We start from the raw sequence: 144,179 nt of genomic DNA, 5'->3' as shown, positions 1-144,179 counted from the left end.
CCTAAAACCTACATATGCCAAATTTCTTCGTTTCATGTTGATCGGTTCAGTAGTTTCCGAGTCCATAAGAATCAGACAGACAGACAGATAGAAATCCATTTTTATATATATATATATATATATATATATATATATATATATATATATATATATATATATATATATATATATATATATATATATATATATATATATATATATATATATATAGATACACCCTTTCCATGCCAAACCGATATAGTGGTTTTCCGATTTTCGTCCAACAAATCAACTTTTTCCACTTTTTTTTTTTTCAAAAATGACTTTTTTCAAAAATTCTTAACTTTCGAACTTCTAGACCGCTTCAGATGATCGACATATCAAATCAAATCCAATTACCTTTTTTGAATAAAATACTATACCTGCAGAAAATTAGAATTCAGCTCTCGTTATTATTGTTTGTATTCGGTGCTATATTTTTTAAATATTTTTTCTTGAAAGCTGAGTATTTTTCACTGAACATATGTCGAAACCAGAGAGGCGTTTTTTTGTTTTTGAGTTAGGATTTTCCAAAGTTAACCGATGGTTCGAAAAATCATTTTTTTTCTCTTTTTTCCAACACAAAAATTCATAACTTTTGATCTACTGGACCGATTCAGATGATCGACACATAAAATTAATGCAAATTAGATAATATTTTTTGATTAATATTAGACTTGCGGATTTTGATTTCATAATTATTATATATAAGTTTTTTTTATAGTCTACATGGTTTCGGGACCAAACATGCTATATTTTTTTATATTTTTCTTAAAAGCTGAGATTTTTTTTACATAAAATATCCAAAAATTGGAGATGTGTTTTGTGTTTGTTTCGTTTTTGTGTATTTTTTTCAAAAAGGCTGGTTAGTTGTCTTTAATTTGATATATCGATCATCTGAATCGGTCCATTAGTTCAAAAGTAATAATTTTTTGAACAATGTCATTTTTGGAAAAAAGTGAAAAATTATCATCGGTTAACTTTGAAAAATCATAACTCAAAAACGAAAAAAATCGCCTCTCTGGTTTCGGCGTATGTTGTGTGAAAAATCAGATTTTCAGAAAAAAATATAAACAAATATAGCGCTTGTGGTCCCGAGACTATGAAAACAATAAAAAACTAATGCAATCAATAATAACGAGAACCGAATTAGAATTTTCTGCAGGTGTAGTATTTTTTCCAGCTCATTGGCTTTAATTGGCTGTCGATCATCTGAATCGGTCTAGTAGTTCAAAAGTTATGAATTTTTGAAAAAAAAGTCATTTTGGAAAAAAAAGGAAAGAGTTGATTTTTCTGAAAACCCTAAAATGGAAATGGTCACCCTGCTGAAAAAATAAAAATACATGCAAGTCGGGGGTAATTTTTAGTGTTTAGTACTTTTGTACTCGCATTGCGCTTTGTACTGAGAAGCCTGGGAAAATCGTCATTTCAGATACTAGAGGTGAATCAACTTTCGCGGTTCGAGCACTACGAGACATGAGATGGGCAATAATTTCAGAGGAAAATGTAAAATACAATGATCGTTTGACAATGTTTCCGTTCAAATATTTTGGTAGTCCTAGGCATCATGTCAAACGTAAAAACAAGAAGTGGGTTATATGATATAACCGCAAGGTAGACGTAGGACTATCGGTGGCTCGGTAATCATTTATTTGAAATTGGATCTGAATAAATTCTTAATGCATGAATGAATGAATATTTTGAAAGATTGCTGAAAGTTTTTCTTAATAGTGTGTGGGTAAATGATTATAAGTATGGAATTGTTATTAACATAAAATTCAACTCTTTCGAACTTGTTGGTGGTCCCGAAATGAACCGATGGAATTTGAGTGGCCTTGTAAAAGCAACTAAAGATGTTTGATTTTGTTTGATGTTTCATTTTTGTTTTCGTGAGAATAACACGAGATTTTTCAATATCACACCATACGCAAAATAGAAACTGAGGGCGCCATTTCACGGTGAAAACGAAATAAAGTCCTATAATCTTGCATAAATTCCGTTTTTATCATGATGTGGCAATTTTTCATGAACAGTCATGCGAAAGCAGAACAGAACTGATGCTATTGGATTGCATCACGGGAACACCAAGCCGAATTAGTAAATGGGTGCGAATATTCCTTCGCTCGGACGCATTCACATGCAAACAATTTTTCATGGCTATTCTATGCGAAAGCAGAACAAAAACTGATGCTATCCGCGTTGACGGCATTGAGCTTCGTATTACGAAATGGGGGAGTAGGCATGACAATATGAGTTTGCAGAAGAAATGAACACACTTTCAAAATAAAAATTATGAATGAAAATGATTTTTCCCAAATCAAATTAGTACTCTATGTAAATGAAAATCACTTTTGATTGCTAGTAGTGTAAACATATCATACAAAAATTGTGTCCAAAGATATTTTTATATTATAAAAGTAAGTTTTGGTGAGAATATCTGAAAATTCATACAAAATAGTTTAAATTTGGGCCAGAACAACGTACTTCTAGTATGTAAATAACGCCAAGAACAAAATTTCATATAAATTTTAGCAATTTTACTTTAGGGCCGACTAATCTGATAGAGAATAGTTGGCCTCATACAAACTAATGTCGTATCCAGATGTCGACACCATTCCGCCGTCAAAGCGAATTGGATTGCATCACGGGAACAGCAAGCCGAATGCGTAAATGGGTGCGAATATTCCTTCGCTCGGACGCATTCACACGCAAACAATTTTTCACGACTGTTCCATGTGAAAGCAGAACAGAACAGAAGCAAGCGAGCAAAACAAATCACAGCTTGCATGTATTCGCCATGACGGCCTAGATTTTGCGTCCGTGTTCGGGAGCACATTGCGATCACCAATCATCATCAATAAGCTAGATTGTTATGATCTCAAAGCAATTTTTAAGTTATCGAAAAGATTTTTTGGACCAATAAGTGACAATCATATAACTCGTTGACATTTTATCTTTCGGGTGAAGTGATTATTATACCACTCCATTCAGCCGATAAAGAGGTATTAACGTTCAAAACCTTGCAGTCCAGCGTCACTCTCTCGTTTTCGAAACATTGAACTCACACCCCGGTACAGAAATGAAAGACGTAGTCCTACGTCAAAATACGGTGCTAATGTTTTGCGATAAAGAACAAAACTACCGCTTTTCACGAAAATCTGAGAACCACTATATTGGTTTATACAGAGTATACAGAGGTCCTATTCACTATGAGAAAGACAATAAATTAAATATATTTTTTGAATATCTCGAGAATGGTAGCATTTAGAACAAGATGAATAATTAGATTTTTTAATTTTATTAAATAACATCAGGATTCATATTTTTTATATAAATGATTGTAAACATACAAAAGTTCAAAGTTTCGAACATTAACAAAAATTCGATGATCCAAAAAGTTCGTCAACACTACATGAATGTATTTTATATGGAGAAAAAATAAAAAAAAATAAAAAAAATACGTATTTGAGATATTAAAGGTGGACAAATTAAAGTTTTATTATAATAAAAGAGTACCAGTTTTTGTACTCAGTGCACATGTTTTCACGTTTAAAAATCAATACTCTATAACTATTTCTAAGACTTTATTTCGTTACGAATCATAGTTTTCAAGATATAAATTATCAATGATTTCTCTTACTAAAACCGATACGCTCTTTCCAAAAGTTACACTTGAGTCAAAAAATGTTCAATTGCTGTTTAAAGCTCATATTTCCTCCAACCCAAACGGAGTACAAACTTCCATTCGGATCAAAAATACATGTTTTTAAAATCTGCATTTATAGGACGACTTTATTAGGAATTGCACTATTTAAGACTACTCGGAAACAATTTGCCAAGCAAAGAAGAATCATTATTCAGTGCATTCATTTTTTTTATTTTTCTGCAATTGAATGAATATAAATTTATGAACAATCCATTGTTGTAAGAAGTTGTTAGTGGTGTACAAATAGATTGGAATTAGCATAACTGCTGGCATGTCCATGTCCGTGTTTCTCATACGATGAGTCTCCTCCGTATCCTCCCTCATAGTGTCCATAAACCTGTGGGTGATGAGCGTGACCAACTCGCTTCACGTGCGCTTGGAAGCCAATGTGCTTATCGGAAGTGTATTCCACAATACGTTCGGTACCATCAGGTTCATGTAGAGAGTATTGACCCTTCACGACATCCCCATCACGATGTTCCCATTGTTGCTTATTATCTCCGGTCTTGTGATCCTTAACACCGTACTCAAACTTATACCTTGGATAGGCGTAATAATCTTTGTGATCGTGACCTCCGTATCCATCTTCCCATTGGGCCGAAACTACTACCGCCAGAGCGAGAACTAAAGCGAACTGAGATTGAATGATTTAAACATTTTTTGATGAAAATTATCCAAAAATGTGTACCAACCTTTAACATGATGATACTAATTACGATGGGATGTATCCGATTGGAACAATAAACGATTACTGATATCGGACTGTTCTACAATTGCCACATTTATATACTCAATTCGATTCGGTAAAATTCTTCACCCATTTGTACATAAATTTCATTCTTGCATGAACCGAAATGCGAATGAAGGATAGATTTAATTAAATTGGAGAAAATCGACAGTGTTTGCCCCAAGTCATGCGGAACGGAAAAAATATTGTTAGGTTATCTGCATTCCTCAGCGGAATAGTAAACAAAATGTTGGAATGCACTTTACAACTATCAACTAATTTTCCTTATAATTGAGAATAAATCGTAAAATGGAACATTTTTCAAGTGTGGAATTAAAGACGATCACCTGGTGGGAAAAAATGCAAGTGTCTACATCATATCATGCTAGATGGGATATTGCAAAATTATCTACGATGCGTAATGAGGCTCTTCTTCTAGGGTCAAAGTCACCAGTGACCTCTTCGAGAGCAGAATGTGATAAGGTCTATCAGTTATAGTAAACAGAAAGATGTAAGTCGTTTTCCACCACTAGTAGTTTGTAGATGAATTATTCGCCGAAATTAAACTATATATCTGTTCATCTCTACTAGAACATATGAACAGTCGTCCCAACTGATGATTTGGTTGACGTCAATCTACCGTCGCCAACTGGATTTGAAGATGTACCGGATCTGATTAGGTTGGATCTGACTTAACCCTCTACAGCCCAAGACCGCCTTTAGACGGGCTTCGCGGATTCTCTTTTCCAACTATTCATGTTATTTTCAATGTTCACTTTCACTAGAACTTCTTTAGAATATTTTCATCTATCACACATACACATTGTTTTTATGCTGGCAGCTTTATGCTAGAAGTATTTTATGTTGAAAGTCAGAAATTCGAGATAAAAGTGGAGTAGGTTTTTCAGATAAATGAAAAACTCGGGCGGTAGAGGGTTAAGGTTGCTTTCGATCACGTCGATCGCAAAATCCTGCGACCAAGGCTGAACAAACTTGGGATTAACGGGATGAGTGTTGTCGATTCTGCTATTCAAATAAAATTTTCTATGTAGCTTTCATATGCCAGAATACAAGTACTCTTATTTCGACAATGCTTGCGATAATCTTCGATATCAATGCCAATGTGTGCTTTGCAAATCAATTTGATTTGATCGGTAGTAAGCATTGTGTAAAATACAACTGCACGCAATATGTGAAAATTATCCAAGTAACGGAGGTCATCATGAATGAAATGAATAACAGACTCCTTTAGTTTCTGGAAATTGATGAATCAAAGAAATCGATGGCATATATAAAGGATTGGAATTTATTTAGCATTTTCTACCTTTTTTTCGTTCCGCATGATTTGAAACTTGCAGTGTCGTTTCAAGATTTAATTAAACCTATTTTTCATGTGCATTATTGCACATGCAAGAATAGAAGTCACGTGAAAACAGCTGCAGAACAGTAACGAATCGAATTGGGTATATAATGTGGCTTCGACCGAACTGTTCGATATCAGTAGTCGTTTAGTGTTTCATTCGAGTGCATCCACATCATAATAAACCATCATGTTGAAGGTTAACTTAAGAGTTCTGGAACATTTTCATCACAAAATGCCTAACTCCTACCATTTTCAGTTTGCTTTAGTTCTCACTCTGACAGTAATCGTTTCGGCCCAGTGGGAAGGTGAATACGGAGGTCACGATCACAAGGATTATTACGCTTATCCAAAGTACAAGTTTGAGTACGGTGTTAAGGATCCCAAAACCGGAGATATCAAACAACAATGGGAACATCGTGATGGAGATGTCGTGAAGGGTCAATACTCTCTACATGAACCCGATGGTACCGAGCGTATCGTGGAATACACTTCCGACAAGATTCATGGATTCCAAGCACACGTGAAGCGAGTTGGTCACGCTCACCATCCACAGGTTTATGGACACTATGAGGGAGGATTTGGAGGAGAATTTTCATATTAGAAACGTGGCTATGGATATACCAGCGGTTATGCCAATTTTCATCGTTCGTGCACCATTAATCTCTATTTCATGTCTGTTTTAACTGTGTATTTATCTTGATCGCATCCCTGAAATAAATATATCTGAATGTACTTTTGAGCCTTTCCTATTTATTTGAAGAATTATACCACACACTATTGCATAATTGACGTAACCGCCATCATCATCATTTGGTGAAAAACGCATGCTAGTTGTCTTTGTCTCAAATCATGTCTATTAACATTCTCAATATACAGAGCCTCCGTATTCGAATAATCGAGCACGAGTTCGATTCCCATTTTGGTCGAGGGATTTTCGGTCGGATTACATGTGTATTCGCCAAATTTCCATTTCCAATACCTTGAGTGTGAGAGGTGAATACATTCGAATACATTCGTGGCGTGCTCAGGGTCTTTTTTATCCCATTTGTTTATTTTTGTTTATTTAGGCTCATTGGCATTTTAATTGTAACAGAACCGGATTTTAATCGTGTACATTTTACATGTTTTATCGTATCTGTAAATTGTACATTACACAGTAGCCATTTTCAGGCATAAGAGTATTCCTTCTGTACACCCAAAATTATTTTGACGTAGAACTACGTCTTTCATTAAGGGTGTCAAATCAGAAAACAGGTCACGTTTTTATGAAATAAAGTTAACGTTAATAACTATTTTTGCCGGGAACGGATTTTCACGATTTACATACTAAACGAATCGGAAATTCCGTAAGATTTGTTTAATGTGCCATACATTAGAATACCCTGGTTAGTGAATGGTTAAAATTCATAAAAACTTTAAGTGTTTCTATTTGCCCATATATTTGTTCTGTCAATTTGAGTGCTTTCCCGAATAGAGCTATCAATAACGAGCAACTCATCGACGACCAACGGAGGGGAAATCTTAGTATTTAAAATCTCCGTGAACAAAGGAAAAGAAGAAGAATGAAGGGGAATACTTGCCTAGAGTATAAACAGTGAATCTCGCTGAGGCAAACTTTTATTCGGCATCGGACTGTTGAGTAATCCAGTTGAGTTGCTTCCGCTGCGCTTCTATCTAAGATTGGACCCCACCAGTGGTAATCCAACTTGGAAATCGTCGTTTGATTTTTCTGTTCGTTTTTCGCGTTATTCGTATCGTGTGTTCTTCTTTCCGCGTCATAAATTGGACGCTTCACGTAGTGTGCGATGAGCAAGAAGAAGAGGAAGGCAGGTTCGAGCCCTGCAAAAAACAAACGCATTGCCAGGGGCAATAAAATTACGAGGTAAACGTCATCTAATGATGCACGCGGTGTTGGTGCAGTGAAAAGCGCTCGCACTGAACCGAGCCTTCGCGAATGTGACACCACACCGAACAACAGCGAAGTAGGCGATTTCGGCGCGTCGGTCGAAAATGTAAACGCCCAGGCAGCAACCAAAGTCAAGCTCCCCCCCCTGGTGGTGAAGGCGGTCGCTCTTGACAAACTCATCAGCGAATTCGCATCGATGGGTGTTACAGCAGAGTACAAGCTGTGTGGCATAATTCAGTCTTTTTCCAAGCAGTTAACATTGTTTATTTTCCGTCTTCATAAGTACTTCGTATGTGCCTTTGAGAATGCATCAATGCATTAAAATGACGTTATGGCGAAGCAGACGTTAAGGTTGTGCACCAAAAAATTATTTGGGAATACCAAGCATCTTGAATGTCTTACTGGAATGTTATAAGTTATTTGGGTTCGCGTGCCAGTCGCAAAACTGCCTTCAACTAGGATTGCATTTGCGCTAATATTGATCATAATGAAGCATTGCTACTGTTTTCGAGGTAGTTACTAACAAAAAGAGTTTATTTCTCTTGTTTAGTCATAAAGAAAGTAAATGTTCTGGAATTTTGTATGTGGATAGGTTTTGCTTGCCAGTAGCAAAACTTCCTCCATTCAGGGTGACAGCTGCGCTTCTCTCGAGCATGAGAAAGTAATGCAACTTATTTCGAGGCCAGTAATATTAACAGAAGCGTTTCTTTTGAGAATAGCGCAAAATGATGAGAAATGTTTATATTGCTAGTAGTTTCAAGCCACCAATGTATGGCTCTGTATGCATGCTATGGTGAACGCTTGTTTGGCGCTTGGTTTACGCTTAGCTTGTACGAACGATATGCTGCTGCAACATGTATATAATCGACTGTAGCCGAGTCTATGTCAATTTCGAAAAAGGCCACCGGAATAGCCTTCGAGGTAAATTTTCAATGCATAGACATGAAATAAATTGCGACATACGATTGTTTTGCGGCAAGAATGAATCATCAATCAATTATCGTCAACTGATTCTACAATGAAAAAATCATTTCAGAGATTATTCTACTAAGCAGTTGTTTCTAAAATTTCACAGCATTATAGAATAATATCCGAAGGTATAAACAAGCGACTTATATAAAATAACAGCGTAGTTCTAGGTCAACAATGCGGTCGTATCTTGGACACAACCTCTTATAATTTTTTTTGCACATGTTTTGGCATTCCGATTTATTACATTGAATGAGCCTAAAAATAACAGAAAATGCGCTACTCCCCAATACTTGTATATCATTTTTATAATACAACCATTTCATGCCAAACTAATATAGTGATTCTCAGATTTCCATGAAAAGAGATAGTATTGATCTTTATCGCAAAAAATTAGACCCCTATTTTTTAATTTTTCCGTTAGGGTGACCGTTATCATTTTAGGGTGGCCCAAAAAGTAATTTTTTTTCCACTTTACTCAAAAATGACTTTTTTCGAAAATTCATTACTTTTGAACCACTAAACCGATTTGGATGTTCGACATATCAAATTGAAGCCAAAAATTATTGAACTTGCACTACAAATGGATTTTGTTTTAGTAATTATTGATTGTATTCGTTTTTTATTGTTTTCATGGCTTTGGACTAGAAGCCGTTATATTTTTTTATATTTTTTCTTGAATGTAGAGGATTTCTTGCATTACATATCTCAATATCAGAGATTATATTTTTTCGTTTTTGAGATATGATTTTAAAAAGTTAACCGGGGGTCCGAAAAAAACATTTTTCCCCTTTCATCCAAAATATACTTATTGCAAAAATTCATAACATTTGAACTGCTGAACCGGTTTAGATGATCGACAAATTTAATTGAATCCAATATGCTACCTATCTTCGAAAAAATATCACACTCGCGGGTAGATTGGATTCTAGTCGCATAGGTCTAGTCCAGTCACATAGGAATATTGAACGAAGACTTAGAACATGTTAAATTTGTAGAATAATAGCGCAAAAACGAAAAATAGCACCTCTCTGATTTTCGGATATATTATGTAAAAAAACCTCAGCTTTCCAGAAAAATCTAAAAAAATATAGCGCCCTCTGAAAAATCGAGAAAACTATGAAAAACAAACTCAATCAATAATTACAAAAATGAGAATCCAAATTTTTCGTAAAAGTAATATTTTATCAAAGAAAACTAACTCACCAGCTTCAATTTGATATGTCAATCATCTGAATCGGTTCAGTAGTTTAGAAGCTATGAGTTTTTGTATTGGAAAAAAGGGAAAAACTGTATTTTTAAATCATCGGTAACAAACGCATCTCTGATATCGAGATATGTTATGTAGAAAATCCTCAGCTTTCAAGAAAAATATAGCGCCCTCTGGTCCAAAGCCATGAAAACAATAAAAAACGACTATAATCAATAATTAAAAAAATAAAATCCATTTGTTTTGTAAGTTCAATAATCTATATAAATAAAAATGTAAAAAATCAAAATGTAAATGCAAAATCTGTTGGTAAGCGGAAAACCCGAAGAAGGGAGGGTCCGATTTAAGCCTCCTGTATTTTGTTGTATTCGTCTCTTCCTGTAAATCAATATAGCGGAGAGAAAAATCGTAAAATTCGGAAAATTGAATTCCCATATGTTCTACAATTAGCTAAACGTTGTTAGTCCATTTGATGTTGGCGCTAACGAAATTGATTTTTGATCGAAAGTGGAAAAGGATTTTCAGACGGAATAACGTTTTCCTATATCTTCTATCTATATGTGTTGGTGTGCCCCAAACCCGAGGAAGGAATGGTCCGATTTGAGCTGTCTTTAGTTTGTAATATTCTCTGTATCAAACATGTATTCCATGCAACGGAGGCACATGTTATTTCCAAACGCTTGAGGAATCTTGACGAGAATTGTGCCTGAATATAATTTTATATTATAAGGACCATTTTTGTAGAAGTACTAGACGATTTATATTGAAAGGAAATTGTAAAGGGTCAAAGGGTAATCAATCAATGAAGAGCTCAGTGATTGGACTCGATAACGTTCACTTAGTAAGAAAACGTGGTTGTTTGAAAGTATTCAAATAAAAAAAAATTGTTTTGGGCGGGACGAAGTTCGTCGGATCAGCTAGTTTTTAATAAAAATCTAAATCTAAATCGGCTCGATGGTTCAAAAGTTATGAATTTAAAAAAAAACATTTTGGAAAAAGTGGAAAAAATTGATTTTTCGGACCACTCTAAAAATGGAAATGTGCACCCTAATACAAAAATAAAAAAATACGAGGCTAATTTATTGCAATAAAGAACATAATTACCACTTTTGACGAAAATATGAGAACCACTCTATCGGTTTGACATGGGATGGCCGAATATATATATGCAATTTCAATATAGGATCAATTTGAGTGAGCGAAACAGGAGACACATTGCAAATGAGCATGTATTAAAGCTTTTCGTATAGTTTGCTCGTATAGATTCTCGTTTGTGTTCTTCTTTTTACTGTTAGAAAACACTTTTCATCTTCAATTTATAATGAGGTGTAATATTATCACGTATTTATACAACAGCAACAGTAGCTTTATGAATAGCGTGATCGTGTTAAACAGCCTTGTATTGTAGCCGGCCTTGGTTTGATCCCCGTTGCCATCGTTAGAATTTTTTTTGGTACAATCCCAAAAGAGACGAAAAAAGAAAAAAAAAGAAAGAGATGTCTGCTCCCATACATTTAAATATTTTGAAGCTTTTGAAACAGATGCTTTTATTTGTTCATTTAGTACACGAAAAAGCAGTTTTTCTGCCGAAGATGAAATGTTTTCTGCCTACGCTAGTTTATATGCATTCCTTAAAGCTATCGATCTTCGTGTGTGATTGTCCTTATACACTTAGTTTTTCCTTTTCCTTTTCCTTTGTGAGAGATCGGATCCCTTCTTAAGAATAAGATGAAATGTAAATACATATTAGATATAAGATAGGTTTAAGAATTGAGTGTGATGAGTGTGATTGAGTGTGTGAGTGTGATCATTGTCAATATATCCTCATATCCCCTCCTTTTCCTGAAGAAAATATGTCACCCTTCTAAACTCGAGCCGACCGCGAGTGATCGGTTTCCTATATTATTAACATTAGAATTAAGGAAAAATGTATATATACTATTAACAATACAGTAAGGAGTTCGGCTCCTTTAAACCTATGTAACTGAGCCTGTAAAAATAAACGATTTAAATAAAAAAAAAACGCTAGTTTAGGTGTAGAGAAGGCAGTGTTGCGCATTATATCTTCAAGGTTACGAAAAAAGATACAGTTTCACTTTTCTATTAATAAAATAATTTATTTTTTAGAATTGGTTGTCTTTTAAATCCAATTATGATCCATTTATTTGGATCACGTAGATCATACACGTAAAACAGAGCCGAAAAATCAAGCAGTCGCCATAAAATCGAATCGTCGAATGAAATGTTGAAATTCATTAAAAATATATCTTGAAAGATACTTACTTCTATGAAATGGAGTCATTAATTCTCTAACACTTCAATATCCGACCAATGAAACAATATATTCTATTGCAGTATAATAAACTTGAAATTAGTTTTGTTTGATAGAGATATACATTCTTTGACTTTGAATAACCTTTCGAACTATAAAAGGACAATCATATTAGTTTGATATCAATTTATAGGAGGCAATGGAGCAACACATCGATATTCTAGAGCAGGGGTTTTCAAACGGTGCTCCACGGGAAATTTGTGCTCTGCGAAGTTATAGCAAATGCTCCCGGTTGAAAACTCGCCTTGAAGAAAAACATTCTTTAATTTAATTTCACTGGACATATAGTGATTTATCTTGTTTTCTTCGGTTCAGATGTAGTGTAACTGCGATGCGCAACCGAAATAGAGTTTTACCCAGTTGGGTGATGTCAATGCAAATAGGATTTGTTTTATTGATTCAAAAATGTAGGTGCTCCGTCAAATGTTTTTGGTATAAAAAGTGCGCTGCCATAAAAAAAACTGAAAACCCCTGTTCTAGAGCATTTACAAGACATCACGAGGAAGAGAAACCAAAGACAATGTTACAATGAAGGATTTTTTTTCTAAATTAATGATTAATTTTAAATAATGAAATTATTGAAGAAGACAAAAATTCAGAAAAAATGATTCAGTAATGTGAAAAGAATAAATAATAAACAATAAACAATAAACAATAAATAATGAATAATAAATAATAAATAATAAAAAACAAATAACAAATAACAAATACTAAATAATAAATAATAAATAATAAATAATAAATAATAAATAATAAATAATAAATAATAAATAATAACTAATAAATAATAAATTTTCTATATTTATATATATAAAAATCTCGTGTCAAGATGTTCGTGGTCGAACTCCTCCGAAACGGCTCGAACGATTTTCATAAAAATAAGCACATAAAATTTAGTAGGCATGATAATAGGACGTAAACTGTATATGATACCACTAGGGTATCGATTACCGTATGTTTAGTACTGATTAGGGTGGCCATATACAGAAACAAATCAACTTTTTTTTTATTAAATTTGACATAGAAATACATATAACCTCAAAAGTTTTTTTCCCTTGTTGGTTTTGGACCCTTGTTAAAAGACAGATGGCAATATGTCCGATACTTCGAGCTTTCATCCACACATGCGCCAATAACCTCAATTCTGCTAAAGCCATGAACAAGTCCGGCGAACTGGAAGATATTTCGGATAAACATAATGAATTATTGAAATTCTTCAAATCGTACATGCGCGGATCGAAAACTGACCATCACGTTATTGTCATCAACCCTAATAAAACACCGGATGGAGAACACGTGTATACATTCCATGCGAATGTTTTTTGAAGATATTGCTAAAATCATGGTAGGCGACTGCTCAGTGCCGCGAGAAATTGTGATTCGAAGAAGAAATAATAATCTCAAGTTCATCGTTGACACACACCATTCAAACGACATTCTCTATCGTATTTTTCAATTGTAATAAAGTTCCTAAGGTTCCTAACATATACCATCACAACGTAGAATTACTTGCGAATGATATAGAGGTGGAGTGCGAACGACTGCGATTCTAGATTATTAGTGAGGAAAAATACACTCACTTACGAGACGCTATCATGAGCAATGCCGACACAGCCTTTGCTATTACTAGGCCAAAACGCATGCATTGACATGACAGAAAGTATGTTCGAACAAAAAAAGAATGAAATTGAGAATGAACTTCATTACAACATTACACTTATTGGGTCCCACACCTTGTTGGATGTATTCGGGTGGATGGCAAACGCAAGGATTACTTCATATGCACATTTTTATTCTGGATCGTCGATAAAATACGCTATGAAGAAATCGATAGTGTAATTTCCTCAAAAAAATCCAGATGTGTCTACGTCTACTACACACCCGTATTCTGCAATCCGATCGAGTCAAAATCATCCGAATCAATTGTAATATCACATTCTGTAATCCGTTCGACTTAAGTCCAATCGGGTTGTGCAAATGTGGCAACCTTGAAAAGCAATGCAATATGGACGTCATTGAGCTTCGTGTTCCATTTCAGTAGAGCGAAATGTGTTACAAATTTTTGAGCCAAATAAACACGCATTAAACACAAACATTATAAATCTATTATGTGTTCTTTCTAACACAATGATACATTCTCTACAGGTAGGGAAAAATATTGAACGGAAATTTTCTCTGATAATTATTTTACATTATACCTAATGTTTTGGCGCAAATACAAGGAGATTTATAGAAAAAAATGTTAAGTTAGTGTCAGGATTATTTCTGCTAAGTATTTAATATTTTAGTATTATTTCATTCAAATTCCAACAATTTGAAAATGCTTCCGGGTCTGCTAATGAGATAATATGGGTTATTGTTCGATATTGTGGATGTCCAATACATCAACGAAGAAATACTGATAATGATGGACAATCATCCACAAAAATCAACAACGTAGACATTGACATTGAAAATCATCGGTTAGTACCATATTCGCCACAGCTGAGCAAAACATGAAATGCTCATATCAATGATGAGTTTTGTGGTTCGATGAAGAGCAACAAATACATTTGCAACAACAATTGTAATTTTTATTTATTCTCTTTATTGATTGTCTCTACTTTACGACAAAAATAGTTTTTTTTGTTACATTTCACGTTCATGAGAACAAGCATGTCAGATTCGTTAATGAAATAAATCGAATTAGCAAAAGGAATGGTTTCTGTTTTTTGTCGGCGGTCATTGACTTGGTGCTCTATTTTTATTTATTTATTCAGTCTTCGCCAAGAAATTGTCGGACAGACTAAAATTCAATTATTGAGTCCTTATAACAAACACATTTCTGGACATATCGAATTCAAACAAATGATACACTTCATTGAACCGTTGGCAACAAACATCCAAGGGATTATTCTGTCCGTATAGAGTACGATGTGCTGCTTGCCGGAAGAAAACAAATTGTCTGGTTGTTCTACCTGGAGCGTTGATTCGAAGCTTGCCCAAAACTTCAGCACAGTCAGGATTGTTGTTAAGAAGGTCGAAAATCAGCAGTCTCTGGAGAAATTCTCGTCGTTTCTGCAGTGTCGGTAAGTGAATCAGTGCGCAAGTGAATCAGTGCTCTATTCCTCGGTATGTCAAACACAAGTATGAACACAAAAGTCACGAGCGTTTCTCGTATATGTAGATCGTTAGAACATTTAAGTGCACTTACAATACAATAATCATTATCTATTTAACAACCAACATATTCACTAGAAATATTTTTTTATGACAGAACAACGTTTGCCGGGTCAGCTAGTAATAAATGAATGAGTCCAAAATGAGAAATAGCGAAAAACATAAGCAAATGTAAACATTTAACTTAATATCAACTTAAATTGAAAGTAAGTTCTGTCAAATTTTAACAACGATTTGAACTCCCGAGTTCTGCACTATTTCGCTCTACACAACAGTAGTTGAAACCCAGTCGAGTTCACCAGACGAAGGCCGAACATCTTCGAAGACGAGCCGAACGATATCGTATTCAATCAACCCGATAGAACCGAACACTACGAAAAAACAATCTTTTTCTGGTAGTTTCAAAATCAATGCTTTCCTGGAATGAATCAGAAATTATCTATAGAAAATTCCCGAAAATACTGGTTTTCACTAATGTTCAGAGTTTTCCGTCATGAGTGAAAAAATAATGAGCACAACCAAATCGAACAAAATTTAACCAAACAACTAAATCAAACAAAAAAATTAAATCCTTCCTTCGTTGAGGAAATACATATTTTTCAACTCCACCAAAGACACATATTTTTTTCTGTGTTTCGATTTATTTCGGAATCGACCAAGAAACTAAGAAAATAAGTAAAACTTCCAATAATTTATTCCAACTATCTTCAATTCAATGCCTTTGGGAAAGAAGTAAACAATTCATACAACTCAATTTCATAGCTACCAAATAATATTCCAGAACCACGCCTTGCCATCGCGTTAATCAGTGATGTGAGTAAAGATTTGAATTGACATAGCTGCTAGCGTAACCATGGCCATATCCGTGTCCGTAATATGATTTTCCTCCAAATTCGCCTCCTTCGTGATGTCCATAGTGTTCTGGATGATGAGCATGTCCTACTCGCTTCACGTGAGCCTGGAATCCGTTGTGCTTGTCGGAAGTGTAATCCACAATACGTTTTGTACCATCCGGCTCATACAGCGAGTACTGACCCTTCACGACATCTCCATCACGATGCTCCCATTGTTGTTTATTATCACCGGTCTTGTGATCCTTAACGCCGTACTCAAATTTGTATTTAGGGTAAGCGTGATGATCCTTATGATCATGGCCATATCCATGCTCCCATTGAGCCGCGACGGCGGCGAACAAAGCGAGGGCTACAATAATCTGCGAGATGATCTATAAGACGAACTGCCACTATGTCACCGTATAAAATTTAACATACCTTGAACATATTTGAGTTGTTTTGATCCTCTTGGTTCGAACAGAAAATGTTCTCTGATGGTCAACGTATCTGCTGTTGATGAATTTATACAATTTCGATTAGTGTTTCTTTCAACTAATGCACTGCGATGTAGTTTCAAATCAAACAAATGATTGAAAAATGAATTTGTTTTAATTTAATCAAAACTCGTTTTCCGGTCACGATATGCTGAAAACCAACCAGTTCATTCAATATCGTTCCGAATTGTATTGAATTAAGCTGTTATAATTGAACCACACCTGTAACAAATTGATGCGAAATTCAGTGCTCATTATTAGCTACAACTCTTTCCCTCCTATAACTCTCAGCGTTTCAAATAACGCTCAGCACGCTAGAATTCGATCATTCAGGTGAATCGATTTCTAATCAATTTGTCAAACATAAGAATAACTGTATGCGAAGGCCTAATCGAAACAGCAGTGGAATGATTGGTATCCAAATAAGATATAAATGGTCTTTCTAAAGTATCGTAGGACATCAGATTTATTTCAATCACTCAATCGAGTAGATCCATTCACCATGGTTAAGGTATGTTAAAATTGTAAAGTTTGTTCCACAGTATCGTAAAATTCTCTAATCTGTTTTCTTCAGCTGATTGTGTTGTCTGTTGTTGTTCTTGGAGTGGTCGTTTCGGCTCACTGGGACGGTGGCTACGGAGGTCATGAGCATAAGGACCATCACACTTATCCAAAGTACAAATTCGAGTACGGCGTCAAGGACCACAAAACGGGAGATAATAAACAACAGTGGGAGCATCGTGATGGAGATGTTGTGAAGGGTCAGTACTCCCTTTACGAACCGGATGGCACCAAACGCATTGTAGAGTACACTGCCGACAAGCACAACGGATTCCAGGCTCACGTGAAGCGGGTTGGACACGCTCATCACCCGCAGGTGTATGGACACGGTCACGAGGGTGGATTTGGCGGACACGAACATGGACATGGATTCGTGGGAGGAGAATCATTCCATGGAAAACATCATGATGGACATGCCACTAGCTACGCCAACTCCAATCTCTATTCGCATCACTGAAATATGTGAATTACATTTACTGGAGTTTGTTAAACTTTGAAATAAAAAAAAACGGCTTTAGTAATCATTAAATTAGGATTTGTATTTACAAATATATGTTGGCTGAGTCCCTTGTGTTTCACACATAGCAGACATGGAGATGGTTGCTTCATCTGTTTATTGTTTACAATTTATTATTTGGTGCTGTTATGTCAGACATTGTTCAGCTGTTGATAATTCACTCAACTGTATTGTATGCATTTCTGCTACAACATTGGCACAACAATACACTATGAATCAATGCTATGATGAGGTAAAGCTTAATATATAATCCCATCATTATTTTTGATAATCTATGATGCCTATCAAACATTGTGAATTCGTTGGACATGAACTAAAATCTTCATTGAAATTAATTCGATTTTTTGTTTCTTTTCTGAGGCTTTGGTAGAACAATTTTTTATTAAATGATGCTCGCTCAGCAAACCGTTACTTTTGAAAACTTGATTAAAGTAAGTACAAGGTCAAATTATAACTTCGACGAATGAAAATTTATTGAAATTTTCCACAACAACAATTTAAAAAAAGGACCAATATACGAATTGCATGCCAACTCGACTGGCCATTGGCAGTGATATCTCAAATTGAAGTGACACGTTATGAGTGTAAAGGTCATTTAAGCAACTTTGCATAGTTGAAATATACAACAATAAATTGAGCTACTTTTTGAAATGGATGAAAGGATGAAATGTAGAAAATTGAGAAAATTGATTGAAATTTCATTTTTTTAAATTACACTGAAAAATAAATGAAATTGAAATTTTGAAGTTGGAAATAGAGAATGATTTTCTTTCAAATTTGATTGATATTTTTTAAAGAAAACGTAAATAATTTTCTACTTTTTCAACCAACATGTTACAGTTCTTTTAGTTTCTAAGTGATGTTTGAAATTTGAAATTTTGAATTTTTTGAAACTTTTTTCTAGAAATAACAACTCAATAGCTATAAGACCTACAAAATGTTAGTTTAATAATGAAATGAAGGAAATTACTCAAGTTTTTAATCAAATATATAAAACAAATTAAAAAAAATTCATTGAAAGTTGTTTCTAAAATTAAAATTATTTTATATATAGTTAAATAATGAAATGGAAGAAATTATTTAAGTTTTCAATCAAATATATGAAACAAATTTAAAAAAGAAGTTTCATTAAAACAAAATTATTTTGAAAATTGAAAAAAAAGTTATAATTAGTTATAATAGCCCATATAATTACCAACAAGTCACCTATACATCAGAAAAAGGACACTGCTACAGGGAAAACAGTTTTCCTAACAACAACCCTTTTCAACATTTCTTTGAAAAAATTACTACTAATGCTTAACTCGCAACATTTGTATGCGTAAATTGTCGCGATTAAAACGTTTCGCAAACCTTTTTATATTTAGAAACATGTCAAGAACATTTTAAACGTTAGAATTTACACACAAAAATGTTACGAGTAAAACATATTTTTTCAGGAGTCTCCATACAGAAACGCCATAAATTCCAGGAACTATAAAAGATATTAAGTTGACGTCTTCTACAAAAGCTCATATTTTGATAAGATCTTAAACTGTGTCGAATGCACTACATTGTTATTTGACTTTAATCAAAATTTGGATTAATTGTTATTTTTTGAAAGAAAACATGAGAAAATTATTATTTAAAAAAATTAACGGGGTCCTTCTTCGTTTTACAGATGACTTGTGGGAAGCTGCAAGTCTTTTCATATTTTTTTGAAGAAAATTAAAACCTTACGTTTTTGAGGAAAATAATTTTCAATTTTGAATTATTTAACAGTGTATTTTTTTGAATTTGGTATTTTTTTTTTCAGAAAATCCTAATTCCTACATACCATTCTTTGATCATATTTTCAGAGGTATTATAGTTTTCAAGATTTTGGTCCTTGTCCAAAAGTAGTCTAGCTCTTTTTTGTATATTTCAATTATGCAAAGTTGCTTAAATGACCAATGTCTTTACACTCTCAACGTTGTTCTGATATCTCAGATGGTGCTGCCAACTCCTAAGACGAGTTTTCATATAATTCGTCAATAACAGTTTTATTTGCAGCGTTTAGGGCAATAATTTTTTCTTGTACAGAATTTAATCAAGTTTTCGAAACTGCCCAGTGGTTCATCGAGAATCATCAATTCATGAAAAAAAATTTATGATATCTTTTCAGTAAAAGATTTTACTAAAGGGTGTGTCACATCAAATTGCATCACGGAAAAAACGCTGTAGAAATTCGCCCAGTAGACCGATCCTTTTGAAAATTTTAGACAGTAAAATAAAAACTATTAAACAACTTTTGGCATTTTCTTTTTATTCATACTTCGAGCCCAAGCCCGTATGCTCGCACCTTCCTCTTTACCCCGTCCATAAGGTTCTGTACAACGTCAGGTTGTAGTTTTTTTGAACAGAAATCCATTTTCTCTTGAAGTCCGCCTCCGATTTGACAACTTTTGGGTTCTTCCGGAGGGCCTGCTTCATAATCGCCCAATATTTCACTATTGGGCGAAGCTCCGGCGCGTTGGGCGAGTTCATTTCCTTTGGCACGAAGGTGACCCCGTTGGCTTCGTACCACTCCAACACGTCCTTTGAATAGTGGCACGAAGCGAGATCCGGCCAGAAGATGGTCGGGCCCTCGTGCTGCTTCAATAATGGTAGTAAGCGCTTCTGTAGGCACTCCTTAAGGTAAACCTGCCCGTTTACCGTGCCGGTCATCACGAAGGGGGCGCTCCACTTTCCGCAAGAGCAGATCGCTTGCCACACCATTTACTTTTTGGCAAACTTGGATAGTTTCTGCTTGCGAATCTCCTCCGGAACGCTGAATTTGTCCTCTGCGGAGAAGAACAACAGGCCCGGCAGCTGACGAAAGTCCGCTTTGACGTAGGTTTCGTCGTCCATTACCAGGCAATGCGGCTTCGTCAGCATTTTGGTGTACAGCTTCCGGGCTCGCGTCTTCCCCACCATGTTTTGCCTTTCGTCGCGGTTAGGAGCCTTCTGAACCTTGTATGTATGCAGGCCCTCCCGCTGCTTGGTCCGCTGGACGAATGAACTTGACAAATTCAGCTTATTGGCGACATCCCGGACCGAACTTCTCGGATCACGTCTAAACTGCTTAACTACGCGCTTGTGATCTTTTTCACTGACGGAGCATCCATTTTTGCCGTTCTTCACCTTCCGGTCGATGGTTTGGTTCTCGAAGTATCATTTTAGTACTCTGCTGACCGTGGATTGGACGATTCCCAGCATCTTACCGATGTCCCGATGTGACAACTCCGGATTCTCGAAATGAGTGCGCAGGATTAATTCACGACGCTCTTTTTCGTTCGACGACATTTTTCCAAATTTACGAAAAATTGACAGTGAAGCATGGCCAACGTGATCTATACACTCTTATCTGATTATAAGCGAAAGCTGAAGATATAATTCCTAAAAATTTAATTTCTACAGCGTTTTTTCCGTGATGCAATTTGATGTGACACACCCTTTAGGCATCTATCAGTTGTCGGAATCAATGGAAGGATGATTTAGGAATGATCTTGAATTTGATATTGGATGATTTCACTCTATACTCCCCAAAGATTTCACGAGAGCCTGGCTCAAAAGGTTAAACGTCGATAGAAATTTTATTAGATTGAAGTGCTCAATTCACGTTTAACGTGTAGGTCTTGCTACTAACAATTTATGGAGTTGTGGTCTAGGATGTCATTATATCGAGCATGTTTTTTGGTTATGTAAAGAATGCAATTAATGAATTTAACCGGCTGCTGATTTAGAAGTTCGAAAAGGTATACTCACGCATATGTTCATGACTTCCATTTGATTTATCTAAAAAGACGAAAATACAAATTATGAATAATGAAAAAAACTCAAATACAATTAATGCAATTAATACACACAATTACAGTCCTATGTCAAGATCGCGTCCGTGCCTCTGGGCCCAGACGCATCAACTTTTTTTATTCGCATGGGTTTTGAATTTTTTGAAATTTAGTGGGGAAAACCAAGGTGCCCTTTCTTTAAAAGTTGTAAACTGTATGTGAAAATATGTTGATCGACCGCCAATAGTATACGTATGAATTTGATGCGCCCAAAATATGTGCAATTTTTTACATTTTCTGTTAGGACAAAACACAAGACTCATGGTTCTCGTGTTTTGTCATAAACTTAAGTTGTTCAAATAGGTACTGTGGCACGCAACTTTTAACAATTTTGAAAAAGTTTATGCATGTACGATACACATAAAATTTGGTGAAACTACACCCTAATAAAGTGCTATGTAAGTGTGAAACACTGGAATATATCGATAAATTGTAAACATATCTTACACATGAGTTCAAAGCAACTCTTAGTCTGTTGAGTGCAGCCGCGGAATCATTAGTGTAAATGAAATCTCCGTACAAAAAAAAAATTAGGAAGAATCAACGACTTCAATAATTCGCTGTAGATCTTACCACATATATATGTATATATATCTATATATATATATATATATATATATATATATATATATATATATATATATATATATATATATATATATATATATATATATATATAATGTAATTGTATATATATATATATATATATATATATATATATATATATATATATATATATATATATATATATATATATATATAGATAGATAGATAGATAAATAGATAGATAGATTACACTTCCAATACATCTTCTATTTCGCTTCATTCAAACTTCAATGGTTTTGTTTTCGAGATATTCTAGACTAGGAAATTATAGAATCAATTTTTTCAATTAAATCCAATGCTGTTGGTTCGGATAATATTCCCATTATGTTTTACAGAAATTGTTCTTCCGCTGGCTTTTACCCTACATAAACTGTTTTTTTTAATAGTATAATTTCCTCGTCAGTCTATTCAAAAGCTTGAAAAGAGGTATGATTATACCAACAAAAAAAAAGGGAAATTGTTCTTCTGTGAATAATCTACGCTCCATCAGTATTTTATGTGCTTTCTCGAAAGTTTTCGAAAAGATGATCAAGTTTCAAATTTCGAAATATGTTAATGATAATAATCTTCTGCATCCATTAAAATCCGGTTTTTAGTACTTATCATAGCACACATATCGCATTAATCAAAGTACATGACGACATAGCTCGTGCGATTGACAAAAAAGGCATTGCTATTCTACTTCTGATTGATTTCGCTAAAGCCTTTGAGCGAGTGTCACATTGCAAACTCGTTAATAAGTTAATTAACTTCTTCAATTTCTCACAAAATTCTGCCAACCTAAATAGATCTTATTCATCTGGACGAAGTCAAGCAGTGTTCTATAATGGAATGATGTCTCCTTTCGGCTATATGGAATCAGGTGTACCTCAAGGTTCAATCCTAGGTCCACTATTATTTTCGCTTTTTATTAACGACCATATACTCTCGAGTTTTGCTCAATTCATATGTTTGCCGACGCCGTCCAAATATATTTGTGCGCTCCCGTTAATGTTAATGTTGGCGGACATGGTTAGAAAAATCAATCATGACTTGAGGAATATTCTGCAATGATCCCGGACAAACATACTTTCAGTGAATCCGAAAGCAATGCTTATTTGCAAACAGAAAACTACACCTACACTACCTCCATTAATTTTTGATGGACAAGTTGTTGAATATGTCAATAAACACAATAATCTGGGTGTTATTTCTACATCTAATTTGTCATGGGATCAATTCTCAATGTGGTAAGATCTACAGCGAATTATTGAAGTCGTTGATTCTTCCTAATTTTTTTTTTGTACGGAGATTTCATTTACACTAATGATTCCGCGGCTGCACTCAACAGACTAAGAGTTGCTTTGAACTCATGTGTAAGATATGTTTACAATTTATCGATATATTCCAGTGTTTCACACTTACATAGCACTTTATTAGGGTGTAGTTTCACCAAATTTTATGTGTATCGTACATGCATAAACTTTTTCAAAATTGTTAAAAGTTGCGTGCCACAGTACCTATTTGAACAACTTAAGTTTATGACAAAACACGAGAACCATGAGTCTTGTGTTTTGTCCTAACAGAAAATGTAAAAAATTGCACATATTTTGGGCGCATCAAATTCATACGTATACTATTGGCGGTCGATCAACATATTTTCACATACAGTTTACAACTTTTAAAGAAAGGGCACCTTGGTTTTCCCCACTAAATTTCAAAAAATTCAAAACCCATGCGAATAAAAAAAGTTGATGCGTCTGGGCCCAGAGGCACGGACGCGATCTTGACATAGGACTGTAATTGTGTGTATTAATTGCATTAATTGTATTTGAGTTTTTTCATTATTCATAATTTGTATTTTCGTCTTTTTAGATAAATCAAATGGAAGTCATGAACATATGCGTGAGTATACCTTTTGGAACTTCTAAATCAGCAGCCGGTTAAATTCATTAATTGCATTCTTTACATAACCAAAAAACATGCTCGATATAATGACATCCTAGACCACAACTCCATAAATTGTTAGTAGCAAGACCTACACGTTAAACGTGAATTGAGCACTTCAATCTAATAAAATTTCTATCGACGTTTAACCTTTTGAGCCAGGCTCTCGTGAAATCTTTGGGGAGTATAGAGTGAAATCATCCAATATCAAATTCAAGATCATTCCTAAATCATCCTTCCATTGATTCCGACAACTGATAGATGCCTAAAGAGTGTGTCACATCAAATTGCATCACGGAAAAAACGCTGTAGAAATTAAATTTTTAGGAATTATATCTTCAGCTTTCGCTTATAATCAGATAAGAGTGTATAGATCACGTAGGCCATGCTTCACTGTCAATTTTTCGTAAATTTGGAAAAATGTCGTCGAACGAAAAAGAGCGTCGTGAATTAATCCTGCGCACTCATTTCGAGAATCCGGAGTTGTCACATCGGGACATCGGTAAGATGCTGGGAATCGTCCAATCCACGGTCAGCAGAGTACTAAAATGATACTTCGAGAACCAAACCATCGACCGGAAGGTGAAGAACGGCAAAAATGGATGCTCCGTCAGTGAAAAAGATCACAAGCGCGTAGTTAAGCAGTTTAGACGTGATCCGAGAAGTTCGGTCCGGGATGTCGCCAATAAGCTGAATTTGTCAAGTTCATTCGTCCAGCGGACCAAGCAGCGGGAGGGCCTGCATACATACAAGGTTCAGAAGGCTCCTAACCGCGACGAAAGGCAAAACATGGTGGGGAAGACGCGAGCCCGGAAGCTGTACACCGAAATGCTGACGAAGCCGCATTGCCTGGTAATGGACGACGAAACCTACGTCAAAGCGGACTTTCGTCAGCTGCCGGGCCTGTTGTTCTTCTCCACAGAGGACAAATTCAGCGTTCCGGAGGAGATTCGCAAGCAGAAACTATCCAAGTTTGCCAAAAAGTACATGGTGTGGCAAGCGATCTGCTCTTGCGGTAAGCGGAGCGCCCCCTTCGTGATGACCGACACGGTAAACGGGCAGGTTTACCTTAAGGAGTGTCTACAGAAGCGCTTACTACCATTATTGAAGCAGCACGAGGGCCCGACCATCTTCTGGCCGGATCTCGCTTCGTGCCACTATTCAAAGGACGTGTTGGAGTGGTACGAAGCCAACGGGGTCACCTTCGTGCCAAAGGAAATGAACCCGCTCAACGAGCCGGAGCTTCGCCCAATAGAGAAATATTGGGCGATTATGAAGCAGGCCCTCCGGAAGAACCCAAAAGTTGTCAAATCGGAGGCGGACTTCAAGAGAAAATGGATTTCTGTTCGAAAAAAACTACAACCTGACGTTGTACAGAACCTTATGGACGGGGTAAAGAGGAAGGTGCGAGCATACGGGCTTGGGCTCGAAGTATGAATAAAAAGAAAATGCCAAAAGTTGCTTAACAGTTTTTTTTTACTGTCTAAAATTTTCAAAAGGATCGGTCTACTGGGCGAATTTCTACAGCATTTTTTTCGTGATGCAATTTGATGTGACACACCCTTTATTATCGGCCAATCGAGAATAATTCATAATACGCATCTAATAACATTATGAGCTAACGCCTAATTGTAGGCAAAAATATTTTTCGTTGCGTTGTGGGGGAAAACGAGGCTAGTAAAATCGGAAAAACATACCTATTTGAATTGTCAAATTGTTAACTTTTTTTTAATATATTCACTGTTCATGTTTTGAGCAAAAAAAAAAAAATGCTGGATAAATTTCCTGTCCAATGGTATATAACACAACATATGTCGCGATAACAATTTTGAGTAATATGCGTTTGAAAACTTCTCATGAATCGTAGAGTTACTATAGTCATATAGAAATATAGAAATAGAAATCAAAGACATAGTCCTATGTCAAAAAATCCTATCCAATCCAACGATATCAATGAATAACTGTCTATTGATGTTGGGTTCCAGCTAACATTCTATATTGTATTTATTACCGTTGAACGGTAGAGCGAATGAACGATTCAAAAGAACTGATTCACTTGGATGAACGGTCAGTGACTGAACCGTTCATCAAAGTGAACTGTTTTACCCATCTGTAATTAAAACCAATTTGTAATAATCTTAGGACAATTTCATAAGAACATAACTTGCTTCATTCTGAAAGTTACCTTATTTTTTTGGCTCCTATTTCACACCCGAGTAGATGACAGAACAGGACACGACATGAAGTCTCATGTTATGATAAATACAGTCACGCCATTCGCCTTCTGGAATACTGTGACTCAAACCATCTCACTTCACTCGCGGTGCCATATAATTATCAATCCTATAATTTTGGTTCGCTTGGAAACTTTAATATATGTTCTACAAATCATAAATTTCCATTGGATCAAAAAAAAAAAATGATTAAAAAAATTGTGTCGAGATTTTTTATTGAAACACTATGATGAGTCAAAAAAAATCATGTTTTTAGGGACAGGATGTAATTTCCATTTTTTTAGATTGTGGGATATGATTTTAGGAGAAATAAAGCAATGAACGGCATCTATTACAAATTGGTTTATTTTTAGAATTTACATTTCAAGTCAAACGGCAATATCAATGATGAGAATAGAGATTGAAGTTGGCGTAGCTGGTAGCATGCCCAGAGCTATGTTTTCCGTTAAATGATTCTCCCCCGAATCCGTGTTTGTGTCCGTGTTCATGACCGTGTCCGTACGACGATCCTCCGCCAAATCCGCCCTCATGATGTCCATACACCTGGGGATGATGAGCGTGTCCAACCCGCTTCACGTGAGCCTGGAATCCGTTGTGTTTGTCGGAAGTATACTCCACAATGCGCTTGGTTCCATCCGGTTCATAAAGGGAGTACTGACCCTTCACAACATCTCCATCACGATGCTCCCATTGTTGCTTGTTGTCTCCCGTCTTGTGATCCTTGACACCATACTCGAATTTGTACTTTGGATAAGCGTGATGATCCTTATGCTCATGACCTCCGTAGCCACCGTCCCAGTGAGCCGAGACGGCGACCCCAAGAACAACTACGGAAATTATAATCAGCTGAAGTGAACAGATTAGATTATTTTACGACAATGTACAATAAATCACACAATTTCAACAGACCTTGAACATGGTGTATACTGTTTGGATCTACTCGATTGAGATGCTGAAAGGGAACTGATGCCGAATGATTCTGCTATGCGCTAACTTATATCTTATTCAGTTATGCATTATTCTCCAGCTCTTTCGATAAGACCTTCGCATAAAGTCATTCTTATGGTTGACAAATTGGTTAGAAATCGATTTGGCAATGCAAGCGTGTTCCGCGTCAATACAATGGAGAAAACCAAAACTTCTCAAAAAATAATAGAAAAGAGAAAATAGTCGTATGAAAAGTGATTGTTCTGTTATTGATTTTGTTATTATATATTATCGTATATTATCGTATATTATTGTATATTATCGGTTCATAAACTTATGTCGGGTTATTAGTTATCATCATGTAATTGATGTAACATTTTTTTTTCATTTCTTGTATTCACAAATAGTAATTAATTTTGATAAAAAATTGTTTACTTCTTGGGTTCGGTTGTTGTTTTTTTCTTGTGCATAATCAGTGGTAAAATTTGTGGAAACAAAGTGCTGTTAAAATTTTTTATCGCGACGATTAGCACCAGTAAAATCATTTATGTGATCGACGCTAAAAGGATAAGTTTTTAATGTGTATTCTATGCTAGTAAACTGTAATCAAATTGCTGGGTTCAGCTGGTATTCAAGTAAATTACAACACTTTTCACTGCAGTAGTGGTAGTGTTTAGAGGAGCTTGAATACCTCACTCTTTGATTGAATTTGCTGCCGATACATTGTGTGTTCTCCTAGCACTTTCGACCAGCACGCGCTTGTGTTATTGTTTTTATTTTCATTTGCCTCGCACGGCCCGGCCGATGGCCGGTGCACACGCGGATTCTGTTGAGTGTATTGATATGGGTCTAGTAGATATGTGTAGCCGCTGCTGTGAGAAGATAGAAAATCCGAACACAGAAGCGATAGAGTGCTACGGCAAGTGCCATGAAACAATACACATTGTATGTTTGCCGAGCGCGGTGCGTGAAAATATCGATATATTGAAAAAAATTAAAAATGCAGTTTTCGTATGTGATACATGTCTTCTGCTACATGAAAATGGCTTTGGGAATAATCATTTTGATGATTCCGTAAGTAAAATTTTAAATAATATCAATGAGCTGAAATGTTTAGTTGACTTGGCCAACAACTTTGAGCTCAAAGTGAAAGAAGTAGTAAGATCGGAAATTGGTAATTTATTGAAGAATAGTAATGATATTAACGCAGATGCAGAGGAAACACCTCAGCGATACAATCTGCGTTCAAACTCGAAAAAGCGCCGTCGTGACGAGTCAGCAAATGAGAATAAAAACACAACACCGTTGAGTTTTGCTGCGGTCTTGAAGGATGCAGGGAAAACAACTAATGAAGGAGTATCCAATAAAAGGCCTAGTACGGTGAACAAAACCTTGACCAGGGAGGAAATCCTAATCATAAAACCAAAAACAAAGCAAGAATCAGACTTTACAAGAAAAATTTTAAAAGAAAATGTCAATCCCAAGGGATTGAATATAAATGGTCTGCGAAACGGGAAAAACGGCTCTGTTGTTGTCTCTACTTCGGATAAAAACTCGATAGAGTTATTAAAGGTTAATTTTGAGAAAAAGTTGGGTCAGGACTATGAGGTTAAAATACCAGAAGCACTGAAACCGACGATCAAAGTAATTGGATTTAGTGAAGAATTAAATGAAAATGATTTAAAAATTACGTTGATGAAGCAAAACCCTTTGTTACAGAAAAATAAGCATTTTCAAGTTAGGAAAATATATTGTAACAATGCTGTGAGGTACAATAAATACAGTGCGATTATAGAAGTCGATGGGGATACATATAATAAAATGATGGAAGCCAAATCAGTATTTTGTGGTTTCGAAAAATGTCGGGTAATCGATGGTTTGATGATTCTGAGATGTTTTAAATGTTGCGAATACGGTCATAAGATTGTCGATTGCAAATCAGAAATTAGTGTGTGCCCAAAATGCGGTAAAAATCTTCAGTTCAAAGATTGTAACTCTGAAGAAATTCAATGCTCTAATTGTACCAAAATTAAAAAGGAACGAAGAATGGACATAGATACTAAACATTTTGCTTGGAGTACCAACTGCCCTATATTCCTTCGTAACTATGAAAGGAAAAAGGAACAGGTAGACTTTTCCATCTAGCCATCCAAGAAAGGAGTGTATCAAGGATATGATATACTTTATCTAAATGTGGCAGGATTACGCACACATTTCGATGAAATAGAAATATTGATATCCATCAAAAAACCGAAAATACTAATAATGGTTGAAAGACATTTGACGGATTTAACCGATCTAAATGAATTTAATGTAACTGGGTATACAATGGTAAACTGTTTGTCGAGATCTGTGCATACAGGAGGTGTATCTATGTTCATTTCGAACATTTTGAATTTTAAAGAAATATACAATAATACATACAGGGACAATTGGTTTCTAGCTGTAGAAGTCAGAAGTTCTAAAATATCTGGAATCTACGCTGGAATATATCATTCGCCTAGTAGTAGCGATAAAGACTTTCTAGAATTTCTGGAAGATGTGTGGTTACAACACATGCAAAATCATGAACAAAAAAGAATCATCATTACTGGTGACTTTAATATTGACTGGGTCTAACATAGAAAGTCTCATGAATTAAAGGCAATCACTCAAGCTGCTGGATTCAAACAACGAATAAATGATCACACCAGGATAACAAGAACAACTTCGACGACTATTGATTTAGTTTTTACTAATTTTGACGACGGTGTTATCGAGATTCTTCATGACAGCAAAATTTCTGATCATGAAACAATCGGTATGTTATCTAGCTTATCTGATGACTTTTTCAACTTTACCGAAACGAAGAAAAAGTTATATAAGAGTTGGAATAACTATTCGAAACGCAAGTTGGAATCTGTTTTGCAGTGTAATATAACGCCGATTGGAGAGCTATTTTCTCTTCATGATGCTGCAAAAAATCTTGAAGAAGCACTTTGCTCTTCAATGAAACATATATTGGCGGCTAGGGAATTGGAGATTTCAGCACTAAGACAGGGCACAAACAAGGCCTGGTACAATTCTACATTGGCTTCCATCAAGAGAAGACGAGATCATTATTTATTAATAGCGAAACGTACAAACAGTATTAGAAATTGGATCACGTATAGGGTATGGAGAAACATGTATGTACGTGAACTTAAAAGTTCCAAAAATAAATTAATTCAAAATGAAATCAGCGCAATTGAGCATGATCCAAAGAAACTGTGGAAAAAAATAAAAACTTTATGTAATCCAAGCGGAAATAGAGATATCGACATTGAATTCGACGGTAATAAGGAAAATGACTTCATAACTGCAGAAAAGCTAAACAAATTTTTCACGTCAAGTGTGGAGGAAATCCACAATGGTATTGTATTTTCTACAAATCGACTTAATTTTGCTTATCCTAGTCTGTCTTCAGAATTGAGATGCTTTAGAACCATCAGCATGGAAACACTGAGGAAGGTAGTAATGGATTTAAGAAACTGTTCAGGTGTTGATGATATTAATAAAACAGTATTAGTAGATGCATTTGATTTAATCAAAGAGAATCTACTATATATAGTAAATGATTTAATGATTCGTGGCGAATGCCCACATAGTTGGAAGAAATCTGTTGTCATACCGATTCCAAAAAATCCAAAATCATCCAAACCAGAATACCGTTGGCCAGTTAATATGTTACCACTGTACGAAAAGATTCTAGAGATTGTTGTCAAAGATCAATTATTGGAACATATAACGGAAAATGAGATACTGGTAGATGAACAGTCAGGGTTTAGAAAAAATCACTCTTGTGAAACGGCTCTCAATTTGTTGCTCTTGAAGTGGAAACAGGCTATAGAGGCGAAGAAAGTAGTATTGGGTGTTTTTATTGATTTGAAACGGGCTTTTGAAACTATAGATCGACATAAGTTACTAAACTTGCTTTCCAATTATTGTAACTGGACCTGTATTGAACTGGTTTGGAAGTTACCTGGAAGGGCGAACACAAATCACTATTTATAGGGACAGTAAATCATCGGCGGTACCAGTGAATCTGGGTGTGCCTCAAGGAAGTGTTCTGGGGCCGCTGCTTTTCTTGCTTTATATCAATGATATCAAACAGGTGTTAAATGGCAGTGACGTAAACTTATTTGCTGACGACACTGTTATTTTCGTTGTAGCTGATACATTGCAAGATTGCTACATAAAGATGAACCATGAACTGCTAAACTTAGACGAATGGTTGAAATGGAAGAAACTCAAGTTAAACATAAACAAAACGAAGTATATGGTAGTATCTACACGAAATCTTGACAATGAAGGTCGTAATATAACTATTGATGGGCAAACGGTGGAAAGAGCATTATCGATCAAATATCTTGGCGTTATTCTTGACGAAACGCTGCACTTCGACGAACATAGTTTATATGTAGGCAGCTCAAAAATATGGAGTGCTCTGTAGAATTAGTCGATTCTTGACCTTTGAAAGTAAAATCACTATCTATAAGGCACTAATTGCTCCACATTTTGATTATTGTGCATCTGTGCTATTTCTTGCAAATAAGAGGCAAATGCAAAGAATGCAAATTGTGCAAAACAAGGCGATGCGCCTTATATTGAGATGTGATCGACTAACTCCACGAAGATTTATGCTCGAATGCCTGCAATGGATGTCAGTGAGTCAGCGTATTAAGTACTGCACGCTTACGTTCATATATAAGATGACTAACGGTATGACACCGAATTATCTACAAAACACGATAACGTATGGGAGAGATATGCACCGATATAACACAAGACAAGCAAGTGACCTCAGAACCATGAACTTTCGAATGTCTTGTACCCAAAATTCGCTTTTTTACAGAGGATATCGACTTTACAATACATTACCAAATGAAGCAAAGACAGCAACAAATCTTCGAAGGTTCCGTAGTATTTGTAAAGAGTTTTTGAAGCATGATTTGGATTTGTAACCCAGTATAGAATCAATGTTAATCAATGTTAGCATGTAAGATAACGAAGTTATAACGGATATTTGTGTTTCTTAACTTATGACTATGATGATGATGGTATGTTAATTGTTTGCGGAACTTAAGTCGTATTTTTTTTTTCTTTAGTCGTACATACAAATTTAATTTTAAACAATAGTTTGAGCCCGCGCGCGTTTACACACATAGAGAAGCATGAGATTGAACATGAACAAATTTTTCTCGAATCAGATAAAAACGTTCCAACGGGTTTAATGTGGAAACCGGATTGAAGCTAGGGATAGCTCAACTGGAATACTCGTAGATTCATCTTTTCAACAGATAACGAGATTTTTCTGTGTTGTGGCGGATCTCATTGCAGATTTCAGGTGGATACGTTTAAACTCCATGTTGAATGTAGGACCTGAAGTATCGGCTGGAATTAGGCTTAGGTTTGCTCAGCTGTCTGGTCTCGAAAACGATTAACAGACCGTTTTCGGGTATCCAGTGAAGCAGGAATTCCTTTGTAAATTCAAGGCTAATACTGACATAGGTATTGGGTTCAATTCCTGATCGGTCAAGGATTTTTTTTCGGGTTGAAAACTTTCTTGACATGCCTTGGGATAAGTAATGGGCCTGAAGTATCGGCTAGAATTAGGCTTGGGTTTGCTCAGCTGCTTGAACTCGGAAACGATAGCATCGTGGCCGGGTATCTCATAAAGCGGGAATTCCCTTGTAAATTCGTGGCTAATACTGACATAGGTATTGGGTTCAATTCCCGATCGGTCTAGGGTCTTCCCGGGTTGGAAATTCTCTCGACACGCCATGGAATAAATGTGTCAAAATGATGATTTAAGTAGTTCTTTCGATTAGGAATCTATGCCTGTGATATAACCAGTTCATCTCTTTCTTGTTTTTTTTTATTCAATATTTTAACTGGTTAGTTGTATAGTACAATAAATTTTAATATAAATATAATTATCAACAAGAGCTCATTCAGCTCAAACTTTTGTAAGGGGACCATCATCATGATTTCATATAATGAATTATGTATTGTCTTTTGTGTGTGAGTGTGTCCTTTTTTATTACTCATTTTATCTTAAGACTGATGATGATGGTATTATTTGTTTTGTTTTGTTTTTTTTTTTATTTAAATTCAATTTTTCAATTCAATTTAAAAAAATAAAATAATTGTGAAGTCTACAATAGTTTGAGCCCGCGCGCGTTGTCAAACATAGAAATACTTGAGATCGAGCATAAGCAAAAGTAGTTTATCGCGAATAAAATAAAAGCATTCCAAGGGGTTGTATGTGGAAATCGGAATGAAGCTAGGGATAGCTCAAACGGAATACTCGTAAATTCATCTTTTCAACAGATAATTATAACGAGATTTTTCTGTGTTGTGGCGGATCTCATTGCAGACTTCAGGTTGATACGTTTATACTCCATGTTGAATGTAGGACCTGAAGTATCGGCTGGAATTAGGCTTAGGTTTGCTCAGCTGTCTAGTCTCGAAAACGATTAACAGACCGTTTTCGGGTATCCAGTGAAGCAGGAATTCCTTTGTAAATTCAAGGCTATTACTGACATAGGTATTGGGTTCAATTCCTGATCGGTCAAGGATTTTTTCGGGTTGGAAACTTTCTTGACATGCCTTGGGATAAGTAGTGGGCCTGAAGTATCGGCTAGAATTAGGCTTGGGTTTGCTCAGCTGCTTGAACTCGGAAACGATAGAATCGTGGCCGGGGATCTGATAAAGCGGGAATTCCCTTGTAAATTTGTGGCTAATACTGACATAGGTATTGGGTTCAATTCCCGATCGGTCTAGGGTCTTCCCGGGTTGGAAATTCTCTCGACATGCCATGGAATAAATACGATCAGATAATGGCTTATATTGTTCTTTCGATTAGTAATCTATGTCTGCGAGATAACCAGTCCGTTTTCCTTTCAATTTCAATTTGCATACTGGTTAGTTAATGAAAAATATAAATACCGTAATATAATAATTATCAATAAGATAACTCGTCCCGCTCAAACCTTTGTAGGGGAATGAGGTGGGACCATCATCATCATTTAAAACAAAAGTTGAAACTACAGACTACAGCCTGAAGATGCCAAATTTTTTGAACTGACAAAATAATATTTTTGTGGAATTGCGTGTCTCTCCTCTTCTTTCTTCTCAAGGGATAAAATGATTCTGGTATTGATGGATGATAAGGTAAATGATCTTGGTTTGTCCGATTTGGGGTGTTTTTACGCAACTGACAAATGCAAATCGATTTTTCTTCATGAAAACCACATATAATCGATACTAGTTTGGATTTGTTGAAAAGCCCCAAGTCTCTAGTTGCTAATACTACTACCATAAGACGTTGAAATTATTAATTTTTTTTTGTTTTTAACGATTTTCCTCAAAGAGGAATTATGATCATGGTTTGACCACCTCTGATCATGGTTTGTTCGGCTTTAGAAACCACCCTTTTTTAATGAAAACATTCGAATTCTCAAGTAGATGTTGGATTTATCATTGTTTAAGTTTACTGTCATTATATTGATCCATTCATAATTTGGGCTTTCTTTAGAATATCGCATTTTCTTGGGCATTTTAAAAGTGTTCACCTCAAGACACTCAACATTGAGTTCCTCAATTCTGTTTACCGATTCACATATACCACCCTGTTATGTTTCCCACTGATATTCGTTAATCATTTCCAGTTAGACAGTTGAATTTCTTACCAGAAGCTTATAGTCTTTCTCTGTTCGTTACAAACCTTTTGAAGGTTATGAGTACATATAACAAACGGCCCTTCTAAGAGCTACTATTAGGTGTTTTAAATGAGTTAAACTAACAGATTTATGAACAATGAAAAGAATTACATTTAAAATAACCAAGTGTTCTGAATAATCACAGTCCTACGTCAAACTTCCGTCCGTGCTCCTAAGCTCAACCCTTCTACTTTTTTTTATTTAAAAATGAAAAATGAACCTTCTTAGGACACCTTTTGTACGCATATTTTTAAAGTCGACTGATGTGTTTGAAGATTTTGAATTAGAACATTCTACTCTGAATTTATGATAGTAATAGTGCAATTCCAAATGAAAACGTCCAAAAAATGCTGATTTCATAAACATGTATTTTTGATTTGAATGCAAGTTTGTATTCCGATTGGGTTGGAGGAAATATGAGTTTTCCACAGCAATTGGGAATTTTTTGACTCAAGTGAAATTTTTGAGAAGGCCGTGTCGATTTTAGTAAGTGAAATATTTAGTAATTTATATCTCAAAAACTATAAGCCCTACCGAAATAGTGTCTTAGAAAAAGTTATAAAGTATTGAAAATACGTGAAAATAATATACACAGAGAAAAATATACACTTTTTAAGAAAAAAATAACTTCAATTTACAATATCTAAAATACGATTTTAATTTTGTTTCATTTTTTCATATAAAATAGAAGTCATGGAGAAAATTCGAAAAATAAGTCCAAGATGGTAAAGCTATTTTTGACGAACTTTATGGAACATCGTTTTTTTTATGAATTTTCAAAACTTCGTATGTTATATTCACAATCATTTTTAGCCACAAATTATGAATCATGATGTGATTTAAACCAAAAAAGCTCATTATCCATCTCCTTCTAAAAGCAGCTATTCTCGAGATATTCAACAAAATATTTCTAATTTATTGTCTGTTTTATAGTAAACTAGCTGGGCCGGCAAACTTCGTCCCGTCCAAAATTTATTTTTTGCTGTCACATCCATATTTCCTTACTAAGCGCACGTTCATGGGTCCAATCGCCGAACTGTTCAATGATTGAACTTTTAATCTACCCTTTAAAATGATTGTTTACTATAAAATTTCAGAACTTCTACCAAAACTCGACATTATAATATCAGATTATTTTCAGACACAATTCTCGTTCAAGATTTTTCAACCACTTGCAAATAACATGTTCCTCCGTTACATGGAATCAATGCTTGATACAGAAAATATGATAGAATGAAGACCGCTCTAAATAGGACAATTCCTTTCTCGAGTTTTGCTTTTATCAACAAATTCGGCGATTCTTATTTATATAGATGGAAGATGATATAGGAGTGTGTTTTATCACATTAAAATCCATTTCCACTTTCGAACGAAGATCAATTTCTTTACCGCAAATATCAAATGGACTAACAACGCTTGTCAATATGTGATTGTAGAACATATGGGAATTCAATTTTCCGAATTTTTCCTTCAGAGTTTTCCGAAAATTTTCAATTGTCATGTTTGGTTGGAATGTTTTTGGTTGAAATATGTGTAATATTTTTATGGGATCCCCTCTCATTCCAGAGGAGGGAGGGGTGTCATACCATTATAGATAGATTTCTCGTACCCTTTATTATTTCTCGAGTTATGCAGAAATTTGTGTTTCATTTGTATGGCCATAGAAAAGTGTATCGATCCCTAAAACCTCTAAATGCCAAGTTTGATTCCATTTGCTTGATTAGTTCTCGTGTTATTCAGTGCACCCCTCCATTCCCCTTCCCTGTACAGAAGGAGAAGGAGGAGTGTCAAACCACTTAAGAAACTTTGTTTCCTAAAACCTCCTCATGCTAAATTTGGTTCTGTTTGCTTGATAAGTTCTTGAGTCATGCAGACATTTATGCTTCATTTGTATGGTAGCCCCCATAGAGAGGGGGGAGTAGAGTCAAACCACCATAGAAACGTTTATTGGCCCCAAAAACCTTTTCAAACCAAATTTGGTTCCATTTGCTTGATTAGTTTTCGAATTATGCAGTGATTTGTGTCTCATTTGTATAGCAGCCCTACTTTAGAGAGGGGTGGAGCTCTAACCACCATAGAAACATTTTTTGCACTCTAAAACCTCCACATGCCAAATTTGGTTTCATTTGCTTGAGTAATTCTCTAGTTATACAGAAATTTGTGTTTCATTTGTATGGCAGCCATCCCCCCCCCCCTTTGAAAGGTAGGAGGGGTGTAGAACCACCTTAGAAATGTTTCTTGCCCCCTAAAACCTCCACATGCTGAATTTGGTTCCGTTTGCTTGATTAGTTCTTGAATTATGCAGAAATGTATGCTTCATTTGTATGTATTGTTAATAAAAAAAAGTGCACAACTTATTTTTCAGTGTATTTTCGTCACGTTTGAACAAAGTCAAACAATTCCCAATTGCTGTGGAATACTCATATTTCCTTCAACCCAAACGGAAAACAAACATTCATTTGAATTGAAGATACTCATGTTTTGTCATTTGTCGATTCCATTTGTAATTGCTCCATAATAGTCCATCAGATTTAGCTAGCTGACATTACTGCAGCGGTGCGCTATGGTGGTACGAGGATAAAGGAGTTCAATTCATTTAGAAGTGCTCCCGAGAAATGAAGCTCAGAGGAAGCTTAGCTTTAGAGTTTACTATCAATTTAAAATGTTGTTTATTGTTTTCAATCAATTCGATTCCGAAGGTTCTTGAAATTGTAACAACTATCTTGAGATATCGGAAGGTACTTCAATCCATCATAGAAACATTTTTCGTCACTAGAAAACTTCACATGCCAAATTTAGTTCCATTTGCTTTATTAGCTCTCGAGTTATGCATACATTTGTGTTTCATTTGTATGGCAGCCCCCCTTTAGAGAGCGGGAATGAGTGTTCAACCACCCTAGAAACTTTTATTGCCTCCAAAACCTTCATATCCCAAATTTGGTTCCATTTGCTTGTTTAGATCTCAAGTTCTACAACCCCCCCCCACTTTGACAGGAGGAGGAGTGTCGTACCACTATGAAACTTTTCGTGCTCTCTAAAATCTCCACATGCCAAATCTGGTTCCGTTTACTTGATTAGTTCTTGGGTTAAGCAAACCCTCCCCTCTCTCCTTTGTGATGGGGGAGAAGTTTCAAATCACCATAGAAACTTTTATTGCCCCTAAAACCTTCATATGTCAAATTTGGTTCCATTTGCTTGGCTAATTCTCGAGTTATACAGAAATTTGTGTTTCATTTGTATGGTAGACCCCCTTATTGAGGGGGAAGAATATCGATTGATGCTAAAATCTCGTAGATCCATCAGGAAGTACCTGAGCAATAATTGTAAGTACATTAGTTGACGCTGGTGTGTCAATTTTGACCGATCAGAACTGGGTGTATCACTTAGGATAGGGTTGAGATTTTTCAATTGTTCGATAGTTAGTTTTATGACATATATTACATTATTCGATTAATAAAATCGTTATACAGTGTCGAGATTGATTGACGCAAAAATCTCATCAAGCCATCATGAAATGACTGAGAAATAGGCGTTTGAAATTGGACATTTTCCACGATGCGATCGATTTTCGTTTTTAAATTTGTACCCAAAATATGTTCCCGAAAGAAGTAATCCTTCGTCAAAAAATCAATTTTGGGCGAGACGAAGTTCGCTTGATCAGCTGGTGATTCAATAAAATCATATGGCCACTCAGAAGCAAATCAGTAAGGTTCAAATAAAAACTAATACCACCGTAGCTTTAGGTTTCGCTTGAGTGGAAGCATGCAATGTCGTTTCAGTGAATTAATTAAAACAATTAGTCAAGATCATATTGGCATATGCAGAAAGCAAAACTTTGGAAAGCAACTATAGAATGGCTGAAGAACGGAAGGTGTATATAATGTGGCACTAAGCTGTTTGATATCAGTTTCAGTTTAGTGTTTTATTCGAGTAGATCACATCACACTGCATCCCAACATGTTTAAGGTAGAATTCAGCACATTTAAAATTTTTATCACATCGATATTAATCTTCTAATTATAGTTCGTTCTTGTTCTCGCTTTGGCGATGGTTGCCTCAGCCCAGTGGGATGGTGGATATGAAGGGCACGATCACAAAGATCATTACGCCTACCCAAAGTACAAGTTTGAGTACGGTGTTAAGGATCACAAGACCGGAGATAATAAGCAGCAATGGGAACATCGTGATGGGGATGTCGTGAAGGGTCAATACTCTCTACATGAACCTGATGGTACCGAACGTATTGTGGAATACACTTCCGATAAGCACAATGGCTTCCAAGCGCACGTGAAGCGAGTTGGTCACGCTCATCATCCACAGGTTTATGGACATCATGAGGGAGGATTTGGAGGAGAATCGTCATACGGAAGGCATGATCATGGATATGCCAGCAGTTATGCTAATTCTAATCTTTTTGTGCATCATTAACTAACCGACCGTTTATAGGAAAGGATTTTAGGCTGTGTATATATATTGTAACGACTTTCAGAATAAATATTTTAAATTCGCTGAACTGAACGCACGCTTTATTTACATTTTTTTCAGAAAAACATTTTAAAATTATTTTTACAAGCAATAAATAGAAAAAGATTTTCTTTTTTTTTCAGATCCCTTTTCACTACTTTTAAAGGTCGAAAATAAGCTTTCGAAACATTCCTATTGAACAATGATATATACATCATTTCGTAAAAAAATCCAAAAACTGAAGGTTTAAGTTTCTAATATATTTTTATCTTGATGTGTGTAGATGTAATGAATAAAACTATCGGGAAGGAATAAAGAATCGATTTCTTTCTGTTTTTTTTTAACGATTTTATGTAATGCCACATTTTTGCTAATCATTGATTTCATTTGGTTCCTATAACGTTCATGTTGGACCTTCTATACAGAAATATTTTTGCCCGAATGACAAATTACTCCTTCGTCTTTGACGATTAATAATTCAACGAACAATGATCGCAAACCGAAAGGTAGTATTGAAAACCCAAATAAATTCTGTACAAGTTTAATTTGTTGCTTCGACGAAAACGAATTGATTTTTTGTTGCAATTTTGCAAAAGTGCCAAAAAGAGGAATTTCGAAAATCATCTGTAATTCCACAAATATTACAGTAAGTTTTATTGTTAGTGGGACAGTTTTAACACATTGCGGACCACTCACGAGTTTTCTCGTGTTTCGCGTTCCGTCTGTTACAGATGGATCACGAAATAACACGTGTTTTCCTAGTGTTAAGCCTAGTGTATCCCCACAACACATGTGAACGTTTCATGCGTTCCGCCGATCGATCAAAGTTCGTAGTAAATTGAAGGAACACTTCTATGCATATTGTACCAAAAATTCAAAATGCTATGCGTAATCTCAAGATGAACGATTCGCAACTTTCTTTTTCATGTGTTTATAGGTACGAGGATTGCAAGGAGTGATAACACTCACACGTTTACATACGCATTCCCACATATGCATGCACTCTTCACTCACAAACCCAAGTGAAAATTTTTCATTGAAAAAAATCTGTGTTGAAAAATCCCACAGAAACCTTATGAAAGCTGGTTGATAAAGTTAAATGTATTTGTTATTTGACTTAGTTGGCAAAAAGTTTCTGAAAAAACATGCAGAATCGATTTTTTATTCCTTCCCGATACTTGTGTCCACTGTATTTAGAGCAATTCGGTTAAAAAAGATCTACTAAGGCATTCCACCAATCAGTACGAATTTTCGAAGATTTTTTTAATTACATTAATTACGATCACGGAAAAGTTATCAGCAACGGATGGAGGCTAGTAACAGTCATAACAGTCCTGAACTCGAACCGCCTGTGATATTGTGCAACTTGCTCAATTCTAATGCTAATGCTAATCTAAAACTTGTCGAATACACTATATCGCTATTTTGACTTTAAACAAAATTCGGATTAGTTGTTTTTTTAAAGAAAAAATGAAAAAAATGTTGTTAGAAAAACTTTTTTCTCTGTAAATGTGCCCATGTATGGGTAACTTGTTGGAAATTGTAAGGATTATTTGTATTTTTTTTTGAGAAATAAAAAAATGTTTAGAGAAAAATGAATTTAAATTCTTAATTTTTTTTTTCAGTGTGATTGAAAAATAAAATTTGTTATGAAAATTCAAACAATTTCCTGTATTTTATCCTTACAGAGAATTTTGCTAGGTATTTTTGATTTAGACATTTTTGTAATAAAATGTCAAAAAATTTTTTTTGCATGAGATATTTATTTTTCAGTGCTCCCGTGGCCGAGTGGTTAGCGTCATAACTAACATGCCGGGTGTTCGGGTTCGATTCCCGTTCTGGTCGGGGGATTTTTTCGTCAAAGAAATTTCCTCCGACTTGCACTGTGATCACGCGTATTCTAGAGCTTGCCACTCAGAATGCGTTCAAGGCGTGATATTTGGCATAGAAATCTCAACTAAGTACTAATAAAAATGACGCAAGTAATACTACGTTGAGACGGTGAAGTTCCTCTAGGAACGTTAGTCCCATTGAAGAAGAAGAAGATTTATTTTTCATTTGCTCAGGAACAAATAGAAAACCAGTTTTATGTGACAATATTTGTGGCTTTATTGTGTCCAAAACTTAAATTTCAAATAAATTTAGTTCTTGAGATATTGCAATTTGTACTTTATTTTAATTTTTTTCGGACAAAAAAGTTTTTTTTAGTGTGTACTTTTCTAGAGCCGCAAAATTATATTCTACAACTTTTCCTAAGACACCATTTCGATCAAATAACCCGTTTTGGCGTTACAGTTTATTTTCTGTAATGATACCATTTTTGCATAAATCCTTTTCAAAAACTAGTCGTGATCGTATTAAAAAAAAAATAATATCGAAAAATGGCATCGTACCTAGTGCCGTACAAGTTGACGCAGATTCAGCTAAATTAACAATCTGAAATTAAAATGATCTCTCGTTGATTGGTGGTATGCCTCTACTGAAAAAAATAAGTCTTATCTAGCTAAAACCCCCTCTTCGAATATTATATATGTTATTTTTTATTTCATCCTTAGGGCTCATGGTTTAAAATTAGGGCGTCCTTAAAAATCGGCTGTTTTTTTTCCAATACTCCCATCTTTGAATATTCGTTTTGTTTGTAACTCTCAACAGATTCCCTGAGAGCAAATGAAAGATAAAGGTGTTTAAGAAAAAAAAAAGATATATGTCCATTTTTAGACGGAAATTATCGTTTTCTGCGGTTTCCGAATTGTCGAACCAAAACACGTGTAAGGAAAGCAGTTGTCAAGAATTAACTGAACATTCAAAATAGTCGTACTTGTCAGCACAAGTGAGATAAATGATTACTAACATAATGCCCCAAAAGGGGTCTCCGTAGCCACATTGGTTGCGCGTTCGCTTAGTAAGCGATCGATCGTGAGTTCAAAACTCAGGGCCCTCATTGACCATCTTTGTGTTATTACAGAATAGCTACGTCCACGCAACAATCATCAACGATGGAGATCGATGATGATTCAGGTCACAGACAATACTTCGATAATATTCCTCGCATAATGTTTGATCGCACTGTTTGAACACTGTGTATATAAAATAAACAAAAAATAATTAGTCAAAAATTCACATATGCGATTTATTGACGACCATCTTCTATTCAAATAGCTTTTGTATGAAAAATTACAACCTATTACTGTGCACAACTGAACTAAACTGTTCCTTGGCGATTTGATTTCCCACTTGGCATCTTTAAATAAATATTTTTCGCATCATCAGCATCAATGGTGCGAATGCAGGTACAAATTGGCATAGCTGCTGGCGTGACCATGACCGTGGCCGTGATCCCCATACGAAGATTCTCCTCCGTGTCCTCCCTCATGATGGCCATAAATCTGCGGGTGATGGGCATGTCCCACTCGCTTTACGTGAGCCTGGAAACCACCGTGCTTATCGGAGGTGTATTCCACAATCCGTTTCGTGCCGTCCGGTTCCTGCAGCGTGTACTGACCCTTCACGACGTCTCCATCCCGATGCTCCCACTGATCTTTGTTATCGCCGGTCTTGAAATCTTTGACGCCATACTCGAACTTGTACTTCGGGTGGGAGTGGTAATCTTTCTGTTCGTGGTCACTTTCCCAGTGAGCGAAGGCAGCAGCTACCAGTGCGAGCAGTAGAACGAACTGAAAAAATGCGATTTTAGTAAAACATTCATCTTTTTTTTAACATGGTTGTAAATACTTTGAACATAGTGGAAAACGTGATGGTTTACTTATTAGCAGCGCTAGAGAGAAACTGATATTTAGCTGCTATGCTGAACGACAATTTATACTCTAGTTTGTTTGCTAGTCGCAAGTCTGAAAGTCGTTTGAGCTGTCCATTCGTCGTCGATTTCGTTTCGCTCGATACGCTATTGAGAAATCGAGTTGCTCGAGTTTTGTGTGCACTAATCCTTCTCGGGAATTTGCTAGCCCAATTTCCGTATAGCACAGATATCATTATTGTTTGTTAATCCTTCTAGAAATTAAGATGGTTCAAAATTGACACCTGTTAATGATTATCATAATTCAGCCATTCCATGTCAAACTGATATAGTGCTTCTCAGATTCTCGTGAAAAGTGGTAGATTTGTTCCTTATCGCAAAATATTGGACCCATATTTTTCAATTTTTTTATTAGGCTGTCCATTTCTATTTTAGGGTCCATTTTTTCCAAAAATGACTTTTTTCGAAAATTCAAAGCTTTTGAACTACTGGACCGATTCAAATCGGATCAAATCAAATCTAACGAATACATTAATACAATACAACTACAATTCTCGTTATTTCCTTATAGAATTTCGAATGTTGCACTATCCGAGACATTTGAACATGTGGATAATTTCGACCGATCGTTTTGTTCGAATGTTGATCGGTGAAACGGCTCTGCAGCGAAACTTAATTTCTGTTACTAACTGTTAGAGTTACTAATCGATTATACGGGTATTATATGGAAAGAAATGTGATGGTATTAATTGAACGTTTAGGTTTTTGGCTACGATTATTATAATCTTTTTATTTACTTCAGTTATTTCAATTAATAAAAAAAGATTCACTTTGTGTTTTGTATGTATTTTATCAGAAGAAGATTATAACAGATGCTAACAAAAATTTCATTCATATTAGTGTTTTCGTTTATACTTATTTGTATTAAGGCACATTAATACACGAATGATCGTTGTAAATCGATTATGAGACCTCGACTGACCTAGAAACACGTAGGAGAAGGAAACATCATCAATTATGCTTAATTAATTAGCTGCACGCTCACATCTTGTGACATTGTTCGGAAATTGGCGTGCAAAGCGGCGGCGGCGGCGGTATTTAACCGGCTAAATTAAACCGACTTCTGGACGGCGTGCAGACTAAACAGAATCCGAAACGAAGGATTGCTTAAACAGCCTGTGTCTGGTGAAATATATGGTATAAATTGTGGTACAGGAGCAACATTTGGTATCACTTAACGCTGAACAACACCGAAGTCAAGTGGTTTGGAACACTATTCAATATGTTCAAGGTAGATATTTACAAAAATTAGTAATCAGAATTATAACAACCAAACACACTTCGTTGCAGTTCGTACTGATTCTTGCTTTAGCGGTTGCTGTCTCAGCTCAATGGGAAGGCGGCTTTGGAAAGCATGACATCGAGGATCATCATCATACACACCCGAAATACAAGTTCGAATATGGTGTTAAGGACTTCAAGACAGGTGATAACAAAGATCAGTGGGAACATCGGGATGGAGATGTTGTGAAAGGTCAGTACACGCTGCAGGAACCGGACGGCACGAAACGAATTGTGGAATATACCTCCGATAAGCACGGTGGATTCCAGGCACACGTGAAGCGAGTGGGACATGCTCATCACCCGCAGATCTATGGCCATCATGAGGGAGGATACGGTGGTGAATCGTCTCACGATAAACATGTCCACGATCACGCCAGTAGTTATGCTAATCAGCACCTGTATACTGACCATTAGGTGTAAATGTTTGTATGATCTAAAAATTTAATGAACCGAACTTTAGTTATCAAATATTTGCAATAAATCTTGATGTTAATTATATTGTCATTTTTATATCTTCTCCTGGTCAAAACAAATTGTCTTAAATAAGATTGAGCGATCTTGGATCGATAATTAGAAGATCGATTTCTGGATAGTTTTTGCGTTTTCGCGTTTTTGCGTCGATTCTTTTTTCGACTGCACTCACAAAGCTAGGAAACGGTTTTGGAGACCGCGCGCGAGATTAAAATCGATGTACACAAACTTTCAAAAAAATTCTATTATCGATTTTTTTTGAAGGTTTGTGTACATCGAAAATTTTACTGCTAGTTTGGTATTTTCCAAAATCGATTCGGCAAAGATCAATTTTCTGGTACCAGTTTAACCCATTGACGACCAACCTGTAAAAAATATTTTTTTGATCAAAACCATTGATGTAATTTTGATTATTGACGCCAAAGAGTTAGTTATTTTTATTTTTTCCCATCTTCCATTTTCCGGGAAAAGACTGTTCGAAAAATCGAACATTTGCCGAATCCCGCACTTTTGTGACGTAGAGCTACGTCTTTCATTAAGAGTGCCAAATCAGAAAACAGGTCACGTTTTTATGAAATAAAGTTAACGTTAATAACTCTTTTTGCCGCGAACGGATTTTGGCGATTTACATACCGAACGAATCGGAAATTCCCAAAGATTTGTTTGATATACTATACATCACGATCCCCTGGTGTGTAAATGGTTAAAATTCATGAAAACTATAAGCGTTTCTTTTCCCCATTCATTTGTTCTGTCCATTTGTGTGCTTTCCCGAACAGAGCTGTTAATAAAGGGCAACTTATCGACGAGCAACGAAGGGTAAATCATTAGATTTAAAGTTCCCGTGAACAAAGGAAAAGAAGAATGAAGGAGAATACTTGCCTAGATTATAAAGAGTGGATCTCGCTGAGGCAAACTTTCATTCACGTTCTGTATTCAGAACATTTGGATGGATGCAAAGGATGAGAGCTAAGCTAATATAGATCGGCAATATTAACGGGAAGGGCTTCTGTTGAGAAGAGTGCAAACCGGAGATAAGTGTGTGTATATTTAGTTGCTTCAAGCCATCGATATATGGATTTACGTGTGCGTACGTGCGTGCTTCAAAACCCGTACGTAAAAATAGTGCATCTTCACTACGCTGAAACCCCATTTGTATCTGCTCCCGTGTGTATTGGCCCTGTCACGAAAAATTATTTGGGGAATACCAAACATCTTGAATGTCGTACTGGAATGTTAAAAGTTATTTGGGTTCACGTGCCAGTCTGCTCCAACTCCATTTGCCTCCAACTAGGATTGCATTTGCGCTAATCTTGATCATAATGAAGCAATGTTACTCTTTTCGAGATTGTAGTGATTAACAGAAACAGTTACTTCGTTTATTTAGTCACCAAGAAAATAAATTTTGTTCTGCAATTTTGTATGTGATTTGGTTTTGCTTGCCAGTAGCAAAACTTTCTCCACTAAGGATGACAGCTGCGCTTATCTTGAGCATGATAAAGTAATGTAACTTTTTTCGAGACCAGTAATATTAACAGAAGCGTTTCTTTTGAGAATAATGCAAAATGATGGGAAGTGTTTATAGTCTTAGTAGCTTCAAGCCACCAATGTATGGCTCTGTATGTATGCTATGGCGAACTCTTATTTGGCGCTTATTTTATGTTGTAAGAACGATTCCTAAAGGTGCAATTCCACTGAGGACTAAATAACATGTTGCATGATGACGTGACATTCTACATTCTACAGTTATTTCTAAAATTTCACAGCATTATAAAATAGTATCCGAAGTTATAAACATGTGACTTATATAAAACAACAGCGTAGTTCTACGCCAACAATGCGGTCGTGTCTGGGACACAACTTCCTATCCTATTTTTTTTGTAGATACAAATGCACGGCGAACTAAAAGTCGTATCGATTATCAAATTTACGGCGTTAAAAATAAATTGATTTTATATTCCAGGTCGAACATGCATAGGAGGATAAAGATCTCTAAGTAAAAAATTTATCCACCTAGGGTGAGATGTGACCTTTTTTTATTTCATGTAGCTTTAACTTATTATCGGCAGGCTTATTTTTTCAAACGAATGCTATTTCTGTTATTTTTATTAGCGGCGTTGGAGCAATGTCAATGCATAAGAATTATTTCTTTCCGATTATCCATTTTCCGAAAAATTTAACATTTTCCAAAATCTGAAAAGTACAAAAACGCTGCGAAAAAATAAAGGCATTGGTGATTGAGAGGTTATAATATGGTTGAATAGAATCATTATTTAGGTTTTGACGTAGAACTACGTCTTTAATTGAGAGTGTCAAATCAGAGAACAGGTCACGTTTTTATGAAATAAAGTTAACGTTAATAACTATTTTTGCCACGAACCGATTTAGACGATTTACGGTTACAATTACGAAGAGAAGGAGCCGAACCCAGGCTCGTGTGCTAAAGCCCGGTCTCATCGCTTGCTCATGAAGGGGTTGTGAGGAGGGGAAAATCAATACTCGTCTCTCGAAATTTAGCCGCGCGCGCACACGAAGTCTGAAAACCTCTCAATATTTTACGAAAGAAAATAGAAAGAGCCAATCCCAAGCTCGCGTGCTAAAGCCCGATTTCATCGCTTGCACATGGAAGGGTTGTGAGGAAGAGAAAATCGATACTCGTCTCTCGAAAATAAAGCGTGTGCACAGGAAGTATGGTTGAGAAAAACGCAAAGCGGAGATAAGTGTGTGTTTGTAAAATAATATCCGAAGTTATTAACAAACGACTTGAACAAAAGTCGTCGAACAAAACGTAGTTCTACATCAACAAAGTGGTCGTGTCTTGAACACAACCTCCTATAATTTTTTTAACGATTAGATCATCCACCGGATCCGACAGAAGGATATTCACACCAGCAATCTCATTAGAATTATCTTTCCACGTAGTGATGATTTTCTCCAGCTTCTCCACACACGAAAATTCAACGCATAAAAACAATAAAATTATGTGTTGATTTTACCTCTTATGAGGTGTAATCGGGTTTCTTTCAGAAACAAAAACAACAAATGATGGTATTCTTAAACGGTTTTATTTAACTCCACCCCTTTGTATGTATGTTTGTAATTTCGCATCTTTATCTGTGCGCTGTCTCACATCAATAAAAATTTAACCCCCTTCCTGTCGATTGATTGATCTGGAACTTTCAAATCCAAAATGGCCGCCTTCACAAAATGGCGCCATATTTTTTTCAAATCCCATCAATGTGCTCGACTAGTAGAACACAAAAACACATGAAAAATCTATGTCCAGAAAGGCCGCGGTCCCCTTACAATTACTTTTTTAAATGTTTTTATTCAGCTTGACCTGTTTGTTTGTATGTTTGAATGCCTGTAGGGTTGTCCCACATGAGAAGAAATTTGACCCCGTTCCTGTTTACTGATTGATCTGAAATTTGGATCACACCATTATCTCTGTTGTCATTATACAAGTGCGTATTCCATGATCTGGAAACATTCAATTTGGCGGCCGCTAAGAATTTATTGAACGGCTTGAATTGGAGAACACACTACATTATGAGCAACATAAATTCTAAAAGGTCGCCGCCACAAAATGGTCGAATTTATTTTTTTGTAATCCTCTTTAATATCGGTATCAAATGAAATGATTCGACTAATAAAATATAGTACATCTTGAAAATATTCCGAAGAAAATTAGGTGAGAAATATATATTTTTTTGAATTGTCATAATTGTCATCTATTGTAGAAAATTATACTAATGATACAGATAATGCACTGAAAAATAGAAAAGAAAATAATTTTAAAAAATGTTTCAAGTTAAACGGTTCTTTGTGATTAAGCATGATTATAAGACAGATAAGGTAATAAAAGCTTGAAAATAATTAGTCAAGAAGTAGTTAGTAGTTATCACACCCCTTCCTTCATCAATCTTGAGCATTTATCATCTTCTTTAATTCATTATAAAACTGCAGCTTGCTCCAAACACATATTACAAGCTTTTCTTTTTCATTCTACATCTATTATTCCTTCTCATTTTCAATGTCATTGTCACTAGAAATATTTACGTATTTCAAAATTTTCGTTCTCGAAACTTTCTGCTTCACGGTTAGTCAAGAAATGCTGAGATAATTCTTCGTCATCCTTCTGATGCTTAAACGCTGACGATTGTCACTTAAGGGATAGTGAGTTTATCATTAATCTCTGCGGAACTGGGCAACAGAACTAACTGGTCACGTTTTATGTTTTTTCATTAATAGTGTTTTTCCTCGATGCCATTCTTTTCACTTTTGTTGAGTTTGGAACAATACTTGTGATAAAATTTAAAATAAATGAGTATTTTTTCATGCTATATTTCTACAACGAATATTTTCGATGGTATAGATTTTTGGTACAGATTTATGGACGAAAAAGTACAGATGAGAAAGATTTTTAACCCCTCTGGTACAGATTGAAATGAGGCAACACTGGTATCAGGTTTAATGCTTCTTAGTCTGCGTCAGGTTTATATGCCAAAAAAAGCTATGAAAACCATTTGGAAAGTTGGAGAATTGGAAAGTCATTTTTCAGCAAATTTTGTATGGAAGTTGAAAAATTGGAAAGTCATTTTTTTGACGTAGGATTACGTCTTTCGGGAACATATTGGGGTACAAATTGAAAATCGAAAATCGAGCACATCGTGGAAATTGTCCAATTTCAAACGCTTATTGCTCAGTCATTTCATGATGGATTGATGAATTTTTTGCGTCAATCGATTTCGGCACTCCATAACAATTTTTTATATTGGAGAAAATAATATATGTCATGAAACTAACTATCGAACAATTGAAAATCTCAACCCCTATCCTAACGGAAATACCCACTTCTGATTGGTCGAATTTGACGACACATTCGGCGGGTCCCTAACAAAGACATCAAAACCAAGCTACCTGGAGAAAATCGGCATTGCAAATACATGAAAGTAGGGGGAACTTTTGTTCCTATCGAAATGTGTTCCCTAACAGAGACATCAAAATCAGGTGCCCAGGGGAAATCGGCATTACAAATGTATGCAAGTCGGGGGCATATCTATATTGTAAGTAAGGTGAGTGATACGAATAATTCTAGCAAATAAAATTAGAATTTGGAACTTTAATGTTGGTTGCTTCGTAAAATTTCATATGACCGATCGTGTATTGTGAAAAATTCAGCACAAGTATAAGTGTAAAATTGTATATTGTAGCAGTTGTGTTAAAAATTACTTGATATATGAAACGAATTATCTCAATTTTCATAAATAAAAACCAAGGTGTGTTCCCGCTCGAGAACGGGTCGTTTGGTTTAAGCTGTCTGTTTTTTTGTGTTTATGTCCACCCAAGGAAAGTTTATACGACGAGTAGAATTGGAAAAGTGAAGAAATATTAGAAAAAATGATTTCCCATATGCTCTACATTTAGTATTAGGTGCTGTAAGTCCAATCAAAATTCGCATTGGGTTGAATAAACACTCTGAAAATAAAAAAATTCTAAAGAAAATTACCCCTCCCATATTTAATATGTTCTCTCTATATTAAAGTAACATGTTTTTACTGATGATAAAAATTGATAATTGTGTTCGGTATTGATAATTATCTTATATTACATTCGTGAGTTTTTTTTTTCATTATTTCATCCAGACATAACATAGGAGGCATCTCGTCTAGGATCACAGAGGGCGGCTTTCTTCATATCTCGATCCACTTCGGTATCTTTCATCTGATACGCACCATCCAACGACTGTTTACTATCTTTCTGTCATCATCACTCACTGGTGGAGTGAACAAACAATATCCAACAACCAAACAAAACTACCCTTTTCAGAGTCACCAAATCATTATCAAAGAGTTATTATTATTGTAATTCTTCAAACATATCCAAAATCAACAGATAGCCTAACGGAATCCTACGTCAACTATGCGGTCGTGTCTCGGACACAACCCTTCTGTGACTTTTTCAGCAAATTTTGTATATCTATACAGCCATGTCAAGCCGATATAGTGGTTCTCGGATTTTCGTGGGAAGTGCAAATTTTGTTCTTTGTCGCAAACCATTAGACCCGTATTTTTTATTTTTTTGCTATGGTACCATTCTAGCAGGGTGTTCGAAATGATTCAAATCATTGTGGGTGGGATGATATTCGCCGAGTCAGCTAGTTATTGAATATTTTTTATAACTACAGGAACTGCACCCAAGACATATATGTTCTCAAACAGGACATTTTTTAACACTAGGTTTACGGGCGTTCCTCATATACCTATTTCTTCGAACACGCGTCGATTTGAAGGAAGAAAAAAAAAGATATCAATATACATTTAACTCGATAATGCATAAAAGTGGAATATTTTGAGATTGAAAATCACTATAATACAGATAAAAAAAATCAATACGGTGCTCATATGAGTAATAGATAACGGTACTCAGTATCAAACAAAGTAGTCACCCATACAAGACAACGCACAGTGCGTTGAATGCATAGGAATGTGGGATAAAAATCATAACACCAGAATTTAGCCATTATAATTCTTTGGTGTGATGACAAAAATGTTCATAGGTATCAGAACTACTGTTTGCATAAGTGACTCTTGTCATTTGAATAATCGCATAAGTGTCTCAAGCGACAAAATCTTTTTTTATCTAAAGTGAATAGTTCTGATCCTTTCGGATACGCAGAAATCATTATTTGAGTAACTACTGGTTCAAATTAATTGAAGTAGTTGTTTTTAAAGAGCAGAATGATTGTTTGCACAAGTGTCTTATGTGATCAAAAATCTTTGTTTGTCAAAAGCGAAAAGTGCTGATCATTTCAGATACACATTGCTGGCATTAATTACACATTTATTAGACCTATGGCAAAAGTGTCTAATATTTATCGGATAATAAAAGAAAAACTATGTATTGATTATACTTCATATGATTTACTCGGATTTCTTTCTAAAACAAAAAGAAAAATGATGGCATTTTCATCACTTCATTAATTCATAAACAAAACTGCAGCTTGCTCCAAACTTAGAACCTTTTCTTTTACGTTCTCCATGTATTATTCCTGCTCATTTCAAATGTCCTCGTCACTATAAATATCTACATCTTTAAAAATTTCGCTCTTGAATGATCGAAATTTCACAAAAATCTCTGCATGCAACAATCTCGCCAGAAGTTCAGCTGCTTTTAATAGTTGTTGTGATGCTTCATATAGCATACCAATACTTGGTTACATAGTATTGGTATGCTATAAACAAGTATGAGTGCATTGGACACCTGAAAAAAAATTTGTCTTCGGCTCAACGCACTGTGCAACGTGGCAAATCCACCTCAGATAAACAGGGAAGACTTAATGGAAAACTCCATGTACTGCGGCTTTGTGAAGATGTAAAAAGTAAGGATTGTTCAGTATGTTCAAATAGAAGGATTAAAGGCGGGAGACGCCAAACTAATTATTTTTGCAACACATGTAGTTAAATCCAGCACTGCATGTTGGATACTGTTTCGAAAGATTTCACATGAAGACGAATTATAAAATATAATTTTCGAAAACATCACATAAAAACACATTGTTAGGTTAATACATATAAATATAGTTCACAAAAAAAATTAAAAAGTGTTTATTTTTCATAATAGTGCATGTATCACTGCTTTTTCAAGTAAAAATAATTCCCAGTATGATACCCATGTCCAAATTTAATACGACCGCAAAGGGTTAAAAACGATATATAAAGTTTGAATTTTGATGTCACTATTTTCTATTTCTTTGTAAATTCAACTTCCCCGTTTCTAAAGAGTATTATTGGAACCAAGTCACTTTTCATAAAAATATTCACTACTAACCTTGATAGTTGCATTCCATTTCAGTTGTTTTGATGGCGCATAAGATTTCACTGTTAAAAACGAGGTGAAAGCCATTTGAAATTTCATAAAAACCTTCGCATTCAACAATCTCGCCAGAAGTTGACAGTTCAGCTTTATTATGAATTGTGATGTTTTATTCAGCTTACAATACTTATTTACATAGTATTGGTATGCTATAAACAAGTATGAGTGCATTGCACACCCGAAAAAACTGAATGATCGCACTGTGCGTCGTTTAGAAATTTATTAATCAAGTTCGATCTTTTCATAAAGATCGCCCAATTCTAGTCAGAAATGCTCGCTGACTTGTTTCACACAGTGTTATGTTTGGAAGAAATAAGTATTTTTGACCCGTATGTAAGTTGAGTTAGATGTGCTGTTGGAATGCGCGAAATTCCAAAGGTAGGATTTTCTTATTGGTCTAAACATTAAAATACGCTATTTAAAATTTATCGATCTGTTGTGATAAGTAACGCCATTCCTGAGATCCATGGGGATCCATCGCATTAGGACTACCATTTTTGAACATGTCGAAAAATTCAGATCTGTCCTCTTATATTCAAGGTGTCGCTACAATTTAGAAGATCGGCTCAGAACCACCGTCCCTTATGTTGAATGCAAATTTTCCTTGTCATCATATATTTAGAATTCTTTCAATTACCCATCAATGCTTTCTGGAACGAAACAATAAAACAAATTATCTGCATGCGCGGTTTCATTTATTACTCGTTCTAGTGCTTTTGATCGATGTTAGCATAGCTCTCTCCATGTGGGTGCTTGCCATGTCCCTCACGCTGAACATGAGCCTGGAATCCGGCCTTGTGATCCGAGGTGTAGTCAACGACGCGATGAGTTCCATCAGCTTCATCCAGAGTATATTGTCCCTTCACAGCATCTCCATGACGTTGTTCCCACTGGCTCTTGTGATCCTTGGTGTGTCCGTCCTTTACACCGTATTCGAATTTGTATTTAGGATCGGTGTGATGATCATCAATGGCAGCGACGATGACGGCCAGACAGGCAACCAGAGCGATAATCTGTTGAACGAAAGGTTGGTTTTAATTATTTTTCTCCAATTGATTACGCTTTTACAAACTTTAAACATTTTGTCGTGTTGAGATGTAATGTTCTATTGAACCGATGAAGTGGAACTGATGCTATTGCAGATTTACAGCCGTATATTTATACGGCTGAAGCAACGATCAAAATTTCAAATCTTCAAAGCGACGATCAAACTTGCAGATGGCGAAGGTCAACTAAGTCTTTCTGTATTAATTTGTGCGGCAGATTGTTTTTTCTTGCGTTTTCCATTCATAATTTCTGTGCACCTATATTTGCGTGCGTACTGTTTTTGCATATATATACAACCCGAATGGTACGACACGATAGGTCAAAGGGCAAGAGGCCAGCTGATGCAAAATAAGCCACTGAATCGATGGGGGTGAAGCCTGAAAATAGTTCAAGAGTAATGTCCAATGTTTTTGCGCTCCGTTTCATATGTTTTCTTATTTCCGTTCTATAAATGTGTTCATATGTGCTTCTAAAACTGCCGTTATACAATCAGGGAGGCGAATTTGAGAAGGCCTGCTAGAATTGTTATATAAGTATTCACATTGAACGCTCATTCGCTTACGGAGAATTAAATCCTAATCGAATTGAATTGTCTTCGAGAACACCGTCTTTTAGCAATCACTTGCAAGACATTTGATCAGTATTGGTTCAGATTATGTTCATCTAAAAAAAGACTTCAGTTTCTTCAATAATAGCTTAGTTCCTATAATTTTGATTGAGTTGACGCTGAATGATTATATAAATAGGTACTGGATGAAACATTCTATATGTGATCGTTTTCCTGACCAATGTAAAGTGACACTATGTGTGTTATGTGATCGGCATTCTTTTCATTGCTTGTTGTTGTAATATTAATACATCTGTCACTTATTGGTTCAAACTATAGTTTTTTTCATTGATTATTTTATGCTGCACCAAATTATTTTATGCTAAATGGTTCCCATTTTCTATAGTAAGTTAAAATCTTTCCTATTCTATGTCATTTTTCGTAGCAAAAATGTGATATTGAATTATATCGTCAGATTGTGATAAATTGAAATCTTTGCATCATATAATTCCCTAAAATACTAACATAGAAAGCCTTAATGTTGTTTTTTGTTTGTTTGGTATTCATGTGTGCACCTCTTCAATTATTCGGGCTCCTGTTACACTGAATTATTACATGAATAATACATACTGTTATTTTTCATCTCATATTCAATTTGTCACATAACCTCAAATTGTCATTTCCATTAGAAGGGAAGCCAGAATTTTTTAAAGAACGTTTTTGTTCAAAAATGTGCAAATGAAAATAGAACTGCAGTTGAAATTCAATTATGTTGGTGTTTTTTACTGTGTAAATCAATAAAAGAAAAAGTATTCCGAAGACAGCAATCCGATGTAACTGAAACGTCCACTTTTGTAAACAATTTCGAAGAAAATAAAAGAACAATGGCGAGTTACCCTATCACAATTGTTGAAATGATTTTTACGTGGGACTACCTCTAACCGGGTTATATGGGGGGTAAAATGAAAACTTAAATACAGAACATGCAGATAAAAATGAAAGATTTCGAATGCTTATAACTCGAGCATTTCTTACTAGATCGGAAACATATTTGCATCAATTGATAGGGAATAATGCAATTAATAAAATGTTATTTTTCATTAGATAAACAATTGAGTTACTGTAAAATGTTAAGCGTTATCTAAACGCCCTAACTGCCTCGTTTTCATTGGCCCGATTTACGGTTTCCCCAACACAGACATCAAATCCAAGCAGCCTTGGGGAAGCTGGCATTGCAAACACATGAAAGTAGGGTGAATTTTGCTCTTACCAAAATGTGTTCCCTAACATAGACTTCAAAACCAAGCAGCGTTGAAGAAATCGACATTGCAAATACATGAAAATAGGGGGAGCTTTTGTTCGAACCGAAATGTGTTCCCTAACAGAGATTTCAAAACCAAGGTCTGGGGGTATTTTTGTTCCGACTCAAATGTGTTTCCTTAACACAGACTTCAAATCCATGGATCGTGAGGAAATTGGCATTGCAAATACATGTAAGTCGGGCGTATTTTTGTTCCGACTAGAATGTGTTTCCCTAACACGGTCTTCTGAACTTAGGAACCTGGGAAAATCGTGCAGACACTAGAGAGGCGAATGATCTTTCAAGTTTAAAGCCTCTATAGTATAAAAAGTTGCAAGCCAGGGGTACTACTGCTAACACGGATTACAAAAGCGGGTACAAACACAATGATTTGGCTCGGTTATTCAAGATTGCATCAAATGATATACCTTAATATCTTCATGTCTTCATATTTCTATGCATACCATTTGATGATTAGGCAAAATGTTGATAACCATTTTCTGCGATAACGCCTATTGATTAAACAATATGCGTTCGACGTACATGTCAAAATCGAAACTGGGTGCCTGAAGTTTATCAAATCAAGCAAATTCGCGGTTCGAGAAGTACGTACACTTGAGAGATGCAAACTTCAGAAGAAAATGTAAAATACAATAATCGTTTGATAACTCGCCCGTTCACATATTTTGTTAGTCCTAGGCATCAAACCAAACGTAAAAGCACAGTCATTAAATTTAGGACCCTATTCAAAATCGAGACGAGCAGACGAGTGCTCGTCTCGTTTGTTTTCATATTCCAGAAGCCGAGCTAGACTAAAAACAGACGAGTAGCTCGTCTGGCTCGACGACCGTTTGGCCGCGCTCGTCGATAAATCAGTCGAATCGTCTAGTTTGTTTGTTGTGTTTGTTCACCTTGTTGATTGAAAGTATCGGTATTCTTCTGCTCCGCCTTTATCTTCAAAAATTATTTCACGGCTAAACTAGTATTGCATAAGCAATGTATGTTTTCAACTGCAACCATCAAATTCAATTCAGTAATTGCAAGATTTTATAGATTTTCAAATGGACCTCTTCCAAACAACACAACCAAATGTAAACATTGGACTCATATCCAGGGATGCTAGATGACTATATATATATATATATATATATATATATATATATATATATATATATATATATATATATATATATATATATATATATATATATATATATATATATGTGTCACCCCTAATGCACACATTATTCACATGGTTGTATATGTTATACTACTCAATCCTTTTCTTTCGATACCCATTTTGATAGGATTTTAATAAAAAAAAATATAGTCCGTCATTTTGTAACGGCCACCATCTTTGAAATACATTTTTCATAAATAACTGTGTTCTTCTAGGCGAGCTTTTGATACCTACATTGATGGGGCTTTGAAAAAAAAATGAAGAATATATCCGCTATTTTGTACCGGCCGGCATCTTGGATTTTCAAAACTATGGAATACGTAGTTTTATAATGACTGCAGAGATGCAGAAATAACATTAGATGTGTTCCAAATATCAGATCAATCGGTAAAAAGAAAGGGGGTTAAACTTCTTTCAATGAGGGACAGCGCTACAAACTTACGAAGTTACACACTGACATACAAATGAGAAAAGCAGAATAAACCCATTTAATAAGAAGAAGCTTCAAATCCATGGATTGTCTCCAGCACTATTGCGCATGATGTTTAATGACTCGGAAACCGCCCAAAAATTTCCTGTTCTCGTACAGAACAGAAGTCATCTCCTCCGGAGTAGTTTCACCGTATACGTTGTATAAAAAGACTTAAGTATTTTGGTGTCTTGAAGTGCAAATTACATACAACGTGTTTTCATTCATTTACAGACCAGACAGACCAGAATGGGCCAACGACATGGTACCGCCGTGAAGGACGCAATCAAAATCCTGCATCGGGAAACGTTATCGCATTCACTGTATTATCCAGACCTAACCCGTTAGATTAACACCGGTGTACTTCAATGGGACAATCTCTTGCCGAATATAAAGATGTCGAAAATGGTTTGGTCGGTGAATGGTTTTCGTCAAAAAACAAATAAATAAATAAATAAAATAGAAAAGAATCCATAATTTTCCTAAGAGAAGAGGCAAAAACTTGGAACAAAAATATGTTAAGGCTCTTACGTGTTTTCTCCAAACAATTTCAACTCCTGGCATATACTGAACTAGGTTCGATAAAAAAGTGGATGGGTCTGGGTCTAGGGTACGGACGGGATCTTGACATAGGACTGTGATTCGGTGCAGTAATTGCATTTGAATTGAGTTTTTTCATTGTTCAAAATCTGTATTTTTTTTCTCTTCTGATATATCCAATGAGAGCCCTGAAAAAAACCGTTTCAAAAAATATCATTAAAGCCATTATTACCCTATTCTTCTGTTTATTCATTTATGCAGAAGAAGACAAAGAGTCATCATTTTTGAACACAAGTGCAAATGATTAGGATCTACATAAATATAAGCTTAAGGCAAATAAATCTGTGACTACAGAAATATATTATAGAAAAAAATAGCATTTCCTCCTTCGTTGCCCCGTTGTCCGGAACATTGTTTAAAGTTATTATATAGCTCGGTGATGTATATTGAGCATTCTATGGCCATGAGTGCTCTCTTGGGAAGTTCGTGTAGCTGCTGTAGAGAATTGATCTCATTCGGTGCTGAGTTCTTCTTATGTATAGGAAAGGAAAGGAGAATGGGCATGTGGATTCGAAGAAGTGAAGTGGGTTTCTTAGGAAGACATATATGGAGGGCATAATATTGAGATCGCGACGACTAATCTGATATGCGTGATTATACCCTTTTGATCATCTAAATCAGCAGTCGGTTAAATTCATTAACACGTTGACTGCCATGTCAGTCACCAGTGCCTGAAACCGAGTTTTCGCTCAGGCTGCGTCACTCACCGTTGACTGACAGTATAACATATGACAATACAGGGTAACTAATATAAGCATATAAGCTTATAAGCATTCCCTTTCGAACAAAAATACCTTCTACTACGATAAGAAACGATGGCGACGATAATACATTTAAAAATTTACATGGAGTCGCTATAAAACCGTGGCACTCAACTTAATTGAATTTTTTATATAACCAAACAACATGTTCGATATTATGACATCCTGAACCACAATTACATAAACTGCATATTATCGGTAAATGGAGAATGATTCATTATACGCATCAACTCATTATAACGCCCGAATTTGAGCAAAAAGATTGCTCGTTACGTCGGGGAGGAAAGCGAATGGTTAGTGCGCTCGAAAGAAAACATACCCATTTAAATCGTCAAATTGTTAACTTTTGACGTAGGATTACGTCTTTCGGGAACATATTGGGGTACAAATTGAAAATCGAGAATCGAGCAAATCGCGAAAATTGTCCAATTTCAAACGCTTATTGCTCATTCATTTCATGATGGATTGATGAAATTTTTGCGTCAATCGATTTCGGCACTCCATAACAATTTTTATATTGAATTAAATAATATATATCATTAAACTAACTATCAAACAATTGAAAAATCTCAATCCCTATCCTAACGGAAATACCCACTTCTGATTGGTCGAAATTGACGACACATGTGGCGGTTTCCTAACAGAGACATCATAACCAAGCTGCCTAGGGGAAATCGGCATTGCAAATACATGAAAGTCGGGGGCATTTTTATATTGCAAGTAAGAAGAGTGATACGAATAATTCTAGCAAATAAAATTTAAATTTGGAACTTTAATGCTGGTTGCTTCGTGAAACTCCATATCAATGTCCGATCGTGTATTGTGAAAAAATTAGCACAAGGGTAGGTGTAAAATTGTATACGATAGCCGTTGTGTTAACCCTTTCCCGTACAACATAGAGTCTCACTACATTGTTAGTCTAATTAAAATTGGCACTGGGTTGAATAAACAATCAGAAAGTAAAAATTATAAAAGAAAATGACTTTTCCCATTTCAAATATATTTTCGCTATATTAAAGTAACATGTTTTTACTGATAAGAAAAATTGATAATTGTGTTCGGTATTAATAATTATCTTATATTACATTGGTGAATTTTTTTTCTTTATTTCAACAATACATATCACAACAGGCATCTCGTCTAGGATCATAGAGGGCGGTTCTCATCATATCTCGTTCCACTTTGGTATCCTTTATCTGATACGCACCATCCAACGACTGTTTATCATCCTTCTGTCATCATCACCCGTTAAACACTGGTGGAATGAACAAACAATACCCAACAACCAAACAAAACGGCCCTTTTCGTGTCTCGGACACAACCCTCCTGTGACTTTTTTACTAGATTCACTGTTCATGTTTCAAACAAAAAAAAGCTGGATAAATTTCCTGTCTAATGATATAGAACACAACATATGTCGCAATAACGATTTTGAGAAATATGCGTTTGAAAACTCTTAATGAATCGTTACATTTTTCGTAGAGTGACCCCCCTATATAAAAATCAAAGACATAGTCCTATGTCAAAAAACAGGAAGTGGGTTATATCTATGGTATAACCGCAAGGGTGACGTAGGACTATCGTTGATTTAGAGATCATTTGTTTGAAGTTGAATCTGAATTCATTCTGAATGAATGAATATTTGGGGGACTTCGAAAACGTGAGCGTTACGTTGGAGGCACAAGATTTTATGCATCCAATGTTGGATACGGAAATATCCTACTGATGGGGAAGAATAATCTTCAGAAGCTATCCTGTTAATTGCGATTGATTGAAAAATCACAAAACCCAATGTATTTGGTCACAGTGTTACATGGATAGAAAACATTAAAATAAACTCTTTCACATGAATGTAATTTTAAATTCCCAGATAAACTGGCAGATTATTTTCCGGATTTTTCTCGATGCTGAATGGCATCCAAACGGAAAGAATTCCGTGCGTGTATGTATGTGTGTAGCGGCTGCTTCGATGGTCACCTTCTCTTCTCCTGAAGGATCGGCTTCTCTGTGCTCCCTCACAGTTTCAAACAAACTGCTTGCGTTTCAGAGCAGATCTCGATCCTTCGCCGTCCAGCACCCTCAGCAACGATGTTGTCTTGTCGATGTCCTCACGAAAAATGAATGCATCTCACCACCAGAATATCGCTTAAGTATGCTTTTTGTGCGTGATTGAATCGAGAGAAGGCGTGGTTTACGATGGCAATTTGGAACGCAAAATAGAGGGGAATGAACTCTCTGAGCTCGGAACTTTGGGCGACTGAGCAATAATCGATTGCGGGCGCATACAATATTGGATACGGAAATATCCTACTGATGGGGAAGAATAATCTTCTGAAGCTATCCTGTTAATTGCGATTGATTGAAAAACCATAAAACCAAATGTATTTGGTCACAGTGTTACATGGATAGAAAACATTCAATTAAACTCTTTCACATGAATATATTTTGAAAATTCCCAAAGGAACTGGCAGATTATTTTCAGTAACGATTAGATATTTCCACATTTTCCTCGATACTGGAAGCCCACCAGTGGTTAATGCCAACTCGATAACCACCTGTTAATAGCCGTGCGTGTATGTGTGTGTAGCGATGTCTTCCCAGGGAACCGTTTGTGGCATCACTCTCCTCCTGATAGATTCCCTTCTGGCCTAGGGTGCACAAACAGGCTCTTGGTGACACCGTTCATCCGCGCTTTCATGATAAATAAAGAGCTTCACCGCAACAGCGACAACATGCTCCAATCGCTGTTCAATTAGAACTGGGTGGATTTCCGAGCGCCGCTCGCTTATATACCGATTGGAGATTTCAATAGCCTGTTTTGAAAGCAATTTTAAGACTATTGAAACAAGTTTTTGGATCAAAAAGCAACAAGTATATAACGCGTAGACATTTTATCTTTCGAATGAAGTGTTTATCATACCATTTCGTTCAGTTGTTTAGGAGCTATTAACGCTCAAAATCTCGGTCTCCGGCGTAACGCTTTCGTTTTCGAAACTTTGATTTTACACCCCGGTATAGAAATGAAAGACGTAGTCCTACGTCAAAAAATAATAATCATGTTATCTTGATTGAAGCATTTGAGTCATTTATTGAATTCACAATGTTTAATTATTCAATTGCTACATTTCAATGCTTTTGCTTGATGTTGGAATAGCTCTCTCCATGTGGATGCTTCCCGTGTCCCTCACGCTGAACATGAGCCTGGAATCCAGCCTTGTGATCTGAGGTGTAGTCAACAACACGATGAGTTCCATCGGCTTCATCCAGAGTATATTGTCCCTTCACTTCATGCCCATCACGAGATTCCCACTGGCTCTTATGATCCTTGGTGTGTCCATCCTTAACACCATATTCAAACTTGTATTTGGGATCGGTGTGATGATCATCGATGGCAGCGGCGAAGACAGCCAAGCAGGCAACCAAAGCAATAATCTGTCGAAATTGATATTCGATTATCCTTCTGAATGTTTATGAAATCCCATTAATTCTACGAACCTTAAACATTTTGTAGCTGAGAGTTGTTGCAGTGAGCTGTAGAAACCAAACTGATGATGAGATGCAATTTGAACAGAATATTTATACATGAAATACCCTTCCGCGCATCATGTATAGTGAAAGTATATAATAGTTTCATTTAAGGTTTCCACTCACAGCCGTTGGTAAGTTTGAATCGCAAGATCGCAAGGTAGAAGGATACGTGGTAAATAACAAACAATTCAGAGTCCTTGATTCGATCAGTCCTCTTCTATTCAAAAGTTCTCTGGCACACACATGGCAGAAAAAAATAACTATTTAGATGCATTTCACATTAAATTGTAGTAATTTCACCACAGCTTTCAACAGGCACATCGTAACAATGCAGTTGTTCTTGGGTGTCACTAATCAAAATTGCCATGTATAGATCAAAACAATGAACAACTCACATAACTTTAGAGTAAATACAAATAATGTTCAAAATCTCTAATGATTGTTGATGGTATAAATATCCAGCAGGTGTTCTCAATCATCATCAGTCAAGCTTGGACATCGAACCGAGACAAATCGAAAATCCAAAATGTTGAAAGTATGTAGATGTTAACAGTAATAATTGGGAAATCTTCACAATATTATTATCAACAGGTTATCGCTCTAATTGCTTGCTTGGCCGTCATCGTCGCTGCCATCGATGATCACCACACCGATCCCAAATACAAGTTCGAATATGGTGTCAAGGATGGACACACCAAGGACCACAAGAGCCAGTGGGAATCTCGGGATGGACATGCCGTAAAGGGACAGTACACTTTGGATGAAGCAGATGGAACCCATCGTGTTGTTGATTATACCTCGGACCATAAGGCCGGATTCCAGGCTCATGTTCAGCGTGAAGGACACGGCAAGCACCCACATGGAGAGAGCTATTCCAACATTAAGCAGAAGCACTAAATTCTTGTTAAAAATTAAGTGAATAAATTTGTGCGTCCAGAAATATGAATAATATTTTGTTAATATTTTACGAATTTTTCCCAAATCTCAGGTTTGTTAAAATTTTTTAGCTGCATTATACAGCTATTCCATGCCAAACCGATGTAGGGATTCTCATATTTTCGTCAAAATTGGCAGTTTTGTTTCTTATCGCAAAATATTAGACCCGTATTTTTTTCATTTTTTCATTAGGGTGCTCATTTCCATTTTAAAGTGGTCCGATTTTTTTTACTCACTTTTCCAATGACATTTTTTCAAACTTATGAACTACTGGACCGATTCAGATGATCGGTATATCATATTAAAGCTATTTTGTTGGAAAAATATTATGTTTGCAATTTTGAATTTTGTTTTCGCAGTTTATTATTGTACTTGTTTTGTTGTTTTCATGGTTTTGGATTAGAGCGCTATTCTTTAAAATATTTCTTCTGGAAGTTTAGGATTTTTTACATAACATATCCTAAAATCAGAGATGTGTAAAAAATTCTTTCAATCAGCTTTCAAGAAAAAATATATAAAAACTAGCTGACCCGCAAACGTTGTTCTGTCATTTTAATTATTTCTAGAGAATATTTTGGGTGTTGAATAAAACATAACTAATGTATTTTAAGTGTGTTTGAATGTTGTAACGGTCTACAAAATTATTCGAATGTGATCGGTAAAAAGAACGAATGAAACGATTTCAACGGAAGTTGTTATGATGTTTCATGATGCAATGCATTTCATTAATGTAACTTTTATGTTTGATCTCTCAGAAGTTAAATGCAGAAAGAAAAAAAGTAGTAGATTTTCGTCGTAAAGTTGAAAAATGAATTAAAGGAAATCAACATTCATATCGATAAAATGCTGTCTCGTTGTAGGAAAAAACACGCTTCTCTTTTTCAATATACTCGGCTTAATTTATAACTGCTGGGTCTCGTTCATGAATTAAGAAATCAACGATACGCCAGAAAACAATGGAGCTGTTGTATCGTTCTTATTTGGAACCGCATTACTTCGTTGTTGTCATTCAATCGAGGAGTATTCACAGCGGTATTCTAATTTAGTATCACAGCCATATTGCTACTTGCTCTATCCACGGACTTGCAAATGTATTAATTGCTCTCTGCTCAGCTGAGGTGAATTTGGTACTACTCAACGATTTTCAATTTCAAAATCTGCGTTGTTGATAATTGTGAATGACATTATCAGTTTAAATATTCGCCTACGCTTGCGATCGTGTCGTTGATGAAATCTCTAGGAAAACGCTTTGTACATATTCCATCTACTACGCAAGGCGATAAAGGTTTCGAATCACCGCATGAACCATACACCATTATTGTGGTAACAGTATCGATATATATTTCGGAATACGATTGTTTTGAAACTCGATCGAATTTTACGGTCACTCGATGTCGTTTAGATACATAGGAGACATAGTCCTAACCCTAACTTAACTTTTTTGTCTATAAATTTGCTTGCATTTCCACCAAAACTTTATACATAACATAAAATCATCGTCAGACACAATTTTCGTTCAAGATTTATCCCACAATTAGAGAATGTGTTGCTTTTTCACATCGAACACATTTTGATATGTAGAATTAACTTTCATTAAAAAAAATTGGATAAAATGTTTTGTTTAAAAACCTCCCGAATATCCATTTTGCATTTTTGCTCCACAGAAATGGAACACGGAGCTCAATGTTGTCTATGTCGAATTGCATCGCAAGGTTGACACATTTTCACTCGATTGGACTTGAGTCGAACGGATTTAGGCATACAAAATTGCAATCCGTTCGGATAATTTTGATCCTGACGCTGTTATGGCATTGCTCATGATAGCGTTTTCCAAGTGAATGTTTTCTCCTTCAAGCCACTTATGTTGATAAGGTCGTAGGAATCGCCATCGTTCGCTCTCTACCTTCACGTACATCACGACCATGAATTGTTGTTACAGCTCACGATATCATATAACGTCACGATATCATATACGACACCCACAGAAACCATCGTGAGCACTCTTTTATTTTATTCATCTGAATATGAATAGCTATAGCTATTCATAAATTTTATTTCAAAATGAGTAATGATGTTCATAATGAATGGAGTACCTGTGGCAGGATCACGTTGTCTAATGTTTGTGCAACATTCATCGTGTTCTTTCAGAACGGTCGGGCATTTTTCGCCAAAAATATTTCTTCTGATTTGCATTGTGGTCACACACATTCTAGAGCTTGCCAGAATACATTAAGAGCGTGTTGTTTGGTATAGAAATCTCAACTAAGTACTACTCAAAATTATGCAAGTAATACTACAATGAGAATGCGAACGTTGGGAACGTTAGTGCCATTGAAGAAGAACATGGAGAGAGTCGTATGAACGATGTGCGTTAATTCAAGATATTTTTTTTTTCTTCGAATCACAATTTCTCGCGTCATTGTGCAGATACCTTCAATGATTTTAGTAACGCTTGCGCACTGAATCAGAATTGATGACAATAATGCGATTGTCATTTTGTAAACTGAGCAAGTGTGATTTGAAGTACAGGTCGGGCTCGATTATATACTGACTCGATTATATGTGATTCGATTATATAGAATTTTGGACTTGTATATAACTGTATATAAGTTCGAAAAAAATATATTTTTTATAGTTTAAATATCACTTATTTCAAGAGAAAATGTAGCCTTCCAACGTTAAGGTGAAATTGAATTTTCACCAGGAATTGTTTATATTGATAATACAGTGAAATTAAAAAAAGATAGAAGTTGAGCATCAAAGAACAAATTTCAGAGTGGTTTAAGAGCTTTAATTTGATTGATAGAAACAATCTAGTTTAATAGGAATTTTCGGGATAAAATTAAAAATTACGCATCAAAAATTAGTAACTTTTGAATTTTAACCTCAAAATTGTTATTTAAATACACTGAATGAAATGTTCCACTACTATATCCTGTACTGAATTTTCTCATCTTTCAAATGAGAGCAACAGAATTGGCTCACGTAGCATAATTTCTAGTGTAGAGCCAGTTTGAGGCAACAGAGTCCGAAACAAAAAAAAGGCCAATAAATCTGTTATGGTTGTCATTTGAACATATGTGTAGAAGGATTTTTTACATCAAATATGATTATATATCACCTCCTGAGAGATTCTGGGAAAAAAATATTTTTTTCATATGAGAAAGGTGTTTTCTGACTTTAAGGGGATGAATCAAAAATTAAATTATTCTTTTATTTTCAATAAACGAAGAATATAAGCATAAAAACAAATAAAAAAATTTTTTTTTACTGATTTTTTTCTGTATAGAGACACGCTAATCGGAATTAAATATTTAGTAATCGGTGTCTTCTTCTTCTTCTTCAATGGCAATGGCCGGTGTCTTACCGGTATCGTATATAGTTCACAACCTATTGTCATGTTTACCAAGGTTTTTGTGCATAATTTCATCAAAATCGGCCGTTTCGGAGCCGATTGACATCTTTTCGGAATCTTCTCGATGCTGGATGGCAACCAAACGAAGAGTTCCGCGCGTGTATGTGTGTGTGGTGGCTGCTCCGATGTCTCAAGCGGAACCATTTTTCGATGCTGATATTTTCTTGGTCGCCTTCTCAGTGGCATTACTCTCCAGGCTCTTGGTGACACCGTTCACAACAGTACCACAACGGCGACAAAATGCTTCAATCGCTGTTCAATTATAACTGAGTGGATTTCCGAGCGGTGTTCGCTTTTATACGGATTTGTGATTTCTATAGCCTGTTTTGAAGGCAATTTAAGGCTATTGAAGCAAGTTTTTGGATCAAAAAGTAACGCAAAGTATATAACGCGTAGACATTTTATCTTTCGAATGAAGTGTTCATCATACCATTTCGTTCAGTTGTTTAGGAGCTATTAACGCTCAAAATTTCGGTCTTCGGCGCAACGCTTTCGTTTTCGAAACTTTGATTTTACACCGGTATAGAAATGAAAGATGTAGTCCTACGTCAAAACAAATACAATAAAAAAATACGAAAACTAAATTTAAAGTTTTTGTAAGCGCAAAAATTTTTTCAAAGAAAAATTATGTATTGTCTTTAATTTAATATACCGATTATTAGAAACGGTTCGGTAGTTCGAATGTTATGAATTTTTGAAAAAAGTCATTTTAGGAAAAAAGAGCAAAAAAAAATTTTTTTTCATCACCCTAAAATGTTTTTCAAAAAAGAACAAAATTTTCACTTTTCACGAAAATCTGGGAACCACTATATCGGTTTGGCATAGAATGACTATGAAGGCAAATCTTCTTTTTGTGTGGGGATAGGGACCGCTTTGCTTTAAAAAACCGTGTTCGGTACACAATTTGAAAAAAATTTCCTTTACTTTCCCTTGGTTAGTTTTCTGATTTTCAAAAAACTCAAACTTTGGCTAATATTTTGTATGAGGGGAAACTTTTTGAAATTCGAGATGACCATTTTCATTGGCAACCATGATAGGGAAATGATCGGAATTTTTTAGGAATTCATGATTTCGCATACCATTGCCGTTGAATGATTCAAAAGAATATAAAAACGTTAAAAGTAAACAACTATTTTGGCCGTCGGTATTCCCCAGCCGTGGCCCTTTGCGATTATTCTACCCAATGGAGTATGGCCTGAGATGATTTATTCCAATGAATTGATTGAATAAATGTTATCTACAACCTTTAAATTTTTGTCAAGCTAATGTTATAATGAGGAATTGACATGATAATCATTCAGTTACAATGATCAAATATTTGAGAAAATGCCAAAAATCAGAAAAGTCGTATTCCAGTGTTACGTTTTGTGTGTACGGCGTTTCATGGAGTGCTATCGGAGGAAATGTTGGAAATAGAAACATCTCTTATCATACAATTTTTCACATTCAAACTTTATTCTGTGACAAAATCAGTGCTTCTGCTTAATGTTGGAATAGCTCTCTCCATGTGGATGCTTGCCGTGTCCTTCGCGCTGAACATGAGCCTGGAATCCAGCTTTGTGGTCCGAGGTATAATCAACAACACGATGGGTTCCATCGGCTTCATCCAAAGTGTACTGTCCCTTCACGGCATGTCCATCACGAGATTCCCACTGGCTCTTGTGGTCCTTGGTGTGTCCATCCTTGACACCATATTCGAACTTGTACTTGGGATCGGTGTGGTGATCATCGATGGCAGCGACGATGATGGCCAAGCAAGCAATCAGAGTGATAACCTGTTGATAAGAAATTGATATGAAGACTTCCCGTTTATTGGTGTTGACTTTTACATACTTTAAACATTTTTGATTTTAGATTTGTCCCGGTTCGTTGTCGAAGCTAGATTGATGATGACTGAGAACAACAGCTAGATATTTATACGAGCTGAAATCATTTGTAGTTTTGAACATTTTTTGTTGTTGATCTGAAGCTATACGCCATAAGGATTGAAGTGAGTAAAAGAAGGCTAAACAAGCCAAAGAATCGCGATCGTTATGTTGTTCACTGAGCATCCTTCTATTGTCGATATAGCCTTTACTTAACCTAAACGCAGCTGCGGTTGAGAGTGGAAATCACACATAAAACTGTTATATACTTTCACTTCACATGTTGCTCGTAAGGGTACTTCATGTATAAATATTCTGTCTAGATTGCATCTCTTCATCAGTTTGGCTTCTACAGTTCCCTGTAACAAGACTCAGCTACAAAATGTTTAAGGTTTGTAAGATGATTGGAGTGTTATGAATAGTTGAAAGAATAATCGGTTATCTAATTCGACAGATTATCGCTTTGGTTGCCTGTCTGGCTGTCATCGTCGCTGCCATCGATGATCACCACACCGATCCCAAGTATAAATTCGAGTATGGTGTCAAGGATGGACACACCAAGGACCACAAGAGCCAGTGGGAATCTCGTGATGGGCATGAAGTGAAGGGGCAGTACACTTTGGATGAAGCCGATGGAACCCATCGTGTTGTTGATTATACCTCGGACCACACGGCTGGATTTCAGGCTCATGTTCAGCGTGAAGGACACGGCAAGCACCCACATGGAGAGAGCTATTCCAACATCAAGCAAAAGCATTGATGTGTGACTGCATCCATGAGCAAGGATAATAAATCATTTGAAACTTAAAATATTGTTTTTTTCCTCGACCCTTTTGTTATTCTTAAATCGTTTTAAAGTAGAATTATTTTAAATAAGCATGAATCACACACAGTGTCAATTTGTAATCAAACTGAAACATTTAAAACATTAAATTAAGTTGCTGCCGTTTGTTACCAAAGGAACAATCAGTAATAAACCTTGCTTCCTTTTCTATAAATGGAGCAGAGTTTGCAGTACAATACTGCGTATCGCAACATTTTTTCAACAAACAAAATTGAGACTTTTTCATTGTTTTGACAACTACAAACGTATCGTTACCTAATTTACTATAATTTTTGAACCAGAATATAATAATTTTTTCAACATTTGTTATTTATTGTTAGGAGTCAGTTGAATTCTTCAACGCACAATGGTGAAGGGAACGTATTTAAGTGGAAATTGGTATCTAGAGCTCGATAGTTTTTCATTAGACAAAAACTGTCTTAGATAAAGCTGTTACTTATGAGAAAGCGTTTTTTTTTGTTGTCAGAAAAAGTATGATCAAAATTTTAAAACAAATCTAACCTTCCTATTCTTGTAGATAGAGACAAAAAAATTTAACAATGTTATAGCTCTAGTTTTTTTTTTATCAACTTTACATATTTTAACATAGTTTTTTCTATCTTCCAAAACAACCGGTTTGGCGCTTTTATTCCACGTTACATTAGAGTCACAATAAAAAAAGAGGTTTTGCCCTAACTTTTATATTCCAACGTTTTCTACGTGCAAACTGTCTCCAGGAGATTTTTAGAGCTTAAAAAGGCAAACATTTTGCGACGTGAAACTTGCCAATTTCTCAATCCTACTCAAAGATATGATTAATTCTTACCCAAAAATACACCCTCTTCATTTGCTCGTCGTTCTTCCTGGGACAAACTTTTTTTTTCCTGGTCACCCTAACGCAACTTAGACAGAAAGCGCTGAGTTCAAAATTGTAAAATTTTCATCATTTTTAATGAAACCATCCGATTGAAGCTACTTTTGCAAACGGTTTGATAACATTTTTTTTTTTTTAAACAAAATATGTCCAAATGATTTTTAATTTTTATTTTGCAAAACAGAACAAAATTGATACCCAACACTCTAGTGCTTCTGATCAATTTCGGCATAGCCCTCGCCATGTGGATGCTTTCCTTGTCCTCCGCGCTGCACATGAGCTTGGAATCCGGCCTTTAGGTCCGAGTTGTAGTCAACAAAATTGTGTTTGGTAATGGTAATTTGTAACGAATCACTAAAATTGCTTTTGTGGTATATCGTTTATGGAATCTTGCCCCGGTTTCAAGTTGATTCGATTTTTCTAAGTTCAACTTAAAAGTTATCTTAAAAATCACTGAATCACTAAATTGAAATTTGCTTGCAGCACATACAAAATATGGCAGATGACTTTCAATATCGAAAAATATCAATTTTGAAAATGTTTAGTTTTCATATGCATTGTTTCCACTAGTCCCGTAGAGCGAGATAAGTTGTAACGCGGAACTATCATGAGTTTGATGCGCGGTTTTGCTTCTCGAACTATCAACAACTGGTTTATGAACCACTAAATTGTAGGAATTATATATAACCATTTGAAAAAAAATGGGTGGGTTATATTTATGATATAACCGCAAGGTTGACGTGGGACTACCTTAGCTTAGCAATCATTTGTTCGTATTGATTGAATTTTTGATTGAATGAAACAATTTCCGAATTCAATCGAATACAATATATTTGCTTTATGAATGAAGAGATTGAATAAATGCCATGTAAGGTCAATTCATGCATTGTCATAGATTATGTTCTTCGTTACAAATAAATTTAAGGACAATCCTTCTACGTTTGGTACGATGCCTAGGACAAAATATGTGAACGGAAAAATTATCAAACGATTATTTAATTTTAAATTTCCCTCTGAAGTTGACATCTCTCAAGTATGCGTACTTCTCGAACCGCGAATTTGCTTGATTTGATGAACTTCAGGCACTCAGTTTCGATTTTGACATGTACTTCGAATGTATGTTGTTTAATCAATAGGCGTTATCGCAGCAAATGGTTATCAACTTTTTACCTAATCATCAAATGGTATGCGTAGAAATTGAGTGAGTAGAAGATATGAAAGCATATCCTTCAATGCCATCTTGAATAACCGAGCTAAAGCAGTGTGTTCGTACCCGCTTTTGTAATCAGTGTTAGGAAAACAATTTTTGGAGTGCAAAAAAAAAACATGCGGGTGCAGAAGTACCCCCGGCTTGCATGAATCAATAGCTTCAACTTTCTACTTTTTATACTATAGAGACTTTGAATTTGAAAGTTCATTCGCTTCTAATGTTTACTCGATTTTCCCAGGCTCCGTGTTAAGGAAACATACTCTAGTTTGTACAAAGGCAAGCGAGTACAAAAGTACTCGCAGTTTGCATTTATTTGCAAAGCCGATTCTCCCAGACACCTTGATTCAGAAGTCTATGTTGTGGAAACACATTTCAGTCGGAACAAAAATACCCCCGACTTACATGAATTTGCAATGCCAATTTTACCACGCTTCATGAATTTGAAGTATGTGTTAGGAGAACACATTTCGATGGGAACCAAAGCTCCCCCTACTATCATGTATTTGCAATGCCGATTTCTCCAAGACTGCTTTGTTTTGAAGTCTGTTTTAGGGAACATATTTCGGTGAGAACAAAAGTCCCCATACTTTCATGTATTTGAATTGCCGATTTCCCCAAGGCTGTTGGGTTGTGATGGCTGTGTTGGGGAAATCGTAAATCGAACTAATCAAAACGAGGTAGTAAGAGCGTTTATATACCATTTTACAATTATTCAAATTTTTATGTAATGATAAATAACATTTTATGAATTGAGATAGATGCGTAGAAATATTCCCTATCAATTAATACAAACATCTTTCCGATCCAGTAGGAAATGTTCGAGTTATATGCATTCGGAATCTTTCATTTTTTTCTGCATGTTCTGTGTTAAGTTTTTCATTCCACCCCCCGCCACCCTTAGACGTAGTCCCACGTCAAAAAGGTTTTGGTACACGTGAGATGTGGGGGAGTAGTCTGATTAACGCAAAATAGACACTACACACTAGGAATTAATATTCGAAACAATAACATCAAGAATACTATTTCAGACGCATTCATGTCAGAGTAACCACTCAAAACGGCCACAAATTAAGTTTATGAGATCATTCGAATATGCAAATGTTACGTAACGCACTCAGGAAGGGAGGAGGGGATGCCTTGTGGGAAATGGTTTAGAAATAAATCCAAATAAGTCTAAACATTTTTATGCAAATGATCAATTGTTAGATGTTATGTAGGGAAGAGGTCTAAGTCTAAAATAGTAAAAAATATATTTGAACGACCCCTAGTTGCAAAATTAACAAAATTGACTTTTATCATGTCTGTGTATTCATAAATTACGTAGAACATACTAAAGAACTAAATATGAATGATTCTTATTTTTTGAATTTATCATCATTCATTCACACAGAAATTACTTACAAATAACGTCAGGCATCAATATTTGAAAAATAGTCGATTTTCACTGGATTCAACCTCGGGTTAGTTAAAAAAACATTGTTTTGACACTCCTCCCTCCTCTCTAAGGATAGGCTGCATAACTAGAGAACTAATCAAGCAAACAGAGCCAAATTATGGTATGTTGAGGTTTTAGGGGCACAAAACGTTTATATGGTTTATTTGGATTCGTCACTCCTCCCGCTCTCTAAGAAGGGCTACCATACAAATGAAACACAAATTTCTATATAAATCGAAAACTAATCAAGCATAGTTATAAGCGCAAAACTTGAGGAAAGGATCGTCCGATTTGAGATGTCATCAAGTTTATTATATTATATTATGTTTTTTCTGTATTATTAAAAGTGCTGAATGATGTGTTGAAAAGTTGACTTTTTATTTCCAAGACTTTACACAATTCAATGCTTCTGATCGATGTTGGCGTAGCTTTCTCCGTGTGGATGCTTTCCATGTCCCTCGCGCTGAACATGAGCCTGGAATCCAGCCTTGTGGTCCGAGGTATAATCAACAACACGGTGAGTTCCATCGGCTTCATCCAGAGTGTATTGTCCCTTCACGTCATGTCCATCGCGAGATTCCCACTGGCTCTTGTGATCCTTGGTGTGTCCATCCTTGACTCCATATTCAAACTTATATTTGGGATCGGTGTGGTGATCATCGATGGCAGCGACGATGACAGCCAAGCAGGCAACCAAAGCGATGATCTAATAAAACGAAATTGTAACCTTTCTTGCTCCCTGGAATTGTTTATACTTACCTTGAACATTTTGTTGCTAGTAGGACGATTCATTCAATTTAACTGCTGAGTTGAGACTGATGATGATACGACCAGTTTCGAAATATTTATACACACAAGTACCTAATAGTCCAAAAATGCACCCATTCGACATTTAGTTATATTTTTGTGCACGAAAAGTAATCTACAATAGATATCTAGTGCATAATGTATATGCATGGTTAAAAACGATAACAGTGGGAATTAAGGGTACTTTCCCCCCTAATAGTTTACTAGCCTCTATGGATTGATTCCCAACAACAACGCTCCGTAGAGGCGATTGCAGCGTTTGAGTTAAATTTGGACGAATAACCTTTCACCGTAAACAGTGCTGCGATCAGCTGATGAAGTGACCGTGAAACCAAAGAGTACCCTTTAACCCACACGTGAATTTTCTTACATTTTGTTTTATCCGGATAGATTTTTTGTCGATCGAATTATTCATTCATTCATGTGCATGCCACTATGTACCAATGCGCATGTGAAGGTGTATAAATATCAGATTGCAGTTCTATAACGACATCAGTTTTGTATCAACATTCCAGCTGAGCTATACAACAGTTGAATCAAAATGTTCAAAGTTCGTAAATTGAAAACGAAAAAAGTTTATTCGCATTGTTAATTGCATTATCATCTACTCCACAGATCGTAGCTCTGGTTGCCTGTTTGGCCGTCATCGTTGCCGCCATCGATGATCACCACACCGATCCTAAATATAAGTTTGAATATGGAGTCAAGGATGGACACACCAAGGATCACAAGAGCCAGTGGGAATCTCGGGATGGACATGAAGTGAAGGGACAGTACACTCTGGATGAGGCTGATGGAACCCACCGTGTCGTTGATTACACCTCGGACCACAAGGCTGGATTCCAGGCTCATGTTCAGCGTGAAGGACATGGAAAGCATCCACACGGAGAGAGCTACGCCAACATCGATCAGAAGCATTAAATTTCAATTGCGAGAGGTTTCATTCAAATAAAGATGAAATAATCAGTATTCATGAGTTGTTTTTGTTAGTGACTAATTCCATGCCAACTCGACTGGCCGTTGGCAGCACCATCTCAGATAGCAGTGAAACGTTGTGGGTGTGAAGACATGGGCAACTTTGCATACTTGAAACATTCAATAAAAAAAAAGACTTTCTTTTCTAAAAAAAAATTGCAGAGAAAATTTTGTTTAAAATTTAAATTCATTTTTCTCAAAAACATATTTTTCTAAAATTCTCATAAAAAATATATGAATAGCCCTTATAATTTCAAACAAGTCGTCCATACATCGGAAAGCTATTACAGGGAAAACAGTTTTTCTAAGAAAAACTTTTTCATTTTTTCTTTGAAAAAATTACACCTAATCCTAATTTTGTAAAAGTCAATATAGCGATGTAATGTATTCGACAAAATTATTAGATCTGAGTTCATATTTCAATATGAACTTTCGTCGAAGACGTCCGCTTTCTATCTTTTAGAGTTTCTGGAATATAAGGCAAACAAATAATGTTCACTCGTAACGTAAAATAAAATCGTCTGACGTATGATGAAGTCGCTAATTGTGGATAATGGAAATCCAACGTGCCCCACGATTTTATTTTAGTCTTATCAATGCCCTAGACTAATGAAGGAGAGGTGTGATAACTGCTAACTGCTACTTGTCTAATTATTTTCTAGCTTTTAGTACATTATAATGTTTAATCACAATTAAACCGTTTAACTTAAAAAGTTTTTTTTTACTTATTTTATTTACTAGTTTTTAGTACATTATCTGTTTCATTAGAATATTTCTCTACAATAAAACCATTGTACTGTATTCTATCAGTCAAATAATCTCATTTCATACCGATGTTGATTGCAGAAAATACATAGAGTGTTCTCCAAGTCAAATTCGTTTGTTTGATACACCTATCTCATTCATCCTTTTTTTGTGATTATATGGAATCAGCTATTTTGTAGCGGCGGCCAAATTGGATTTTTCAAGATAAGCAGTTTTATAATGACAGCAGAGATAAAGGTGTTTTATAAATTCGATCAGTTTTTTTTTATCAATTCGTTTTTTTACAGGCTCAGTTACTTAAGTTTAAAGGAGCCGAATTCTTAAATATAATTTTGAAACTATATATATAAACAATTTTCTTACATCTATGGTTAGTAAGGTGGAAAACCGATTACTCGCAGTGTACTCGAGTTTAGGAGGGTGACATATTTTTAGGAGAAGGATGGGATATAAGGAAATTGTAACAATGTTGATGAACACTCATTTCATAAATCTATTCGTATATCTATAGTGTATTTACATTTCAACTTATTCTACTATTTATAGCAAGGGGACGAATTACCCGCAAAGGAAGAAAAGAAGGGTATAAGGATGTAGGGACAATCACACACGAAGATCTATAGCTTTAAGGAAAACATATATATGGGACATGTAATCAAGGTCTAACCGAGCCAACACATCTCTCACCGGCACATTGGGCTGTCTTCCTCGGGCCCGAAGGGAGTTTTCTAAATTCGATCTGGCGACCAGATACACCTCGCACGACCAAACAATGTGCTCGATGTCGTGATAACCTTGGCCACAAACGCAGAGATTGCTGCTGGCAAGATTGAAACGAAAGAGTAGTGCATCTAACGAACAGTGATTGGACATGAGTCGGGAGAAGGTGCGAATAAAGTCTCGACTCAAGTCTAGACTTTTGAACCACGGCTAACCTTAGGGATAATCGAGTGAAACCACCGGCCCAATTCATCTTCATTCCACTTGCGTTGCCAGTTAGCGATGGTATTTTTGCGGACTAAAGAATAAAATTCATTGAAGGCGATTTGACGCTGATAAATATCGCCTTCAATTGCACCTACCTTTGCTAATGAGTCAGCCCTCTCATTACCCGGAATGGAGCAATGTGAAGGGACCCAGACAAAGGTAATGACATAACAGCGTCTGGATAAAGCACTCAAAATTTCTCGTATTCTCTCAAGGAAGTACGGCGAGTGCTTTTCCGGCCTCACTGAACGGATAGCTTCGACAGAGCTAAGACTATCCGTTACAATGTAATAGTGTTCAACAGGTCGTGAGGCGACGCTGTCCAGCGCCCAATGAATTGCTGCCAATTCAGCAATATACACTGAGCAAGGATTCTGAAGACTGTGTGAGGTGCTAAAAAATTCGTTGAACACTCCAAATCCTGTGAACTCGTTTATAGTGGACCCATCAGTAAAGTACATATTATCACAATTGATACCCCCATACTTTTCATCGAAGATCGTTGGAGCGATCCTCGATCGTTGGTAATCTGAATATCCATGGATATCTTGCTTCATGGACAGATCAAAATGCACAGAGGAATTGATGTAGTCAGGGAAACAAACACGGTTGGGAATATACGAAGAAGGATCAACCTGCATGGAGATGAATTCATGATATGAACTCATGAATCCGGAGTGAAAATTTAGCTCGATCAGCTGCTCAAAATTTCCGATCACCAATGGGTTCATAACCTTACACCGGATGAGGAACCGAAGAGATAATAAATTGAAGCGATCTATTAGTGGGAGTAGGCCTGCCAAAACCTCGAGACTCATGGTATGCGTTGAGGGCATACATCCCAACGCGATACGGAGACAAAGATACTGAATTCGCTCGAGTTTAATGAGGTGTGTTTTGGCAGCTGATTGAAAACAGAAACTGCCATACTCCATCACTGAGAGAATAGTTGTTCGATACAACATTATAAGATCTTTTGGGTGGGCTCCCCACCAGGTGCCGGTAATTGTACGGAGAAAGTTTATTCTTTGTTGGCATTTTTTACTCAGATACCTAATATGGGCCCCCCAAGTACATTTGGAGTCGAACCAGACCCCAAGATACTTGAATGACATAGCATGAGTGATCGGTTTACCCAAAAGTTGAAGCTTTGGTTTTGCTGGTCTATGCTTCCTAGAAAAAACCACCATCTCTGTTTTCTCCGTGGAGAATTCGATCCCTAGCCCAATGGCCCAGGTTGAAAAATTGTTCAAAGTATCTTGTAAGGGTCCTTGCAGGTCGGATTCGTTTGATCCTACGACAGACACCACTCCATCATCTGCAAGTTGTCTTAGGCTGCAATTTTGTGTAAGGCAATTGTCAATGTCGCTTACGTAGAAGTTGTACAAAAGGGGGCTTAAACATGAGCCCTGGGGGAGTCCCATGTAAGAGACCCGACTTACTGCCGAATCTCCGTGAGAAAAGTTCAAATGTTTCTCACAAAGCAAGTTATATAACATATTATTCAATAGAGGCGGCAGACCCCGAAAGTGTAATTTGTCCGACAAAACCTCTATTGAAACAGAATCGAAGGCCCCCTTTATGTCCAAGAATACTGAAGCCATTTGTTTTTTTTCGGCGTAAGCCATTTGAATTTCTGAAGAAAGCAACGCAAGACAATCATTCGTCCCCTTGCCCCTGCGGAACCCATATTGTGTATCTGAGAGTAGGCCATTCGTTTCAACCCATCGATCAAGGCGAAACAAGATCATTTTCTCCAACGATTTCCGTATACAAGACAGCATTGCTATTGGGCGGTACGAATTGAAGTCGGACGCGGGTTTTCCGGGTTTTTGAATAGCTATAACTCGTACTTGTCTCCAATCATCTGGAACAATATTATTCTCCAGAAACCGATTGAATAAATTCAACAAGCGATGTTTCGCCACATCAGGGTGGTTTTTCAGCAAGTTGAACTTAATTCTATCCGGTCTCGGAGCAGAATTGTTACATGAAAGCAGAGCAAGAGAGAATTCTACTTTCGAAAACTCGGAATCAAGATCGCACCTACCTTGTGGTATATCTCGAACAATTTTTTGCACAGGAGCGGAATCAGGACAAACCTTCCGTGCAAAATTAAAAATCCATCGATGTGAATATTCTTCGCTTTCATTCGTTGAAGAGCGATTTCTCATGTTTCGAGCCACTTTCCATAATTTTTTCATTGACGTTTCTCGTGACAAACCTCCCACGAAATTTCGCCAATAAGCACGTTTTTTTCCCTTTGATTAAGTTTTTAAATTGATCTTCAAGGGCTAAATACGTTTGAAAATTTTCAGGGGTTCCACGTTTCCGAAAAGCTTTAAATGCATTCGATTTTTCTACATAAAGCTTGGAACACTGGCTATCCCACCATAGATTGGGAGGCCTTCGACGAATAGTGGAACCTGGGATGGGTTTCGTTTGAGCGCGAACCGCGCTGTCATAGATCAAACGAGGAAGGAAGTTATACTCCTCCAATGGAGGTAAACCATCTTTGGAATTGATGGCTAGAGCAATCGCGTCCGCATATTTTTTCCAGTCAATGTGTCTTGTGAGGTCATATGCCATGTTTATAGATTCAGAAGAATTCGACCCAATGGTGATGGAAATTTTGATTGGCAAGTGATCACTACCGTTGGGGTTCTGGATTACATTCCACTTGCAATCTAACGATAGTGAATTCGAGCAAAGCGAGAGGTCAAGAGCACTTGGGTTAGCAGGAGGTTTAGGTACACGTGTTGTTTCCCCAATGTTCAAAACGGTCATATTGAAGCTGTTACAAAGGTCATATATCAACAATGAACGATTGTCGTCGTACTGTTCCCCAGGGGCAGTTTCGTGAGAGTTGAAATCACCCAAGATCAATCGTGGCTCAGGAAGGAGTGAGCACATGTCAACAAGTTGCTTGCGGCTAACCGCAGCTCTCGGAGGCCAATACAAGCTGACAATACAGAGGTCTTTGCCTCTGATGTTTGCATGACAAGCAACAGCTTCGATCCCTCCAATAGGTGGAAGGTCAATTCTAAAAAATGAGTGGCACTTATTGATCCCCAAAAGCACCCCTCCGTATCTATCATCACGGTCCAAGCGTATAATATTAAAATCGTGGAAAGAGATATCATCTCGTGAAGAAAGCCATGTTTCGGACAGAGCAAAAACATCACAATTGAAGTTATGAATTAAAAATTTGAATGTATCCAATTTAGGGATAAGACTACGACAATTCCACTGTAAAACAGTGATATCTCCGACCTCTCTATTTGAATTAGACATCAAGAGAGATAATCATTGCAAGGAGGGGCCATGTTTGCATCAATTGTTGCAAAATTGTCTTTAATACTGGAAGCATTGAGATGACAATGGTTCTGATGGAGTCGGAAACATTAAAACACTTGAAGATTTGATCCAAAAGGTCAGACAACTTTATAAATCCCGATTGGGAAGTTGAACTGGACGGAAAAATAGGGACAGTTGGGGTTTTTGATGTCCCCTCGAGTGCTGGGTCGTTCGAAGATGAAATATTCCCACGGAAGCCAGGAGGAACCTGATTTTGCTTGTCCGCTGCACTCGATTTTTTAGGCAAGCTAACTGGGGGTATCACCGGGGGGACTTGTTCTTGAACTTTGGGAGTGGTCACATTTTTGCGCCGGGGATTCCCTTTGAAAATAAACGATGTGCCCCCGCTAGCTGTGTCCGCTTCCATTTCATCAACTGGCAACGTGGAAAAGGTATTGTGTGTTGAGATTGGTTGTTCTTGTTGTTGGGTCAATGGCGAAGCGCCCTTTAAAATTTCCGCAAATGTGCGCTTCGAGCGTTCCTTTAAAGAGCGCTTCTGTTTCTCCCAGCGACTCTTGTAAGTTTCACAAACTGAGAGCTCGTGTGGGGATCCCCCGCAATATGGACATTTATGCTCAGTCGCACTGCAGGATTTCCCCTCATGTTTCTCTCCGCAAGTGGCACAGCGCTCCTTGTTGGCACAATAATCCGAAGTGTGACCAACTGACTTGCATTTGTTGCAAGTCATGGGCTTTGGCACGAAGAGTCGCCGGTCATTCACGACAACTCGCAATTTGTTCGGTCTAACCCTGCGAATTTCAGATACAGAAGTGTATCTGGCCAGATCTTTCATGATCTGAATCACGTTAAGGTTTTTTCCTTTCGGTTTTGGCCGGAGGAAAACAACCCACGGGCCAGTTCCAGGTGCATCTTCTGGATAAACTCTGACACGTGGAGCGAAGACAACAGAGGGGGAAGACGAGGACGAGGACGAGGATGAGGATGAGGACGAGGATTGGGTTGGATCGGAAGCATCAGAAGGGGGAAGCGAAATCGATGATGGGAGAGGGGGAGTGGAAGTAACAGTGGGTTGAGAAGGGAGGCTTGCAATTTTCTTAGTGGGGGGCTTGGTAGGATGAGCGGATTCGTCCCCAGAAGAATTATCTTCCTTATGAGGGACTCGTTTATGTTTTTTACCAGATCTTGTATAAGATTCATTATCGGAGATCTCCATCTTTGGAGATCCTCCACTATTCTCCATTTTACAAAAATTTCTGTCTTATTTCTAATTTATTATTGATTTTAACAATAATCTCAAAAAAAAATAGCAAAAAAAAATTATGATAATAATATTGAACAATGAACAAATAATTGAATAGTAATATTAATAATAAATATGTGTACCTTAATATAAAAGTTGTTCCAATAATGCACTCTACTGCCCTAATCAGGGAGAGACAGAGGCTACGCGCTACGGAGACAACACAATAGCGCAAGAATAGCTTACGGAGCCACGTGATGATGAATCCCGTTTGCGACAGTCACGCGATGTCGATCCCGTTATGTCGAATCAGTTCAACAGCCGCAATCCGGCTCGCTGCAAGAGCGCTGCTTCCTTTGTTCCTTCGTTCCACTTCACAAAAGGTCAGGTCGCGGACAGCAATGACCTTCACTCGTACACGATACACTCGTACCAATAGCACAATAGCAAAAGTGGCAACGCACATTACCGACACTGAACTTTACTCATCAAGAGTTGGATAGCGAATGCAATTCGGTCAGTTCTTATTGGTCAAATTTCTATTAATTTGGAACAACCCTACAGACATACAAACATATATACAAACAGTTCAAGCTAAATAAAACAGTTTAATAAAGTAATTTGTCATTTTATGATTGCGGCCATCTTAGATTTGAATTTTTCATGATATGCTGTGATCTCCTATTCAAGCCCTTTCATTTAATACCTGTGGCTGCAGGGTATCGTGCTGATTACGCTGGAGGAAAGATCCTCTCTGGAGCCACCAAATGTGGCTGCAGTTCGAGATCGTGCTGATGACACGAAGGGAAAGCCCTTTACTGGACGCTATGTGGTAGGCCAGATCACGTAGAGCGCATAACGAGTATGCGCCTACTGGTGCGATCCGGTAGTACCGCGTCACTTGGGAGTTTGGCCGGGCGGAGCCAAGGGAAGGAAAAGGGAGAGGAAGGGTGGTTGGAATTTCGGATCTTTGGAGGAGGGGTGTTCAATACTTACCAGCGCTTGTTGCGCTGGGATCTGCCGGCGATGATGTCCAGGGTGCTCCCGATGGTGTCCAGGATGCTCGGGCGATGTCCAGGGTTGTGATACGTTTATGACAAAAAAAAGAGGGGTTCGGTACTTCGCCACGACGCTCCTACGTCCGTGGTATGGTTGAGAGTGTCCAGTTGAGAGTGCGTTTATTCTGTTCAAGTTTTCTCTTATATACAGACATTGCCTTCTTATCTACCCCAGAAGGGCGTAGCATAAGAGAGAGAAAATTACAATTATTTATTCTAAGCCAGACGGGCGAACGAGGGATGATTATTAACACGCTCGCAGGCGTGTTATCTTTTCCTCTCCGTTTTATTACTTATTGTCCTAGCTCGGAGATAGGCTCCGTTTATAGCACCCATAGTGCTCTCTTTTTGTGATTTCTCCCGTCCTTCGGTATTTACGATCGGAGATAGGCTCTGATCGTAAACACATTACGTCGTTTTGCTTATTTTTGTTTTGTTCTCCTTCCCGGCGGGTTATCGCTGGCCGGAGGAGTTTTATGATATTTAGGTTTTCAGCTAGCAATAATCGCACTTCGGAAAAACCTCATTAGTTACGATAAAGCCACTGCGCAAGCTATTCTGTGTATTTAGGATAGAGCGCGATCTAAGCATCCGCTCTATCGTTCTCGCCATGAATCACGCTCTAAAGGCATGATCCGTGCGGCGACATACCGGCCCTCGTAAATCGCGTAAGGCAGATTTACCAATTGAGCTACGCCGCATCTGTTTCTAATAATTTTTTCTTCTATGCTTCTGATGCTGTATCTTTTATTACTGTATAATTCGCAATTGTTTCATCTTATATTCTCTTTTCAATATTATGTTTTTCTTACATTCAATTTCCTAACCTGAAGTTATACAATGCAATTCGTTTGCTATGAGCGGATGACTTCCGTTTATTCTTCATACATGGTGTGTTATAAATTCATTCTTTGCTTCGTTACAATTTATTAGCCACTTTGCCTTCAGATTCATTTACAATGCAAATCCTATTCATTTTAGCTTTGTGTTACACTTCATTTTACTCTCGCAGGAGTATTCAATTTTCAAATTCAATACTTCTTCTATCCATAGAAGAGTCTTCAACTTTATGTACTTTAATAGCCATACAACGGCGCCTAATTGCTTCTTTCACTGAACAAATTATATTTTTTTTTACTATTACATTAGACGACATATCTTCTCGTCAGTTTATGCAACCCTTTGTTGCTTATATTTCTTATTCATTGTCAGATTCCTCATTTTGACTACAATTATTTCATATTCAATTATTTTCTTCTATTTTACATTTTGTGTACTTATGGTCTAACAGAGTTTTAAATCACTTTTTCTCTTCAATTCTTCGGCATGCCGCCTTGCTTCATTGAACGTCCCTCCAATGCTTGGTTTTAAAGCGCTGTGTCTTCTAATTGTTGCCGGTTCAATAGGTTGTCCATTCGGATATGGACATCGGGTCCTGCTGTGGCTCTGGATCTGGTGCAGCATCTTCGTCTGCAGCAACGTAGATAAATGATCCCGATTATAATCATTAGTATGCTTACGAAAAGGGCGGCGTTCCTTCAAAGATACTTCGATTTCGGATGGAAGGGATCCAAACTGTTGTACACGGTTATCATAGCGTTGTTATCGTAGGGATTATCGGGCTTCGGCTCCACCACATCTTTTACGGTGTCATTGAATTCGTCCAATAGGTGATCGGCCACCTGGTATTTAGATTTGAAGTATGTTGCAATCTTCTTGTTCATGCCATTTAAACTTGCATGTATCGTTTTGTTGTTGGATTGTATACGGCAATCTGGCTGGAGAGTTACTACTGCTGCCTCATAAGGTGGTGACATTACCACGTTGTCGCAATGTATAACTATTGCCTTTGTATCGGATGCATAGTATAAAACGGTATTAGGAGTGGACAGTGTCTCCATCATAGCATAAGGCGTGGTTAACAGTTTTGTTGCACATTTGCGGGTACTTGCGATATGCAGTATGACAGCCGCTACGCAATCCACTTCCTTACTCAGTTCTGGTTGAACCGTAATTAAATGCGTATCATTCAGTTTTGTTAGTTCGATCGATGGGTAGAAGAAGTCTTGGTTGTGGCCTACCGCGATGCGATCATGTTCTGTTACAATAATTGAGCCATTCTCAGCCCGTGGGATCGGTATTATCTTAAATACCTCGAACTCAACTTTGTTGATGACAACACTCGTCATGGTAATTATGAGGGAGCCGTTGACTACACGCGTGTTGTATTTTACGGCTGATGGGTGATCCAGGACAATGTAACCAGTTGGCAACGCTTGTGAAATGTTTTTTCTGGTTTGGGCTAGTTCGTCGACGGACAAAGGAAACGTTCGAACTTTCCTATATCTATTCAACGTTCCATCGATAACTTCTCGTGCCAATATCGTGGTTTCTAACATCGTTGTTCGTAACCTTTGAACCTTATCCGCAGAATATAATTGTTTTAATTGAGTCATGTCTTTGTACAATTTATAGTATCTCTCGTTAAGCTGTTCTCCCATTTTGGACGCCTTGGTATTCATTTTTACCATTGACTCCGATATTTGGTGAATTTTTTCGTCTTCATGAACCCTCATTGCCTGTAGCTCGTTTTCCATATCGTCGCTACCAAATATTAAGTCCGCCAAAAAACCGAAGAACCCTTTGCTTCGTTTAGTTCTCGTTGTCTGCTTGATCTCATCAATCGCATCATCGCATAAACGTTCAACAGATGTTGCAATTTGCTCTAGGAGAGAGTCTTCGATGACAAACTCCATGTCTTTCATCGCTACTGTCACATTATTCCGTATCGAGTTAATTACTTCAATGTCTTCATCGGGCACTACGTTGGTTTGTATATTCGTTTGCCATATGCCTCTATGTAATAAGCACGTTCCTTCGTGGTCGAACATTAGACCGTCTTTGTCAACGGGTTTTATGGATATAGCGTTGATCAACGTGAACGACATTACGAACAACATCATTATTTTCAATATACGTGAGATGTTGAACCAAGATTTAGAAATGCCTTTTGTTGTAGTCTTATTTCTACGTCTTTTTTTTCGCGTTGATTTTTTTGATTTATCTTCGGTCGAGGTTATCAGCATTACGTTGTTAGAACTCGCGGTGGTATACTTGTTGACCGGTTCTAAGGGCAAGGGGTTGTCGTTGACTCTTATTGGTTGTCTGATGCTAAATTCATCGATTGAGAAGTGCGCAGCCATCATATCTCGTAGTTCTTTATCGTGTTGCAATAGTTCATGATCGTTTTGATAAATTGATCTGACATTACCGAAAATAAACCATCCAAGCTTACTTCGGACTGCTATTGGGTCATTGTCACTTCCCCTTCTTGTTTCCATGGCGGTAAGCAAATGGCTTTGATTCAGCCCTATGAGAATTGTTGGCCTTGCAAGCTCGTAGCTTTCGATCGGAAGGTTTTCCAAATGCGGATATTTTGTAGCCATTGCTTTGTAGTTCATTGTCTGAGTCGGAAGTTGTAAGTTTTTAATGGTTCTTACACCGTCAAGTCGGTACGACCTTCTGGACGACCCCTGAATGCGAACTTGTACTTTTCTACTGTTCAGCTCGTTTCGAGACACGTCCTGTGTCCATTTTAATTGTAGTGGTTCTTCTCTGCCGTATAGGTCCAAGGAGTTTGCCATTTCCTCATCTAGCAATGTCAGGGAAGACCCTGTGTCTAGGAAGGCATATGTATCGACTGAATGCCTTCCGTGTTGAAGTGTTACTGGAATCACCTGGTAGTATATCTCGTTTGCTGAGGACTTGTGAATATTGCAGTTGGCTTCAAGCGGAACTGTAGCGGACGTATTACGAGGTGTTGGTTTCATGTCTGGATTCGAGTGTAACATTCTGTGGTGGTGCTTGTTACATCCACTCAAGCCGCACCTCCTAGATCGTCTGCAATCTTTAACCATATGTCCGGTGCCTAGACATCCGAAACATATTTTACATTGTACTGCCAATCGACATCTCTTCTGGATGTTTGATTTCTTAAATTCCGTGCAATCGAAGATTTTATGTATATTCGAGCAAACCGGACACTTCATGCGTGGCATTTCTTGATGGACGTGTATCTGGCTTCTAACTGTAGAAGGTAGAGGAGAAGCCATATTCCTCATTATTTTGGCGTGAGGTTTCAGCCAGTTACTCATTTCTTCTAAAGATGGGGCATCACCAGTCATCATTCTATGGCGTGTCCATTCTATTTGCAGGTTGTAAGGTAGTCTCTTAACTAGGTCTTCTATTAACCTCGCATCTAGTAGGTAACCTCTTTGATTTATGATCGTCATGTTTGCCACCATATTTTCTAAAGCATCTGACATTTCGATTATTATTGATCTACTTTCTCTTTTAAGCTTCTGTAGATCGTGCAGTAGTTCCTCATATATGAATTTAGGGTTTCCGAAATTTTCCTCTAGTCTCTCTATTATACTCGGAACATTTTCCGAGTTTATAAATAGTTGCTGCACGCTTCTAGCTGCGCGTCCTTCAAGGGCAGCTTCAAGTCTGGAGAGATTTTCATGATTGGAAAACGCACATTCTCTCGTGCTGACTTCGTAGATCCTTTTGAATTTAGCCCAATCTTTGGGCGACCCGCTGAATTTTGGCAAGGGAGTCAAAGCTTGCCTCTTCATTAGAATCGTAAAATCTCCATGCTGTGGAGCTGGCATCATTGCACTCTGCTCCCAGCCAATTGATGGACCGGATCTCATTGGTAGTGGTGTTTGAATCGTTGCTCGGTCACGTTGTTGCCCGGAGATATTGATTAGGGGTTCAGTTGACTGCGCTTGCGCCGGAGAGCATGGTAATTCTGTTTGTCGCTGTGTTGCTATTGTCGTTGCGCCCACGACTAAAGCGTTGAGTGATGCCTGCATTGTTACTATTTCCTTTTTTAATGTGGTTATGTTGTTGCGTTCGCTAACATGCATCTCAGCTAGTTGTGTAACTAGATTCGTCAGCTCCTCTATCTGTTTTTGTTCCCTCGAATTAGTTGAGGGATGAGACGCTGCAGGTGCCTGTGCCTTTCCCTCACTTTCGTTTGTTTTGGTAGGGGAACAAAGCGAGCATACTAAATAGGTTTCCTCTTCAGTGGGTGTATGTCCTACACAGGAATGATGATAATTCCTTTTGCACTGTCTGCATTGGACCAGATTGTCTAGTTCAATTTTCTTGCCACATGCATCACAGCACGGGCGTGATGATCTCGTAAAGCTTGATATCATTATTCCTGAGTGAGGAGCCTGGTTGCCGTCACTCGATGTTTAAACTGTGTTATAATGCGCAAGTGGCGAGGCGCCTGGTTGCCTTCGCCTTGTCTTAAACCAAGCGTGGCGCCTAGTTGCCTACGCTGATTTCAAACGTTGCACAATATTCGTCTTCCGGCCCTCGTGACCGGATTACAGTTGATGTTGACGAGGCGCCTGGTTGCCTTCGTCCAACTATGCCTGACTGGCGATCGGTCTGTTTATAAAGCTGGACTTGTTTCAACAAGATGCCGATTTCTACGGCCTAATTTGTCCGTCTTTCAGGACCTAATTTCTGTTTCTTGAAATGCGCAATTTGCCTCTTGGCTAAATGGTGATGTCCACAGACAACCTCACCTTGTTCGTCTTTACAAGACCGAACCTCTCCGTTCAACGACGGGCGCAAATCAATTTAACAGGATTCTCAACTCAACCGAGCGTGTTGTGAGTTCGTACAGTGTCTTTAGGAAAAGACTCCTCTCTGGAGCCACCAAATGTGGCTGCAGGGTATCGTGCTGATTACGCTGGAGGAAAGATCCTCTCTGGAGCCACCAAATGTGGCTGCAGTTCGAGATCGTGCTGATGACACGAAGGGAAAGCCCTTTACTGGACGCTATGTGGTAGGCCAGATCACGTAGAGCGCATAACGAGTATGCGCCTACTGGTGCGATCCGGTAGTACCGCGTCACTTGGGAGTTTGGCCGGGCGGAGCCAAGGGAAGGAAAAGGGAGAGGAAGGGTGGTTGGAATTTCGGATCTTTGGAGGAGGGGTGTTCAATACTTACCAGCGCTTGTTGCGCTGGGATCTGCCGGCGATGATGTCCAGGGTGCTCCCGATGGTGTCCAGGATGCTCGGGCGATGTCCAGGGTTGTGATACGTTTATGACAAAAAAAAGAGGGGTTCGGTACTTCGCCACGACGCTCCTACGTCCGTGGTATGGTTGAGAGTGTCCAGTTGAGAGTGCGTTTATTCTGTTCAAGTTTTCTCTTATATACAGACATTGCCTTCTTATCTACCCCAGAAGGGCGTAGCATAAGAGAGAGAAAATTACAATTATTTATTCTAAGCCAGACGGGCGAACGAGGGATGATTATTAACACGCTCGCAGGCGTGTTATCTTTTCCTCTCCGTTTTATTACTTATTGTCCTAGCTCGGAGATAGGCTCCGTTTATAGCACCCATAGTGCTCTCTTTTTGTGATTTCTCCCGTCCTTCGGTATTTACGATCGGAGATAGGCTCTGATCGTAAACACATTACGTCGTTTTGCTTATTTTTGTTTTGTTCTCCTTCCCGGCGGGTTATCGCTGGCCGGAGGAGTTTTATGATATTTAGGTTTTCAGCTAGCAATAATCGCACTTCGGAAAAACCTCATTAGTTACGATAAAGCCACTGCGCAAGCTATTCTGTGTATTTAGGATAGAGCGCGATCTAAGCATCCGCTCTATCGTTCTCGCCATGAATCACGCTCTAAAGGCATGATCCGTGCGGCGACAATACCCATATTAATTGGGATTTGAGAAAATATGTAGCCCGCCATTTGGTAGTGGCAGCCATCTTGGATTTGCATTTTCATAAATAACTGTGTTCTACAGACAAGCCCTTTCCTTTTGATACCCTTTTTAAAGGGGTTTCGACATAATATGTAGTCCACCATTTTGTAGTGGCAGCCATCTTGGATTTGCATTTTTCGTAAATTACTGTGTTCTACTAGTCAAGCCCTCTCATTCGATACCCATAGTAATAGAGTTTTGAGAAAATATGTAGCCCGCCATTTGGTAGTGGCAGCGATCTTGGATTTGCATTTTCATAAATTACTGTGTTCTACTAGTCAAGCCCTTTCATTTGATACCCATATTAACGGGGGCTTGACATAATATGTAGTCCATCATTTTGTAGTGGCAGCCATCTTGGATTTGAATTTTTCATAAATAACCGTGTTCTTCTAGCCAAACCCTTTCATTTGATACCCATATTAATAAGGTTTTGAGAAAATATACAGTTCGCCATTTTGTAGTGGCAGCCATCTTGGATTTGTATTTTTCATAAATAACAGCCATCTTGGATTTGCATTTTCCATAAATAACTATGTTCTACTAGTCAAGCACTTTCATTTGATACCTATATTGATGGGGTTTTAGAAAACCCATATCGATGAGGTTTTGAGAAAATATGGGATCCGCCATTTTGTAGCGGCCGCCATCTTGAATTTTCAAGATCATAAAATACGCAGTTTTATAATGACTGCAGAGATAAAGTTGTGTTCCAAATTTCAGATCAATCGGTCAACAGAAAGGGGGTCAAAGTTCTATTAATGTGGGTCAACGCTACAGGCAAACACGTTACAAAGTTACAAACATACACACATATAAACAGATTACAGGGCAAGCTAAATAAAACCGTTTAAAAATGGAGTGATGTCTGTCTGTCTTTCTGTTTTTCTGTCTTTCTGTCTATCTGTCTATCTGTCTATCTGACTTTCTGTCTTTCTGTCTTTCTGTCTTTCTGTCTTTTTGTCTTTCTGTCTTTCTGTCTTGCTGTCTTTCTGTCTTTCTGTCTTTCTGTCTTTCTGTCTTTCTGTCTTTCTGTCTTTCTGTCTTTCTGTCTTTCTGTCTTTCTGTCTTTCTGTCTTTCTGTCTTTCTGTCTTTCTGTCTTTCTGTCTTTCTGTCTTTCTGTCTTTCTGTCTTTCTGTCTTTCTGTCTTTCTGTCTTTCTGTCTTTCTGTCTTTCTGTCTTTCTGTCTTTCTGTCTTTCTGTCTTTCTGTCTTTCTGTCTTTCTGTCTTTCTGTCTTTCTGTCTTTCTGTCTTTCTGTCTTTCTGTCTTTCTGTCTTTCTGTCTTTCTGTCTTTCTGTCTTTCTGTCTTTCTGTCTTTCTGTCTTTCTGTCTTTCTGTCTTTCTGTCTTTCTGTCTTTCTGTCTTTCTGTCTTTCTGTCTTTCTGTCTTTCTGTCTTTCTGTCTTTCTGTCTTTCTGTCTTTCTGTCTTTCTGTCTTTCTGTCTTTCTGTCTTTCTGTCTTTCTGTCTTTCTGTCTTTCTGTCTTTCTGTCTTTCTGTCTTTCTGTCTTTCTGTCTTTCTGTCTTTCTGTCTTTCTGTCTTTCTGTCTTTCTGTCTTTCTGTCTTTCTGTCTTTCTGTCTTTCTGTCTTTCTGTCTTTCTGTCTTTCTGTCTTTCTGTCTTTCTGTCTTTCTGTCTTTCTGTCTTTCTGTCTTTCTGTCTTTCTGTCTTTCTGTCTTTCTGTCTTTCTGTCTTTCTGTCTTTCTGTCTTTCTGTCTTTCTGTCTTTCTGTCTTTCTGTCTTTCTGTCTTTCTGTCTTTCTGTCTTTCTGTCTTTCTGTCTTTCTGTCTTTCTGTCTTTCTGTCTTTCTGTCTTTCTGTCTTTCTCTCTTTCTCTCTTTCTCTCTTTCTGTCTTTCTGTCTTTCTGTCTTTCTGTCTTTCTGTCTTTCTGTCTTTCTGTCTTTCTGTCTTTCTGTCTTTCTGTCTTTCTGTCTTTCTGTCTTTCTGTCTTTCTGTCTTTCTGTCTTTCTGTCTTTCTGTCTTTCTGTCTTTCTGTCTTTCTGTCTTTCTGTCTTTCTGTCTTTCTGTCTTTCTGTCTTTCTGTCTTTCTGTCTTTCTGTCTTTCTGTCTTTCTGTCTTTCTGTCTTTCTGTCTTTCTGTCTTTCTGTCTTTCTGTCTTTCTGTCTTTCTGTCTTTCTGTCTTTCTGTCTTTCTGTCTTTCTGTCTTTCTGTCTTTCTGTCTTTCTGCCTTTCTGTCTTTCTGCCTTTCTGTCTTTCTGTCTTTCTGTCTTTCTGTCTTTCTGTCTTTCTGTCTTTCTGTCTTTCTGTCTTTCTGTCTTTCTGTCTTTCTGTCTTTCTGTCTTTCTGTCTTTCTGTCTTTCTGTCTTTCTGTCTTTCTGTCTTTCTGTCTTTCTGTCTTTCTGTCTTTCTGTCTTTCTGTCTTTCTGTCTTTCTGTCTTTCTGTCTTTCTGTCTTTCTGTCTTTCTGTCTTTCTGTCTTTCTGTCTTTCTGTCTTTCTGTCTTTCTGTCTTTCTGTCTTTCTGTCTTTCTGTCTTTCTGTCTTTCTGTCTTTCTGTCTTTCTGTCTTTCTGTCTTTCTGTCTTTCTGTCTTTCTGTCTTTCTGTCTTTCTGTCTTTCTGTCTTTCTGTCTTTCTGTCTTTCTGTCTTTCTGTCTTTCTGTCTTTCTGTCTTTCTGTCTTTCTGTCTTTCTGTCTTTCTGTCTTTCTGTCTTTCTGTCTTTCTGTCTTTCTGTCTTTCTGTCTTTCTGTCTTTCTGTCTTTCTGTCTTTCTGTCTTTCTGTCTTTCTGTCTTTCTGTCTTTCTGTCTTTCTGTCTTTCTGTCTTGCTGTCTTTCTGTCTTTCTGTCTTGCTGTCTTTCTGTCTTTCTGTCTTTCTGTCTTTCTGTCTTTCTGTCTTTCTGTCTTTCTGTCTTTCTGTCTTTCTGTCTTTCTGTCTTTCTGTCTTTCTGTCTTTCTGTCTTTCTGTCTTTCTGTCTTTCTGTCTTTCTGTCTTTCTGTCTTTCTGTCTTTCTGTCTTTCTGTCTTGCTGTCTTTCTGTCTTTCTGTCTTTCTGTCTTTCTGTCTTTCTGTCTTTCTGTCTTTCTGTCTTTCTGTCTTTCTGTCTTTCTGTCTTTCTGTCTGTCTGATTCTTATGGACTCGGAAACTACTGAACAGATCGACATGAAAATTGGTATGTAGGGGTTTTTGGGGTCGGGGAAGGTTCTTATGATAGTTCGAGACCCCTCCCCCCTCTCTAAGGGGGGGCTGCCATACAAATGAAACACAAATTTCTGCATTACTCGAGAATTAATCAAGCAAATGAAACCAAATAAGGCATATGGAGGCTTTGGGGTGCAATACATGTTTTTACGGTGGTGAGACACTCCACCCCTCTCTCAAAGGGGGGGCTGCCATACAAATGAAAAACAAATTTCTGCATTACTCGAGAATTAATCAAGCAAATGAAACGAAATTTGGCATATGGAGGATTTAGGGTGCAATAAATGTTTTTACGGTGGTTGGACACTCTACCTCTTTAAGGGGGGCTACCATACAAATGAAACACAAATTTCTGCATAACTCGAAAACTATTCAAGCAAATGGAGCCGAATATGGCATGTGAAGGTTTTTGAATATGATAAATGTTTCTATGTTGGTATGGCACCCCTTCCTCCTCTGAAATGGAGAGGGGTCCCGTAAAAATAATTACAACCAAACATGACAATTGAAATTTTTTTCGACATAGGACTACGTCTTTCATTTTTATACTGGGGTGTAAGTTCAAAGTTTCGAAAACGAAAGTGTTACGCCGGAGAACGAGATTTCGAGCGGAGCTATTACTCCTAAACAACTGAACGAAATGGTATGATTAACACTTCATTCGAAAGATAAAATGTCTATGCGTTCTATGCTTGTTACTATTTGATCCAAAAACTTGTTTCAATAGCCTTAAGATTGCTTTCAAAACAGGCTATTGAAATCACACCAATCGGTATAAAAGCGAGTGTTGCTCGGAAATCCACTCAGTTATGATTGCGTAACGATTGAGGTACCATCGCTGGAATGAATGGATGTTTCCCTAACACAGACTTGAAAACCATGGAACCTGGGGAAATTGGCATTGCAAATGAGATGCAATCAGCGGGTACTTATGTACTTGTTTGCGCTTTTGCAAATCGGAATGCTTCCCTAACACAGACTTCTGAATCATGGAGCCAAGGGAAATCGGCATTGCAAAATATATACAAGCAGCGGGTGCTTTTGTACTCGCTTGTATTCCTGCAAATCGGAATGTTTCCCTAACACAGATTTCAAAACCATGGAGCGTGGGGAAATTTGCATTGCAAATGAGATGCAAGCTACGACTAAGTACTCGCTTGCATTTTTGCAAACCTGAATGTGTTTTCCCAACACCGATTCCGAAACCAATGAATTGAGAAAATCAGCATTGCAGATCTCGTCAGTACTTTTATACCCCCATACATTTTTACACTCCGGAATTCATTTTGCTAACACGGTCTTCAAAAGCGGGTACAAATGCAACACTTTGGCTCGGTTATTCAAGACTACATATACCTTCATGTCACTAGCTCACTGAACTTCTACACATACCGTTTGATGATTAGGCATGATTAGTATGATTAGTAAATTGTTTCATTTATTTACTAGTTTAATAAATAGTTTAATCAATACATACATACAAAAGATAGCTCCTCCGCAGCGGCGATATCGTACCCAATGAGGAACATCCGAGGTGTGATCATTTCTAATTGAAAAAACACAAAAGGTTACTGAGCCAACGGCAGTCCTACGTCAACCTTGCGGTTATATCATAGATATAACCCATCCATAGTTTTTTAATGTGATAAAACGCATTCCTATATCTTCTTCTATCTATATAAATAAAAATGGATCACCGAATGTGTTGATAAGAGCAAAACTCGAGAAAGGAATTGTCCAATTTAGGGTTGTTCTTGTTCTATCATATTTTCTGTATCAAACATTTATTCCATGCTACGGAGAAACATGTTATTTGCAAGTGGTTGAAAAATATTGAACGAGAATTGTGTCTGAAAATAATCTGATATTATAACGACGAGTTTTGGTTGAAGTACTAGGAATTTTATAGTAAAAGGAATTTTATAGTAAAAGGAATTTGAAAGGGTAGATTAGAAAATCAATCAATGAACAGTTCTGCGATTGGACCTATGAACGTGCGCTTAGGAAAAAACGTGAATGTTATAACGAAAAATAAATTTTGGGCGGGATGAAGTTTGCCGGGTCAGCTAGTTATAGATAAAAATAGCATTTCCCCTTCGTTGCCACGTTGTCCGGAAAAAAATGTTTATGGGCGGTTGCAATAACTTTATATCCAGGTGATGTGTATTAAGTATCATATAGCCATTAGTGCTCTCTTGGGATGTTCTTGTAGCTGCTTTAGTGAACTGATCTCATTGGGTGCTAAGTTCTGCTTATGTATAAAAAAGGGAAAGGAAAATGGATATGTGCATTCGAGGAAGTGAAGTGGCCTTTAAGGAAGATATACATATATTAAGATCGCGACTACTCAAGCTGTCACAATCTGATATGCGTGAGTATACCCTTTCGAGCCTCTAAATCAGCAGCCAGTCAAATTCTTTATTTGTATTCGTATATTACCAAACAACATTCCCGATATCATGATATCCTGGACCAACATTGCATACATTGTTAGTAGCAAGACCTACACGATTAAAACGTAAATTGAGCATGAATTGATTGGAGAACACACAATGCAACAACTGACAAATGCCTATTACCGGCAAATGGAAAATAATTCATAATACTCATTGATTAACATTGTGAACTAATGCCCGAATGTAGACAAAAAGATTGCTTGTTGCGGCATGGAGGAAATCGAGTGATTATTGCAATTGAAAAACATACCCATTTTAATCGTCAAATTGTTGAACGTTGTTCTACTATATTTTCTGGTCGCGTTTCGAGCCAAAAAATAGCTGGTTAAATTTCCTGTCTAATGGTATACTACACAACATATGTCGCAATAACGATTTTGAGTAATATGCGTTTGAAAACTCTTAATGAATCGTTACATTTTTCGTAGAGTTACCCCCTATATATAGAAATCAAAGACATAGCCTTATGTCAAACAACTGAGCGGTTGATACATAATTAGAATAGTTACAAGCAAATGAAGTGAGGGGGTTAAAAGAAGTTGTGCCATGGCGTACACGATACACGATCCAGCCGAAATCGAACAAATTCTGAATTAGTAAAGATGTCGCTATCGCATTGACCTCGAAACAGTCAAAAACATGTTCTTTGACAAAATGGCGGCCGTTTTTTCAAATAGAAAAAAAAGGTTTATGCGATAGAAACATGCATACAGATTGTATTCATATAAATGCGACATAAATCGGTTAAGTAGAACTTGAGATATCGTGTACGCTAGTTTGAAAAAAAAAATAGTTTCTCGTTTGAATTTCATTGTTATGGTCGTAACAGGTTAGATTCCGCATCACTAAAATGGCTCTAACTCGGTAAATAATAGGATTTACGATAAGTCTTTTCTAGGGTAGATTCTTGAATGCCTAAACTACAGAAATATGAGGGGAAATATTTCTAGACTAGAATATTGCGATAAGTCCATTATTACTATGGATGAAAACGAATTAATAGTCATCGAAATTGTTTCAAGTTCTTCGAAAATAATATCCGATCCGATCCGAAATAACCGATCATACAAATTTGTCTCTCTTCCGCTTGTGTAGCATATTTCTTGTTTGTCATTCGATATTTTGTCTTAATTTTCTTATAATGATTGAAACAGTAAATAACTTGCGCTATTTTTTATTTACAATGCAAACAATGTTTAACAATCTTCTCAATGCTTCTGGTCAATGTTAGCATAGCTCTCTCCGTGTGGGTGCTTTCCGTGTCCTTCACGCTGGACATGAGCCTGGAATCCGGCCTTATGGTCCGAGGTGTAGTCAACGACACGATGGGTTCCATCGGCTTCATCCAGAGTGTACTGTCCCTTCACAGCATGCCCATCGCGAGATTCCCACTGGCTCTTGTGATCCTTGGTGTGTCCATCCTTAACACCATATTCGAATTTGTACTTGGGATCGGTGTGATGATCGTCAACGGCGGCAACGATGACGGCCAAGCAAGCAATCAGAGCAATTAGCTGTTGATAAGAAAATGTAAATTTATTCTTCGAAAACTAAGATCATGCAAACCTTAAGCATTTTGATAAATTGATTGGTACTGTTGGCTGGCAAGAGCTGAACTGGTGATGATCCGAGGTGCAACAGAATATTTATACACTTCGAAAATGCAAAACGAGATTCAACATCTTCGTTTTGATTTGTGCTTCCTCCCGGTGGGAGGAATCGAATTTACTGCATATCACACGCTTAGTTCATAATTAGCAACACGGTACCTATGAATGGTTTTCGTTATTCAAATATCAATCACTTGGAAGTGGGTAAGAAATGCAAAATTGTTTCGTGCATATAGGCGAAAAACGAACGCTCACATTTGACCATCGCGTACGGCAAGTCTAAAAACAAATGAAAGGTCACTGCATATGGAGCATGAATATAAATATTTCGCGGTAATTCTCCGACATTATCAGTTTAACTTCTGCGATCAAACAGAAAAGACATTTTTTCAAAAATCATGATGTTCAAAGTTCGTATTGAAATCTTTTTCTCATTACACATTTATCAAATATAGTATTATAGGTCTTCGTTCTCGTTGCCTGTTTGGCCGTCATCGTTGCTGCCGTTGACGATCATCACACCGATCCTAAGTATAAATTCGAGTACGGTGTTAAGGATGGACATACCAAGGACCACAAGAGCCAGTGGGAATCTCGCGATGGGCATGCCGTGAAGGGACAGTACACTCTGGACGAAGCCGATGGAACCCATCGTGTTGTTGATTATACCTCGGACCATAAGGCTGGATTCCAGGCTCATGTTCAGCGCGAAGGACACGGCAAGCACCCACACGGAGAAAGCTATGCCAACATTGATCAGAAGCACTGAATGGGGCTCCGAAGATTTTTGGAAATAAAGCAGTTTTGAATGTATAAAAATATTTTGAAAATCATTGAATCACAAAATAAGCGCACTTCGTGGGTTATGTGACTCGGGTACACAGATGGGTTTGAATGGAGCTCGCTTCATGAACGCTATATTGATATGCGGTAGTGGGAAAAAATATACAATGATTCGAATTTACCAGGGGGATAGGAATAGTTTTCTTGCGATGAAAATGAAAATAATGTGGTTATAGAGCAATCCCAGGCCAAATAAATCGGCTGTAAATTCAACCATTTCCACATTACGTTTTATCCTAAGACATACCGCCCCCGAAATATAGCCAAATTCATATGACGAAAAATATGTTCATAACAACGTAAAAATGCCTAGTAGTGCTGAACCCACCGACTGAGATTTTGAGATTGTATAGAAATTTCACAAGCATGATTTTCTTTATGTAAAATCCCGAGATTATATCATATCCCGAGAACGGTTAGTCTTAGGAAAACACGCACAATTTTTCAAGAAGAATTGTTAGTAAATTCAATATGTTATAAGACTTTTCTTAAAGGGTTACGATTTGGCAAAATTGAATTATTATTGAATTATTGAATTTTAATATTTTAGCTAGACAGTTGGATTCCGAGTTTAGAATTTTTCATAAAATCAATCATTTTAAATGCGCAATTATGAAAAAAAAATAGTCGCAACGAAAAATGTTTGTATACCAATGTTTATCGTTCATCGTAATTCGAACGCTGCAGCGACGACAAAAAAAAGTGGCCAGCGTCTTCGAGGAAGCTGTAACCTCTCCGTCCATGATGTTGAAAACAAGCTGGGAGTATAATCTACAACCGTGCATCGAACTGAAAACTCAATCGAACTCGCTGCCCAATCGAGAAATATTACACCATCGTCAACCGAAGCCTGAAAAAGACCCAAAATACTATTAACCCCTTCGTATACGATTTAATTTTCAAAAGACCGGACCAAATGCAAATGATTCGATAGGTCACGCATCGAGTAATTTCACTACTTTGCTGTGCGTCTTAGCGCCTTATGATATGCAAGCGCACCACGAGAGAGACTCGATGTTGCACGTTTTGGTACAATGCTACGAAACTTTAGAAACTTTAGAAATAACCATTCTACCAGTTTGGTCGCCCTGAAATTATTTTTTTCATGTAGAATCATTTGACGATTATTGTTTGATGATTCATTCTTGTCCCCTCAGAACAATACATGCTCGAGATAACTGCAGTTATCATCCTTAGTGGAAAAAGTTTTGCTACTGGTGAGCGAAACCAAATCACAGACAAAATTCCAGAACATTTATTTTCTTTGTGAGCCTATGATAGCCTAGTTTAATGATTCCCCACACAATTGTGTAGCTCAGAACTTTAATGGAATGGCGTAAGTTTGATGCAATTATTGCAATGCTAGAGACATCAGCGAGTCAGTAATTTGGTCGCGTCCCCAGCTCAATCCGAAACTAAGACACGTGAGACTTTAAACTTCTCTAGTTAATTCGTTTCTAACCTTCAAAAAGACGCTTGGAAAACTTTACTTTTTCCACGTATTACTCCTCAGTGCCTCACCGTCCAACTCGCCCAGCAACTCGCCCAGAACTGAACAAATAAAAGCACCTTTTTCAAAAGCTATAAAATGTTTGTATGTATGGAAGCAGACATCTCTTTCTCTCAGCCTGCACGTCAGCTTGGTATTGTATCCAAAACAAAATGTCCAAACGAAGTCAACGGGGATCGAACCAAAGACGGCTGGAATGCAAAGCTGTTTTACACGACCACGCTATCCACATAGCTACTGGTGCTGTTGCATAAATGTGTGACAATATTACACCTCATTATAAAATTAAGTTGAAAAGAGTTGTCTAAGAGTAAAAAGGAGAACAAAACGTGAATATATATTATTTTCGGTCTGGGCCGTGTATGTGGCAATGTATGCGAAAAGCTTTAATGCGTGCTTATTTGCAATATGTCTCTTCATATTGCTCTTCTATTGCAATAGCATATATACACCATTCTATACTAGTATAGAAGCACATTTTCTGTTATTTTTAAGCTCATTAAATACAAGAAAATCGGGATGTCAAAACATGTGCTAAAAATAATTTTGGGTGTACCTTCTCACAGAACATACTGAACAATGATCTAAAATGAATGAGGCCCTGTAATTTTCTCACTAAAACATTTCACTAAAAATTTCAAATGGACTGTTTCCTGATTGCTGACTTTTGCTTATTTTGTTGTTTGTTGTTTTGACAACAACGCGACTCCCGCGTCGCAACGTAAAAAATGGTAGGTGTGTACACTGCCGTTCTACGAATAGTTGTCCCATGTCACTTTTTGACAATTTTCACTTTTCTTCATAGACCGATGTTTTATGCCTTATCTTCTGTAGAAACAAAAAAAAATAGTTTGTTCCAAGCTTTTCAAAAAGAACATTAAGCTCAATTGTCCTATGTTGATATTCTAAGCATTACCGTCCCACCATGTATGTTGTTTTTATGTTACGCTTTGAGCAGAGCTAATGCACTCATTCCTGGTTTGGAAGAGCAAAATAGTTCTCAAACCTATAAAAAAAGTTTAACAGAACACGTGCACACCTTATTATGGAATACCTAATGAAATGACATTTATATTCCGTAAAGGTGTTACAGATCGCTCACTTCTTTATAAAACGATGTTTTCATGCATAATTTTACAGAAAACACAAAAAAAAAACTTATTGTTTGGTCCCAGTATTTGGAAAAACAACATCAAGTTCGATTGTCCCATGTTGATATTCTATGCATAACTATCCCACCATGATTTTTTAAGCCCGTAATTAAGCTTGATTGATTCAAGTGGGAGGAACTTTTCACATTTAATTAAACAACAGGCTACTGAATACCGTTCTGAATCATATTTCGGACAACATCATATTTCGGACACTTTGTTTTAATATCTTGAAATTCTTAATGTACTAATGATACAACTATAAAATTAATATCACAATTTCCTTAGAGTAATCTCTTGGTTTCACTATCATTTCATATGAGAATTACATTTGTATTATAAAATAATCGGCAAAAAACTGACAACATTACTCATTATCGTTTGTGTTTGACGTTTGCTTAGCGTGAGTACATAGAATTTACCCCTTCATCAATATTTAAATTACTCTCGTCTTTCATCAGTTCTCATCATCGTTAACAATTTACTGTGATTGCTTGGAAAGTGTTTCGCTATTGACTATAAAATATAATCATGTGTAATGTAATTTTGGTCCAAAAAATTACAAAATAAAGTGTTCGAAATTTGAATTCAATCTGTCCGAAATTTGATTTAGTGTCCGAAGTTTGATTCTTATTCGCTTGATTTGAAAAGCATTTTATTCGATGATTTTTTTATGTTTTCAATCAAATAGATACCAAAGTATAAGCTTAAAAGTATATTGAACTAATTTATTAAAAATATCAACCAAATAATACCTGTGCATAAAGTTTAGATCTGTTTTCTACATCATATGCCTTGTGCGTCCAAAATATGATTCAGAACGGTACAACATTTAAATTTTCGAAGAGCATCGAAAATGTTGTATTTCCGTGGGTTGCGTAGATTCAATTTTCGATTTTTTATGGTGTTATGTTGATACCCATATATCTCACTTATGCTGATAAATTCGGACATTTTGAATGTTCTGCAAATTTTTGACAGCGGTTTTGCTTGCACGTGTTTTGGTTCGTTACTAGCCTGGAAGGTAGAAAATATTGTCAGTCACAATTCATTCAATTAGCCAATATAGTTTGCTTCATAAAGATAGAAACACATTCACAAAAACAAATCAAAAGTTTCCGAAAATAGTCTCGCACTCAAATCGTCTTAAGGTCAACTAAACCGGGCAATGAAAATTACACATTTCTTCCCTTCATGTTCGTTTTTGGACCTTTCGATCGGCAGTTACAGCTGTTTATGCTAAGTTCATGAACAAAAAAAAGTGCGCACGTTGATTCGGCTGACGTTTACGGTAACCAAAAATAGAGATGGCTGCACATGTGCGTTTTTCGTATAAATATTCTGCTGCCCGCAGGCATCAGCATCAGTTCAGGTTCAACAGTTCAGTAGAACAAATTGCACGAAAAATTCAAAATGTTCAAGGTTTGCAAACTTATCTTCTTCCAAGTGAGGAAATAAATTGTACTTAAATAAACTCTACATATGGTTCCAGCTGATTGCTTTGGTTGCCTGCTTGGCCGTCATCGTCGCTGCCATCGATGATCACCACACCGATCCCAAATACAAGTTTGAATATGGTGTCAAGGATGGACACACCAAGGATCACAAGAGCCAGTGGGAATCTCGCGATGGACATGCCGTGAAGGGACAGTACACTCTGGATGAAGCCGATGGAACTCATCGTGTTGTTGACTACACCTCGGACCATAAGGCTGGATTCCAGGCTCATGTTCAGCGTGAAGGACACGGCAAGCACCCACACGGAGAGAGCTATTCCAACATCAAACAGAAGCATTAAGGTGTGAACGGTTTGGAATGAAAATAAATAAAAAGCCATTGTAGATAGCATCACGGAAATTATTAACTTATATATTTTTGAAGAGAAATGTGCTGTACATGGTTCTCCACATGTCAACAATCACGTTATTAAAATTGGGTCAATTTAATTATTTTTCAATTTTCTGATAAACAGCATTTCTTTGAATGATAATTTTTGAAATTATTGAAATGATCAGGGGGGAATATTTCAGTTGGGCCAATAACGAAGAAATTTCCCTCGCAGAAGCTGCAAGACGATGGTGAAGTGCTGCTCGTGAGAGTTCTAAAACTGTAATGTGAAATTCAAACAACTGGACAAAAAATGCACATTTAAGTCTCAACAGTACGATAAATGCTACTTGTAGTACTGACTCACAATTTGAGTCGAAACTGAAACATGCGTTACTATGGAATATATTTAGGGAAGTCTTGTAGATGCTGGACACGGTGAACACTGAATGTTTGTTTCATAAACTCATTTGAGTCCAATAGGTAATTAATGAATAATTATTCAAATTATTTAGTAACTACACATTTTTTTTAGTGATGTGGCCATTCTGAATGATCGTATTAATACGTGGAGATCCAATTAACTCCAATTCGCAACTGGTTAGCATGTGAAGCTCAGCGGCGTTCAAAACAACTGCAGCAGTCAAACTTTGCGTGCACTCAGTTTTCCGCATGCAATCACGGTCTCCACTATGCGGTTGATATTCATCTTGCAACATCCAGCTGTGCATGACAGGCAGAACTTCCAATAGTTGTTAGAACTAATGTTTTCGCTTCCTCACTACAACATTTCTTTCAGGCTGCACATTGAAATATGTAACGCGATTAACCTTGATTGGGCTTCTTAGTGGGCTCAGCAATACTATCCATGACCCACTCGTGTATTGATTAACAGTTAATGTTAACGAATAGGTTTATAGGTGCGAGAAAAGGAAATTAAAACGTTCTATGCATTCGATTTGATCTATTTAATCGAGTATATCTAATACAAAGGCATCGAATTAAAAAATTGAGGAAAATGTGAGCACAAAAAACATTGTCTTATTCATATGAAATAATCATTGATGATCAACAATTGCGCTGTCACCAATGTAGGTGACAAGCGAGCAGTAACTTGTATGGTGAGACGATGGAGTGTAAACAGAAAGTGAAAAAAAAAGTTAATATGATCATAGGTGGTGATAGCTTTGTAATGCAATGTTTAATTTATGGACAGGTTCTTTCCACAGCCAACGAACATGCTTTCTTCGATTTTTATATTAAATAAAAATTCCATTTCGTCATACGGAAGCATATGGAGTGGTTTTTCGAGCACTATTCGAGGCAATATTCATTTGATATGCCATTAGTACCAATTCAAATGGTACATTCGTTGTGTCATTTTCTCGAGAAAAAATATTCTTGTCGAATGCAAATGGGTGTTCGTGGGTGAACTATCAGAAAAGGCGGCTACTTACCTTTCCATTTGCCAAACTAGGACACTAGCTCATTTCGCGTTGCACAGGTCCAGATATACAAGTTTAAAAACGGGTGCAGCAATTAAGTGGTACAATTCGGTTCAATAAAATCAATGTGGAGGAGTATGAAAAATAGTCACTTATGTTTCCTCTTCCTTGTTTGCTCCAATTGACTTTTTTTGTATTTTTCTAGAATAATAGTAGATTAAAATATTTTCTACCCAACAAACAATCATATAGAGCAAGTTTTTTTTTATTTCTAAAAGGTGCAAATTTCTATATTATTTAAGGATTCAAAACACAGGTCATTCTAAGGTAATCCTGCATTCTATCGGAGCTGATCCTTCCGGGTTACTAGCGACTTGGGGGTTTGCGACGGACTACGAGTGTATTTTATATACGAAGCGGCTCTGAGCGCACTAGTGGCAATTCACCAATGTTAGTCCCCAATGCGTACAGTTTTCACGATGGGATATTTTTTCAAATTGCCGGAAGATTTTGCGTCCAATTTTACTAAGTTACTTTTCTCACAGGAAAAAAACTACGACTGATGCCAATCATTTGCTTGTGAAATTATATGGCGATCATGCTCCACCGAATAGAGATAGCAATATACGATGATACGATGTAAAGTAGGGTTAGAGTACCCATTGGAAGCATTCCTTGATCACTTTACATGATATGAGATATAAGGTATATCTTGTACGATAATGAGGCGTCACATAAGCAACAAGTCCCAAGAATTTTAAATCATTATGATTTATTAAACAATAAGGAACTTTGGTGGTTCTAGATTTAAACTAAACTGAACGGAAGCCGAGAGGAAAATTAATTACATAAAAACCACGGTAGATTCCATATTTCTATACATGTCAAGAACTGTGTAGAAAGCAATGTGGATAGTTTTGTCTCACTCGTCGTACAGCCTAGATTTTTTTTATTATATATAATATCGATATTGTTTTGTATGGTATCGCCATACAAATGAAAAACAAATTTCTTCATAACTCGAAATCTAATCAAGCAAATGGACCCAAATTTGGCATTTGAAGACTTTAGGGGGCACAAAACGTTTCTATGGTGAATGGACACTTCTCCCTCCTCTCTAAGGGGCGATGAGGGGAGGGATCTGTTTTTTTCTATCATATTTTCTGTATTAATTTTTTATTCCATGTAACGGAGAAATATGTTACTTGCAAGTGTTTGAAAAATATTGAACGAGAATTGTGTCTGAAAATAATCTGATATTATAATGATGAGTTTTGGTAGAAGTACTAGGATTTTTTTAGTAAAAGATAAATTCAACGGGGTTGATTAGGAGATCAATCAATGAACAGTTCTGCGATTGGACTCATGAACTTGGGCTTAGTAACCAAACGTGAATGTTTGAAGGTATTGATTTTTTCTTATTGCTATTGATAACAAAAAACAAATTTTGTCAGCTATTTCTAAATAGAAACAAAAACATTGGTGTGCACCAATAGATATAATATAGGATTGGAGATCTCGGATCGATTCTTAGAAGATCGATCTTTTCCATTCCGATTTCTGATTTTTTGAATCGATCTTTTGTACTTGAGAAAATCGAGAAAATCGTTTTTTTTTCTCTAGACATTTACAATCTTAGAGAAAACTTTTTGTAGATTTGTTTTTCGGTATACATCGATTTCAATCTCACCACACAAACACCACTAACAATTTTTTAAGCATATCAACATCAGCGCTTCTTCTACGATTTACTTCCGTACAAACACTATCAGAAACAGAACTAGTGGCAGTTACTGAGAAGATATCCTGTAATCAGTGGCTCATAGGATCACTGAACTGAATGTTGACATCATTTCCAGGCGAAAGGTTTTTTTTTTGATAACTGGAGCCAAAATTAAGAACCGGCTTCGACTAAATGACAGACGTATGGCACGATTAGCTTTCATGGAATCTTTGTCGGCTAAGTTCTGGGCAGATACCAGTTGAAATTCAAACACATTCGGGACCGCACGTTTTGGAGCAAATTTGAACCCTTCATTTGTTCGGATTCCACGGATGAGATCGTTTCCTTCGGTGTGGATGAGACGAAGGCGAGCCATCGGTAGGTCTTGTTAGATTCTTGGCAAACCAAGTATTTAACCATCAAGTGTAGAAAACACGGGTTATTTCATGATCCATCCGCAACGAAACGCAAAACACGAGAAAACTCGTGAACGGTCCGTAATGTGCTAATATTGCTTTTTCAATCAATTTATTTTATGAAACGATTCTAATTTTTTTTTTTTTGGACTTGAATTTTTTTTGTGGCCTTCAGGCGGAGGAACAAAACAAAATGCTTTTAATGTTTGAATAGAAATATGAAATTTGTATTTCCTGTTTGAAGAAAAGGTCACACTCATATACAATAAGCAAATAAATCGAAAAGAAGCTTTTAATTTTTCGAAGATCGATTCTTTGGTACCGATTTAATCAGTGGATCGATCCCTGCGCCGTTTGGAAAATCTATTCGAAATCTAGATCGATCTTTTTATAAAGATCGCCCAATCCTAATGTAATACAAGATATCATTAACTCTGGAACAATGATAACAAATATCTTAACTGCCTTGCGAATTCCTGGAGTCTTTCTGAAATATTGAAAACCCGGATTATCAACATCCTTGTGCCCTAAATACAGTAACGTCTCGATATTTTCACTATGCGGTTTTATCATGTCTCGTTTATGTTACTCTCGATTTCATCACTGAAAATGTTTCGTTTACATCATGTTTTATGAAACACTAGCTGACCCGGCAAACTTCGTCCCGCCCAAAATTTGTTTTTTTTGTTATCAATACCTTCAAACATTCACGTTTTCGTACTAAGCACAAGTTCATGAGTCCAATCGCAGAACTGTTCATTGATTGATCTTCTAATCGACCCCGTTGAATTTATCTTTTACTAAAAAAATCCTAGAACTTCTACCAATACTCATCATTATAATATCAGACACAGACCCCTCCCTCTTCTCCCCTTTAGAGAGGGGGGAGGAGTGTCTATTAACCATAGAAACGTTTCGTGCCCCCTAAAATCTTAACATGCCAAATTTGGCTCCATTTGCTTGATTAGTTTTCGAGTTATGCAGAAATTTGTTTTTCATTTGTATGACAGCGCACCCTAAGAGAGGGAGAAGTATCTAACCATCATAGAATCATTTATTGCACCCTAAAACCTTCACATGCCAAATTTGGTCTCGTTTGCTTGATTAATTCTCGAATAATGCAGAAATTTGTGTTTCATTTGTATGGCAGTCCACCACATAATATTGAGAAAAAAAAATCAAAAGGGTGGATTTCGGGTGAAAAAATCAAGTGCTGAGTGATAAAAGACACTTCGAGGAAACTTTCATTTAAAAAAGTTTTGCGGGGAAACGCGGGGCAAGTTTTATAAGTACATCCGAAGCAAAATTAATCTTCCAAAATAGTATTTACTTTGTGTGGAGTTAACACATACTTCAACCAACCGAATTTTGAAACTGACAACAAATGCAAATTGTCCGTGAAAAATGCGTCATGAAACTTAATGAGCCAAAAAATTCGATCAGAAACTTCACCAAAACACATGCTAGAAAAACACACGCGAAATAGTGGCACCGGTGAGCATGCGGAACTGCTATCTTCCCGCGTTGCCAGAGCAATGATGCACGCGGAATGGGGTGAAACACGTGACCCTAGATGCATTGAACATCCTATAATAAGGGACTGTAGGATTTTTTTTGTTTTTATGCAACTTAATTTTTTGGGTTTTGGCCGTCCGAATTTTCTCAGGGACCACTGTGCGCCGTTTCGATTTTACATAGACAACTTTTTTGAGCCAGTTGAGTGGCCATTTTTCAAATGGTCGCCAATCGATTGGAATGGAATAGTAAAAGTTCCGAGAAATCTTTCTTGTGCTTTGAAGTTCCCAAATCTGTGAGAAAAAATATTCTTCATCGCCTGGGTGCGTCAACGTATTTCCTAGTTGACGATCTTTTTCTGTAGGAGCATTAATACTTACGATACTATGTAAATTCTCAGTGTCTCAAAATGGGCACAATTGAATTTTCCCATATATTTCTCGATCAACATGAATTTGATGCCTTGTAATGTTCGGTTATGGCCCGCTAAACGGATATGGTCTGCCTCGTTTTGGAAATTCTCGAACGGTTTTAAGTGAAAGATGGAATGTTACAATACTGTGCGTCCACATCTTCATGAAAAGCTTGGAACTCACTTTGATTCAATGCGTGTGATTTGATGTAGTTCACGATTTTGACGACATTCTTTATGATATCCTTCCAAAGGTAAAAAGTCAATATTGATATGAAATATGTAAAATGTAATCAAAATTAAATTTACCTCACAAACCAGAAGTTCCATCAGCAACTGCACCGGAAATTTTCTTCAAAAATGGACCGTATTTCTGCTGAACTTTACGGGGTGCGTTGAAGATATCGATGCCTTTTGTCGTTCCTTTCTTAAGAAAAGGCAAGTAAATTCTTTCGCCACTTCAAATTCTTAGGATATGTCCCGAAAAAACAATATTAATTGATTGTATCAGAAATATCTGTATTCTCATCCATCACCACTGAATAAAATAAAATGTCAGCAGATCCTACTTTCAAACTTCAAATCAAATTTTCTGCTTAATCGTCCGAGTCGCTGCCTCCATACACTCCTTTGCAAACTCACTATTCGATGCAACACCTTTGAACGAGCAACATTTTTTCGGCTATAATGTAGCTTGCTTCTATGTACAACACGGTCGTTAACTACTCAATTGTTCTTTTAACTCATTTTTTTATCACTGATTGTTCAAAAAATACTTGTACATTTTTAACGCATTTTCCAACTCATAATATCGTTTCAGATTGAACTTCAACATTATAGCTTCGCTACTAATTAAACCTCCGGTCCGTAAAAACGTAAGTTTCGAACTCTTTCTACTAGAAAACAAGTCCTTCCCCATTCTGTTTTTTTTCGCTAGGGCTGGCCTCGTTTTCGCTTCAATCTACACAAGACACGCAACTGCAAGTAAAAAGAAGCCAAACTTTCTCTTTATTACGGATTCACACTTTCATGCATCGTGTTCTCTCTTATAAAAAGCTTGGAAACATAGGGGTACTTACGTATTAACGTCATCATCAAGGTTTTTTTGTTTAAATTTTGTAAATTTTCCTTCAAATGATAAACAGTTAATCCAAAGCTCCAACCGAGTGCTCCTAGAATTATTATATTCTTGAAAGTTATTTCATATCTCAACTGATGTACTTTGAAACACTATGTATCGCTGAATCGAAGTATTGGAAAGAAAGTCGTATTAGCGTCATCGGAGCAAAATTTTTATTATGAATTTATTTTTTCCATAAAAAATAATTGTGGGGTCAATGTAATAGGGGCAAAGTCCCCATCTAACCAGGCTGAGGAACTGTGACGGTCCCCAAACCGCCGACGTGACGCAATCCGAGTCGGCCACCGGCTCGGGCGGGTAAAATATGTGAATTATATATTTCAAAGCAAAAATTAACCGGCCAAATGTAATGCGACGCATGCTAACGTTCGGTCGGATTTAACTAAAGGATTTTCTATTATGTTTCAAACACTTCGGGCAATCGGTGAAACACAGGTCTTCTGGCGAGAGGCCGCCGCTTCAGACGGCAGATTGGTGGTCAACTCGAATTGCGTCACCTGCGCTTTGAGGGCACCTTGATTCCGTATTCTCGTTAGATGAGGATTTCGATGATCAGCTTGGATACACACGGTTAACAAGAATTACTCACAAAGTTATTTTTATTCAGTTTTCTGGAGAAATTTTTAACTATATTCATGCATTGCTCAGATGAAGAAAAAAAATCCATCATTTTTCAAATCAGGCCGCGGGCCGCACCACTGCATTAGACTATGATGCTCTATATCGTGTGTTTTTTTTTTGCAAAAGAATTATTACACTATATGAAGTTTTTGATTGAGTTCAGTTCAGATTTGGTTGAATTTAGTTCAGATATTGCTATGTGTTAGGATCGACGTAATTATGACGTACAAATGGCTGTTACGTCAAAATGGTTTTTTCGATAATTCTCAGTTGTTTTCGAACAAACATACCATCTTTATATGTTTGAACTATGTACAACATGGTGAATAATGTGAATCAGTGAAAAGGTGGATTTTGATTGTGCTGGCGCTTACGTCAACCATCTATATTTGGGCAGTATGGGAATCAAATTAAAGCATTGTATACTTGTTTCAATGCTTTAATAGGGGAGTAGATTAATTGTTAACTTTCCCAAAAAGAAAATTGTTACTCCTGTGAGTATGGTTCCATTCATGCTGTTCTGGATGGTCTTCGCTTTGCTCAAATAAAATCTTGTAATATTTGTAACAAATAAAATGTATTCATCCGTGGGAATAACAATTTTCACTCTATTTTTGCTATACTGTTTCCCACATGTGAAAATACTGCACCCGCTATTTGAACTAGCAATTTGAATGGGAAAATATTCTGGATGATGCTCAGTAGCTGTTGATGGAAAACTACGAAAAAAACACAGAACAGATGCACGTCCTCATATCCGAATTTCAAACCCAGTGAGCCCACCTTGAACATGTTCGTTAAATCAAGCATAATTGCTGCGACTAATGCTCGTGAATCCACAAACCACCAATTTATAGATCAAGATAGAAGGACATTTGCTAGGGGGAAATCTCAAAAGCCAACAGCGGCAGCAGCGACCGACCGAATTGAGCAAGCATAATTTTATGCACACCGTATGCATTGTATACAGTTCTCGGTGCATTCTCTAGGCTCGAATCGTGTCGTCGTTCCAAAGCGCTGCGCCACTACTAGAGGTAGGTATCGATTATTATTAAGTCGAATGAAGCCCATGCGAACTTGATACACGCAAACGAGGGGGCACAACTAACCACAAACCATTCGTCGTCGTCGTTTTGGTTTCACTTGTTCTATGAAAAATCGCTCGAATGCAGCCAGTGGGAAAAAAATTGCGAAAATAGTCGAGCTTAAGTGATTTTTATATTTTTACCGCATTTTGGTCACGATGATTGGTGCAGTATTTAAAGCGACCATTTTGCTCCGCTAGTTAACAGTGCTCTTCCAGCTCGCTCGATACAAAGTTATAGCCAAAATGCTGAAGGTTGGTAGTTTCCACTAATGTCCAATCAAATAGTTATATTATTTTTTTTTGTTTTTCCTATGAGGTTGTTTTTGTTTGTGCTACTGTTGCCATTTTGGCTGTGTCTGCTGAGCACCACGATCACCAGGATTATTACGCGCATCCAAAGTATAAATTTGAATACGGAGTGAAGGATTTCCACACAGGTGACAGCAAGGATCAGTGGGAACATCGGGATGGCGATATCGTCAAGGGTCAGTACACGCTGCACGAGGCCGACGGAACTAAGCGCATCGTCGAGTACTCCTCCGACAAGCACAATGGATTCCAGGCACACGTACAACGGGTAGGACACGCCACCCATCCCCATGTTTACGGTCATGATGGCGAGGTGCACCACGCGGGAGGAGACCACGGTCACGGCCATGCCAGCAGCTATGCCAACTTGCATCAGCATCATCATTAAGACTGAAAACGTGTGATATGTTAAAATAATAAATGAGATTATGCAAAGCAGTGTCTGTGTTGATAATTATGCGAAAAATATGTATGAGGAGAAAGCCAACGATGAATGATCGACATGGAATACATACACAAAGTTTTATAGTGCAGAGTGAATTATTCGTCTTCTCCAATATTCCTGAAAAATTTCGTCACATCATGTCTCATCCTTCACCGATTCAAATCGAACCCGTAACTTCCACCACGATTTGTGAGCTCAGCACTGACAACACTAACCACTCTGCCACGGAACCCAAGAGTGATTTATTGCTCTTCATTTCTATCTAATTCAAATGCTCCGGACTTGTCTCGACTCAGCTCGAGCGATTAACTGGTAATGTCAGAATTAATTTCGCTTCTAGATTAAATAGGCGGTCTACTCGTATGATTTATTTAAAACAATCCATTATGTTCAAATACATGGCTTACGGTCGACCAGGAAATTTCAACAGATTCATATCAAGTAACTCTAATTGCATGTTGTGGCTTTGCACAGTGGCGATATCGCAACCCAATGAGGTACATCCGAGGAACGGCTTCTGTTGCTGCTAGTTTAATACAATTCCTCCTATGGACGCAGAACGAATGCGCGTATTTGCAGTTATGCAGTTTCGACTTTCGCTTGCCATACGTCTGATTGATTTCGACTGACAGTTTTCGTGTAAAGCGGCTTTGTTTTCTGTAATCAATTATTTTATTTGTAGGGTTGTTTAAACAGTGCCGTGCTCGGACCAACATTAATTAATTCATAAACGATTTCATAACACCTTGGCGGTAATTATAGTTTATGTAAAACTATATTGTGAGCCAGTAACTCACGATTTGCTTGGGATTACATATAGGTAAAAAAACCATAAAAGTAAAGAAGTGTTATTCATAAGTTATTCATCGATCAAAAACACCCATTATTTGTGTTGTTCTAGTCCCGATGAAGATTAGAGGAGAAAATTAAAACAGTGAACACGCTCTTTTTAGGAACAAATAAAGGTGGAGCATAGGTTGAGGTTTCGGCAGGCTTAGATGAATCTAACCGGTAGGTTAGATTATCTTGCTCTGAGTGATTCTCATAGTTGAGGTCTTGCAAAATTAAAATTCGTGCAGAACTAGACCACACGCACGATGTCATGATGGCCACTACCACAAACGCAAATAATTCTTTCAACAATCCCAATACGACAAAGATGTACATTAGAAAATTTGTAAAATCGAATGTTTTTTTCGATGATAAATGACTTAAAAATGCTGTTTGCAAACCGACATCGCGAATGTTGAACAAGTATCCCTATTTCCCAATTCAAATTTTCATCCCTTCCCTATTTCCCATCCAACCCTCTCTCTCCTTACCGAAATGCAGTGTGTGGTGCATAACACAACCACGACAACAGCATCTCCCGATGCCGAACAGGAACCGAACACATACGAACAAATATGTAAGAGCGTACAAATCGATCCATATTCGATACCAATTCCAAATTTTACCCGAGCAAGTTCGAGAATTAAATCCAGTTGTGTTTAGTTAGAAGTATTCCAAAATGTGTTGTTTAAAATTTGAGTTTTTTGAAAACCGAAAAATCATCGGAAATCGAGATTTTCAGGGAAAAAAAATTATGCCAAATGTCTTAAGATTGCATGACACATCGAGATTTACAGTTATCTCAAAAAAAAATTTTTGTTAAAAATCGACTTTTCAGACTGAAAAACGACCGGTTTCCGAAATCAAAATTTTTGAATGAAAAAACTCGAATTTTCAAGAAGATGTTGCATTCATCATTGTTTGAGTTTACTGTCATCATATTGATCCATTCATAATTTAGGCTTTCTTTAGAATATTGTCATTTCTTGGGCATTTTAAAAGTGTTTACATCAAAACATTCAACACAGAGAAACTTCATTTAAGCTATGCTACTGAAATTCATGAAAAAGACAATTTTATTTATATATTTTGAAACATTCGAATACCTGGTTTGACACAGGTGCGTTGAATTAGAGCATTCAAAAAAGTGGACAATCCATGATCATATTTTCGACTGGACAAACCAAAATTATTTACCTTGAGCTTTTTCTCTTGCAGCTGGCATGGTATCTGTTGCTTCTAATTATTCTGTCCGCGGCGACCTTACCTACTGAGGAATATGGTCTCTTACAAGAAAGGCCGGCTCATTTTCAATCGCGATTTTCGATTCTCTTTCCGCAACTGTGTCTCTGTTCAGCCACGGTATCAAAGCTGTCGTGAACGCAATACAAAATCTTTTTCGGCTAAGACTTTTCCAGCGCACAATATCGTATTGCAAATCTATATATATATATATATATATATATATATATATATATATATATATATATATATATATATATATATATATATATATATATATATATATATATATATATAATGGATTTCTGTCTGATTCTTATGGACTCGGAAACTACTGAACCGATCGACATGAAAATTGGTATGTAGGGGTTTTCGGGGCCGGGGAAAATTTTCGTGATAGTTTGAGAACCCTCTCAAACTTGCTGCCATACAAATTAAACACAAATTTCTACATTACTCGGGAATTAATCAAGCAAATGAAACCAAATTATGCATATTGAGGTTTAGGGCGCAATAAATATTTCTATGGTGGTTAGACTCTCCACCCCCCCCCCCTCTCTTAGGGGGGGGCTACCATACAAATGAAACACAAATTTTTGCATTACTCGAGAATTAATCAAGCAAATGAAACCAAATTTGGTATGTGTTGGTTTTAGGGTGCAATAAATGTTTTTACGGTGGTTAGATATTCCTCCCTCTTCTCTATGGGGGGCTGTCATACACATGAAAAACAAATTTCTGCATTACTCGAGAATTAATCAAGAGAATGAAACCAAATTGAGCATATTGAGGTTTTAGGGTGCAATAAATGTTTCTATGATGGTTAGACTCTTCACCCCCTCCTCTCTAAGCGGGACTGCCATACAAATGAAACACAAATTTGTGAATTACTCGAGAATTAATCAAGCAAACGAAACCAAATTTGGCATGTGAAGGTTTTAGGATGCAGTAAATATTTCTATGGTGATTAGACACTCCTCCCGCTCTCTAAGGGTGGGCTGTCATACAAATGAAACACAAATTTCTGCATAACTCGAATACTAATCAAGCAAATGGAGCCACATTTGGCATGTGAAGGTTTTACGGGGCAACAAACATTTCTCGCCTCCCCCTCTCCAAGGGGGACTGCCATACAAACGAAACATAACTTCTACATAACTCGAGAACTAATTAAGCACAATTTGAGATGTGAGGGTTTTCGGGTATGAGTTATGTTTCTATAATGGTATGACACCCCTCCCTCCTCTGGAATGGAAAGGGGGTCTCATAAAAATATTACACATATTTCAACCAAAAATATTCCAATCAAACATGACAATTGAAAATTTCCGGAAAATTCTGAAGGAAAAAGGTAAAATTCGGAAAAATAAATTATGTTCTACAAGTACATAGTGACATGTACTGTTAGTCCATTTGATGTTTGCGTTAGCGAAATTGATCTTTGTTCGAAACTGGAAATGGATTTTATTGTGATGAAACGCACTCCTATATCTTCTTCTATCTATACCAAAAAAAGGATCGCCAGATGTGTTGATAAGAGCAGAATTCGAGGAAGGAATTGCTTGATTTAGGTCTGTCTTTATTCTATCATATTTTCTGTATAAAACATTTATTCAATGTAACAGAGAATGTTGTTTGCAAGTGGTTGAAAAATCTTGAACGAGAATTGAGTCTGAAAATAATCTGATATTATAATGATGAGTTTTGGTAGAAGTACTAGGATTTTTTTAGTAAAAGGTAATTTCAACGGGGTCGAATAGAAGATCAATCAATGAACAGTTCTGCGATTGGACCCATGAACTTGCTCATAGTAAGAAAACGGGAATGTTTGAAGGTATTGATAACAAAAAACAAATTTTGGGCGGGACGAAGTTTGCCGGGTCAGCTAGTTTATTATAAGGATGATAATTTTTCAGATTTACAGTTTACTAGTTTCACTGCAATCGCGGAGTCTTCCAAGCATAACCACGTTGCGGTTCGTTTATTCATTGTAGATTGTGTTAATTTTATCAAAAGGAAGTTGCCTGACCTTAAGAAAATTCTCAGATGGATCAGGTAGTCAGTACAAAAATAAGATGACAGACTTTAATTTGTGCCAAATGAAAAAAAGGTTTGGTATAGATACGGAGTGGAACTTTTTCGCCACATGCCATGGGAAAGGTCCATGTGACGCTTTAAGGAAGTTTTGAAGCGGAATGCTGCTAAAGCAAGTTTACAGGGTCATCACATTACAACTGCAAAAGAACTTTATACATGGGCAATTTCCAAAACAGATTCGAAAATTCACTTTGGTTTTTTTCAGAGACAAGTTATAAAGCAATGGAAATAAAACTTAAAACTCGTTATAATCATGTGAAGCAAATTTCCGGAACTCAATCATATATAGTTTTAGACCGGAAAATGAAAATTATATTATCGTAAAACGATTCTCGTTCTCGGAAGAACATTGAAAAGGCCGCTTCCCCGACCCTCAACCGATTTTCATAAAAAATTGTACATACGCTAGAAATTACAAATTACAAGTTTAAATTCTATTGAATCACATAATTAAATAATACGTAAAATACGTAACGTAAAATATTTTTTCCTCAACTTCTTTCAGTTTTTATAGTAATTCAATTCAGCCTCCTCAGAACAGAATTATTGATTTTTCAGTCTGTGAGACCGATATACGAGTATAGGAGGTGTCGGTAGATCATCAAAGCAGCAGACGGGCCGTTGTCCCTGCGAGCGAAACGTTTCCGAAAAATCACTTGCAGCAGGTAGCAGATAACAGCAGGTAGGTATGTTTCCACTATTTGCCTTTTCCCTTTCAAGTCATCAGGAAACCAAACGTTCATATATTTCCAGGTAAGTATTTACTTCTACTTCACAAATTACACTCCCTTTTATTAAACTAACTTAATCACTAGTGGTTAATATAATTTCACTCCGTTTTCTAGTTAAATGTCAGTTGCACAGATCAATTTTCTTCGCTGAGCACAAAATGGTTGACAGCAGGTGTCATCGGCCGTAAAGAGATGTTGACAGCACGTGTCGATGATCCGAAAAGAGTTGACGGCAGGCGTCGTTCAACAGAAAAGAGAGAGAGCTAAGGAAGGAAGGAAGGTATTGAATTAGAGAGACTTTAAACTCTGAGAGTTCATTCGTCTCTTAGAGAGCTAAGCACGACGTCCTCCTTTTATACCCGTCGTGACGTCATTCGTTCGATATGCGGAAATGATTAAACGTCAACCAAACGCGAGACAAATGCATAATAATAACAAACGCATGTCTGACGAACGAGGGGTTTTTCGTTGTTGTAGTTCCTCCATCCACAGATAGTTGGCGCTCCTTCGTGTTGTCACGAACAGGAGGGATAAGAAAACTTATAAAAAAAAAACACAAAAGAGTTACGAAAAAAATCAGTTAAATATCAAAAGTTTTCATATCTGAAAACACCACTCTTCGATATTTGAAAACATATGTTTGTGAGTAAGCCGAGGTAGCCGAGAGATGCATAAAATCATCTTTAAATAAGATGGCAAAGAATTATCTTTTGTTCTAAACCTAATGCATGGCTATTAACACCAATTATCTGTGTGTTATTTCAATTAAAAGTTCTAATTTTAATGTGGAAACCGTATGAAGTCGTCGAAGGTGTTTGAAGACACTGAATTGCAAACTTTATCGAACGAAGATGATCGCCAAACTTAACAACTTGTTGAACAATTGAATGTTTACCGATCTATGATTTTTCGACGTATGAAAGCAATTGAAAAAACATCCTGAATGTTGGAGGATGAACTTTACATAATTTGACCGACAAACAACAAGAAACTCAGAAAAAGAATTTGCAAAAATTTCCTTCCTCGTCATTTCTGCATCGGATCGTGATGAAAAGTGGTTTAATTTAAAGAGTTCCAAGCTCAAAATATCATAACAGTTCGGCTGAAAAGTTCATAAGGTTGACGTCTAGATGGCGCCTCTTGCAAAAATCTACCATCTTTCAATGGATACTTGTCAAAATTTGATAGCAATCGGTCGATTGGTTCGTGAGTTACAGAATTGAGAGATGGCAAAATTGCATGAATTGGGCTTCGAATTGCTTCCGCATCCACCGTATTCTCCAGATCTGGCCCCCAGCCTCTATTTTCTGTACGCAGACCTGAAGAGAATGCTCGCTGGCAAGAAATTTAAGACCGATAACGAAGTGATTACCGAAACTGAGGCCTATTTTGGAAAAACCGAAAAACCGGCCTATAAAAATGGTATTGAAAAGTTGCATGATCGCTATAATCGCTGTATCACCCTCGAAGACAATTATGTTTAATCATAAAATTGAATTTTGCAAAAAGAAAATGTTTTTACTGTGTTATTTTACACACTTTTCAGTCGAACTGTTAGTGGAACCAGTATATATTCAGTCCTCAAACTGCTGGTATCATTCATAATATGCCGTCCAAGTAGCTATGCCTGACCACGAATGTGTTGTTCACGAGCTGGACCCCGAACACCTCCGGAACCAAGTTTGCCAAAACCATGTCAGTTGGTTATCGGGGCCAAAGGGTTGTATATTGACTATCACAAAAATTATTATTATTTTTAAAATAAACATGAATTGTGTTTTTACGCAAAAAAAAAATTTGAAAAATTTTGAAAAATTTGAAATATTGGAACACTTTTATTTAAAATGGTGGTGATTGTTTTTGCGCCCATCAGTATAAATCTGATTTTATTATGCAGATTTTGCATCAATTTGTCGAAGACCACGTTATTGTTATCAAACAGGAAATTTCTATGCTTTGACCCATTCCATGAGGTTATGCACCAGAGAAACAAATTTCAAATCTAGTTCTAAGAGAAAATCGAAACCTTTTTTTTTGAATAAGCACTAGTTATATCATAAATTCTTTGGAACGGCTTTTTATTTTTATGCACCAACCTTCGAGAGAGGCGAGTTTGAAAAACTACATAATTATATTTAAAATATTCTACGTTTTCACTATTTTTATGTTTCTTGAGATATCTCTGCACTCGCTTGATCAAACTACAATGTCTATATACCATTGGATCGATAATCAAACATTTGTTTGAAGAGCAGTTGGTAGATAATACTATTGTGAATGGTAGTGTTGGTATATATCCATGGGTACGCGAAGAAGAATGAAAAAAGAGAATAAAGTTTGATAGTGAGCAGATTTAAACAGGATTTAAGCGAGAGGGAGATAATATTTGAGTGGTAAGAATTTAGCCTTAGAGAGACCCGTGTGGATTTAGACAAAGAAAGTGCACATACGAATGCACACGCAAACGTCAACGGTCAACGATCAAAGTCAACGTCAAAGTCTTTGTGAACACGCAAACATAAACCCCCTCGCGCATATGCACACGGATGCATACGAAGAGTTTCTTAAAATTTGACCTCAAAATCAGATGCGTTCCAACGGTTGTGAGCGCCACTCGATGAATTAGGCGTGTGCGAGCCATTGATAGTGCCAGAGAGAACTTGTAAACAATCACGGTATAAAAACTGGGGATCGGTTTAGGACCACCCCGACTTTTCCCAAATAACGGCATGCCGTGTACTACAGGTAACAGGTAGATTCAATTTATATAGCTTATTTTGATAAACATCCATAAGCAATTATTTTGTAGTGTTTCGCGATCTAGAAGAACATTGAACTCATTTTCTACAGGTCAAAAATATTTCTTCCCTGTTTTTGAAGCAATGATAGTGCAAAATGGCGCTAAACCGCTAGAATGAAGGGAGCAAGAACAAGGTCACCATATTATCAAATTGTCAGCGTTGTGACACCTTTCATTTGACACTACTGAAAATTCGGTAGGGAGCACCGTTTCTGAGATACAAAGAGGAAAAGGCTCAGGACCACCTTCCCATATATGATAGATTTTTGAAAAGGGAAGGGGAGATCTCAGAGAGTTTTTTGGAAAAATGAATATGCAGGAATCCACGTTTATCTTCTGTTGACAAATCATAGAACAAAGTTTATTTGTATGTTTTGAAACGGAACTAAAAAACAACATTAATGTTCAGAAGTTGGAAACCGCAAAAAGACAGGTGTTGTCACATCACAAAAGTATTGGGTTAGCCACAAGCGAATTCAACTGTAAAATATTCTCCAACTGATAGGAAATTTTCTCAATTTTACTTTTACATCGTTTACTATTTGGAAATCGTGTGATTTATACATGAAAACGAGAAAAAACTGTTTTTAGTGAGTCAAAACGTTGTCACGTCATGCTGGAATGGGTCTATTATTCAAACACATTTTGAACAACAATTGGTTAAATAATTGGAAATACCTTTTTTTTGTAACCACATGTATGTGTTTGGATAGTTATATGAAAATAACTCAGATTACGTTTATTTTATTCCATTATTCTATTCCTGTTTTTTTTTCAATCAGCAAATTAAATGAATATTATCTGTTTCAAAACTTCTGAAGAACTTCAGTAATGCTGATCGATTTTAACGTAACTCTCCCCATGCGGGTGATGAGCGTGTCCCTTTCGCAGAATATGAGCCTGGAATCCGGTCTTATGGTCCGAAGTATAGTCAACAACACGATGAGTTCCATCGGCTTCATCCAGAGTGTACTGACCTTTCACCAGATCGCCATCACGGTGTTCCCACTGGCTCTTATGGTCCTTGGTGTGTCCATCCTTGACGCCATACTCAAACTTGTATTTCGGATGGGAATGATGATGATCCTCATGGTGGCTGTGTTCTCCACCATAGTAATGAGCAGATACAACCACAGACAAGCAGGCAATCAGGAGAGTTATCTGTTGATGGAAAAAACAAAATTTATATTTGAAGTCGCCAGCTATTTGTTAATTTTACCTTAAACATGTTTTGTTTTTGGTTTTGATTTGCTTTGATTGGGAGAACTACTGGTGGTGAAGTGATACTGTTTGCCGCTGACTAAAGGTTTTTATACTTGTTTGACACAGCAAAATTTGGTCAAACCATAAATTTCACATCATTGTCATGCATGCCAATGTTTATAATTGATTTCCATTTTAACTGATTTGTTTATAGTTAAAGCTCACTGATCATGACCTTAACTGACTGAGTGTTTCGGGAAATAGCAAGTGGTTTTGAAAGGAAAAGTGTGTGTTTGTCGCCGGCAGCCGAATGATGGTGTTTATTTGGATCAAATTACTTTGTTCTGGTCACGTAAGATACTGTTATATCACTGATATATATATATATATATATATATATATATATATATATATATATATATATATATATATATATATATATATATATATAAATGGAAATCTGTCTGCCTGTCTGAATACAAATGAAACACAAATTTCTGCATAACCCGATAATGAATCAAGCAAATGAAACCAAATTTGGCATGTGGGGGTTTTAGGGCGCAATAAATGTTTCTATGGTGGTTTGACACCAGTAGTGAGGAATTAAGGAGATTCCTTCCGTGAAGCACGTGATCGACTGTTGCTTATCGGTCCACCCCCAACAGCTCCCGCTGGTGAGTGTGAACACGATTCGGTCGACAGTGGTCTGGCTGACACAATATATTTATGAAGAAATCAAATTATCTAAAATCTACCAGTGTCCATGTACCATATGAAACGTCCCATACCAGAAAAACAAAAAGAAGGAAACACGAAGTTGTGGACCAAAATACAAAGAATAAATATGAAAAAAATAATATTTAGTTTAGCGAATATATGCTTATAGTGTAGGAGAAGATAATGAAAAATATCTACCAGTGTGTGTTAAAAATTTAAAAAAAATAAAGTAAGGTAAGTTTCTAAATTCAGCAAGTTGGAAGGTGATTCGTTTGAAGCTAATAGGTCGTTCGTTCAGTGCCATATGATGAAACGTTTGTCGTACGAAGAAGTTTCTGTGAGTGAATTTGATATTATTTCGTTGTTTTCGAATCCGCTTTAATTCTTGATTAATTTTGCAACGTTCAACTGTCAATGCGGTGACCTCATGACGGCAGATGCATAGGTAGAATTTTACGGATAATGCGCCGCCTTTTAATTATTTTGATAAGAATTTTTCTATCCATCTATATTTATATATAAAATGGATTTCTGTCTGTCTGTCTGTCTGTCTGTCTGATTCTTATGGACTCGGAAACTACTGAACCGATCAACATGGAAATTGGTATGTAGGGGTTTTTGGGACCGGGGAAGGTTTTCGTGATAGTTTGAGACCCCTCCCCCTCTCTAAGGGGGGCTGTCATACAAATGAAACACCAATTTCTGCATTACTCGAGAATTATTGAAGCAAATGAAACCAAATTAGGCATATTGAGGTTTTAGGGTGCAATAAATGTTTCTATGATGACTAGACTCTCCATCCCCCTCTCTAAGGGGGGTCTGCCATACAAAAGAAACACAAATTTCAGCATTACTCGAGAATTATTCAAGCAGATGGAACCAAATTTTGCATGTGAAGGTTTTAGGGTGCAATAAATGTTTTTTAGGATGGCTAGACTTTCCACTCCCCTCTCTAAGGGGGGTGGGTGCTGCCATACAAATGAAACACAAATTTCTTCATAACTCGAAAGCTATTCAAGCACAATTATGGATGTGACGGTTTTTGGGTATAAGAAATGTTTCTATAATAGTATGACACCCCTCCCTCCTCTGGAATGGAGAGTGGGTCCCATAAAAATATTACACATATTTCAACCAAAAATATTCCAGCCAAACATGGCGATTGAATATTTTCGGAAAACTCTGAAGGAAAAAGGGAAAATTCGGAAAATTAAATTCCCATATGTTCTACAATTACATAATGACAAGTGCTGTTAGTCCATTTGATGTTTGCGTTAGCGAAATTGATCTTTGTTCGAAACTGATATCTTCTTCTATCTATACAAAAAAGGATCGCCAGATGTGTTGATAAGAGCAGAACTCGAGGAAAGAATTGTCTGATTTAGAGCTGTCTTCATTCTATCATATTTTCTGTATAAAACATTTATTCCATGTAACGGAGAAACATGTTATTTACGAGAATTGTGTTTGAAAATAATCTGATATTATAATGATGAGTTTTGTTAGAAATACTAGGAATTTTATAGTAAAAACTAAATGCAACGGAGACGAATAGAAGATCAATCAATGAATAGTTCTGCAATTGGACCCATGAACTTGCTCATAGTAGGAAAACATGAATGTTCGAAGGTATTGATAACAAAAAACAATTTTTTGGCGGGACGAAGTTTGCCGGGTCAGCTAGTACCTCATAAATATGACGTGTTTGGTCGAGGGCACTATCAGTCGAACTGGTGTTGTTCGACTGATATTCCAGTATAAATCAATACAATAAAATAATTTCAGCTTAGCATGAGTGATATACAAGTTTGAGAAATCATCCCATAGTTTTTTTTTAAATCAGTTGTTTTACTTTTATATAGCCAAACAGAAGATCAACCTCTTCAACGAACCGTATTAAGAAGAGGATCACTGATTGTTGCTCTGAAGTTTATTTTTCTAATATTTTGTGGGTTTCTGGTAATATTTTCTAAGAGGAGGCGTATTTTTGATGCTCTACTCAGTGGGCCAGTTTGTTTTTCCATTTTCCTAAATACGAATAGCTCGATATAAAATGCACAATTCCTATTTACAAATTACGCGTTTCGAAATATTAAAAACTGACCGAACGTGCAAAATAATTACCCGTTTCTGGCGAATTGAATTATGGGCTCAGCAGATACATAAATCTCACCAAACGCTGAATGTTTTCTTCTTACAAACAAACAAACTGTCACAGCATCCATGCTGAGTAAACGGAGTAAACAAGTAACAAAACACAAATTCCACCAAACGGTAATGTATCGGGGAATAAAACCCTCCCAGCCCTGTTTGGCGCAGAGATCTGAAATCTACCGCACACAAGACACAATTCACGCTCGGTGTTTTTCCTGCATCCAACAACCGGCTCTTCTGGAGACCCAAACTGTGCGAGTGGGCCTCGTAGATTCGTACGAAAACATGTTCAATTATATCTTGCTGGTTATGTAAAAGAGGCTAACAAAGCGGAGAAATGAATACAAAATAGCCATTTTTGCTAATTACCCACAGAACTCGCTGCTGTCTTCAGGTCGTTAGGGGGATCTGTTTGGTGTGTGGTTTTTCGAGTTAAGTATCTATTTTTGCCGGAGTGAGAGTAGGCAGATTTTCTTATTGGGAAAGCTTGTAGTGTCCAGATAGTATCATTTTTTGCACATCGCTGCAAAGCTTGTTTGATAGGTAGATCAGCGGCGCCGTGGAAGGAAACTGGTTCGTTTCGTTCTGTCAAATTCGAGCAAATTCAAATTTTGCATAACGATGTGATTTGATATAACAGAGACCGCAGAGTTCGCCAGACTGAATGTCGCCGATAATTCACGACGAACAGGAATATGATTATTGGTCTTTCGATTTATGCAAATTAGATGACGCTTTCGAACTTGGTTTCAGAGTGACAAGAAATAATAGAAATAAATTAAAACAATGATGTGTGTAAGATCACTGTATAATCATCAAAATAACAACAATATCACATCAATTACTGCAGGAAAGGGAACCGTTCGGTAGCACCGGATGGTATCGACAACGCTCAATGGTGTCCATGTTCGACCTTCTGGACGACCGCTTCGAAGCCATTGTGGTCATCCGATTTGTAGTCGACGATACGTTTGCTGCCATCGGCCTCATGCAGAGAGTACTGGCCCTTGACGACATCTCCGTCACGGACTTCCCACTGCTGCTTGTGGTCTCCGGTGTGCGAATCCTTCACTCCATACTCGAACTTGTACTGAGGATGGGTGTTGAAGTCCTCATGGTGATGTCCGTGATCTCCCTCATAGGAAAGGGCAACAGCGGCGAGGCAGGCGACCAGGAATAGGACCTTCAAGAATAGTGGAGCAATATTATAAACATAAATTTAGAATAAATTCTTAAGAAACCACCTTGAACATTGTGATTTACTTTGTGGAATAGTACGTGAACTGTTGTGAAGTAACTACGAAAGTGATACATCCATTTTGCATGCTTTGTGTATTTATATGTTCGCGAAAGATGAGTGCTACAGTACTCGGCAAAAAAATGAACGAAAATCTGGAGGCAATAGATGCCGAAAGGTTAGCTGATCCATCGAGGGGTTGCAATTTTCTTAATTGACCCCGATGATTGAAGGTATTCCATCGCTTTACACTTTCGCGCTGCTCGGAGAGCCGAAATATCGTTGAAAACTACATTTGGTCATATATACACACCATTTGTTAGGTGTCAATGATAAAAAAAATAATGCGCATGAGTCATGACGAAATGATCGATGCGATTTTCCTTCATTCTATTTTTCAATGGAGCTAGCGATCGTGGGGAACTTATCTTTCTTATCATAATTATATCTGGGTAATTTTTGCCTGTATCTAGTTGTTTCTGTTGCCAAATAACACGATTATTTTTTGATGGTAAGCTCGAAGATACACATTTTGCGTTCAACGGAAAGAATTCTGTTTGGTAAAAGAATACTGCTGGCCTGAACAATAATCGAGCCAGGAGCCCCATCACGCCTAACGACGATAAACACTCGGAAAGGAGAGTCACCATTCTTTGTTTTCATTGGTCACCGATATTTCTCGATTACTATATCGGATATCGAGGATATCTGTTCAGAGTTATTTATTGGATTATGTAATTATGAATTCTTCGGTTGATTCATATAATAATAAACATGCGTAACTATCGCAGTAAGAGTGACAATGGTTTTCATACTGTTCACATGTCTTCTAAACAATTTCTCAACTTTGTATTTACGATATCTGAGAAGCGTGAGGACAAATAATAGATGAAAAGCATTATGCGTCAACATCAAGCATTGCAGAAATAGTTCTATCTCAAAATAATTTTGATTTAAGAAAATGGTTCTGGTATCAAAATATTTAATTATTAATAATATTGAAAATAAAAAGAAAATTGCAAAACATATCCTGATTTGGTGTTGATTTTTAAGAAATCGTGTATTCATTCTATCATCTCTTCATCCGTTCGGAATCCTCACTTTTCTTTAGCTTCTCCTTCACAGCTCCATAAATTTTCTAGGGTCTTTGCGATTTCGTCTCTGGGCCATTGCGATAGATGTCTAAATCTAATCTACGCTTCACAAGGTTGTTTGGTGCTTTGATGTACGACAGAACTCGTTTTCCATTAAATAGTTTTAACACCAACAAATCTTCTTGTTGCGAGCGGATTTAGGCAAACTATTTGCCTGTCATATTTGCTGTAAACATTTGCCTTCATTGTTTTTTAAACCCCGATTTCCGGTGATTTTTCGAGTTTTAAAAAACTCAAATTTTAGCATCTGACGAATTTCATGCCAACTCGACTGGCAGTTTGCAGCACCATCTCAAATGGCAGTGAAACGTTGTGGGTGTAAAGACATGGGTCATTTAAGCAACTTTGCATACTTGAAATATTCGAAAAATAATTAGACTACTGTTTGGAAAAAGCCAACTTTTTTTTTCTTAATTTTTTACAAAAAATTATAACTTAAAAACTATGATACCTAAAAAATTCTTGTCAAAGGATGAAATGCATGAAATTATTTGAACTTTTACAAAAAAATACTTAACATTTTTTGGGAAAAAAATTCGTTGACAAAAAAGCCATTTTAAAAATTAAAATTCATTTTTCTCAAAAACGTATTTTTTTTAAATTCCCTAAAACATATATATGAATAGCGCTTACGATATCCAACAAGTCATTCATACATAAAAAAATGGGCACTTTTACAGGAAAGAAGTTTTTCGAACAATAACTTTTTCATGTTTTCTTTAAAAAAAAAAACAACTCATCCTAATTTTGTTTATAGTCAAGATAGCGATATACTGTATTCGACAAAGTTTAGATCTTGTTGAAATATATACTTTTGTCGAAAACATCAACTTTATATTGTTTTTATAGTTTTTGGAATATAAGTCATTTTTGTATGAAGACTTTTGAAAAAAATTATGTTTTGCTCGTAACATTTTTGTGTGTAAATTCTCACGTTTGACATGTTCTTGATATGTTTCTAAATAGAAAAATGTTAGCAGAGCATGTAAATTGCGATAATTTATATATAAAAATGTTACGATTTAAACATTAATACTATTTTTTCAAAGAAAAAAAATGAAAAAGTTGTTGTTCGAACAACTCTTTCCATGTAAATGTGCCCATCGTCCGATGTATGGAAAACTTGTTAATAATTTTAAGGGCTATTTATATAAATTTTTTTCAGAATACATATACAGAATACATATGCAGAACATATGCTTTTAATGTTTTCGAGAAAAATGAATTTTAATTTAAAAAAAAAAAATTTTTTTCAATGATTTTTTTTCCAAAACAATTTTTAATGAAAACATAGGTAATTTCCTACATTTCATTTTCTGACAAACTTTTTGTAGATCTTATAGTTTTTAAGTTAAGATTTTCCGAAAAAAAATTGAAACAATTTTTTTTCTTAATATTTTACAAATTTTTAAATTCTAATTTTTTGTGAAAAATTAAGAAAAAAAAATGTCTTTTTCCAAAAAATAGTCTAATTATTTTTCGAATATTTCAATTATGCAAAGTTGCTTAAATGACCCATGGCATTGTGTATTTTTTCATGTGTATCAATATTTCCCACGAAGTTCCACATGAAAAATCGAGATAACTAATAGGAGTACCGGTAAGTTTCTTAGTTTTTTTTTCAAAAATTAATGCTTTATTCTCCAAAAATGGTTACAAATTCAATGTTCAAAGTATTGCCCATCGCTGGTCACAACTTTTTCCCTTCTTTCTGGAAATTCACGGATCTCTTTGCGTAAATAATTGCCCGGCGTGTCGGCTAACCACGAATCAATCCAATTTTTGACTTCATCAAAATTGGAAAAGTGCTGGTCAACCAGGCTATGTTGCATCGATCGAAAAAGGTAGTAATCGGACGGAGCAATGTCTGGAGAATACGGCGGGTGGGATAGGACCTCCCATTTCAGCGTTTCCAAGTATGCTCTGACCGACATGCGCCGAGCATTGTCGTGCTGCAAAATAACTTTATTGTGTCTTTGCTCGTATTGTGGACGTTTTTTCCTCTAGTGCACGTCTCAAACGCATCAATTGTCTTCGGTAGAGGTTCCCCGTAATGGCTTCATTCGGCTTTAGCAGCTTATAGTACGCAAAAGCACTGAACTTCGTCCCGCTTAAGATTTTTATATGAACATCCGAACATCCACATCCGTTATAGGAATTGTTTTCGAACACATTTTTATCTGGGTGTGTGTAGAAGTAATAGAATATTGATGAGAAATATAAAATAGATTTCTTTCTGTTTTTTTTTAAATTTTTTTTTGTAGACTATACAAATTTTTAGCTTGCCAACACAATAACAAATCCAATCAACCTTATCAAATAGCTTTCATTGAATTGCTAGAACGCTCCTTCTGGATCTTTCCATACACAGATATTCATGTTTGAATGAAAAATTACTTTGATGATAGTCAATAAACAATGGTAATACCGCAAACTCTAACTTTCGGTTCTCAAAACACCAATAAATTCTGTACGAAACTAATTCATTGTTTTGACGTTGAAAAATTAAATCGATTTTTTGCATCGAGCTTTTTAATGTGCCAAAACATGGTTTATGTAGTGTATTTTCGAGAATATTGTATCGCAACTGAAAGTTGAAGCTTAAATAAGATGCATATCCCATCTTCATGCGTTGATTTATCACGAAGTTACAGCATTTAAAAAAATAAGCTAAAAATTTCGCCTTCGCACTTATACACAAACTCGACACTCACTTGATTAAATACTGAACCAGTATGGGTGGATAGCACCTTTAACACGTTGAGTGGAACCTTTTTTCTAGCGATCGGATGGACATTTTTAAACGTATAAGGTCCATCGTTTCTTATCGTATTGGAAGGTATTTCTGTTCGAGAGGGAATGCCTATGGGCTTATCTTGTCTTATACAGGGTTTTCCATTTCGGACATCCGAAAGTATACAGCCCTGCGCTGACAACCGTTTGACATAGCTGTCAACTAAAGCGTCATATCGTTAGTTGAATGTCTGCCATTTTACAATATGGATCGTTTTAGCATCGCACAACGTGTTAATTTTGTTAAATTATACTATAAAAATGATGAAAAACCGGCAAATGTTTTTCGAGCATTACGGACGGATTTTGGTCGTCATGGACGGCCTACAGAGCACACAATCGCTAATGTAGTGCGCAAATTCGAACAAACTGAATCCGTAGCGGATATTGTGAAACCTGTGCATCATCGTAACGTGCGTTCGGCCGAAAATATTGCTGCTGTTGCTGCCAGTGTGGAGGATGACCCGAATGTTTCAATTCTACGGCGTGCTCAGCTATTGGGCTTGCCAAACACATCATTGTGGCGAATTTTGCATTTGGACTTGCACCTACATCCATATAAAGTCCAACTGGTACAAAAATTAGAGCGTGGTGACCATGGAATGCGTCGGGCATACGTCGATTGGGTGAACGAACAACAGCAGCAAAATGCTGAATTTTCGCATCAAATTTTCTTCAGCGATGAGGCACATTTCGAGCTCGGTGGCTATGTGAACACCCAAAATTTCCGTATATGGGGCTCAGAAAATCCACACGTGATTGTTGAGAGGCCATTGCATCCGCCAAAAGTCACTGTTTGGTGCGCATTATGGTCTGGTGGAGTCATCGGGCCGTATTTCTTTGAAAATGAGGACGGCGAGACGGTAACTGTGAATGGTGAGCGCTATGGCCGCATGTTAACCGATTTTTTTTGCCACAAATTGAAGATATGGATACGGATGACATGTGGTTTCAGTAGGACGGCGCCACGTGCCACACAACACGACCGAACATGGCCATATTGCGAACGAAATTTGAAGGACGCATAATTTCGCGTTTTGGTGATGCCAATTGGCCGTCCAGATCATGCGATTTGAACCCGCTAGACTTTTTTTGTGGGGTTATGCGAAAGACCGTGTCTATACCAACTCTTCGCAAACTCTTGAACATTTGAAAGACAACATTCGTGAAGTTATGACCGAGATACCGCCCCATATGTGCCGAAAAGTCATCAAGGATCAAGGTGTGCGAGGAAGCCCTAGGTGGACATTTGAATGACGTTGTATTTCACACATAATGGCATAAACCAAACTTTAATTTGAAATAAAAGTTTCATCGAAATTCGAATTCTAGGTGTGTTTTATTTCAATTTACTTTTGGAATTTAAAGTTGGAAAACCCTGTATATAAAAATCTCGTGTCACGATGTTTGTGGTTGAACTCTTCCGAAACGGTTGCTGTTCAAAGAGAGCGAATTTATTTACGTTGTTAAATGACATATGGCGCGTTCACTTCATTGAACATTCATCCTCACATGCGCCAATAACCTTAATTCGGCTAAAGCCATGCGTATTGCCAGCGAGCTGGAAGACTTTTTGAATAAACATAATGAATTATTGAAATTCATGCTCGAAATGCTCGGTTTGCAAGGTTACGATCACGTTATTTTCATCAATTCTAATCAATGTATACATTCAATGCGTATGTCGTTGAATATATTGCTGGAGTCATGGTAGGCGACTGCACAGTGACGCGAGAAATTGTGATTCGAAGAAGAAACAACAATATGGAGTTCATAGTTGACACCCACCGTTCAAACGACACTCTCCATCTTCTTTTTCAATGGTACTAATGTTTCTAACGATCCTAACGTTCAGCATCTGAACGTAGAATGACTTGCGATTGATATAGAGGTAGAGAGCGAACGACTGCGATTCTAAACAATCAGAAGCGGTGTGAGGAAAAAAAGACGGGTGGTAATGTCAGGGACATAACCGGAGTGACGTAGGACTATACAAAGGGGACAGCTTTTGTTAAATATATATTTTAAATATATTGTTTTATTTTCTTCGCCTACGTAAATACCTACCTATCTACCTGAAAAATGGGTTAGTTCACTGTTTACTCTTTATGAATATGTTGATGGTTCTGAAAAGAACCTTTGTGTTTTTGTTATCACTCGATATTCCCATCTTGTTCGGTTAAACCTTCCTGTTTAGCTATTGCGTTTGCCACTCGCCACAGCTTTCACAGTTGGAAAATTTCTTCCCATCCAGCTTGTGACATGTTGTTCAGTAAATTACAATTTAATGCTCAATTTAATGTTCAGTAAATTATAATTTAATTAATTAATTACAATTTGTGCCGGAGAAACACTTTGCCACTCACTGAAACTAATTGTTGCCTTGATGAGCGCCGAACCGAAGCTGCTCTGTTCTTGATGCGGGTTTTCTGCTTGTCGTGAGCAGCTTTGCAAGCCAACTCGAGCACTCCGACGGCCGAAACTCTATAATCGCTATTAGGTATACTGGTGCTCCGGCACCAATCCGTTCGGCCTAGTTACCCTTGCGGAGCAATCAGTGAATGCGACCAACAGGAAACTGGAGACCTGCACGGTTCGAGTGAGACTTTGCCTTTCCCTTAACTTGTCCTCCTTTGTTACGTCCACGATGCCGATGCCGTACAACCACACGGGTTTACGGTTTCAAAGAAAATAATATATTTTTTTGGGGTCCGCGTGTTTTATACTCTAGCGGTACATACTCACAGGATAGAGACAAATCGGCAGACTCAGCCAGAGGGGCGAGTCCAACGAGACGAACGAATGAGCGTTAAAAGGGAGCGATGGCAAAAAAATACATTCTGGTTAGAGGCGAATGAACTGAAAAGTTTAAACCCGCTTAAAGCCAAAAAGAAGAAGAAGAAGAAAATACATTCATTACGATTTGTTCGCTCGTTGGATACACATGCAGGCTAAAAAGGGTCCTTTTCAGGATCACAAAATTATCTTCAATCGAAAGAGTTTATTGTTTTGTTATCACTCGATATCCCCATCTTGTTCGGCTAAACCTTTCTGTTTAGCGATTGCATTTGCCTCTCGCCACAGCTTTCACAGTTGGAAAAATTCTTCCCATCCAGCTTGTGACATATTTTACAGTAAATTACATTCAATGACATGTCGCATTACCACCACTCAGTATCGGATTGGAGGTAATTTTAACCTGTAATTGAACATTTGCGATGACAGTGGTACAGTGTCGACTTTCAATGTGGGGTCATAATTTGGACCCCGAACTCTATGTTTACAAAAATGTCCAACTAAATATGTCGCATTACAGGTCCGTCCAATTAGCTAACTGTCGAGATAAGTGTAAATTACTGTACTTTCAATCTAGAAGCAATTTAAGAATTGGTGAAAATCAATAAGCTCAGAACAAGTGCCAAATTCACATACTCATCATATCCTGGCAAACAAATTATGAAAAAATCAATTTGTGTTTTATTATTATTTTGGATATTGTTTTAGAAAGCATTGAACTGTATTTCCTAAACTCTTTTTTGGAAGGTTTAATGGCCCTGAAAAGCGCCTTGTTTTATGGAATGGTTCCAATTTAGAAAACTTAGTACTCGTGGTTTTCAAAAAAACCATTTCGAACGCCCTCGATGCCGCCTTGTTCTGGATTTGCCGTTGAAGCAGTTTGTATAAAGAACAAACTTTTTTCTTCTGCTACCTGCTGCCGTTTTGCGATTGCGTTTGTGTCTGCCTGTTGTTGGTGTACGGTTTGAACGAGAATGATCGTTACGGCAGCGGAGCGGGGATTTTTAAGCTGACTGGCTGGCTCGAGAATTACGCATGTGTGAGACTGCGACCAATGTTTCGTTCATTTTTTTCTTTTTCCTTTCCAATCGTGCTTCATTCTATTTCGCTGCTGCTCTGGTTGCCCGTTTTGGTCGGTACGATTTGAGGAGCACAAAACGGACCAATCAAAAATGGGCACATAGTGCATTTTGACAATGCTTGATATTTCACAATTATTCAATTATTTATCTCAAGAAAAATGAAATGTTATTCGTTATGATAGATGCGTAGATATATTTCCTATCAATTGATGCAAAAACCTTTGCGATCTATTGAGAAATGCTCGAGTTATAAGCGTTCCAAATCTTGCATTTTTTCCTACTTGTTCAGTGCCTAGATTTCCATTTCACCCCCTATATCTTCCGGTTAGACGTAGTCCTACGTCAATACACTCACTTGCCAGACGCTATCATGAGCAACGCCGACGCAGCCTTTGATATTGCCAAGTCTAAAAACATGCATTGTCATGATATTACAAAACGTGTGTACAAAAGAATTGTAATGGGTTGTATCTAGGACACGACCGCAGTTTTCGACGTAGAACTACGGAATTATATTATTCAATCCACTTGTTTATCACTTCGGATATTATTCTAGAATGCATCGTAATTTTTGTAATGTCTTTTCAGCTATTTAATCTTTTATTACTTCAGTAGACTCGAAAAAGCCGAGTAGAGTCGAAAGCTATCGGCGCTTCTTTTTTATTTGGTTCAACTCCGATCAGACTTTCTCCTTCCCACTCAGATATCGATCACAAACTAAGATCCCTTTTTAGGATATTCCACCTCCTCCATGGCTCCACCGGTTCCATGCTGCTCGCTCTCAGCTCTCTAGAGCACTGAGAGCAAAAGGCAGACAATCGGATATCCCCGTCCGGGATATCTTAGGTAGCCGGGATCCTGATCTTCTGCTTCATCTATACCTGTTCCTCAGAAACGCCGATGTCAACGTTTAATGATGTTTCCTTCGTTGTGTCCCCGTTTCATATCCCTCCTATCCAAACGATAAACTTTTACTTAGTCGCGTCAATACATACACACACTCTTTACAGATACACGGGCCAAAGGTTGTGCAGTCCACTGATCATTCAACAAGAGCCAAAGGTTGTACCGCTCATGACAACTCTACACGAACTGATGATTGCGCCGGCTAGTGACCATTCTATCCTGGATTCCTCGAGTCGAGAAAGACGCACCACGCTAGATATGGGGTACAGACTAGGGAGCGTTGCTGATTAATGGTCAGCTGCATCCCAATAGGAAGTAGCCCGTGTCGGGCACACGTATAGAGCATCGAAGACTGCAACATACCAATTATGAGAACACTTGTAATACTAACCTCGAGCCAACCGCGAGTAATCGGTTACATATTACTAACATAGTTGTAAGACAAAATTTGTCAAAATATTGGACTCCCGGCCCCGTCAGGCTAACGCCACATGTGCCTTAATAAAAAATATATTTTGGGAAAAAAAAAAATAAGATCCCTTTTTGCTCCTATATTTCGCTTGAGATGTGATCGAACCCCATAACATGCAACAGTAAGGCTACACTACTGGAATTTGGAAGCATATTCTCATGAACTTTCATATACCGTTTTGAATCATATTTCGGACACATTGTTCTAATATCTTGAAATGCTTAATGCACAGTTGACATAACTATAAAATTAATATCACAATTGCTTCTTTAGTGTAATCTCTTGGTTTCACTATCATTTCATATGAGAACAACATTTGAATTTTAACATAATCGGCAAAAATCTGATAACACTACTCATTATCGTTTGTGTTTGTAGTTTTCTTAGCGTGAGTACGTAGAATTTACCCGTTCATCAATATTTAAATTTCTCCCGTGTTTCATCAGTTCCCATCATCGTTAACAGTTTACTGTAATTGCTTGGTAAGTGTTTCGCAGTTGATCATAAAATATAATCAAGTGTAATGTAATTTTCGTCCAAAAAATTTCAAAATAAAGTGTCCGAAATTTGATTCTTATTGGCTTCATTTGAAAAGCATTTTATTCGATGATTTTTTTATGTTTTCAATAAAATAGATACCAAAGTAGAAAGTTTAAAAGCATATTGAACTATTTTATTAAAAATATCAACCAAATAATACCTGTGCATAAAATTCAGATCTGTTTTCTGCATCATATGCCTTAAGCGTCCGAAATAAGATTCAGAACGTTTATCTAAATAAATTTAGTGTATATCTATATTCCAAAATTCCGGATACTCTTCCAAATCCGCACTTGCACAAATCTCGTATGCTATGCTAGCTCACTCGCATCTGTGTTTTCATTCTATTCTATTTTTGGTTTCCGCCTCTAGCCCTGAGAAGGGCTCCTTGTGGAAAGAAACTCTATTCCATACTCCTCCTTCACCCGACAAGAAAACAATTCTCTCCCGATCAACGCTCTGCGGCAATCATGTTGTTTCGATGACCACCAAACGAGAAGTGGTGTGGCTTCAGGTTAGGTTAGGTTTTGTATTATAGAGAAACTTTTTTCAGTTCATTCGTCTCTAGCCTTGAGAAAGGCCCTTGGAAAACTTTACTCTATTCCGGCACTACACCTCCATCCTCATTGCCTTGAGAGAGGCACTCGATCCCTCGCCGTCCAGCTCGTCCAGCAACGATGTTGTCCAGTGGGTGTCTACGCAACGAATGTTTGGCTTCAAATCGCGGATGGCTTATTCAAAACAAATATGTTGGAAATGGGCCGAAACGAATGTATCAGTTGCTCGTTATTGACAGCTCTGTTCGGGGATACACACAAACCGACAGAACAAATGTATGGGAATATGAGAATGCTTCCAGTTTTCATTAATTTAAAATGTTTAGCCATTGGATTGGATGTATAGTATATAATAGTATGGATTGTACTGTATAGTATATAAAACAACTCTTAGAGAATTTCCGATTCCATTGGTGTGCAAAGTATCAGAATTTGTTCGCTGTGAAAATAGTTATTAACGTTAACTTTATTTGACAAAAACGTGACCTGTTTTCTGATTTGGCACCCTTCCTGAAAGACGTAGTTGTACGTCAAAAAAGAATGAAATGTAGAACGAGCTTCATTACAACGTTACATGTATTTGGTTCCACACCTTGCTGAATGTATTCGGCAGGATGTCAAAATTACAAAAAATTGGGATTACCTCATGTACACATTTTCAATTTGGATAATCGACAAAATACGCCTTGAGGAAATCGATAGTGTAATTTCCTCAAAGATTCCATTAATTGAGCTTCGTGTTCCATTTCTGTGAAGCGTAAATTGTTATGAATTTTCGAGTGGAATAAACACGCTTCAAAAACAAAAAAATAAATTAAATATGCCTTTTTTGTGTGTTCTGTGTAGCAGAATAATACATTCTCTTCAGGTATCTTGAACAAGGATAGTCTCTGATAATTATTTTTTATTTTGAATAATATTTTGGTTGAAATGCAAGGAGATCAATAGATAATTGTTAAGTTAGGGTCTGGACTATGTCTACCAAGTATAGAAACAACATCGAATAAAAATTTTCATTCAAATTTCAACAACTTAAAATTGCTTTTATTGTTCGATATTGTTATTATAAACATGGTTCATGACAGTGCGGTAATCTAAAACTCTTATAGCCTTGCATAGCAGATGGAAAGTATACAATGCATTTTCTCAAAGAATTCACCAACGCAACACGACTGCAAACTTAGGTTGATGTCCAATATATCAACGACTAAAAACTGACAATGATAGACAATCATTCATAAAAATTACCAACGCAGACATTGACATAGAAAATCGTTCGGCAGTGCCATATTCGCCTCAGCTGAGCAAAACATTCAATGCTCATATTAATGTTGAGTTCTGTGGTTCAATGAAGAGCAACAAATACATTTGCAACAACGAAATTTATATTGATATTCTTCATTTAATTTGTCTACTTCACGACAAAAATATATTCCTATTTTCACTTCAGATTCGTTAATGAAATTCATCGGGACTGGAATACAAAGAATGGTTTGTGTTTTTTTTTAAATTTTTGTCGGTGGTCATCGACTTGGCGCTCTATTCCTCGGTATGTCAAACACAAGAGTAACGAACGTTTCACGTATATGTAGATCGTTAAAACGTTTAAACAAACTTACAATACAGTAGTTATTTTTTATTTAACAACCAACATATTCGCTAGAAATAATTTTTATGCCAAAACAACGTTTGCCGGGTCAGCTAGTATGTTTATATTATTTACCTTTATCATCATATGTTACACTGTCAGTCACCGGTGACTGGGGCGGCATGAATGGAAACTCAGTGTCAGTCACCGGTGACTGACGAGGCAGTCAACGTGTTAATGATACTTTTGGTTTCATTTTAAGTTATGTATGAGGATGTCAAAGAATGTGACAGTTATTTATTTTGTGCAGTGCAAATGTGAAGAAGACTCCCAGGCGTATGCATATGAAATTAGAATTAACACTTAAAGAATAATACTAATGTTTATCGGTTAAAAGTTATAGCATTATTCATTTTTCATGCTTTAGACACCTTTCAGTAACATTCAGTTGAACATTTTTATGCAGTTTTAAAGTTTGTGTTGATGTCAAAAAATGGAGGATTTTGTGTCTGCGATTAACAACATAATTGAGTTTAAGATATTCCCAAAGGATAGCCTCAAATCATGATTTAAAAGTCGGGACTTCGTACCTCCCCAAGACTCCCGACTTAATCTGTGAAAATTTATTATCTTATTATCCGCCTTCAAATAATGGTAAACAACAAGCGATTCCGTTTTTTTATACAAAAGCACGTAAAGTGAATCTACGGTTTAACAAAAACAAACTTTATTGTTCATAAATAACAACAGACATATTTTCAATATCACAACAATACTGAAAATACTGGAAATACTCAGGACGGTGTTGGTCCGATAACGCTCTCGCCCGCCAAAGTTTAATGGTGTCCGTGTTCGACCTTCTGGACAACAGCCTCGAAGCCATTGTGGTCATCGGATTTGTAGTCAACGATACGTTTGCTGCCGTCGGCTTCATGCAGAGAGTACTGTCCCTTGACGACATCTCCATCGCGAACTTCCCACTGCTGCTTGTGGTCACCGGTGTGGGAGTCCTTGACTCCATACTCGAACTTGTACTTGGGATGAGCGTTGTAATCCTCATGGTGGTGATCTTCGAGGGCGAAGACAACAGCGGCGAGGAAGGATACCAAGAAAATGATCTGCAAGGATATTATGCAACATAGTTCGGCAATCGGTAAACATATCTTATTCAATTCTGTCAACTAACTTTGAACATGTTGACTTCTGTTGTAAGAATATGTACGGTGAAGCGGCGACCACGAAACTAATACCTTGATTTGCAGCGATTTGTGTATTTATACGGCTATGCAAGATGAGAGAAAAGGCCTAGCCGTCGTAATAATTTGCATGCACGTGTGTGCAGATGGAACCGGTTTGAGCTGGCAATGCAACATTGAGCTTCAATTTTCTTAATTGAACCTGTCAATTAGAGTTTTTTTACTGTTTTGTTTTTGACGCACTTCTACAACGAAGACATTGGGCATCAAACCGAACCACAATAACGCGGATGTTCAGCCTTTTCACTTTTGCTTTGCGAAACAAAGCTTTGGTGAATGCATCATGCTAATGATTCAGTTTTCACAATGTGGTGCCTTTCCACTTTTCTCTGCTAATTACAAGCCGTGTAAACCCGAAAATATCAAGAACCCTCGAATTTCAAAGAGATGATGAGACGGGGGTGGTCAAATCAGACATGAACGAATTTTCTCGTAACAGCTCGCGTTCAGACCACCAGGCAATGTCTGGTTTGAGCTCTGAAAAAATAAACTTTCGTATAAATATTGCACGCCCAGCTGAAATGGGAAGCAGTCCCCCCAGTTGCAGTGAACCAATAGGTCGGTTTGAATTACAGCCCAAATTCAGAAGAAAGTAACCTGACAAATATGTTGAAGGTAAATCATAATATTGATTCGTGCTTGTATCGTTTGTTTAGAATATTTTAATTTGATTGCAGATATGCATCGTATTGATCGCCTGTGCGACCATGGTTGTTTCAATTGAAGAGGAGCCTCACGATCACCCTCAATACAAGTACCAGTATGGAGTGAAGGACGATCACACGGGGGATAACAAGGAGCATTGGGAACACCGGGATGGTGATGTTGTACAGGGATCCTATTCGGTCCATGAATCAGATGGCACGCACCGTCTGGTGGAGTATAAGTCGGACAAAGTCGCTGGATTCCAGGCCCATGTGCAGCGAAACGGACATGCACAGCATCCGGCAGTGTATGGTGAACATGTCGATGAGCATGGTCATGGTGGCGAAAGTTATGCCAATATTGATCAACACCACTAGGATTGTGGATATTTAAGGAGGAGAATTGCAGGCAGCCATACGTAGGTCACATTACCTTGTTGAGGACTGTGTAATAAAGACTTGTTAGGTTAAAATGACAACCAGACCACTCTAGTCGGAAAGAAATTTGACACCGTTCGTTCGTATTTTCGCATGATAGTGAAATGTACATTGCGCTATGATGAATGGTTATTGGAAAGGATAAAGTGTTGAACATTTTATATGCATGATAGACGGTGTGTGGTAACTACACTTCGATCGATATAACTATTATGAAACATGCCTCTGGATAGTTTTTTTTTGTGCTCCAGTGGCCGAGTGGTTATTATGACGGGGGTTCGGATTTCGATTTCCGTTCTGGCCGGGGGATTTTTCGTCGAATAAATTTAATCCGACTTATCACACGTATTCAAAAGCTTTCCACACAGAGTTTATTCAAGGCGTGTTATTTGACAAAAAAAATCTCATCTGAGTACTGATACAAATGACGCAAGTAATAATAGCATATGATGGGACAGCAAAGTTCTACAGGAACATTAGTGTCCTTGGGTATGTTGAAATGAGTCTAGATCAGGGATTTTCAAAGTGGTCAATATCGACTCCTTGGGGTCAACATAAACGAAAACTGATTTTGTGGGTCGACTAGGTCTAAAAATCGGCCCCTATTAATTAATACAAGATCTTATTTGAAACATTCAAGATACTGTAAAAGTTGTGAACCTACTTGTTATAATAATGATTTATATTTTTGTAGAAAGTGTCATTGTTGTAATTTGTATTAATAATTATTAATTACACTTGATATTTACCGAATGTTATGTTTGTTTCTTAACCCTCCTGTACTCGCGTGCAAAATCATAACACGTATGCTCGCGCGCGTTGTCACAGACCGAAAATTGAACTTCTCTGTAATGTTGCCATTATGTATTTTTCAGGCTTTATTGGCATTTATCTGAAGGAGAGGGTATGATTGAATTAAAAAACTCCAAAAAATATGTTTTCTTCATCTTTATTATGTTTTAATAGTCATCTAATTCAGCTTCCTCAAAACAGAGTAATTTTGGATACTCCAACACAAATAACGAAATTCATACTTGAATTTTTCACTGTTATAAATTAAAAGTAAGTAATAATTCATGGAAGTATAAAGAGCTATAAAACAACATAAAAACGTATTAATCGATTGTGGTTTCATTGGAGTAAGAATCAGAACATAGCATAACTACATGCTCGAAACAAACATATTTTTTACATTTCATGCAGTTGTTGCATATTTTTCGGGTCTTTTATCAAAGAGAAGAATGTATAAAGGGTGTGTCACATCAAATTGCATCACGGAAAAAACGCTGTAGTAAATCGCCCAGTAGACCGATCCTTTTGAAAATTTTAGACAGTAAAATGAAAACTATTAAACAACTTTTGGCATTTTCTTTTTATTCATACTTCGAGCCCAAGCCCGTATGCTCGCACCTTCCTCTTTACCCCGTCCATAAGCTTCTGTACAACTTCAGGTTGTAGTTTTTTTTGAACAGAAATCCATTTTCTCTTGAAGTCCGCCTCCGATTTGACAACTTTTGGGTTCTTCCGGAGGGCCTGCTTCATAATCGCCCAATATTTCTCTATTGGGCGAAGCACCGGCGCGTTTGGCGGGTTCATTTCCTTTGGCACGAAGGTGACCCCGTTGGCTTCGTACCACTCCAACACGTCCTTTGAATAGTGGCACGAAGCGAGATCCGGCCAGAAGATGGTCGGGCTCTCGTGCTGCTTCAATAGTGGTAGTAAGCGCTTCTGTAGACACTCCTTAAGGTAAACCAGCCCGTTTACCGTGCCGGTCATCACGAAGGGGGCGCTCCGCTTTCCGCAAGAGCAGATCGCTTGCCACACCATGTACTTTTTGGCAAACTTGGATAGTTTCTGCTTGCGAATCTCCTCCGGAACGCTGAATTTGTCCTCTGCGGAGAAGAACAACAGGCCCGGCAGCTGAAGAAAGTCCGCTTTGACGTAGGTTTCGTCGTCCATTACCAGGCAATGCAATCGTCAGCATTTCGTTGTACAGCTTCCGGGCTCGCGTCTTCCCCACCATGTTTTGCCTTTCGTCGCGGTTAGGAGCCTTCTGAACCTTGTATGTACGCAGGCCCTCCCGCTGCTTGGACCGCTGGACGAATGAACTTGACAAATTCAGCTTATTGGCGACATCCCGGACCGAACTTCTCGGATCACGTCTAAACTGCTTAACTACGCGCTTGTGATCTTTTTCACTGACGGAGCATCCATTTTTGCCGTTCTTCGCCTTCCGGTCGATGGTTAGGTTCTCGAAGTATCGTTTTAGTACTCTGCTGACCGTGGATTGGACGATTCTCAGCATCTTACCGATGTCCCGATGTGACAACTCCGGATTCTCGAAATGAGTGCACAGGATTAATTCACGACGCTCATTTTCGTTCGACGACATTTTTCCAAATTCACGAAAATTTGACAGTGATGCATGGCCAACTTGATCTATACACTCTTATCTGATTATAAGCGAAAGCTGAAGATATAATTCCTAAAAATTAAATTTCTACAGCGTTTTTTCCGTGATGCAATTTGATGTGACACACCCTTTAACGACCTTCTAGATAATTACCAGATGATAAAGGTTCTGGAATATAAAGTTTGCATATTTCTAATATTCTTTATCTCTGTTTTCTTGGTAAACTAAGAATTAATTCCTTTTTTAGATGGGGCATGAAAAGATGATATAAAAGGATTTCTAGGAACTTCCTTTTCTTTTCCTAGTTTTCTTGTCGATATTGTCCATTATAAAAAAATATCCCCGAAACTGTAACTGTTAAAAATTAGCATAAGCCACCGATTAGTTTATAGTTTACTGTTTACAATTATTCCACAAGTGAAGTTCTATGACCATTATATTTAGCGAATAACTATACGAAAGTCAAACATTTATATTTTTCCTTTGAACGTATGAATCTAACGACGAATAGTTAATATATGGATCCGTTCAATCCAGTTACAAAAGTGACTGAAATCAAATAAGAATAGTCCGGTAATGATCTTATGCATTGTATGCAATAAATATTCCACGCCACTAACATTAATTCATACATTTCATTTAAAATTATTCTAAAATATGGAAAAAAGCACTTGTCCAACAAAGTTACTCCTATACTCGCGTCGGTGTGTCAGACCGAAAGTGTTAAAAAAGTGGCACACGTCCCCATTGTACCAACACATGCGATACGCTAAACGATGACGAACGACGATTAACGAAGCTAGAGAGAATCGCAAAGTCGTAGTGTTGATATTTTCTGAGAAATTGACGAATTATTGATTTCTCGGTCTGACAGACCAATGCGCGAGTATAGGAGTGTTAATGAATTCTCATTAACAAACAAACATAACATTCAGTAAATATCAAGTGCAATTAATAATTATTAATACAAATGATATCATGTTTACATACTTTAAAACAAATACTTTGGGAAATCGTAATCATTTAAGAAAAGTAACATGGAAAAGGTATTTTCATTTTACATAAAAAACTATATATAACGTTTTATCCTAGAACTAACCGCTTTCGAGAATGAAAAGATACCATCGACCCCTATAACTAAAATTCTTTAAAAATTGTATATTTATCTCATTAATACAAAATACTTACCATTTAGAAATGAGATATTAAAGTTTTTCATATTATATTTAATTATTGAGAAATTTTTTTAACAGCATGTTTAAAATGTTATTTTTCCTAAATGGTTTAATTTTTTTCTAACAACTTTGTCGAACATTATTGTTTTGGGAATAGCACGAATACCCTTAGTACAGCCCTGGTCCGGGAATTCTCTCATCAATCGTCTGTGTGAATGCCCAAATTAAAGCAGACAGCTGACGAGTCGTACATTAATTTTTAAAATCGAATGACTAAAAAATGCATAAAACGCCGAGATTTGGTGTCACTTAAAAAAAATTTTTTTTGGCCGAAAATCGACCTTATAGGCCCGAGTGGCAATAAAGGCATAGAAAAAATCATCGAATTTAAAAAACCAACCATGTACATTTTGTTTAATCGCCCAAAAAATGACCTGTGTTTTTGACACTCTAAAATCTCCCAAAGAGAGGTGGATGTGGGGGTTGTGTTTATTATCATTCAAGCTCCAACGAATTTGAGCTTGAGCTTGGGTAGATTGTACACATCTTAGTTGCTCTCCGTGATTGACCTGAACCAGCGAAATTGCACAATGAACACACTGAACGACACTTGGCAGCAAGTATGGAAAAGTTCAATCGCTCATTTCTCCACACCTAATTATAAATATTCTTGTATATGCTTGGAATAATCATGGCGAAAAGAATGCAGCAAGCAATCGTGAGATTACACGATGAATTATTTTACACTCTCCGACCATCTTCATTCGGGACTGAGAGTGAACATAACACAACAAAGAATGAAAAACAACATTCAATGCATGAATACTCTTTTGGAAAGATCGCACGAAACAAAATAACGAGTGAGACAAAATAGACTCAATCTGCGTATGTATGATTTTATTTTCCCTTGTACTCTTTTCCTTGTCAGTATTCAAGTGCATTTGTTATCGGCAATACACATGAATCTACCTTCCCGCTCACCAATAACTTGCGTCAATATGGTCTTTGGCGTTTACTTAGATCGTTTCATCTTCTTCTTCTTCTTCTTCAATGGCACTAACGTTCCTAGAGGAACTTCGCCGTCTCAACGTAGTATTACTTGTGTCATTTTTATTAGTACTTAGTTGAGATTTCTATGCCAAATAACACGCCTTGAATGCATTCTGAGTGGCAAGCTCTAGAATACGCGTGATCACAGTGCAAGTCGGAGGAAATTTCTTTGACGAAAAATTCCCCCGACCAGAACGGGAATCGAACCCGAACACCCGGCATGTTAGTTATGACGCTAACCACTCGGCCACGGGTGCACAATCGTTTCATACTAGAAACAAAAAAAATGTCATTACAATAGTGCACAGGAAACAACTCGATTTCAACTATCTACCTATATTTTACTACCGCGATCGAAGCTCAATGATTCCTCATTGAGTGAAAAACGAATGATTTTATAGAGGCACTAGCTGGCTCAAGCAAAAGTTTCCAATTTGATTCTCTCACCATCTAACGTCATTCCGAGAGGCAAATGAGGGAATGCAAAATTCTCTGAGAATAGATGAGCGAAATCGAGACAGTCTTTTTTCGTTAAACTCGATTATGAACTTTGCGAAGATGATAAGTGAATGTTTTCTGTCTTAAATAAAGTGAGGCATAAACGGAGAATAGAAGGGTGAGTTTTATCTGTGGATGAGTGTTGTTGAACGAATTTCGATGCGATTTTGCCCATACCTGCTTGGGAGTAGCAAATCATTCTCATTGTGCAAGTTTCGGTGATTCGAGCTTGAAATAATCTATAACGACGCCGGCCATGTCCTTACAGTCACCTGGGGAAGGGAAGGAATGTTAGTATGATATTCGCTGCCCGAAGGACAGAAGGGTCGCCTCTATAGCGTGGTTCCCTAGCGTTTATCATGGAAGGGATAGTTGTTGGTGGGAAAAGGTAATAATCAGGATTAACTGAGGTAAGTGATGTGATTATGTAAACGCGAACTATCGACCACTCGACGAGACGAAAATCCTAAAACCTCGTGTAATGACACGCGGAACAAATTATCTTCAGGTATCCTGAAAAGGAAAACCTGTAAAATTAATAGGACCGGCTAAATATTTCATTATTTATCGCACGGAACGTGGGCAACCTGAGAAGGTAACTCCTCTCAAGCCAATTGGATCGGCGATATATTCCGTTACTCCTCGCGCACTCTTTACCGTTATATTCGGGAAACGTTAGAAGGTAACCGAGAAAACTCTTCTTAAACCAATGCCGATATATTGACTCACCGATGTATTTCGTTATCCGTCGAGCGTACTCTTTATCGAACATCTATTGTGACGGCGGGATGAAATTAACGTATTAAAAACTGATAAACTAAAAAAATAAAGAACTAAAGAATTGAAAAATTAAAAACTCTCAAAAATTTATTCGACGATTCATGATTTGATATTTACTATTAACGATGTATGATCAACGACTAACGACAAGTGATTTGCGGCTCCCGAAAATCGATTCACTTTGAAATATTGAATGTTAGATATTAAAAAAAATTATGCTAAAATGCTGTGAATCGGAAATTCGAGCCAAATATATACAATTTTTAAACTTTGAAACCTTGTTCTGCATCAGTTTGGAATTAAAAATGAGAAATAAATTTCAGAAAATAATTTTTTTATCAGATTGGCACATTCTCGCGCATATAAAGCTAGAAGCCGGAAATTGCTGTCACTCTGTAGTTCGTTTCATCACCACGTTCTATTTTGTACAGAA

The 144,179-nt window shown here is 37.0% G+C and overlaps 23 protein-coding genes and 2 pseudogenes across 23 annotated transcripts; 11 read left to right on the top strand and 14 right to left on the bottom strand.

Annotated features, from left to right (window-relative positions):
* Positions 1 to 3,953: 3,953 nt before the first annotated feature.
* Positions 3,954 to 4,425, bottom strand: LOC129766780 (adult-specific cuticular protein ACP-20-like). The gene is made up of 2 exons (XM_055767377.1): positions 4,417 to 4,425; positions 3,954 to 4,358 (listed from the first exon to the last, which is right to left on the bottom strand). The coding sequence occupies exons 1-2, from the start codon at positions 4,423 to 4,425 to the stop codon at positions 3,954 to 3,956; spliced, it is 414 nt and encodes a 137-aa protein (XP_055623352.1).
* Positions 4,426 to 5,957: 1,532 nt separating this feature from the next.
* Positions 5,958 to 6,465, top strand: LOC129769745 (cuticle protein 19-like). The gene is made up of 2 exons (XM_055772197.1): positions 5,958 to 6,010; positions 6,071 to 6,465. Exons 1-2 carry the CDS (start codon positions 6,002 to 6,004, stop codon positions 6,413 to 6,415), a joined length of 354 nt encoding a protein of 117 aa, XP_055628172.1. The 5' UTR covers positions 5,958 to 6,001; the 3' UTR covers positions 6,416 to 6,465.
* Positions 6,466 to 16,195: 9,730 nt separating this feature from the next.
* Positions 16,196 to 16,670, bottom strand: LOC129766779 (adult-specific cuticular protein ACP-20-like). Its single transcript, XM_055767376.1, has 2 exons — positions 16,662 to 16,670; positions 16,196 to 16,615 (listed from the first exon to the last, which is right to left on the bottom strand). The coding sequence occupies exons 1-2, from the start codon at positions 16,668 to 16,670 to the stop codon at positions 16,196 to 16,198; spliced, it is 429 nt and encodes a 142-aa protein (XP_055623351.1).
* Positions 16,671 to 17,219: 549 nt separating this feature from the next.
* Positions 17,220 to 17,735, top strand: LOC129766778 (adult-specific cuticular protein ACP-20-like). Its single transcript, XM_055767375.1, has 2 exons — positions 17,220 to 17,228; positions 17,292 to 17,735. Exons 1-2 carry the CDS (start codon positions 17,220 to 17,222, stop codon positions 17,733 to 17,735), a joined length of 453 nt encoding a protein of 150 aa, XP_055623350.1.
* Positions 17,736 to 26,790: 9,055 nt separating this feature from the next.
* Positions 26,791 to 27,359, bottom strand: LOC129766777 (adult-specific cuticular protein ACP-20-like). Its single transcript, XM_055767374.1, has 2 exons — positions 27,319 to 27,359; positions 26,791 to 27,255 (listed from the first exon to the last, which is right to left on the bottom strand). Exons 1-2 carry the CDS (start codon positions 27,325 to 27,327, stop codon positions 26,791 to 26,793), a joined length of 474 nt encoding a protein of 157 aa, XP_055623349.1. The 5' UTR covers positions 27,328 to 27,359.
* An 11,766-nt stretch (positions 27,360 to 39,125) lies between these two features.
* LOC129766775 (cuticle protein 19-like) lies at positions 39,126 to 39,506 on the top strand. Its single transcript, XM_055767373.1, has one exon. The coding sequence runs from the start codon at positions 39,126 to 39,128 to the stop codon at positions 39,504 to 39,506; it is 381 nt and encodes a 126-aa protein (XP_055623348.1).
* A 3,167-nt stretch (positions 39,507 to 42,673) lies between these two features.
* On the bottom strand, positions 42,674 to 43,386 carry LOC129767705 (cuticle protein 19-like). Its single transcript, XM_055768864.1, has 2 exons — positions 43,275 to 43,386; positions 42,674 to 43,216 (listed from the first exon to the last, which is right to left on the bottom strand). Exons 1-2 carry the CDS (start codon positions 43,281 to 43,283, stop codon positions 42,815 to 42,817), a joined length of 411 nt encoding a protein of 136 aa, XP_055624839.1. The 5' UTR covers positions 43,284 to 43,386; the 3' UTR covers positions 42,674 to 42,814.
* An 851-nt stretch (positions 43,387 to 44,237) lies between these two features.
* LOC129767704 (adult-specific cuticular protein ACP-20-like) lies at positions 44,238 to 45,087 on the top strand. Its single transcript, XM_055768863.1, has 2 exons — positions 44,238 to 44,587; positions 44,647 to 45,087. Exons 1-2 carry the CDS (start codon positions 44,579 to 44,581, stop codon positions 45,052 to 45,054), a joined length of 417 nt encoding a protein of 138 aa, XP_055624838.1. The 5' UTR covers positions 44,238 to 44,578; the 3' UTR covers positions 45,055 to 45,087.
* Positions 45,088 to 53,693: 8,606 nt separating this feature from the next.
* Positions 53,694 to 54,108, bottom strand: LOC129767706 (cuticle protein 19-like). The gene is made up of 2 exons (XM_055768865.1): positions 54,059 to 54,108; positions 53,694 to 53,999 (listed from the first exon to the last, which is right to left on the bottom strand). Exons 1-2 carry the CDS (start codon positions 54,065 to 54,067, stop codon positions 53,694 to 53,696), a joined length of 315 nt encoding a protein of 104 aa, XP_055624840.1. The 5' UTR covers positions 54,068 to 54,108.
* A 7,908-nt stretch (positions 54,109 to 62,016) lies between these two features.
* On the bottom strand, positions 62,017 to 62,407 carry LOC129764617 (cuticle protein 19-like). Its single transcript, XM_055763875.1, has 2 exons — positions 62,386 to 62,407; positions 62,017 to 62,322 (listed from the first exon to the last, which is right to left on the bottom strand). Exons 1-2 carry the CDS (start codon positions 62,392 to 62,394, stop codon positions 62,017 to 62,019), a joined length of 315 nt encoding a protein of 104 aa, XP_055619850.1. The 5' UTR covers positions 62,395 to 62,407.
* A 537-nt stretch (positions 62,408 to 62,944) lies between these two features.
* On the top strand, positions 62,945 to 63,315 carry LOC129766774 (cuticle protein 19-like). Its single transcript, XM_055767372.1, has 2 exons — positions 62,945 to 62,953; positions 63,010 to 63,315. Exons 1-2 carry the CDS (start codon positions 62,945 to 62,947, stop codon positions 63,313 to 63,315), a joined length of 315 nt encoding a protein of 104 aa, XP_055623347.1.
* A 4,923-nt stretch (positions 63,316 to 68,238) lies between these two features.
* LOC129764760 (cuticle protein 19-like) lies at positions 68,239 to 68,611 on the bottom strand. Its single transcript, XM_055764227.1, has 2 exons — positions 68,603 to 68,611; positions 68,239 to 68,544 (listed from the first exon to the last, which is right to left on the bottom strand). The coding sequence occupies exons 1-2, from the start codon at positions 68,609 to 68,611 to the stop codon at positions 68,239 to 68,241; spliced, it is 315 nt and encodes a 104-aa protein (XP_055620202.1).
* A 375-nt stretch (positions 68,612 to 68,986) lies between these two features.
* On the top strand, positions 68,987 to 69,414 carry LOC129771851 (cuticle protein 19-like). The gene is made up of 2 exons (XM_055775944.1): positions 68,987 to 69,025; positions 69,089 to 69,414. Exons 1-2 carry the CDS (start codon positions 69,017 to 69,019, stop codon positions 69,392 to 69,394), a joined length of 315 nt encoding a protein of 104 aa, XP_055631919.1. The 5' UTR covers positions 68,987 to 69,016; the 3' UTR covers positions 69,395 to 69,414.
* Positions 69,415 to 73,376: 3,962 nt separating this feature from the next.
* On the bottom strand, positions 73,377 to 73,873 carry LOC129771386 (cuticle protein 19-like). Its single transcript, XM_055774972.1, has 2 exons — positions 73,736 to 73,873; positions 73,377 to 73,682 (listed from the first exon to the last, which is right to left on the bottom strand). The coding sequence occupies exons 1-2, from the start codon at positions 73,766 to 73,768 to the stop codon at positions 73,377 to 73,379; spliced, it is 339 nt and encodes a 112-aa protein (XP_055630947.1). The 5' UTR covers positions 73,769 to 73,873.
* A 412-nt stretch (positions 73,874 to 74,285) lies between these two features.
* On the top strand, positions 74,286 to 74,715 carry LOC129770823 (cuticle protein 19-like). The gene is made up of 2 exons (XM_055773918.1): positions 74,286 to 74,333; positions 74,399 to 74,715. Exons 1-2 carry the CDS (start codon positions 74,325 to 74,327, stop codon positions 74,702 to 74,704), a joined length of 315 nt encoding a protein of 104 aa, XP_055629893.1. The 5' UTR covers positions 74,286 to 74,324; the 3' UTR covers positions 74,705 to 74,715.
* Positions 74,716 to 82,553: 7,838 nt separating this feature from the next.
* Positions 82,554 to 82,682, bottom strand: LOC129772148 (U4 spliceosomal RNA; annotated as a pseudogene).
* Positions 82,683 to 88,645: 5,963 nt separating this feature from the next.
* LOC129772147 (U4 spliceosomal RNA) lies at positions 88,646 to 88,774 on the bottom strand (annotated as a pseudogene).
* Positions 88,775 to 95,710: 6,936 nt separating this feature from the next.
* On the bottom strand, positions 95,711 to 96,144 carry LOC129770720 (cuticle protein 19-like). Its single transcript, XM_055773715.1, has 2 exons — positions 96,104 to 96,144; positions 95,711 to 96,051 (listed from the first exon to the last, which is right to left on the bottom strand). Exons 1-2 carry the CDS (start codon positions 96,110 to 96,112, stop codon positions 95,746 to 95,748), a joined length of 315 nt encoding a protein of 104 aa, XP_055629690.1. The 5' UTR covers positions 96,113 to 96,144; the 3' UTR covers positions 95,711 to 95,745.
* Positions 96,145 to 96,524: 380 nt separating this feature from the next.
* On the top strand, positions 96,525 to 96,916 carry LOC129771923 (cuticle protein 19-like). Its single transcript, XM_055776071.1, has 2 exons — positions 96,525 to 96,557; positions 96,611 to 96,916. Exons 1-2 carry the CDS (start codon positions 96,546 to 96,548, stop codon positions 96,914 to 96,916), a joined length of 318 nt encoding a protein of 105 aa, XP_055632046.1. The 5' UTR covers positions 96,525 to 96,545.
* Positions 96,917 to 101,023: 4,107 nt separating this feature from the next.
* LOC129771512 (cuticle protein 19-like) lies at positions 101,024 to 101,499 on the top strand. The gene is made up of 2 exons (XM_055775244.1): positions 101,024 to 101,073; positions 101,144 to 101,499. The coding sequence occupies exons 1-2, from the start codon at positions 101,065 to 101,067 to the stop codon at positions 101,447 to 101,449; spliced, it is 315 nt and encodes a 104-aa protein (XP_055631219.1). The 5' UTR covers positions 101,024 to 101,064; the 3' UTR covers positions 101,450 to 101,499.
* An 8,493-nt stretch (positions 101,500 to 109,992) lies between these two features.
* Positions 109,993 to 110,565, top strand: LOC129768892 (cuticle protein 19-like). The gene is made up of 2 exons (XM_055770830.1): positions 109,993 to 110,090; positions 110,155 to 110,565. Exons 1-2 carry the CDS (start codon positions 110,082 to 110,084, stop codon positions 110,533 to 110,535), a joined length of 390 nt encoding a protein of 129 aa, XP_055626805.1. The 5' UTR covers positions 109,993 to 110,081; the 3' UTR covers positions 110,536 to 110,565.
* Positions 110,566 to 119,118: 8,553 nt separating this feature from the next.
* LOC129770404 (cuticle protein 19-like) lies at positions 119,119 to 119,613 on the bottom strand. Its single transcript, XM_055773230.1, has 2 exons — positions 119,513 to 119,613; positions 119,119 to 119,454 (listed from the first exon to the last, which is right to left on the bottom strand). Exons 1-2 carry the CDS (start codon positions 119,519 to 119,521, stop codon positions 119,119 to 119,121), a joined length of 345 nt encoding a protein of 114 aa, XP_055629205.1. The 5' UTR covers positions 119,522 to 119,613.
* Positions 119,614 to 123,259: 3,646 nt separating this feature from the next.
* On the bottom strand, positions 123,260 to 123,646 carry LOC129770707 (adult-specific cuticular protein ACP-20-like). The gene is made up of 2 exons (XM_055773697.1): positions 123,612 to 123,646; positions 123,260 to 123,550 (listed from the first exon to the last, which is right to left on the bottom strand). The coding sequence occupies exons 1-2, from the start codon at positions 123,618 to 123,620 to the stop codon at positions 123,260 to 123,262; spliced, it is 300 nt and encodes a 99-aa protein (XP_055629672.1). The 5' UTR covers positions 123,621 to 123,646.
* Positions 123,647 to 136,206: 12,560 nt separating this feature from the next.
* Positions 136,207 to 136,763, bottom strand: LOC129770143 (cuticle protein 8-like). Its single transcript, XM_055772792.1, has 2 exons — positions 136,679 to 136,763; positions 136,207 to 136,610 (listed from the first exon to the last, which is right to left on the bottom strand). Exons 1-2 carry the CDS (start codon positions 136,685 to 136,687, stop codon positions 136,329 to 136,331), a joined length of 291 nt encoding a protein of 96 aa, XP_055628767.1. The 5' UTR covers positions 136,688 to 136,763; the 3' UTR covers positions 136,207 to 136,328.
* A 518-nt stretch (positions 136,764 to 137,281) lies between these two features.
* LOC129768355 (larval cuticle protein A2B-like) lies at positions 137,282 to 137,871 on the top strand. Its single transcript, XM_055769950.1, has 2 exons — positions 137,282 to 137,363; positions 137,426 to 137,871. Exons 1-2 carry the CDS (start codon positions 137,355 to 137,357, stop codon positions 137,768 to 137,770), a joined length of 354 nt encoding a protein of 117 aa, XP_055625925.1. The 5' UTR covers positions 137,282 to 137,354; the 3' UTR covers positions 137,771 to 137,871.
* Positions 137,872 to 144,179: the final 6,308 nt, after the last annotated feature.

The sequence above is a fragment of the Toxorhynchites rutilus genome, chromosome 2, assembly GCF_029784135.1.
Source record: "Toxorhynchites rutilus septentrionalis strain SRP chromosome 2, ASM2978413v1, whole genome shotgun sequence".
NCBI classification, from domain to species: domain Eukaryota; kingdom Metazoa; phylum Arthropoda; class Insecta; order Diptera; family Culicidae; genus Toxorhynchites; species Toxorhynchites rutilus.
Note: the sequence above shows the minus strand (reverse complement) of the source record. Positions and strands in the feature narration are given on the sequence as shown.

Bases quoted from the DNA above. Each gene is read 5' to 3' on its own strand.
- LOC129766775 (XM_055767373.1), top strand. From the start codon at position 39,126: ATGGTTGCCTCAGCCCAGTGGGATGGTGGATATGAAGGGCACGATCAC.
- LOC129771386 (XM_055774972.1), bottom strand. From the start codon at position 73,768: ATGAATCGTCCTACTAGCAACAAAATGTTCAAG. The intron at 73,683-73,735 runs GTAAGTATAAAC...TCGTTTTATTAG, and splicing joins CTAGCAACAAAATGTTCAAG to ATCATCGCTTTGGTTGCCTG.